We start from the raw sequence: 121,896 nt of genomic DNA, 5'->3' as shown, positions 1-121,896 counted from the left end.
ATTGGGGCTTCATTGAAAAAAAAATCTGACATTTCGAGAATAAAGTCGTAAATTTTAAAGAAAAAAGTCGTAACACTACAAGAATAAAGTCATACATTTACGAGAAAAAAGTCATACATTTACGACCATAAAGTCATAAATTTGAGAGAATAATAAATAAAAGAAATTCATAATTTTACAAGAATGAAGTCGTAGATCTACGAGAGAAAAAGTCATAAATTTACAAAAAAAAAACAGCAGTAAATTTACAAGAGAAAAGGTCTTAAATTTGCTAGATAAAAGTTATACATTTAGGAAGAAAAAATAATACATGTACAAGAATAAAGTTGGAAATTTACAAGACAAAAAAGTTGTAATATTACAAGAATAAATAAAGTCATAACTTTATGAGAGAAACAGTTTTACATTTACGAGAAAAAAAGTCATACATTTACAGTAATAAAGTCATAAATGTAGGATAATACAGTCCTAATTTTACAAGAAAAAAAGTAATAATATTACAAGAATAAACCTGTAAATTAGCGAGAATAAAGTCATAAATTTACAAGGAAAAAGTAGTAAATGTACAAGAATAAAGTCGTAACTTTATGAGAAACAGTTTTACATTTACGAGAAAAAAGTCATACATTTACAGTAATAAAGTCATACATTTAAGATAATAGTCCTAAATTTAGAATAATTTTAAGAAAAAAACTCACAATAATACAAGAATAAAATCCTAAGACAAAAAGCCGTAAAAGTTATAGGTGACATACGTGTCAGAGGGAAAATAGAGCATAGTTATCGTTGCGCACAAACAGATTAGCATGGCTAGCTAGCCCTTCTCACGTCTGCCTTCCTTACCCCGCCCTCTCCAAATGCCCAAGGCAAAAGTTCCCCCTTTTCAAAATCTCAGATTATTTTAACACTCTGCCGTAACAGGCATTGCCCGAGACATCTATGAAAATGGGGGATTTATGTGACCTTTGGCCTTGGGCAAAGGTAATATTTCGACTTTTTGTTCTCGTAAATTTACGCCTTTTTTCTAGTAAATTTATGACATTATTCTTGTAAATTTACTACTTTTTTCGTGTAAATTTCTGACTTTATTCTCAAAATCGCAGATTATTTTAATACTCCGTAGTAACAGGCATTGCCTGAGACAGCTATGAAAAAGGGGGGACTTATGTGACCTTTGGCTTTGAGAAAGGCAAATGTACGACGTTTTTTCTCATAAATGTACGACTTTTTTTCTCGTAACTTTACAACTTTAATCAATCTTATAAATTTACGACTTTTTTCTCGTAAAATCACAACTTTTTTTCTCATAAATTTACGAATTTATTTTTCATAAATTTACGACTTTATTCTTGTAAATTTACTACTTTTTTCTAGTAAATGTGCTCTATTCAACTCTATTCTCGTAATATTACGAGTTTTTTCTTGTAAATTTATGACTTTATTCTCAAAATCCAAGATTATTTTAATACTCCATCGTAACAGGCATTGCCTGAGACAGCTATGGAAATGCGGGACTTATGTGACCTTTGGCCTTGGGCAAAGGTATTATTATGACTATTTTTCTCGTAAATTTACGACTTTATTCTTGTAATATTACGAGTTTTTTCTCATAATTTTATGACTTTATTCTCGAAAATTTCCAATTATTTTAGTACTCTGTCGTAACAGGCATTGCCTGAGACAGCTATTAAAAGGGGGGATTCATGCAACCTTTGGCCTTGAATAAAGGTAATATAATTATGACTTTTTTTCTCTTAAATTTTTACAAATTTATTCTTGTAAATTTTAAAGTTTTTCTCATAAATTTACGACTTCATTCTCAAAATCTTAGATTTTTTTTCTCCAATGTGGCCTCGTACTCTGTTGTAGTCATGATTTAATACATGATATTAACACATCATATTTAGAAGGAAATAATATGCATAAAATAATCATGAAAATATTATAGTTTGAGCTACGGTACACAGGCAACATTATTCTGCTGAGTGCAACACTGGCATTGAAACAGGAGTTCAGAACACACACACACACACACACACACGCACACACACGGTTTAGAAAAGCACAGCAAGTTTCCATTTAGCATGATAGTTTTTATTTTAACTTAAAAAGAGAGTGGAATCCAATAAATTAGAAATAAATATCATCGTTGTGGTCATCATTAATACATACATTATAATTGCTCCATTGCGAGGGTCTGACACAAACAGGCCCCCCAAAGTTGTTTTTTACTTTTTTGTAATTCTCTAGAAAAATTCTAAAATGAAAATATCGCAACCCACTCGAATCCCTTCTCCCCATAAACAAAATAATTAGATAAATTAGTAAATAAATAAAAAATAGCTCAAATATTAAAACCTCCCGAATAAAAGTGCAAGCCCTCCCCGCTTCCCTCCCTCCCTCCCTCCCTCCCTGTGTTTCACCTAAAATCTAAGTAGAAATTTAAAATAGGTTAGTGATTTCCCATTGTACAATTTGGAATGTGATAATCCTTTTATGAAGATGATGATGTTACAAGTGGTAATAATAATAATCATAATCATAATAATGATAATAATAGTAGCAATGATAATAATAATAATAATGCTGTGTCCTTTTTCAGTGTTTATCTAAAGTAGTTGTCTTTTTTGCATTTTTTTGTTTTGTTTTTAAATGCTGTCCTTGGTCAACTAAATTATTTACACTCCTCCTAGCCTACGCATTTAGTCGTGTGTGTGTGTGTGTGTGTGTTTTAAATGAAAACATGAATCCCTCTATATTTGTCAGCTAATAGAGATGCCTATTGAATGATATATCAGCAGTTTTACCTTCCACTTGCAGTAGGCTGGCACGGGACTAAACACCCTGTTGGCAGCTAGATGGCGCTCTCAGCTCTACGGGTACGATGTTTGCGCTTGTTATGTACATTTGTAAATCAGTCTTATGTGCGTGCGTGTGTGAGTGTGAGAGAGACAGAGTACATGAATGCACTCGGCGGATGCTCAAAAGGCAGCAGGCAGTCTGAAAAGCGCACATCCGGGAATTCCGCCTCAGCTGATGTGGGAAAGGTCACCTGTCGGAGGGAGGGGGGGAGGGAGTGAGGGATGATGGAGAGGGACGGAGAAGGACAGGAGACATGTCAGACATCCATATGTGTGACTATAAGAGAGCACCTTGCCTGATTGTATCATCTTTGCAGCTGTGAAAAAAGGGGTTTAAAGGCAACAAATAAATCACGGTGCTTCATCGCATACAAACACAATGCCTACATGGACCATGCAGATCATTAAAATGTATTATTCATGTCTTACGTATGCACGTGTGTTAAAGATGTACTAAATGTGTGTGCGTGTGCGTGTGTGTTGCATTATAGCAAGCAAACACTACTACTGACATGCATCACTCTCCAGCCTTTGTATTATAGAAATTCTGGGTGATTGGAGCATCGTGCACACAGAAATAGCAACACACTACTTGTTGTTGGGGTTTTTTAGACGCAACACAGCCTCCTATCATATTTTTTCAATTTCAAACAGATGACATTCTCTGTGTGTTGTTGTTGTTTTCTCCCAGAATTCCTATAGTTGAAAGCTCTTCTCCAAGTATGCAAGTATACTTTTTTTTAAGACAACTTTTTTATATATATATATATATATATATATATATATATATACAGTATATATATACACATATACATATACATATACATATACATATACATATACATATACATACACACACACAGTGTTTTCCCCTTCCCGATTTCTTATTTTTTTGCATGTTTTTCACACTTAAATGTTTCAGACCATCAAACAAATGTAAATATTAGTCAATGGCAACACACCTGAACACAAAATGCAGTTTTTAAATGAAACTTTTTATTATTCAGGCAGAAAAAAAATCCAATGAATCCTATTGAGATGCTGTGGCATGACCTTAAAAAGGAAAAGCCTCCAATGTGGCTGAATGACAACAATTGTGCAAAATTCCTCCCCAGTGCTGTAAGAGACTCATTGCAAGTTATTACAAACGCTTGATTGCAGTTGTTGCTGCTAAGGGGGCCCAACCACTTATTAGCTTTAGGGGGAAATCACTTTTTCACACAGGGACATGTAGCTTTGGATGTTTTTTTCTCCCTTAATAATAAAAAGTTTCATTTCAAAACTACATCTGAAACATTGAAGTGTGACAAACATGCAAAAAAAGCAATCAGGAAGGAGGCAAACACTTTTTCACAGTTGTGAGGGAGAGGAGTAAGGAAAATGTTTTGGAGCAGGGAGAAAAGCGTAAAAAAACAAGCAGCATTAAATCAATAAACTTTGAAGGAACAAGTGCCACATGACGGAGTGTAACAAATATATTGTTTAAAAAGTTGCTTGCTCCACCAAAAGAGTGTGTTTTCATCATTTTACACAAATAAAAAAATGTAATCAATTTTTGGAGGGGGGTATACCACCTGAAGGGACCATGTTTCAGATTTCAGTGGGATCATTTACGTAACTTACTGATAAGAATAACATTGTAGTCAAATTTTCATTATTGATTTATTTGTATTTTTAAAATTTCATTATAAATACAGTAGTACCTCGCATAACATAAACCTCCTTTTACATAAATTCCACTGAATGTAAAAATTTATGTAAAGTTTTTGCTTCGTATTACAGAAGAAAGTCCATATAACATAAAGCGTCAAGTCAGTGCAAGTCTTTTTTTTTTCCAATCAACTTTATTAATGCCTCAAGTCGGTGCAAGTTCAGACTAACACTTGGTGACGCCTTCTGGCGCATCACGCTCTCATTGGCTGGATTTCGGGGTACCGCCTGCGCTCTCATCTCATTGGCTGATTATCATGGCACCGCCTACGCTATCATCTCATTGGCTGAGTTATACAGCACGTACGTGAGTTTGTGTGAGAGACAGGCTTGTCCCTTCAAACTCCTTCCTCTTCGTAGTCCCCCTGAAACTAACTTAAACAATTAAGTTAAGTTACAAATTATAAAGTTTTGCACACAGCATTATCGTGTAGTGCGTGTGCGCTTGTCTGTGACTCTTAGACTCTTTGAGTCGCGTTTCGACTCAGGCTAGTCCTCCTCCTCCTTCCTGCCTCCACTTGCGCTCCTGATCAAGACATCTCGTGAACGGTAGGATTGTTTTTGTTTTTCAGTTTTATTCATTTACAGTAATCTTATTTATTACCTTATTTTATATTGGAATGTTACTCTACTATGTTTATGCTAACGTTTTCTTATATTTTCCCACCATATTTGGTGGACTTTGAATATTTTGAAGTGCCAAAGGGGTGAGTTTGGGAAGATCGTGGAACGAATTAGGCTATTTACATGTATTTTACGCTTCGTATAACATAAAAACCCTATAACATAAAGGTTCTCGAAACGGATTATTGACGTTGTAGGGGCATCTACTGTACCTGATATAAAAACTAAAATGTATTTTTAAACAATTAAATTGATCACACAATACAGTCATGTTATACTATTATAAATCGTCTTCCTTATTGATATGGAAATGAATGGGATTGAATGAGTTAATTATACTTTACATACATTTTTACATAATTAAAGTTCTGTTATTAATGGTCCTTAAGGGTTAAAACACATCATAACTTATCTTACTATTCATAAATAACATGCATTACGCTCTATTTTTAACACAGTATATTATATATATCATCACAGTATACATTCTGCTTTATCATTTTTAAATGATATTCCATCAATGTTACTATTTAAATGCACGTATTTTATTATTATATTATATATATATATATATATATACACCTATTTTTTATTATTATATTCATACCGGCACTTTTAATAATGATTTTTTTCATTTTAATTTTAATCATATTATTATTATTATTGTTCCTGAGTGGGTTTTAATGGTCAGGAAGTTCAACTGACTACAAATAAATAAATAAATATATGTATAAAAAATGATTCCACTATAAATTGTCTGTAATAATATATATTTTACTGTATATTAAAACATAAATGATTATTATTACTATCACATGTACATTCTTAAATTAGAAAATACTAAAATTAAAAAAAAAATGCTGCCTGCTTTTTGTAATAATGAAATAATGAAAGTAAAAAGTGCAACTACAAGTATATCCCACGGGTCCACTACGGTCACATGTTGAAAAGTCCTTTGTAGACACCCCATGGATGAGGAATAAAATCTGTGACAGTGAAGCACAGACATGTATGTAAACACAGATGCCCACGCTCACTCCTGCGCCCCGACCATCTGTTCAAACAACAGCGACACAAAACGGCAGCGGCCTACAGAAAGTGATCAAAAACAAAGTGCCGAGAGAATAACGAGCGCAAAATGGATCAATGAGAGTTGCAGCTGTGCTTGTCCGAATACATTTATTCCCAGTGCAGTCCGACGGCTCTTGAGGGTTATTGATCAGCATGTGCACAGGTCTTAGGAAATACATCCACAATGCACCAAACAGCGTTGCTGTGGTCACTCCAGCAACAGGACATGCGGGTCAGCACGCGGCTGCTTGCTTGCTTGAGGTGACAACGCAGAAAAACTGCCAGGGGCAACCAACACAGGCAATCAATGGCCACAGCAACCCAAACACAGGCCAGCCAATCAACTTACAACCATGTTAGAGGAAGGGTGGGGAGGGGAGTCGGGGCTTTATCGCTCACTAGCAACCGTTGCCATAGCGACGGGCTCCTGGTGGATAATGATTAAGGGGTGAGGTAAGTTGCCATTCATGTACAAAGTCATCATTTCTGAATATTTGAAACACAGTGAACAGCAATTCAATGCAGCACAGTGGATCCCGTCCAAGTCGACGCCCCTCGGACCTGCTGACTCAGGTCGACGTTAGCGGTTGTCAACATAAACAAAACCTGAAACCGAAAAAAGCCGTTGCAAGCACATGTGCTTGTGAATTTGGCCGGGTACATAAGGAGAATGGACAATAACAAGGGATTTTTTGATTTGTTGACATGACTCATCTGTTTTCATTATGGAACACAGCTGCTCTGGTATTTTTGTTGGATGTCTTGACTACAGTGACAAGAAAGCTTTCATACATGTGTACATGGAATATTTTCATAGTTCGGAGCATAGAAAACCTGTTTGCAACCTTGTAAATACAATTTTTTATTATTATTAGAGCCCTCTAGACATGAATAACACCCCTATAGGCACCTTTACACTTCTATCACTCAATATAGTAAACATAATAAAAGAAACTAAGACATATAAGACATACAGTACAGGCAAAACGTTTGGACAGACACAATACAACCCCATGGTCCCAACCCCATTAATTAGGCAAGAAGTAACCCTGACATTTCAGGTGACTTCCTCATGAAGCTCATTGAGAGAACACCAAGGGTTTGCAGGGCTATCAAAACATAAAATATATGTCTAAAAGATAAGACATATTAGAGTTATTTCACACTTTTTTGTTAAAGACATAATGTATACAATAGTCATGAAAATAAAGAAAATGCATTGAATGAGAAGATGTGTCCAAACTTTTGGCCTGTAGTGTAAATAAGATCCACTACGTATTTATTAACTATTACCCCAGTTGAGTGAACAAATATATTACAAAGAAGTGATAATAACCTTTGTTTTTAGTTGTTGTGAATTATTAGTTGTCTAACAGTTCACTTTCTGTTTCCTCCAAGTCTGCTCTGTCTTGAAACCTGACACCACAGTTCTGCATCTTGGTTCATTTGCATACTAACAGTGATTGGATGTTTAATGGGGGGGCGGGATATGAGTTTGTGAATACACACAAGGAGATGAGAGATGAGGGGAGCTGTTGTGTGCTTTTTCTGGCGGAGTTTTCACCTCTAAAATTTGACTGGAGGGGGCAAGGCCGGGCGTTGCCCCCAGCCCCCGCCCCGGTGTAGAGCCAGCCCCGGTCCCAACTTAATTTTCCAAAAGTTAGAACTTTATTTAGTTTGTTTGTTTCTCATACTTTTATGAACATTTTATAAAAAATGTTTTCTTGAATATTCCAACTCTATGCTACTAAAATTACAATATTTGTCCTCATAATATTATGAGTTGATTTACTTTCTTGTTAGATTATGACTTTTTTTCTCTCAATATTTTGACTTTAGTCTCATAAAATTACTGCTGCTTTTTTCATTTCTGCTGGGGTGTTTTTCTTTTCCAACTACACTGTGTTCCAAATGATTATGCAAATGATATTTTTCTCTGATTTTGCTAGTCAATATAAGTTACAGTCATCATAACTTTCAAGTCATCAGCCTTTAGAGTACAATTTGAATGTTATTGAGCAAACCTACCAACGATAAGAGTATTTTTTGTTTAAAAAATAACAACTTAAAATGCACTGTTCCACATTATTATGCACAACAGACTTTCAAAGCATTTCACTGGTTGTTAAGAACCGAAAATGGTCATTTGTTGAATTTGCAGCATAAGGAGGTCATATTTACTGAAAGCAAAATCTATTTCCATCACTAACATTTTAACAGACCAAGTTAGATGTTAACATAAGATCCCTTCTTTGATATAACCGTCACAATTCTTACATTGAACTTTTTGGAGCGTTTCTGCTTGGATTTCTTTGCAAGATGTCAGAATAGCCTCCCACAGCTGGCCAACTTTGCACTGAACAGGAAGTCACTGTGTGCATGTTTTAATGATGGCAGTAGTTATGTTGCTGTTCCACTACATGCTGTTGATACTACAACACACGTCGACAAAATGGACCCATTTTTTCATACAAACGACCCATTTGGATCTCACATTTTATGTCGACACAAGCGGTCGACGGTGTGTTGCACTTTTTAGCAAAAATAAGCACCGGGGCTTGATGAGTCGGCGGACATAGAGTGGTTGTCGACGTAAACGGGTTCCACTGCATTTGTAATACAATGCATACAGTAGCAACTTAAAGGAAAAGTGTACTTTTTTGCAAATTTTGCCCATCATCCACAATCCTTATGTGAGACATGAACACACACATCTTTCTGTCTCCTGTGCGTTCTAAAGATAAACAAACATATAAAAAGAGGCAGGTAATTAATGCATGTAATGGGACACACCCATTCTGCCTAGAAATCCCGCTACACAAACAAACAAAAACTTCCAACAAGGTTTTATGGTTTTAGCGGAACTTCGCATTGGGCGCATTGATGTTACAAAGCAACATAGAAAGGGTCACTACACCTAGCGTTAATGTTTCCCAACTCAACAATAAAAACACAGCAGCAGCTCCAATATGTAGCTTTACCTTACCTCGCTAGTGGCCTGAGGCATTGTGAGCAAGTAGCTGGCCGGTGTGGTGTGGTGAGGTGTCACTACGCCAGGAAAGTAGTTCTTGGGCGTAACAATGTTAATAACAATAATAACGTGGCTGTAGCTTGGTTAATATGCAGGTCACATTATGGAAACGTAGCGTTGTTGGCGCTTTATAGGCGGAATAGGGGCATCCCCTTACATGCATTCTGAGCTGTCGCTTTTTATTTGTTTTTATATCTTTAGAAAGGATTGTGGATGATTGCAAAAGGATTGCAAAATTCTCATAAAAAGTGCACTTTTCTTTTAATGTTGGATAATCTCTTAGCATTATTTCTCCCATTCCCCGTGTGCCCTCGATTCCTTTGTGCTGCATCACTTATCAGCTTTTTGTGATGGCCTCACCTTTATTCCTGTGTTCTCCCTCCTGTCTGCTGTCACTCAGTACGGGCGGTTGGCGTCCTTTGGCCTTTTCAGCTGCACCTTCAGCCTCTTCATGCCGATCTGGAAGCCGTTCATGGCCTGGATGGCAGCCTGGGCGCTGGCTGGGTTGTCAAAACTGACAAATCCTGATAAAAAAAAGAAAGAAGTAAATGTAGGTTGTTGATAATTCACTTTGTTTTGCCTAAACTTGGAGACAGCACATGGCACTGTAGATCAAAATAATTAATGGACGCCGTATTTCATCCTCCCTCTCTTGTCCTCTCCTGTGTCCTCTCCCTCCCTTTCCCTTTGTCTCCCCGCCGTCTGTGTGTCTCACCGAAACATTTGCTCTGGTTGGTGGCCCGGTCAACAAACACCTTAGCCGAGATGACATTGCCAAAGGGCAGGAACATCTGCAGCATCTCTGAATCACTGAATTCCTGAGGCAGGTGGTAGATGAAGATGTTGCATCCCTCTGGACCTACACACACACACACACACACACACACACACAGAAGAAAACAACAACTTTATAGTGGCTAATGGGAGAAGAGGGGTGTGGTCGCAAACACACAGACAAGAAGAGAAAGTCACATCACCTTCTCTTTGCTGCTGTTGCTGGGGCTGCTGGTGTTGCTGGGCAACCAGTGTTGGCTGCTGGGGGAACGGCTGGCCGACCAATCCGTAGGCGGCAGGGTACGCTGCTATTGGGAGAGATAAACAGCGACATGATCTGATTGGGTGAAACCAACAGGTGGCAACACGGAAACATCCAATGGGGTCACTTTGTTTTCAATAGAAATGTGTCCCGCTGAAGGTGAAAACTATAAAACGTCTGTAAAACAATGACCGAGACCCCCGCATCCCCTTCCTCTGCTCTGTTGCTGTAAATCCTCGACACGGCGCATTTCCACTTATGATGCATTACCCACCCATGATGTGTCCAATATTTCAAACAAGAAGCTGGAAGTTAGCCTGCAACAGTGCAAGCCGACGCACGTCAACATAAGCGGCTACCGACAGAAACGAGCTGCACATGGCTTGCACATTTACTTGGGACTTTGTCCAGATCCATCAGGAGAATCAGCGACAATAAAGGCTTTTTCAACTCTTTCCCCAATTGGTGCATAAAGTCATCCCTCGCCGCTTCGCGCTTCACATTTTGCCGCTTCGCTCCATTGCGCTTTGTAAAAAATATATGAACTCATTCAATACCAAAGATGTCTTGCGCGAGAGGCAAACAGAGGTGATGACGCACCTGCACACTAATAGATGTCACTTTTACAGCAGTTTTAAGCCATGAGAACCGCCACAAGGTGGCAGAAGAGAAAGAGAAGAGTTCGGCATGGATCATTCGCCTGTAAAAACACACTCGACAGCAAGTAGGAAGTGGAAGAGCATGGAGGAGTGTAGCGTGTAGAAGGTTTAACGCATTGTAGGGAAATTTTAACACATGCACACACATGCACACACATAGTTCAGTTCCAAATGTGAAAATTGTGAATAGTTGATGGTGTTGTATTTGTAAATACATTATTTTGATGGAAAACAACCCTTTTTTGTGTTGTTTATGTTGGTATAGTTGTTTAGATATTTGAGCTGTCACAAAAGCAAAAATATTTGTGTCAAAGTGAAAGTTATGCTTGAAATGTATCTTTTCACAAAAAGCTGGTTTTCTCGCTTTTTTTTAGTTGGGAACTGATATTTTCCTGAAACTTACCTACGTTCTACTGCTGATTACTAAAGAGCGGAAAAAGGTAGAAACAAAAGTATTTTTTTCCTGATGAAAGACAGGAGTGTAATGTTTCTTTTGGTAGGTTCTATGTTTATATAACCATACAACACAATATTCTGTGTGCCTTGAAAGATCGGTAAAAACGGGCCAGTACTGAAGGGGTTGTCCCTTGAAAAATGGCTGGGATTGAATGTGTTAATGAATAAATCATGCTGTTTTGCGTAGTGATTGTTAGTCCAAAAATATGCATATTTAAGCAATTTTTTTGCCTAAATGAAGCATTTTCAAGCTTAAAAATGACTAAATTATCAGGCTGTCACAAGAGCTCATGGGATTAAAACGTCTCATGGGCACTAGGCCTGGGATGATAAGAAATAAATGACTTCATCACACACCATCAGTGAAAATGAGCGCGATCATTTTGCTGGTCTCAATATATTGCCACGCACATGCGGGTGTCAGAAGATCTCGCGAGATTAAAATGTGTTTCTTGTTCCAAAAAAAATGCCTCGTTGGCACTAGGCCTGGGGCAATAATGAATGAATTAATTAATTACACAATAAATGAACATGAAAGTGATCATTTTGGCGACCTCAATATATTGTGCTTGCGTCTGTTTTCCTCGTCTCTTGCCTCCAAACAGGCTGTAAGAGGATTCATTCTGTGCATTGGTTTCAGCACCTTGGTGCGTTTGTTCCATAGAACAACGGCATGAACCCTTTTGTCGTTCGTACAGTCTCTTTGTCTGGGTGGGTGGAGGCAGGGCCGCTAGCATCCACACAGAGTGCAGAAGAGTGTAACCTCGTGAAGAGCAAGGTAACGCAGTAAAAATGGAATTAGTAGATTGGAATATATTGTCACATATGTTTTTGTGATACTTTTTTAAAAAGGAATGTTAAAATCTCATCTCGTAGACCCAATCTCGTGTCTGGTCTCGTCTCGTGACACCCCTACTAAATTAAGTAAAATACAAATAAAAGACATTCAAAGGTGTTGTGATGATATGTAGTATTCTACACTGGTCACTAGGTGTCAGTAATGTTATTGTAATGTTCGGTGAGACACACAAGCACCAGACTTGATCGCCAGAACGCTTATTGCAGGTTTGAAAGATTTCACAACAGGCACAATAACCCCTAACATGGGCTCCTGTTGTGGCCGTAACTCACACTAAGATAATACTCAGAGCCCCCGAACGTCACTTCCTGCCCGCCCCTTACAGCAACACACACAAGCGCGAGTCTTTTGTCTTAAATGGTTTATTTTGTCTTATTATGTCTACTACTGTATATTGAGCAATAGGAGTATAAAGGTGACTATAGGGGTGTTATTTCATGTCTACAGGGCTCTAATAGTATAAAAAACAAATTGTAAAGGTTGTAAACGGGTTTACTTTGCGGAAATTCACTCATCACAGTCGGGTCTGGAAACGAGGGTTTATCCATCCATCTTCTATGCTGCTTATCCTCGCTAGGGTCGCAGACGACTTTGGGCGAGAGGCCGGGTACACCCTGGACTGGTCGCCAGCCAATTGCAGAAGGAGGGATTACTGTATGTGAAACTTGGAACTGTATTTGACATGTAATTAATGGTACTGAGTAATTAATGGTACTGAACCTCAGTGCCTCGGTGCCTCAGTGATACACTACTGCGGTGGCATCATTAAAAAAAGTAAAAAAACCAAAACAAAAAAAGTTAGAGTTACGGTAATCTTCTAGATGCTAACTAAGATGAAGCCTCGTGAGATTCACTGATATCTCATGTGAACTCCAAATGGCTGAACTTTTAGGACGGTATTAGTGTAATGTATATACAGTAGTTTGGCCTTTTCACTAACAGTATTTTGGCCAAAGAGGAAATTGCGCAGCACTGCAAATGTGAGCATAGACCAACCTGTGTAATGCTGCATGCCGGCGTAGGCCTGCTGTAGCGGGTCCAAGGCTGCTGCTGGAGTCTGAGCTGTGAAATGACAAAAAGAGTGGAAGGAAACATGAGTGATGACTCAAAGTGATTTATATTTCAGTTCCTGTTTGAATTAAACTGTCTGACTGTCCTGGGGTGGTACAGCTTGAGACAATTAGATTTTTTTAAAACCTGCTACGCTAACTTCTACTGCATTATTGGATTGTCAGAACTGAACTGTCACATGTTACAAATCTTTAAAGCAAGATTAAATATCTGTAATGAGGGTCAGAGTTCTGTTGATTCACAATATTTTCTTTCTGGGCTCATATGCTACAATATCGAGTACAACTAGAAAAGCACTCGGAGAGTACAGATCTCCAAGCACCATAGTTCCTCCCATATTGTGATTTACACCATAAATATTAGTACTACATTTATTTTATCTACATATTTAGATCCCTTGACCATGAAAACATACCATGGAAGGGTTTGAATGACTTAAAGAATGCTAACAATGCTAACATGCTAATACCCAGCATAATAGCGCTGTTTGTATAACTGCTTACCTCTGAAAATGTTAGTATAATTATGTTAGTATCCTAACATGCTAACATTAGCATGCTAACACCTGGCATGATAGAGGTGCCTGCTTAAGCAATGCTAACATGCTAATGTTTGCATGCTAACACCTAGCATAATGTCTACCTATGAAAATGGCTAAAAAGGCTACCGTGCTAATGTTAGCATGCTAGCAATGCTAATGTGCTGATGTTAGCATACTAACAACTAGCATGATAGTGCTAAGTGTTCATTAAGTGTCTACCCATGAAAACAGCTAAAATGCTACTATAATAATATTAGCAGGCTAGCAATGCTAACATGCTAACTTTAACATGCTAACAACTAGCGTGATAATGGTAAGTGTTTATATATGTGTCTACCCATGTACCTCGGTTAATGTCTGTCCCCGTTAGTGCGTTTTTCGGTTAACATCCCAAATTTTTGCTAAAATTTTGCCTTAGTTTGCGTTCGCCCTCTTGTTTAACGTCCAAAATACCGTCCGCTGTGTTTACGCGGCCATCTTGGATCACGCAAAATCTTGCGTTACTTGCACTTGATGGTGCAATTCATCGTGGGCCGCGGGCGCCGTGTTTACGGCAACAGTGTTTGTTCATATTAGAGTTTTGTACAGCCAGAGAGAGAGATACACGACATAACAAACACATGGACCGCACAAAAGAGAAAGGCCTTCGAAAGACCTCCGAAATTTAATGGCTTAAAGAAAAGGCTGTAGTCAGTTCAGAGGTATGTAAATGAGTACGAAGTGACGATGCTCCCGCATGACTTATTTCCGCCTTGTCAAGTGATGTTTACATCTAGTGCACGACCGTAGTACGCACGACGCATGGGTATGCATTGTCACCACCACTTCCCGCATCCGTGAAGCAGTCGTGGTGTTATTCAAAACCGCGTGACGCCACACAACAACAGGCATTACTCTTAGCTTCATTAATGCCATTATTCACAAGGGACCTACCTGAGAATTCCCCCCCAACTTGGTGGTGGTGGAACAGTGCAGCCATTCATGTGAATGAGACATGCAGAGGCGCGCTTTGTTTGCGCATAGGTTTCGGTCCGTTTGCGGTGCTTTTATGGATTGTCTAATTTGACAGCAGCACTATGTGTTTTGGTGTTTATGGTTGTTTTTTTGTTTTTTTTTCCAAGAGTGTCCACTACAGGTAAAATGATGTTGAATGCCCACTGCTCCATTTCATATGTCATGTTTGTGACGTTGTTTTTTTTAATGTAAAACTGTGCATGCTAAAAAAGCCTTTAACAAACCTCTGGCATGAGTTCAGAAAGAGTTAAAAAAAGGGATTTCCCTCCAAGGATAATCTCATCTTCTACCCTTCCCTCTTTGCAAAACCAGATAAAGTGACGTTAAATATTCAGTTGTCCATTCATTTGTCATTTGTAATTATGTGTGCCTTATTTTCTGCATGTAAAACTATTGTCTCTATGATGTGTTTCGTGTTAACATTTTCGGGTGTCTGGAACAGATTCATTGTATTTACAGTGTTCCCTCGCTCCATTGCGGTTCACCTTTCACTGACTCGCTGTTTCAGTGACTTTTTTTAGCGCAATTTTAGTGTTTCTTTTGTTTGTTTGACTTTCCAGCTTATGAACGCTGTTACAGGCTGAGCCTGGCCCTTTAAGAAGAATTGCATTGTGGGAAGTTGAGTGTTGTAGTTCTGTGCTTTAGCACGAGGTGGCGGTGTCTCTCTCTTATCTCCCTTCTGTCTGCTGCGTCCTGATTGGCTATAGTCCATTGTCAATCAATTGCCTTCGTGCTGTCTACTATTGTGGCCATTGCTAGCAAACTAGCTAACTGTGTGAGCTGCTTGCTAACCGCCAATAAACAATAGAAGAAACAGAAGAAGCTAACCGCATGTGACTCTGAACACTGTATTGTTTCCCCCCCCCCCAAAACCCACAATGTTGACAAAATGTTCTGCACCCAAAAGGCAAAAAAAAGGCAGCCATCGCACAAAGACTTGGACTTCTGGACGTGGTGAAGGAAGGTAGAAGTGGTGGCTGTAGGGCGCCATTACGGAATAAATGTCATTATTCATTGACATTATATCCATCTACAGTCAAACCTGTCTTAGAGGCCACCTGTATAGAACGGCCACCTGCCTATAGCAGCCACTGAAAAATCCCCCCCAGCAAATTTACATGTAATAGACCCTGTGTATAGCAGTCACCTGTCCAACGCAGCCAGCGGCCACCCATTTTGTCTCCCTTGGTCAATATCTGCCTGCATATAGCGGCCAAATTACCAACTCAAGTAGAAGCTTCATGCACAAAAAAGTTTTGTTTTTCAATCAATGAAGGCGTCGTGTGTAGACTTTAATTACTGAGTCCTAGCTCAGTCACAATCATTCACAAGATCCACACAAACTGTCAGTTGTTCCACATAAAAAGCCGTCTTCTTTTGAGCTTGCTATTTCCTGGTCAAATATGTAACTTTAAGAGCATTTGCACCAAAACATTACCGCAAAGTAGGCTGGGAACAGGACGTGCTCCCAGCGACGCTACAATATGCGGCATGCATGCGGCAGCGGGAGCAAAACTGAGTTCGGTTGTACTTAATTGAAGTATTTTAGAATGTACTCACGTTATTTTTTATCAATCCTCATCCACAACTCCATCAAAGTCTTCATCTTCTGTATTCGACACAAAAAAAGCCGTCTTCTTTTCCGTTCGCTACTAGCCTGTTAACTTGTCAGTGTTATTCAGCTCCGAAGCAAAGAAGGAAACTTCTCCTGTTGCTTCTGCCAACTTTATTTATTGAACGCGGCCACCAGACAGCAGCTCAGAACACACACACATCTCTCAGCATCGTCTCTCCTTCCTGCTTGCCCACAAGGCAAAGGTTAAACAAGCCCCACTACATAGCTGTCCAGCCAATGCCTGTAAGAAATGACACCGTTTATTTCCTGGTGTGCACTGGTCAATACTGTAATGCCACTTGTTGTGGGGAAGGAGAGACTCACGTCGCCGATGCACTTTAATGGCTTTATTAACAGCGGAGAACACTGCAGGACTTTACATCCACGCCAACATAAACACACTTCCCAACTCTCTCCAAACTCACAGCTAGCACTGAGCCTAGCTCTCCTGCTCGGGACGCCCACCGTCACTTCCCGTCACTTCCTGATGAACTAAAGCTGTAATGACACTCTGCCGTATAAAAAGTAAAATATAAAAAACAAGCGTAAGACATTACTAGCACAGCTTTGTTCTGTGGGTCGTGGATATATTCTACCAGTTATTATTAAGCCTCTACCTTCCTTTTAGTCAGTAAAAACCTTGGCTATGATTGCACTACATTGTCATGTAGACCTACAAAGTACACTTGGAAGAACAAGAGGTGAATAAATGTATTGCAACTGATGTGAAACTGATGAGGGGTAGGATTAAATAAGCTTTGCTTCTTCCTACTCCTTTTTGGACATGCAAAATTGTGAATTGTACTATGTGATGTGCTACTGTTTGACTCATGCATGTTCAGGATTAAAACCATGAGCCATGATAATAACAAGCCTAGTAGTGCTGTACAACTTTTATCCGCAGTCCACAGTGCCCTCTACTGGTCAACATTATTATTATTATTATTTTTCCCCTTTTTTTTCTTTTTTTTCCTCTACTGGTCAACATTCAAACTGGACGCCAACCTGTCTATAGAGGCCACCTGTCTATAGCGGCCACTTCTGCAGACTCCCTCTAGTGGCCGCTATAGACAAGTTTGACTGTATCTGAATGACAACTCCGGCCGGTAGATGGCATCGTAACGCTGCCGAGTCAGAAGCACCTCAGCTTTCATGAGGAAGGTGCCCTTCAACTGCCAACAATTAGCTTGATGACACAAACGCACAGTGTGAACCAAACACGTAATTGGTAAGTTAACACACAACAACAATGAACTACTATTCTATGCCAGGAACGACTTAGTGCGAACAACAAACACGTAACTTTAACTGTTATTCACAAAGTGCCCGCAAGGCATGCTGGGTACTCCAGCGGCAACTCCCCTGGACGCTACAGTATGGTGACAACTTAGACGTACAATGGCGTGTACATTATCTTTATCAGCACACACTCCCATGAAGGCCAGGAATGTTCTGTTGTTTAAAAACATTAAAACATCACTTCATCCACATACCTTGATATGGGTGAACGCCATTGGTGTATAGTGCCTCGGTTCCTTGTTGTCCATTGGTCGGCGCGGGCACACTGCTGTAACCGTTGACTCCTATTGGTGGAGGGAGAGCTGGCACAGGCGTGGCCGCGATAGTTGGTGGCGTGTTTGTCCCTAAAGATCACACAGTCATCTTTTGCATACTGTACTTACAGTATGTCAACCAAAAAGCAAGGGAGTGTGTGCCCGCCTACCTGAGGACGGCGTAATGGGCGTTATGGGCGTGGCGATGATTCCATTGGCATTGAGCGCTGCCATCTGCTGCATCTGCACGGCGGCAACTGTTGCCACGGGGGACAAATACGCTGACTGGGCGACCAGGGCCTGCTGCTGGACAAGCTGTAGGGAGGGGAAGGAAATGGGGTGAGGAAGAAAACAAAGACCAAAGACAGTTAAAAAAGAAAAAGCAGAAATAAGAGTAAGGGACAAGCAGAGCGAATGATAAAGGGCCAGATGAATAGAGATCTAATTACCAGACCATTATGGCCAGAGTCAGTGGGTTAATGGCTCTGTGTTGCAGGAAAGCTAAATGCCAGATGACGTATGTCCTGTTGTCTGGGTAATAACGTTAGCCCCCAATTAGAGCACTGATAGCCTCTTGAAACGTATAACATCCTCTTGGAGAGTACAGCACTTGCCTGAGCGTTGACCGCCTGCGTGTAGGCATTGTAGGCGGGGAAGTTGAGCGTCATGGGGCTGAAGATGCCCAGCTGGGAGGCCACTTGCTGCATCCTCCTCAGCCCCCGCTCCTTCTCCGTGTCGGCGAACTTCACCACCAGGCTGGACGACGCGCCCTGTGCAGAGACGTGACACTCTTCCATGGCATGTTTCCTGCATGTGCTGCACATTTGGTAATACAGTAGATCTCCACTGCTCATGGGCTTGCCTTCTCAGACCACCACCATATAGAGAATAAAGTGATTGAGACGCCCATAAAACACAAACCAACAGGAGGTCAACAAACCAAACACCTCCCTCACTCACGGTGCAACCAAAAATAACACACAAAATAAACATTACACACTAAAATACACGCAAAACAGGAGTATTATTATTATTTTTTTTACTAATTTATAAACTGCAAGGCATGCTTGGAAGCCCACACCCACAATTCCCCAACAGGAAGTTACTCAGCATGCCTTGCAGGTTATAAATTAGTATGAAATGGTACTGTAGTTAAAGATGGGTACCTTTCCCATCAGAAACAATACGGTACCGGTGCCAGGTACCTGGGAATTGGTACTGGTACTTAACGGTACCGATGTCCTGTACTTTTTTATCCGTGTTTTTGTGGTAATAAATATTAATTTGTTGAACTCACTCAATTCCAAAGACGTATGTATATGTCTTTTTATATGTCTTGTACATTTATTTTGCGCCAGAGGCAAAAAGTAGTGATGACGCAAGTGCACACTAAAAGATGTCACTGTTAGAGAGGTTTTAAGCCATAAAAACGGCCACAAGGTGGCAGAAGTGCATTTGATAAGAGCTTGGCATGGATCTTTTGCATGTAAAAAAAAAATTGACAGCAAGGAGGAAGTGGAAAAGCACGGAGGAGTGTAGTGTGCAGAAGGTTACGCATTGTCGGAAAATTTTAACGCATGCACATGCACACACGCGCGCACGCACACACACCGTTTAGTTCCAAATGTAAAAACTGTAAATAGTTGATGGTGTTACATTTGTAAATAAATTGTTATTTTGATGTAAAACAACCTTTTTTGTGTTGTTTATGTTGGTATAGTTGTTTACATATTGGAGCTGTCACAAAAGCAAAAGATTCATATAAAACTGAAAGTTGTGCTTGAAATGTATCTTTTCACAAAAAGCTGTTTTTCTCCCTTTTTTAGTTGGGAACTGATATTTTCCTGAAACTTACCTATGTTCTACTGCCGATTACTAAAGAACAGAAAAAGGTAGAGTCTGTGTAGGCTCTCAGTCGTACAGGAGTTGTCCATCGAGGAAAAGGCTTCTTGAGACGTCATCTGTACTTCTGTGAAGAAGGTGTCGGACGTTTCGCTCCTCATCCGAAGAGCTTCGTCAGCGAACTAAAAAGTGCTGGTATCTTAGGCCTTAAATACAGTAAGAGTGGGCGGAATTGGTGTGCCAACACCCTCCTCCTATTGGTTCGTTACACTAAGCCTGGGCGGAGTAGTGGTATAATCCTATCCTGTTATTAACACCTCCGACAAAAGGGAAGTGTCGCTCCCTGAATTGGGTATGAACGACTCTGATACTGGCTTGTTAGCATCTATTGTTCTGGCTCGGCCCTGGCTTCACCTCATTTGCAAGACTAAGAGCTGTGGGTTTTGGTCTCAGTAACCTGCTGAACACAGGGTCCAAATTAAACCTCAAACCACCATTCCGATTCAATGATGGGTTCTGTTGTTTGACAAAAATAGCTTCCTTTACTCCTCTTTCAAACCATCTGTTTTCAGATGGTTGTCAAACAACAGAACCCATCATTGAATCGGAATGGTGGTTTGAGGTTTAATTTGGACCCTGTGTTCAGCAGGTTACTGAGACCAAAACCCACAGCTCTTAGTCTTGCAAATGAGGTGAAGCCAGGGCCGAGCCAGAACAATAGATGCTAACAAGCCAGTATCAGAGTCGTTCATACCCAATTCAGGGAGCGACACTTCCCTTTTGTCGGAGGTGTTAATAACAGGATAGGATTATACCACTACTCCGCCCAGGCTTAGTGTAACGAACCAATAGGAGGAGGGTGTTGGCACACCAATTCCGCCCACTCTTACTGTATTTAAGGCCTAAGCTACCAGCACTTTTTAGTTCGCTGACGAAGCTCTTCGGATGAGGAGCGAAACGTCCGACACCTTCTTCACAGAAGTACAGATGACGTCTCAAGAAGCCTTTTCCTCGAGAGAAAAAGGTAGAAACAAACTCTTTTTTCTGATAAAAGACAAGAGTCTCATCTTTCTTTTGGTAGGTTCCATGTTTATATAACCATAGAACACAATATTCTGTGTGCCTTGAAAGATCAGTCCAAATCGTCTAAAATGGCCACCACTGAAGGGGTTGTCTTTTGAAAAATGGTTGGAAATGAATGAGTTAATATCTTAGATGCAGGCAGAGTAGGTTAATCCCCAAATGCATGAGGCAAGCGTCCCTTGAGCAAGGACACTTGGCAAGGAAAATGCAACAAAACTACATCAGAAAAATACAGAATTTGAGAATTAGGAGACTTAACATAGAGATAAAAAATAAACAGTCTGAAGTAGAAACCTTCTATCAGAGATTGCAAACCAAGCTTACGCACGAAACCTATCAGGAGGTTTGTGAATTTACCAAATCAGGTTATATGAAGCACCATAGCAAAACCAAAGAAAGGCATAAAGGAAAATTCCAGAAACTTCTATTGGAAAATCGACCACAGCTTGTCGTAAACACTAAGGATGGGGGGAATCAGACCAATACTAAAGAAAATTGGATCAAAAATCTGTCAGACAGAAGCCTCTCGGAGACAGAGAAGGCAGTATTAACCAAGGGTCTCAACTTCTCAGTGACTCCTAAAACGATACCCACAGTAGACTATATCACAGCAGCTGAATCGGCCATCAGGAACAATAACCTTTCTAGAACAGAGGCAGGGGACCTTCGTCTGAGAATATCGGCCCTTCTCAGTAGTGCCAAACCACCACCGTCCAATATCACGTTAGGTGAGAGGAAAGCATTAGCGGCTCTGCAGAAAGATGAGAGCATCACCATCTTACCAGCTGATAAGGGCAGATGCACAGTGGTTCTCAACACATTGGACTACGAAGAAAAAATAACAAGTCTAATTAGTGATGCCAACACATATGAGCAACTTAAAAGGGACCCATCCAGCAGGTATAAGAAAGAAATCATACACTGTCTCCAAAAGTTAGAGAAGGAAGAACTAATTGACAGACAGATGTATCATAGGTTATACCCTGGGGAGGCTACACCATGTATCTATGGCCTTCCAAAAATCCACAAGGAAGGGTTTCCCCTCAGACCCATTGTCTGTAGCATTGACTCTACCACGTACAATGTAGCGAAATATGTAAAAACAGTCTTATCCCCATTGGTAGGCAACACTGATCATCATATAGAGAACACAAAAGGGTTTGTGGCGAGCATCAAAGACCTCAGATTGGAGCCAGAGGAAACTTTGGTGTCTTATGATGTGACTTCACTTTTCACATCTGTCCCCACCTCAGCAGCAGTCTCGGTGGTGAGGAAGAGACTGCTCGAGGACTCAACTCTGCATCGGAGAACAAAACTTAGTGCTGACCACATCTGCCAATTACTGGAAATTTGCCTTAACACTACATATTTTCAGTTTAGAGGGAAATTCTACAGACAAATTCATGGTTGTGCTATGGGCTCACCAGTCTCACCCATAGTGGCGAATCTGTACATGGAAGAGATGGAGAAACAGGCTCTCACATCCTTCTCAGGGACAAAACCAAGGCACTGGTTTAGATACGTGGATGACACCTTTGTCATAATCAAAAAACAAGAAATTCAGTCTTTCACAGATCACATCAATGCGGTGGACACCAATATCAAATTTACTCGCGAGGACACTAAAGAAAACCAACTAGCCTTCTTAGACTGCAAGGTAATTATAGGAAAGGACAGACAGCTACTTACAGAGGTCTTTAGAAAGGCCACACACACTGACCAATACCTGCTTTTTGAATCAAACCATCCACTACAACATAAACTAGGGGTTATTAGGACCCTCCAACATAGAGCGGAACAAATACCAACTAGTGCTGAGGGAAAGAAAAAGGAGACACAACATGTCCAGAGAGCGCTCTCAACCTGTGGGTACCCACGGTGGGCTTTTAACAAATGTCAAAAGAAGAGAGTAGGGAAAGAAACCCAAAAGCCCACAGAAGCTAAAAGGAGAGGAGTGGTAGTCCCTTATGTAGCGGGGGTCTCCGAAAAACTCCAGAGGATCTTATGGCAACACAAAATTCCTACCTATTTCAAACCAGTAAATACCCTGAGACAAAAATTAGTGCATCCTAAAGACAAGGCTCCAAACCAGAAACAGAGCAATGTGGTCTATTCCATCCACTGTAAAGATGAGGAATGCAAAGAGCACTACATTGGGGAAACTAAGCAAATGCTCCAAAAAAGGCTTTATCAACATCGCAGGGACAATGCTAGTGGTCCTCAATCAGCAGTACATCTACACCTGAAAGCTACCAATCACTCTTTTCAGGACAGCGAGGTAAAGATTTTGGCCAAAGAAAACAGATGGTTTGAAAGAGGAGTAAAGGAAGCTATTTTTGTCAAACAACAGAACCCATCATTGAATCGGAATGGTGGTTTGAGGTTCAATTTGGACCCTGTGTTCAGCAGGTTACTGAGACCAAAACCCACAGCTCTTAGTCTTGCAAATGAGGTGAAGGCAGGGCCGAGCCAGAACAATAGATGCTAACAAGCCAGTATCAGAGTCGTTCATACCCAATTCAGGGAGCGACACTTCCCTTTTATCGTAGGTGTGAATAACAGGATAGGATTATACCACTGTAAAGATGAGGAATGCAGGCTTAGTGTAACGAACCAATAGGAGGAGGGTGTTGGCACACCAATTCCGCCCACTCTTACTGTATTTAAGGCCTAAGCTACCAGCACTTATTAGTTTGCTGACGAAGCTCTTCGGATGAGGAGCGAAACGTCCGACACCTTCTACACAGAAGTACAGATGACGTCTCAAGAAGCCTTTTCCTTAATAATACAATGTCATTTTTTTTCAATTTAACATTTATTTCTCAGTATATAAACTTGAATAAATACAGTCAAACCTGTCTTAGCGGCCACCTGTATATAACGGCCACCTGCCTATAGCGGCCACTGAAAAATCCCCCGCAGAAAATTTACGCGTTATAGACCCTGTGTATAGCAGTCACTTGTCTAATGCGGCCAGCGGCCACCCATTTTGTCTCCCTTGGTCAATATCTGACCACATATAGCGGCCAAAATACCGACTCAAGCAGAAGCTTTATGCACGAAAAAGTTTCGTTTTTTAATCAATGAAGCCGTCGTGTGCAGACTTTAGCTCAGTCACAATCATTCACAAGATCCACACAAAAAAAAGCCGTCTCCTTTGGAGCTTGTTGCAGACAGTGACACCATTTATTTCCTGGTGTGAGACAATGTGCACTGGTCAATACTGTAATGCCGCTTGTTGTGGGGAAGGAGAGACTCACGTCGCCGATGCACTTTAATGGCTTTATTAACAGCAGAGAACACTGCAGGACTTTACATCCACACACTTCCCAACTCTCTCCAAACTCACAGCTAGCACTCAGCCTAGCTCTCCTGCTCGAGACGCCCACTGTCATGTCCCGTCACTTCCTGATGAACTAAAGCTGTAATGACACTCTGCCGTATATATAGTAGCACAGCTTTGTTCTGTGGGTGGTGTAGAATAACAAGCCTAGTTGTTCTTTACAACTTTTATACGCAGTCCCACAGTGCCCTCTGCTGGTCAACATGTAATAGTATAATTATATGTATCTGCAAACACAACAAGCTTCTAATCACAGACACGTTAATATGTGCGTGCACAAATTCTAAATGGCCGCCAACCTGTCTATAACGGCCACCTGCCTATAGTGGCCACTTTTGCCGTTTCCCATTAGTGGCCGCTATAGACCAGGTTTGACTGTATGTCAAAACAACGTCCAATTGTTCTTCATTGTAACATTGCAGTTGTTTCACAAATTTATTCAACACAAAAACCCTTAACTGTGCAGCGTTTTTCTTAATAATAAAATAAAATAAAATACAATGTAAAATTAAAATTAAAATTAAATTAATATTAGTATACTTTTAGTTTTTTTTCATCCCTGCAAACTTGAGCGTGTTCAGACTCAGCTCCACTCGACCTTTGCAATAACGTTTTCCCAAATGAATGATTTTCACATGCGAGAATGCATTTTTGCTCCGACTTCCCTTGACACCTTGCTATAAATACGCCCGTCACCCAAGTGCACGCGCTGGTGCCGACTGCAGCCAGACGTGATGGATGTCACGTGCAATCCAGCAAGTGCCTACTCTTCCACTCACTCACACTCACAAGGATGCGTTAGGGTACCAAAACATAGGACCGTTTACCTGAATCGGTACTTGGTAGTACCGAGGCATTTCGGTCGGTTAGGAATGCATACCGACTTTGGTATCATTCCTAACTGTAGTGTATGTATACTAGTGAATAAGTGTCTATTTCGACACTTGCTTTGTCTGTGTGGTCCAGTTATATTGTGTGATTCTTTTTTGGTTGCACCGTGAGCATTTGGTTAGATAAGCTTCTGTTGTTTTGCAAAATCTAGCTTATTCACTAAACACCTCTTAAGCAAGTTGAAGCTCACCTCTGACTACTTTATGTGCAACTCAAGCTAGAGCAAATGGGATAGATTTTCCAAGAAATGTCCTCATTACGGAATATAAGCATAAAATGGTGTTTTTTCCGACAAATGAAAAAAACGTTCAGAAAAAAGGGAATCTGCGGGGGATGCACTGTATTAGCAGTACAGTCGCAAGCCTGTCTAATGTGTATTCAACTTACAGGCATTGTGCGACTCCCGTGCAGGCTGTTGATTGCAGCCTGGGCTTCAGCGTGTCCCTGGAATTTTACAAATGCACACCCTGGAGGGACAACATAAAGAGAGAGTAAGAAAACAAATAAAAGTCCTGTACCGCGTACTGAAGGGGTGTCCAAACTTTTTCCACTGAGGGCTGCACACTGCAAAATCAAAGGATGCTCTGGCCATTTTGATATTTTTCATTTTGGGAAAAATATGTATTATGTATTTAAAGAGAAATACCGGTGTATAAGCCTCTACTTTCTTAAACTTTTAACCCTGTGGCTTATACAGCGGTGTGGCTAATTTATGGCTAAATTCTAATCTCGTGACATCTCCTTTACTTCAGAAGGACTACTAATCGTTGAAATACTGTGCCACTCGTGACTTAGTGAGGAAACGATGGCTCTGTCTTTGGCAGAAGCCAATCACGAGCTAGCAGTGCACTCACAACGCTTGTCAACCTACTGGAAATTACAGGTCATTACAATATACTCACAGTGTCATCTTATAAAAAGCACTAAACTCATCACACAGCAACTTAATGCTCAAAAGGTGTACCAAGAAATATACAAACATGAAAAAAAAACTCTTTTAAAGTTTTCCCATTACGCGTTGCGTCTGAGCAAAGCATTTATTGGTGCCTGCCGAGGCGCTGCAATGACGTCGACCTTCCTCTGGGCTCTGGGCCCTCTGGTGGATAGAGGCAGCATTGCAGCACTGTCCATCCAGCCATCCATTTTCTATGCTGCTTGTACTCCAATGAAATGTTTTTCTCAGACGCAATGGATTATGGGAAAACTTTAAAATAGTTTTCCCAAAATTTTTGCTACATGCTAGTATATTTCTGAAGTACACCTTTTGAGTGTTAAGTTGTTATGTGATGAGTTTAGTGTTATTTGTAAGATGACACCATCAGTCAGACTATTATATTGAGTAATGACCTCCTGCAATTTCCAATGGGTTGAAAAGCTCGTCTTCAGTTTTTTCATAGCTCATGATTAGCTCCTGTCAAATAAAGAGCTGCCTGGTCCTCACGGACTCGTGCGTGCTGCAATATGTCATTTTATGACGTGAACGTATGCGGCTTATAGTCCGGTGCTGCTTATATACAGTATGTACAAATCTGTTTTTTCCTCTAAATTTAGAGGGTGTGGCATATACACCAGAATTTGCGGTATTTGCATCATAGGTGACAAAGCGTAGTATTATCACTATCAACTGACTTTCTACATTTCATTTTTGCTATATATGCCTAAATTTCAAAATTTAATTTGGTTTTTAAAATGTGTCAATTGAAAATGAGCTGCAGGACACAAAATTGGTAAAAAAAAAAAAAAAAAAGCTAAACCAATCCAAGGTAGATATGCAAAGAAGTTATGTATGTAGTAGATTTAAAAAATGTATGTATTATTATTATTATTATTATTACTGTTATTACAATTTTTCACAGCAAATTCTTTTATTTGTGACATTTTATTTCTACAATATGCAATGGGACACTTTGAATACTCCTGGTGTGCTGCCACTATGTGCATGTTACCTTTGCTGGTGCCATCAGGTCCTCTTAGCACCGTGCACTCGTCTATGCTGCCAAAGGGCTCAAACAGCCTTCTCACGTCATCGTCGCTCTGTTGCTTTCCCAGCATCCCCACAAATAACTTCCTGTCCTCTGAGAAATAAAGGGAAATATTACGAGTAAGAAAAATTCACCCACACGCTGCTCATTTGTTTTATGTACAAGGCTGTTGTTGACAATCATATTCTCGCTAGTGCTCAATAGGCAGATGGAGGACCAGATATGGACGCAGATGCATTTCTACACGGACTACAAACTTTAATTCTTACATTATCCGAAGAACCTGTTGTATTTGTAACCTGCACAGCATTTTTTGCAAATGTTGTTCACCAAGACAGAATGCAGTAAGTAAAACATATATTTCATTTTTATTTACTAAGGTATTTTTTTAATACTTATATTTTTCCATTTTCAGGCACCTTAAGATGCTCTGTTTAAAAGCATTTTTATTTTAGAATGTTGTATAGTTTTAGAAATACTGTACAAGTAAATGTATTTGATCACATGAAAATAAATGAAGAAATACTTTCTTCGTCATTACTATTGAGTGTGAAGATGAATCATAAATATTGCTGGAAGGCTTTAGAATTGTATTGGTTCATTTTTATTCTATTTGACTTTATTCGACAATAGCTGACGTCGACACCGCTCAGTTTTTGATTGATGGTAAATTGCGTACAGTGGTCCTTCGCCATTTCGTGCCTCGAAATTCGCAGCGTCACTCTATAATGGTTTTTCAAAAGAAATAAACGATTGCTGTTCCATGGTTGACTATGGCCTACTACTGGTCAAAAAATAGGCACATTTTATCAAATTGTATGTATCCTTGACCTAAATGAAGCATTTTCAAGCATAAAAATGGCTAAATTAACAAAAACACAAATAGACGTGATATGTCGTGTGATATCTGTGACTTGTTGTGTACACCTTTAAGGGGTGGGACCTGGGAAGTGATGTGTAAGACGTCAGCTAGCTAGAGTTGACTGTGTTTAGCTGAGTGTTAGCAGTGTGAGTGACTGGCGTGAGTTGTGGCTGACAGCAACTCCTGTGTGAATGTTCACTTCATATGTGCTCTCGGCTTGTTAATAAAGCCATTAAAGTGCATCGTGAGTTTCTCCTTGACCACAAATTACAGTAGTATTCTACACTGGTCATTCGGTGACAGTAATGTTACATTGATGAAACAATAGCCACCGCAGGAATGTCAATGTCAATGCTAATGTGTAAATTTATGTTACGTCTTATTTATATCTAAGATGTCTTATTTTCTATTATTTTGTAAATTAAATTAAATTAAATTAAATTAAATTAAATTAAATTAAATTAAATTAAATGTATGAATGAATGGCTAGTCGTCTGAAATAATACCAATAATTACAAACGAAATTCATTCTATACATTTGTATGTTCCAGACCTTGGCCTGAGTGCATTTTCTTGCTTTGACATTTTTAAATGTTTTAATTGACTAGTGCATTTGGGATTTTTTTTAATGAAAGCTACCTCTGTTGTCCACAAGGGGGCAGTATTCACTACAGTGGGGCGGCAACAAGGCGAGTCTGTGTAAACGCTTGCCAAGCACCCTGATGACTACTCTCCATCTCTGTCTGATCCATTTGGACTCGAAGTCTTCTCTATGTCACTCTGTGAATAATACGTGTGTTTGTGTGTGTGTGTGTGTGTCTCACCTCCTCTGCCTTCGCTGTCGGCTGGTTTCACCTGGATTGGCCGATTCATCTGAGGGGCGGGGAAACAAACAAGAAGGGACGTCAACACAGGTGGTCTTTCTTGTCCACTCTATTCCACACATACAGTCAGGGTTAAAATGCATTATTCATGGGAAAAAGCAGAAACATACCAATACCATGTCTGCTTATTGCTACTTTTTGTCCTTGATTACAATGTGAATTGAATTGAAAGCGTATTATTACTCATTTCTGGTGTGCATGGATGTTTCTGTGCTTTTTCCTCTTTGCCAAATCACATGATTACTCATGAATTTGGACCCAGGCTGTTTCCTTTCTCTGTTCAAACATAGACACACACACACACACACAATCAGAGCGGAGTACCGCGGGGGATTGAGAAGTGACGAGATTAAGAATGAAGGCCAGCTGATCTGGATTACAGGGCAACTACGGATTAGATGAGGGACAAGAGTAGGTGGAGATAGAGAGAAGACAAGGGAAGCTGGGGGGTTGTAGTGGGATGAAATGACAAGTGTGAGAAGCTCAGGGCTACGGTCATCCTAAAAAAAAAAAATTAAAAAAAGAAAGCTAGACAAGAAGGGACAGGCCTGGAGGACCCCGGCTGACTTTGGAGCGACATAAAGGGCAGATGGAAGGCCAAGAGGAACACAGGGTGCTGAATGGGAACGCTGGAGAGGAGGGTGGAAAAAAAAGAAGACGCAGGCACGGCATAGAGTGAGACGGAGTGATGGAGTGTGGGAGGATGAAAGCAAAGCTGGCGCTTGAGAGGAGAATTCAAAAAGAGGAGAGAGAAAGAGCGCGAGAGCGGGAGGAGGCAAGCGTGATTCAGTCGTGACTCGCTCTGTCTAAAAAATGTCACGACTACTGAGATCCATCGCCCTGGATTTATTATGCATGCATGCACACACATGTTCTGCATAGCCCTTCAGTACACACACACACGCACGCACGCACGCACACACAGTCAGAGCAAAAAAGTGCAACACACACACACACACACGCGCGTGCACACACACTGCTTAGTCATAGCACTGAGGCAATGAGACATAGTGTTAACGCCACAGGGATAGGATGCAGGGAGGACAAGGGCTGCAGAATGATGGCGATGAAAGAGTCAAACAATGCAAGAAAAAGGCGAAGAAGAAAAAGGCGAAGGCGAAAGGCGAAGAAAAAGAGAAGGAGTGAGTACCAGAAAGAGAAGAGATGTAAAAAAAAGAGGACAGTATTGATTCCAAGGAGAGTTCAAAACAACAACAACAGCGTGCAGGGGACACTCCCATTTTCTAATTACAGCTCCTTTGGGAGGTCAGAGAAACAAAGAAAAACACGGCTGGATTGAGGTATCCTTACTTGGGCTGGGACAAAACATCAATATGGTGAAATGTTATACTCTAACCTTTCATGGGACAGTCAGTAGTGGTCGCAAACCAGAGGCACATGGGCCACTTTTGGCACGCAGTATAAGCCTAAACAATGGCACATGAGCTACTAATGCTCCAAACTGGATTTAGTAGAATACTGAAAAGACCTCCAGTTGTTGCTGACTCCTTACCCTACCTGATCCACGCTTGATTTCTGATTGGGCACATCTCACTGACTTGCATGAGAGAAAACGCCAATCTCTGGATCAACGTTAGCATCCATGGTTTATTATAGTTAATGGTGACGAACCAGCTCGTGAAAGGCTTGCAATGGTAATGACTTCAAGGTCACGTAAATATTTGCTTAACTCATTCAATACCAAAGACGTAGTTATACGTTTTTATAAACTCGAACACCTGATCCCAACAACGTACTTATACGTCTTTTACTTTTTTTGCGCGAGAGGCAAAAAGTGGTGATGATGCAAGTGCACACTAGTAGATGTCACTTTTACACCAGTTTTAAGCCATAAAAACAGCCACAAGATCATTTGCCTGTAACACTTGACAGCAAGGAGGAAGTGGAAGAGCATGGAGGGTGTAGCGTGCAGAAGGTCCAAACGTGAAAATTGTAAAGTTCATGGTGTTATATTTGTAAATAAATTGCTATTTTGATGTAAGACAACCATTTTTTGTGTTGTTTATGTTGGTATAGTTGTTTAGATATTTGAGCTGTCACAAAAGCAAAAAAATATTTTTGTCATAGTGAAAGTTATGCTTGAAATGTATCTTATCTGATTACTAAAGAACGGAAAAAGGTAGAAGCAACCTTTTTTTTTCTGATGAAAGATGGGAGTCTAATCTTTCTTTTGGCGTTTATATAGCCATAGAACACAATATTCTGTGTGCCTTGAAAGATCATTCAAAATTGTCTACAATGGCCAGTACTGAAGGGGTTTGTCGTTGGAAAAATACCTGGGACCAAATGAGTTAAAAGTGGCAACATTTGGGTTGTCTGAAATAATAATCATCATCATCATTATGTTGTCCATCATTTCAAATGATTTGGATGTTACAAAAAACTTGCTTGGAGATTTCAATTTGAATAGTGTTTCATTATTGAAGAGTAAACATTAACTTTAGGAAGAGTAAAGACTTACCTTTGTTTTATTAAAAATGGTTTAATACTATATTTATTGACACGACCCAGAATACAAGACTATGCTGGATATATGATGACAATATTTTTCGACCAACAAAGATTAAATGAATATTGTCTCATATTGTCACTGAAATCATTTGTCGTTCATTTTATGAATCACTTTTCTTCGCTTCTCGACAGCTGTTTGATGCTTTATCACCTTAAAATTAGCATCAGCTAGCTCTTGTTTGCTGACTTGAGACACTTTTGTTTGCACTTCACCTAGTGTGTGTGTGTGTGAGTGACAGAAAGAAAAGCTCTGACTTGCTTGTCTAAATGCCTACATACAGAGACTTGTTAGACCACCTGTCATTTTGAGACTTGTTACCATTGCAGTAGGGATAGAGGATTTTTTTTTCTCAAGAGAATACCGATACCAACAACTTTTTTATATCTATTTTTTTTTATTTAGGTTTTAACTGTAGTTTGTACACACGTGGAAGTAAGGGCGGTTCAAACTAAGTTAGATTTGACAAACTACCTTTTTCCTAATATCATGACACCACGACTACTACCAAAACAAATAATAATAATAATAATAAAAAAGTAACATGGTTCCAAGGGGTTTACCAGCCAACAAAAGCTCATATCTTCAAGGATGGAAAAGGGCTGGTCGCCCAGCGCCATCATTCCCATGATGAAATCATAGATGGTTTTAACCCCTTGGGTCGTCTCTGGCAAACTTTTGCACTTTTCAAATACTGCAGCTATAGGAACGGGTGCGTAGCGATGCTGGAATTTTGTGTGGCTGATAAGGTTTGAAGTGTTGAACTCTTTTTTTTGTTTACAAGTGAGCTCAGGGAAAGTTAACGTCACAGGCAGGAGAAAAAAGGAACACTTCATTTGCTCGCCAGCACAGTACGGGTAATCTCGCCTCATTGGAGCTATTTTTTAAAGTCAGCTGGCATAGGCTCCAGCGTACCCGCACGACCCTAATGAGGATAAGCAGCATGGAGGATGGATGGATGGATAGATGGGATTTATCGGTATGGTGTCATAATTCCTCACATTTTGGAGTGGCCTTTATTGTGGCCAACATAAGGCAGACCTGTGCATCAATCATGCTGTCTAATCAGGAGCTTGATTTGCCACACCTGTGAGGTGGATGACTTGAGAATGCTCACTAACTGATTTGTCAACAACATTTGAGAGAAATAGGCCTTTTGTGTACATAGAAAAAGTTTCACGTCAGGGGTGCCCATCACGTCGGTCGCGAAGGTAGTGTGGGTCGATCGCATAAACGTCACTTTGTAGATGTCATATGACATCAGTCAGCTGACATTAAGCTCCCCTCCTGATTCGCTGTTACTCCCCTGTGGCAAAGCGATGAAAAGTGGTGAACAGATGTCTCAAACTGCCCACAGAGATGCAACTTTCATCTTTATTATTCTAATTACAGATAAAGTAACTCAGCATCTGTATCTATAGCCAAAGGTATTCAACCATTTGTAGCGACTAGTTATGTAGAAAAAAAAAGTCAATTGTTTGATGGTTTCGCTTCGTGTCCTGAACTGCACTATAGAAATTTGTGTTTTTTTACACTGACACTGTTAAACTATTATTTCACCATGAACTGGAAAATGTGCCCGATGCTGAAACCTTTTCAGTATGTTCCCTTGACTTGGGCTGCATTGTCTTTCGCATCATCATTTTCATTTCATGTATATCTGTAATGTTTGATGGCAAATGCTAACCGGACATACAGTAGTACATGACCTGTGTGCCGAATGAACGCTGCGTAGCTCTTTTGATTGACATACTACTCAGGTTATGTACACAACTATTGAGGAATTATGTGTAGTTATCTTTATTGCCTAATTGAATTGAACTGTGAATTACTGAATCATATCAACTACTTTGATTACCTGTCAACTTTGAAACTGTGAATGTGAAATACTAATCATTAGTATGTTATTACAGTAGTTTCAAAGTTGACTTGCAACTTGCATGCTGAAAAAGTGTGTGCACTCCTGATATACATGTATAACGTACATAAATACTCATATTTATAAATACATTCTACATTTATGTATTTATAAATATATTTTCTATGTTTCTAGTAGGAGGTAGATCTTTGGGACTTGGTCATTTTAAAAGTAGCTCGCAGCCTGAAAAAGTGTGGACGTCCCTGTTTTGCATCTTCGAATTCAGCTTGTGAAAATTGGAAGCAAAAGCAAAGTGTAACGTTTTGTTGAGTGTAGAAAAGGCGTCGCTACTAGGAGGATTTCTCTAACAGCGTTTCGTATGATTTGCAATGACAACTCTAATCTAATCTGAGTGCCAATGCTACTGAATGAATGACTGCATTTGAAGTGTGCAAGTTACAAAATAAAAACAAAAGGAAGGACATGCAACAAAGGACAGGATTGGAGGATGGCCATGGGACGGGAGGTTGAAGAAAGCGGCAACGGGGAGGGGTTGAGGGAGAAGAGAAAAGGTCCCAGTGGGGTGTTAAGGCAATGTAATGAAGCTGGTAATTGAGCAGAGGGCAGAGCCGGGAGAGAGCGATCCATACATTTGATTAATCAGATCTTAGCTGTCACCACAAGCTATTGATCTAAGGCAAGGCCATCACAGGTGCAAACACGTTGTTCACGTACACACGCACATAATATGTCTTCAGGGGGAGAGGGGATGATGCACATTTTTAACCTCACACCTTTATTGACTGGAGCTGTCAGCTTTAACATAAACCTACAGAAAATACACACAGCGTCCCCATTCAGCTCTCCGACCTTGGATTCACACTTCTCTGCCCATCCATCCAGCCATTCATCCATCCATCCATCATTTCCCAGTGCTGACCTTATTGCTGTCCATCCGTCTTGTGCTATCAAGTCATCGATCAGTCACGTCTTGTTCATTGATCTGGGGCTGTGTTGGAGAGCAGGCTGATTGTAGCTAGATTTGTGTCCACTAACCTTTCTTCTATCCTTCAATCTATCCATCACCGCTTCCATCCCTCCTTCATTAAGCCCATTCAAAGCAGTCTTTGTGAGCGGGTAACAGTATCAGTCAATTCCTATTTTGAGTATTTTTGCTGTAATTGACATGTTGACGCGTCAATCCATGACTATAATAATAAGCCCGAGCGAGGGGATGAGAGGAGACAGCAGGTGAGAGGCGCATGCTGCTTCTGCAAAACAATGGCGTCGGAAAATTGTCAGGGCAACCGGCTGGTCGCCATGGCGACTGTGTGACGGCACACGGGGTAGGTAAACAAGGATGCTGGTTGCCAAGGGTGACTGCTGAGATCTTCTGGTAAACAAAGAAATTGTGCCGCCTTGAGACTGTCCTCCCGTGTAAAATATTGGCCTCAGAAGAAATCAGCGGCTTCTTTCACACAGAGAGATCTCGCAAAGATGGCACATGAGAGCTGCCAGAGTATTTGCCTTTTGGAAAAGCAGGATAATTGCTTTGACAGTTGCTTTCTCGGGTGGTAAACATCACACGCCTATTCCGGCTTGCTGATATTTTTTTTTCACAAGTCGATTCCACACTGTAAAAGCTGGCATTTTCCCGGCTTTTTCCTGTTTCTGTATAAAAATGTCCGCTTTCAAAGGCTGTGTCAATAAGGAAGGAAGAAGCATGAAGAAGAGACTCACTTCTTCCACCATGCTGTGTTGAAATCAATTGTCATTGCCCGACAAATAATCTAATTATCTGATTGAGAAAGCCTACACAGTCAGGACAAAATATAAACTGGACGCCGACCAATAGGCAAATACATGCAGGATCAACTGTTAAGCCAATTTTGCAGGACCTCTGTATGAAAGAAGCAACACAGTGCTGTCCCACAACTATTATTATCTCCAAAGCGGGAAAATTGCTGGGTGGTCCCTGCATTCTATCTGTGCTGCTAATGTAGCTTCTTGTAAGTGACTCTTGGGGGCTAAATGTCACACTCCTGTCCTGACTTAAAAATGTTTCTTTTCATGAGCGCATTTCACACTTCCTGTAAATCCTGGCATTTTCCCTGACTTTTTCCTGTGTGACACATGGCGCTGAGACGGAATGGAAGGGACGAAATCCACGTGGCAATTTTGCACTTTCAGAGGAAGAATAAGCAGCGTAGCAGTGTAACGGGCCTGTGTCAAAGGGAATAGACTCACTTCTCCCGCCTTGTTGTGCCGGAAGCAAATGTCACCGACGGACAAGTAATCTAATTATGTGATTGTGGGAAGCCATGCTGTGTGAAAGCACACGTAACATGTGAAATGTATAAAAAGCACAGACAAATAAATGCGGGATCTATTGTTACAGCAATGTTGCACTAATTTTGTGTAATCTCTGTGTGAAAATGGCTACACCAGAGCTGTCTCGCTTCGGATACATCATCCAAAGCTGCAATAATTCCGGGCTGTCCCTCCATTCTGTGTCTGTGCTGTTCATACGGCACATAAATATATTTATAAACTCAGTGGTGCCTTAGTTAACGTCATTAATCCGTTCGAGAAGGTCCGACTCAAACCAAAACGGTCTCTAACCAAAGCAAATTTTCCCATAGAAAATAATGTAAATCCAATTAATCAGTTCCAGACACCCAAAAATGTTGACATAAAACCTGTTTGAGAGACAATAATTATAAATTTAGATGCAGAAAATAATGCAAACATAATTACAAATGAGAAATGAATGGACAACTGAACATTTAACATCACTTTCACCTAGTTTTCCAAAGAGGGAGGGGGGAGAGGAGATTATGCTGAGAGGGAAATCCCTTTTTTCTCCCGCTGTTTCTGCACACAAAAAATCTTACATTTTCTTTACATTAAAAAAGAATGCCACAAACATGACATATGAAATGGAGAAGTGAACATTTAAAACATCATTTTCCCTGTAGTGGACACCCTTTAACCATATACCAGTAATTTGTTGACCAAAAAAACCCATAGTACTGCTGTCAAATTTGAATAATGTAAAATCCATAAAAACCCCGTAAACGCACCGCAACCTATGTGCAAACAAAGTGCGTATCAAAGCGCGCTTCTGCTTTTATATTGAAGGACTGACTTTACTGGCTATAGGAGATGTAAGAAAATACTATATAAAGTATGGTATGGTATGGAAGGACAGTAATAATGGTAGCAGGGGCAGGACATGCCTGTGTGAAAGGGAAGGGCGGAAAGCCGGGACACGGATGTGAAGACAGGCCCGACTTCTCCTGTCCTGTTGTGATGAAAGCAGTTGTCGCCAACAACTGGCACTGACACATCTCACGCATCTAATAATCTGATCTGATCTAATCTATCTGTTGCTGTTTGAAAGCGCGCACAGAAAGGACAATATCTACTGTTATGGATGTGGCCATTTTTTGGGATAGCTGTGTTACCTCTAGGGATGTCCCGATCCAATCTTCAGGATCGAGATCGGCTGCCGATCCGCTGTATTTGTGAAGATCGGATAAAATCGGCTTCCGCCATGAGATCGGGCCAATCTGGGGGCCGTATAACGTTCGTAACTCTGTGCCACACTCCAACACGGTAGGTGCGGTAATGTGCCTCAAAGTCAAAGCTGGTTGCCACTCGACTCCCGCCACCCGCAAGAAAAAGAAAAGGCAACACCACCATGCAGACATGTCTGCGGTGTACCGTGGTGAAGTTAGTTTCACGCTGGACTGCGGTAGTTACATGCTGTGTCATGATGCGGGGAGCTCGCATGGGAAGTGCCGCGGTGACCGCTGGTTGTTTATACTAGAAACCGTTTGTTAAACCGAGTTTGTTAAAAAAAGTCATATATTCTAAATCACACTACAAATTGATCTATAACCATGTCAAATGATTAGTCCTACCCTAAAAGTATTTTGCACGCCCATTTTTTTCCAATATTATCTATTATTGGACGGACTTTTATTGGATCTTTTATTGGATTAGGGACCTGACTCAAAGGTTTGTTACAAAAGCCAAACAATATTGTTGGTCATGCTGTGTAATCAAAGTCAATTCAGCAAGACTAAGCCAAAAAATTTGGATCGGGACATCCCAACCGCCCCCAAAGCCGGAAAACTGCCAGGTTGACTTCACCCTGCCTTTCCCCCGCTCATACAGAACAGCACGGGGGAAAAAAGCCAAGAAAATGCCGTCTTTTACAAGCAGCGTGAAAGGGGCTAATGAGGGTCGGTAAAAATGTATGACTAGAAGGTTAGGGGGAAAAAAAGAGTATGCATGTGGAGAGTGTCGAGTGCACAATTTATAGTGTAGTAGAGTCATTACAATTCCCTTGAGGCCGAGAGGAAAATGCAAATAAAGTATAGTGCCCGCTTGTCAGACACACCGTGAACTCCCTCTGTCTTTTCTTTCTATTACGCCGCAAACGTGAACGGCCCCGCGCTCCTTTCAAGTCAGATTATCCTCTCATTACTCACGTTCCAATTAAGACTTAATTAACAGTAACCATATGCATACTGTAGTGTGCTTTGATGCTAAGAGAGAGCTGCATCTGTGAGGGAAGGGAAGGCGCTTGCCATGAGAGCAGTGGCGTGCGGATGCATGAGATATGTGATATATGACGGCCACTCAAGTGCTGGCACGTCCTCACACGTGGCCAAGGCACGCATGCAAACGCGACTTACCATTTGCATGCTGTGCCACCGTTTTTCATGTACACACAGTTGCAGGGCACTTTTCCTCAGCTGGAGAACACATCCCCCCCCTTTTCTTTTTTTTTTTTTTTTTGCACACACAGAAACACATACTCTACACATACAGTTAATCTTACTCCCTGCAGTAATGCAGAGAGGATTGTGCCAGGATTAGGGGATATTAAATCCTTGGATTATCCAATCAAATCGTATTCTACCCCCTCCCCCACCTACACAAAATCAGTGGAACAAACCAAGAGAGGAGGGGGTGAGTGTGTGTTTGTACAGTGTGAGCTATTTGGAACAGGGATTAAATTACAGTGTAACATCGGTGCCATCATTTACATATTTGCATTCATTGTGTTTTGCTATGAAAACACCGGAGGGCAATATTCCCCTGAAAAAAAAAAATGACGGATGAAACTGATTACAGTGCACAGCATGATAACACACACAATTATTTTTGTGCACTCCGACCCCCCTTTTCAATATCCTCTCTCTCTCTCTCTCACACACACACACACACACACACACACACACACACACACACACACACACACACATACACACACACGTACACACTTTCGAATGTCCATTTTCCAGAGTGCACAAGAAAGTATTTTTATCCTACATTATTTGTCCCTCATAATCCCTGCCTCGTGGTGACACGGCTGCTATCCCTGCATTTTCCCTCTCTTTTCCAGCCATTCTCTTCCCTCTATTTCTGCATGGCAATTACCTCCTTTTCTTCTCCTCTCTCATTTCCTCGCCGTGATTGCGAGCGTGCCTAGAAGCCATACAAATTCATTATGTGGAGACATGTGAATTGGACAAAACTCCCGCTATTGTTTCGTCTGCATGTTTGCATCACAAGGATCGGACGCTGTGCTGTGCATTTTTGTTCATTCACTTAAGTTTTCCATCATCTGCATCACTTTATCCCTTGTATAGCTCTTTAATGGGAAAAGAACCGTATGTTAACTTAAATTGCAAAAAGATAGTACAGTACTGTACTGTGACTTTTCCCAACCAATTACAAAGATAACGGCAATCACGATTATTTTTTTAACACATTTTAAAAATAAACACAATGATTATTATACGTTGTATTATACGTACAAACGTTTTAGAACATTTCAATTTCTGTGGAGGAAAAAGCTACATTTCTAAGTGTTAAGATGGTCTGTCTTTCTTCTTTTGTTAATTTCCATTTTTCTTTTTTCCTTTTTTCTTGCCATTTTTGGAGCAACAAATTGCTTTCTCCGGTACAATGCCGTTCAACTCATGTTCACAGGGGTGTAGTGCCACAGTGTGTTCCGAACACTGTTTTTATGCAGCCAGAGGAGGCAGTAAGTCCTCCAGAAGTTGGAACACCTGTAGGATTTAGTTGCACCAACTGCCAAGGCTTCAACCTTCATTTAAATTGTTGACCCATTTTTTGGTACCTGAAACAGGCCTTTTTGTATCATTCTGAAAATTCAGTTTTGGGTAACCTTACCTGTTTTTTTTTTTTTACCTCTGGCACTTCACCACTTACCTTTGTATCATTTCAAGCTATTCATTGGACTTGAACCACTTGGATTAAAATAAATAACTGGAAAAATTGGGGTGTATATGCTTTGGGGGGGAGGGAATTAATAAAAAAAATGCTATTTTTCCAAGATTTCCAAGTATTCCACGTGAGAGATATTGCACAAAACCTTAAAACAAAAGAGTGTAATGAAAACACAAGAATAAAAAAAAAACATACATATGCCCCTCGATCCCTCGCTCTAATTTTTTCAAAAATTAATCAACTAACTCATTCAATCCCAGCCATTTTTCAAAAGACAACCCCTTCAGTGGCGGCCATTTTAGACCATTTTGATTGATTTTCAAGACACAGAATATTGTCTGGTATGGTTATATAAACATAGAACCTACCAAAAGAAAGATTAGACTCCTGTCTTTCATCAGGAAAAAAAGTTTGTTTCTACCATTTTCCGTTCTTTAGTAATCAGCAATAGAACATAGGTAAGTTTCAGGAAAATATCAGTTCCTGACTAAAAAAAAGGAGAAAACCAGCTTTTTGAGAAAAGATACATTTCAAGAATAACTTTCACTGTGACACAAATATTTTTTGCTTTTGTGACAGCTCAAATATCTAAACAACTAAACCAACATAAACAACACAAAAAGGGGTTGTTTTACATCAAAATAACAATTTATTTACAAATACAACACCATCAACTATTTACAATTTTCACATTTGGAACTGCACTATGTGTGTGCATGTGTGTGCACGCGTGTGCATGTGTTAAAATGTCCCTATAATGCATAACCTTCTGCACGCTACAACCCTCCACGCTCTCTCACTTCCTCCTTACTGTCACTACATGAGCCCTGCCGAGCTCTTATCAAATGCACTTCTGCCACCTTGTGGCCGTTGTTATGGCTTAAAATTACTGTGAAGTGAAATGCATTAGTAGAGAGTTGCATCACCACCTTTTTTGGTCTACTATATTAGGTAATACGAGTATGAATGTGACTATAGGGGTGTTATTGAATGTTAAAAACAGTTTTTAGAAGGTCATGAACAGGTTTTCCATGCTCTAAATACAAAAATATACATTTATTAAAATTGAATCCTACTTCGTGGAAATCCACTTATCGTGGTCGGGCCTGGAACAAATTTGCCGTGATGACGGTAACGAACGACTGTATTGGGTGAACATTTTCTAATAAGTAATGAATCAGTAAACTGACAAGAGCTGCAATAGCTGGATAATAGGGGTGTCACAAGATACTCAGTTCATGAGACGAAATGATACATGAGCTCGGGTCTACGGGAACGAGACATTACTTTTAAGAAAAGTACAATGAGAAAAACATAAAAAATATATGACAATATTTTGCAATCTACTAACTGAATTTCTACTACATTCTTCTGCACTCTGTGTGTATGCTAGCGGCCCCGCCTCCACCCACCGAGGCAAAAAGACTGTATGACTGGCTAAAGGACTCTGTTCATGCTGTTGTTCTATGGAACAAATGAGCCAAGGTGCTGAAACCAATGCACAGAGTGGATCCTCTTTCTGCCTGAGGTGAGAGATGAGGAAAACAGACGCAAGCACACGGCAATATATTGAGGTCGCCAAAATGATCACTTTCATGTTCATTTATTGTGTAATTAATTAATTCATTCATTATTGTCCCAGGCCAGGTGCCAACGAGGCATTTTTTTTTGGAACGAGAAACACATTTTAATCTCGTGGGATCTTCTGAGACCCCTACTAGATAAATATTATTTATTTCGATTGGTGTTTTTATCAATGGTACCAACACTCCTGTAAATCTTGGTTTGATTGTTCAAAAGCACAAAAACAAAAAGATACATTGTGAAGCGGGCTCCCAATCACGTGTGGTTGACTATGTGATTAAAGATGCAGCGATGCAAAGAAGTAGCGTGCGGCACAGCCAACTCTCTGATGAAATCTTCTGTGTGCGCTGTTACTGTTTACATGGCTCATTCACAGCTGGAGGAGAGAGCCAATGTAGCGCGGCTCAGCTCTGCCCCCTCCTCTTCCTATATCCTCATCACAGTCGGCTTTGCATCCCCCAGGTTACCTAGCAACCTGGCATCTCGCTCAGCCCCGTTGCCTGGCAACCAGGACCTGCTACGTTAATATAACCCTCCCCCCATACTCTCATGCACTCTGTCTTTTCCATTCCATTCTTCACACCTGAGAAGTACGCAACTGCACTCCATTCTTTATCTGGCAGTTAACCCTTAATCAGTCTCTCTACTGGAGCATGCCCACGTACCCTTCACTCCCTCCCTCCCCGCCCTCCATCTCCTTTTCTTCACGTCAGCCTCCGTAATAATGGAGTGAAGCCATGCATAAAGCAGAACTAACTACCTTGTTGATTTGTATAATATGACGCTGTTTTTTGTCAGAGCCCACTGACAGCATTCTGCATGCAGCAAGCGGAGCACTCAGTGAAATTTGATCCTTTGGATTTAGCCTCGCATAATCCAACAGGACTATAGCGGATAAATGTTAGACCTATGCACTTGGACCTTCTTTCTATTTTAGGGAGTGTAAGTCCTTTGGGAAATGAGCTGGAGAATTAAAAAGGCAGCTCAAATCCATACAAATTCATGATTACAAAAAAAAATCTCTACTGAACGAGATTACATTCAGGGCAGAGCCAGTGACACATTTGGGCCGTTTAAACCAAATGTAGTATCATATTTCTAATTTTGTATTGGGTTGTTCAATTACTATCATTCAAATACTTGTGACGAAATATCGATATGTCGGACTATCGCAACCTTACGATGACTTATCAATACACTCGCACCGTTTGGCATGATAAATCAACTAGAAAAGCACAGGAAGTGCAGACCTCTGCCAAGCGCCATAGTTCCCCCCATATTGTGATTTATACACTAAATGTTAGTCCTACATTTATTTTAACTCCATATTTACATTCCTTGATCATGAAAACATGCCATGGAAGGGTTTGAATTGCTTAAAGAATGCTAACAATGCTAACATGTTAACATTAGCATGTTAACACCTAACATAATAGCGTTACATGTTTGTAAAAGTGCCAACCACTGAAAATGCTAAAAATGTTAGTATAATTATGCTAACACCTAGCATGATAGCGCTAAGTGTCTGTTTAAGTTCATATTCATTAAAATTGCAAAAAATTCTAGTATGGTCATGTTAGCATGCTAGCAATGCCAACATTCTAACTTTAGCATGCTAAAACCTAGCATAATAATGTCTACCTATGGAAATGGCTAAAAATGCTACTATGATAATGTTAGCATGCTAGGAATGCTAACGTTAGCATGCTAACATAGCATGATAGTGGTAAGTATGTATACAGTATATGTGTCTAACTGTATAACTGAGTGACAGAAACATTGCATTTTACTCCGCCACCACAGATATGTGGTCCAGCTCAAGTATGACCCTATACATTCCATTCAATTTTCCTCGGGTCCAGGTCGCGGGGTCAGCAGTCTTATTAGGGAAGTCCAGACTTCCCGGTCCCCGACCACTTCCTCCAGCTCCACTGGGAGGACACCAAGGCATTCCCAGGCCAGCTGTGAGACATAATCCCTCCAGCGTGTCCTAGGTCTTCCCCGGGGCCTTCTCCCGGCTGGGCATGCCCGAAACACCTCACCAGGGAGGCGTCCGGGAGGCATCCAGACTACATACCCGAGCCACCTCAGCTGGCTCCTCTCGATGTGAAGGAGCAGCGGCTCTACTCTGAGCTCCTCCCGGATGACCGAGCTCCTGGCCCTATCTCTTAGGGTGAGTCCCGCTACCCGACAAAGAAAACTAATTTCAGCCGCTTGTATCCGCGATTTCGTTCTTTTGGTCACGACCCAAAGCTCATGACCATAGGTGAGGGTGAGAACAGAGATCAAACGGTAAATTGAGAGCTTTGCTTTCCGGCTCAGCTCTCTCTTCACCACGACGGTCCGGTACAGCGACCGCATTAGTGCGGCTGCGCTGATCCGCCTATCGACCTCACGCTCCAACCTTCCCTCACTCGTGAACAAACCCCGAGATACTTGAACTCCTCCACCTGGGGCAGGACCTCATTTCCAACCTGGAGGGAGCAAACCACCCTTTTCCGACTGAGAACCATGGCCTCAGATTTGGAGGTGCTGAGTCTCATACCAGAGGCTTCACACTCAGATGCAAACCGCCCCAGTAAACACTGCAGGTCACAGCCCGATGAGGCCATCAGGACCACATCGTCTGCAAATAGCAGAGATGAGATCGTAAGGCCCCGAACTGGACTCCCTCGACACCTTGGCTGCGCCTAGAAATTGTGTCTATGAAAATTATGAACAGAATCGGACAAAGGGCAGCCTTGGCAAAGGCCAACGCTCACTGGAAACAGGCTTGACTTACTGCTGGAAATGCCAACCAGGCTCCTGCTCCGCTTGTACTGAATGACACGTAGTAGAGCGCCACCAATCCCATACTCCCGGAGCACCCCCCATAGGGCGCCGCGAGGGACACGGTCAAATGCCTTTTCCAAGTCCACAAAGCACATGTAGACCGGTTGGGCAAACTTCCAAGTACCCTCCAGTACCCGCGACCAGAACTAAAACCACATTGCACCTCCTGTAGCCGAGGTTCGATTAACGGTCGTACCCTTCTCTCCAGCATCCTGGAATAGACTTTCCCAGGGAGGCTGAGGAGTGTGACCCCCCCTATAGTTGGAACACACCCTCCGGTCACCCTTCTTGAAAAGGGGGACCACCACCCCAGTCTGCCAATCCAAGAGGTACTGTTCCCGACTTCCACGCAATGTTGAAGAGACGTGTCAGCCAAGACAGTCCCTCAACATCCAGAGCCTTGAGGAATTCAGGGCGGAACTCGTCCACCCCAGGAGCTTTGCCATTGGGGAGCGTTTTGACTACCCCAGATACCTCAGCCACGGTGATGGAACTGTCCGCGTTCGTGTCCTCAGCCTCTGCTTCCTCTATGGAAGGTATGTCAGTGGGCCTCAAAGTATTCCTTCCACCGCCCGACTATATCCTCAGTCGAGGTCAGCAGGCCCCCATCCCCACTGTAAACAGTGTGGACCGGGCACTGCTTCCCCTTTCTGAGACGGTTTGCCAGAACCTCTTCAAGGACGACCGAAAGTCGTGTTCCATGGCCTCACCGAACTCCTCCCACACCCGAGTTTTTGCCTCGACCACTGCCGAAGCCGTGTGCCGCTTGGCCTGCCGGTACCTCTCAGCTGCTTCAGGAGTCCCACAAGCCATCCATGCTCGATAGGACTCCTTCTTCAGCTTGACGGCAGCGGGTTCGGGGCTTGCCGCCACGACTGGCACCGACCACCTTGCGGCCACAGCTCCGATCGGCTGCCTCAGAAATGGAGGCACGGAATAGAGCCCATTCGGACTCAATATCCTCGTCCACCCCCAGGATGCAGGCGAAGCTCTGCCGGAGGTGACAGCTGAAGACTCGACGAACAGGAGACTCTGCCAAACGTTCCCAGCACACCCTCACTACATGTTTGGGTCTCCCGGGTCTGTCCGGCATCCTCCGACGCCTACTAATCCAACTCATCACCAGGTGGTGATCAGTTGACAGCTCAGCCCCTCTTTTTACCCGCGTGTCCAGAACATGCAGACGCAGGTCTGATGATACGACTACAAAGTCGATCATAGACCTGCGGCCTAGGGTGTCCTGGTGCCATGTGCACTTAAGGACATCCTTATGTTCGAACATGGTGTTTGTGATGGACAAACTGTGGTTCGCACAAGTCCAACAACATCACACCGCACGGGTTCAGATCGGGGAGGCCGTTCCTCTCAATCACGCCCCTCCAGGTCACACTGTCATTGCCCACATGGGCGTTGAAGTCTCCCAGCAAAACGACGGAGTCACCAGTTGGGGTGCTCTCCAGCACCCCTCTGATGGACTCCAAGAAGGCTGGGTACTCTGAACTGCCGTTCGGCGCGTACACACAAACGACAGTCAGGACCTTTTCCCCAACCCGAAGGTGTAGGGAAATGACCCTCTTGTTCACCGGGGACGACTCCAACACAGAGGCACCGAGCCGGGGGGCTATTAATAAGCCCACACCAGCTCGCCGCCTCTCCCCTCCAGCAACTCCAAAGTAGAACAAGGTCCAGCCCCTCTCGAAGAGTTTGGATCCACAACCCAAATTGTTGGTCGAGGTGAGTCGGACTATATCTAGTGGGAATGTCTCAACCTCTCTCACAAGTTTGGGCTCCTTCCCCGCCAGAGAAGTGACATTCCATGTCCCAAGAACCAGATTTGGCCACCGAAGACCAGGTCACCTAGGCGCCGCCCTCGACCGCCACCCAAAGCACAATGGACATGGACCCTTATGCTTGCCCCTGCAGGTGGCGGGTCTATGGGGGGACCCCCTACATTAGGTTAACAATACACTACATGATTCTGTGTGTGTGTGTGTGTGTGTGTGTGTGTGTGTGTGCAACTTTTGCTAAAAGACTGACAGTCCATTTTATTTTCATTGAGTTTGTTTTGTTTTTTTTTCTTTGATTAATTTATTATGTTTTTTGTTTGTTAATTTATTTAAAAGCTCTTGAAATTCCAATTACAATGTTAAATACTGAAAGTTTATTGCTTTTGATACGATGTACTCTCTGGCATTGTTATGCCATATAATTCATGAAAAAAATTGTCTCAAAAAATGTTGTCGACAATAATTTCTAGGCTAAATATCGTCCAGCAAAATTTATTATCGTGACAGGCCTATCAATTACGTAACATTTTTTAGCGTCAGTAACGCATGCGCATCATGTCAAGCCACATCTATCTGCAATGATGGCAGATAGAGCCACAATAGCGTCCCCACAGAGTCTGCCTCTCTTTACTTTACCTAACTTTATTCTGGCCTGAATACACCAGCAGTAGTGCAATTCCAACGCCATATACAGTATGTATCTCCAACTCACACACGCACCTCAAGTTAGCTATTCCTGGGAACGACACTTCCTCACGACAGCGAGAAGCATTCACTGACACTCCGAAAAACGTCTTTATTATGCGTGTATGTGTAGTCTAAATAAACAGAAAGACTACATATACTGTATATAAATATATTATTATGATATATTTTCTTAAAAATAATGTTAAAATGTCGTCCCGTCTTGTTCCCGTAGACCCAATCTCATGCATTGCCTCGTGACACCCCTACAAGTCAGTGAGTGGTCATTGTGGTCTTTGGATTAACAATATTGACAAAAGTATACATAATGATCTGTATTAAACGTGTTTACGCTCTGCTTTGTCTCCCAATCACTTCCCATCCTGCTTCTGTGCAGGCACAGGACTGGAAAAGCCTTGTGAGCGCTGACAGCGTTGTGTGCGAAGAATAAAGCTGTAGTGCAAGTGAAAAGGCAATTATCCCGGCAGCAGGCTGAAGTGTGCTCGGAGAGACGACGACCTCGGTGCACCGGTGGCACCCCAGGTGCAACTAAAGTCCTGTCATCCCCTCGCTTGTCTAATCACACACATACACACAGACGTACACACCCACTACCGCCTCTGACAGATGTCTCTGTCCAAAACTGACAGAAGTGCTCCCAGGCCCCCCTGGCCCCCCACCACTCCACCACCCAGATACCCTATTCTTACACGCACCACCCGCCTGGCCCTTCCTCCACGCTCATTATGGCAAACTTTTGTCTTGCTTCCTCCTTCTCTCTAACCAGACCTCCCCTGCTCCTCCCCGTCTCACCCTGGCACCCCCACCCTCTCCGTCTATGCGCCACTATTCATGCCAAATCTCTTCATGTGCCCCCCCTGCCCGCCACTGCTCTTAACCCCCGGTCTTTTCATTCAGATGAATTCACACGTTCCTCTCCATTCACTGTTCCTCATATGGTGCTATACGTCTGTCTCTGCTTTGTGTCCAACGCCATGACTTTGACTGATTAGAACACAATAAATGATAACAACATCATGCTTGCATCAATCTAACCTATGATGGCATCTACATGTTTTGTTTTTTTTTTACTCTGGGATGTCGCCAACATGAGTGGTTCGACATATAAACAAAAGCATGAATGTAGTAGAATCCAAGTCAAAGGGGATGGGTGCTGGCAATGTGATCCTGTATTTGGAGCTCAGCGGAGACTAAGCCTGCTCAAGTGCAAATACTGGGATCCAGACATCTGTCAACGTTCTTGGGGCTTTTTTTTCTCCCTCCACGTAATGTACTCTAGCGTTTTATTTTAATGATGCCTATGTATGTTGCTTCGTCATTATAGTTAAGCAGTTTGACAGCAACAGCAACAGTCCAGTTACACAGCATTAAAACGAGCACACAGTGACTTCCTGGTCAGTGCAAAGGGAGTGTCAAAATAAACGCATGGCAGTATAAACCTGGATTCTACCACATCAACTAACAAAATACACTCATTTAGGTCTTTTTACAATTTTTTTTTAGATTGTCAGCTACTGGAAGAATGATTTGATCATTCTGACTTATATGCATGTTACGACTTTATATCTGCAAGTACAGTCGTCCCTTGTTTATAGCGGTTAATTGGTTTCAGACTCAACCGTGATAAGTGAATTTCGACAGCAATCGGAGAGCGCAGACCTCCGCCAAGCCCCATAGCCCCAAACTCTGATGTAGCGAGGGACGACTGTATGACTTCTTTCTCCTAACATTACAAATTTATTTTCGCCACATTCTTTCATTCATACTTTTTTCTTAAATGTCGAACCCTGCAGCTTATAGAGCACTGCGGCTAATTTATGTGTAAATTCTAACATCTCCTTTACTTCAGAACTATGACTAATTGTTTAAATACTGTGCCACTCGCGACTCAGTGAGGAAACGTTACCTCTTTCTTTGGCAGGAGCCAATCAGGAACTATCAGTGCACTCACAACAAGCTTGTCAACCCATTGCAAATGGCAGGAGGTCATTATATATAACAGTATAATAACATAACAGTCTGCCTCACGGTGTCATCTTGCTCAGAACACTTTAATAACAATAATAAATTCAACAAACAGGAACTTAACAGTCAAAAGGTGTACCTGATAAATACACAATCATGTACCTATATGAGTTTGAAATGGGGAAAAAAGTTGGGGTGCTGCAATGATGTCAGCCTTCCTCTGGTGGACAAAGGCAGCATTGCAGCGCCATCCACCATTTTCTATGCTGCTTGTCCACCAATGAAATGCTCTTCTGGCAGTAATGCATTATGGGTAGATGTTAAAATAGCTGCTGTTTGTCATTTTAAACTTGTATTGGTACCTTTAATACATATTTTCCTAGTGCCTTTTGAGTGTTAAGTTGCTGTGTGATGAGTATAATGTTGTTTGTAAGATGACACCGTGAGTCGGACTGTTATATTGAGTCATGACCTCCTGCAATTTCCGATGGGTTGATAAGCTCATCATGAGTTTTTTCATAGCTCATGATTGGCTCCTGTCAAATAGAGAGATTTTATGACGTGGCCACGTGCGGCTTATATATGAACAAATCAGTTTTTTCCTCTAAATTTAGTGGGTGCAGATTATACACTGGAATTAACGGTACAACTTTGTATTTGCAACATAATGTTTTTCTCAACATATGACTTTACTAATGTACTTTTACGGGGGGAGTTTGCGGGGGGGGGGGGGGGGGGGGTGTTCTCATGAACATTGCCTCATTCTTCTCCTTGTATCCTTGTATTCCAACTCAACTTTTCCTCATAGTTTTTCAATTTTTTGGTTTTTATATTTGTAGGGTCTGAAATCCCCCAAAAACAACAACGGAGACTATGCCCATCCCGGCTTTAAATGAACACACAAAGCTTATTTAAGCATGTCGTATTACAGGCGAGGTTTGAAGTGGAGGTTTGATCGCATAGGGTACATAAACCATGCAACAATGACAGTTGATTGCACTGTAACTCGGCTGAATATATGAGTCTTTAAAATCGGTGCTGTGAATGTGTGCTGCATTGTATTTACCCAACAGATGGTGTGTGATTTCACCTTAGAGCTACTAACCGACATACAATTGGCAGTGGGCAATCAAATCCTGGTAATCATGTGCCTATACATCCAAATGTTCCTCTTTGTGTGAGTGTGCGTGTGTGTGCGTGTGTGTGTGTGGGTGTGTGTGTCCTAAAGAGGCAGGTGCTCTCTGGGGTCAGACTTTTACGAGGCTATGATTAGATTCTGCCTCATTTTTGTGGTGAAATATGAGGCAGGCCCTGTTTCTCTCTCCATGTTGCATGCACAAATGCACACACAGACACACAGACACAGACACAGACACAGACACAGACACACACACACACACACACACACACACACACACACACACACACACACACACACACACATGCCAAAGACTTTTGTTGAAAACAAACAGGCTAAATCCCTATTGGTCTTAGCTGTACACAAACCACAAACACCCCCATCGCTCTGCATACCCCCCCCCCCCCCCCCCCCGCCTCTTTATCACAATCTCTGGCTCCACCTCTCTCTCTTTCTACTCACAACACATACACACACTTCATTCTACATTTGTACCCCCCTCCCCCCCACTACCTTCCCATCCCACACACAGTGGAGATAAAAATAGAGAATCAGAACGAGGGAGGGCGGGGGGAGCGATACACATCACAAACCCCATCAGGCGGGTAGAGATAGAGGCAGAGGAGGAGGAAGAGAGAGAAAATGAAAGAGAGAGGAAGGACTGGCTCTGTTCTGAATTGAAAGTGCGGCAGTAAGCAGTGAAGGGGAATAGTAAACAGTGCTGCTGACCACATAAATATGCTAAATTAGCCCACAAAGTCGCCCTAGTGGATAATTGCTCATCATAGCTTTGCCCCGTTGGGAGGTTGCCTGCCAGGCATCTTAGATTCCACATGGAAACACACACTGAACATACACACTTTACACAGCCCCGACAAATCAGAGAAACATCAAGTACACCCGACCACGGGCCATGTTAACAGTAAACTTTAGCCCCACATATCAATATTTCCTTAACCCCTGAGGTCAAGGGCCAAAAAAGGAAACATTTTTGCCAGGTCACCAAAATGATATTGATGATCAATCAGGCACACAGCTTCTTGGCAAACTCTCTCTTACTGTAGAGTGAATCCGTGTACAGTCGACATAAGCGCTTGTAAGCTATTGCTTGCACGTTCCCTTGTGACTTTGGCCAGAGATATAAAGAGAATGGGTGACAATAAAGGGTTTTTCAACCTACGGCAGTTTGCTGTATTAGAGTATTAGGGCCTCATTGGGGAAAAAAAAATCAGAGATTTCGAGAATAAAGTCTAAAATTTATGAGAATGAAGTCATAAATTTACGAGATAAAGTCGTAAATTTACAAGAAAAAAGTCGTACATTTATGAGAAAAAAGTGGTAATATTAGGAGAATAAAGTGTTAAATGTATGAGAATAAAGTGTTAATATGAGGAGTGATGGTGTCATACGTGTCAGAGGGAAAATAGAGCATAGTTCTTCAGGAAGGAAGGAAACTTTCCCCCTGCTTCAGGCAAGCTTTTTTTAGAACGTAACAGCAAAACACAGCAGCTGAGCACAAATAGATTAGCATGGCTAGCTAGCCCTTCTTACTTCCGCCTTCCTTACCCGCCCCTCCACATGCCCAAGGCCAACGGTCACATAGTCCCCCCTTTTCATAGTTGTTCCAGGCAATGCCTGTAACATTAAGTTACCATTTTTTCTTGTAAATTTATGACTTTATTCTCATAATATCACAAGTTTTTCTCGTACATTTACAATTTTATTCTCGTAATTTGCAGATGATTTTCATACTCTGTCATAACAGGCTTTGCATGAGACGAAAAGGGGGGGATTTATGTGACCTTTGGCCTTGGGCTTTTTTCTCGTAAATATACAACTCAGATTTTTTTTCAATGTGGCCCCAATACTCCGGCGTAGTTTTCCACCATTTGTGCAAAATTGAATTAGCTGCATTTTTTTTAGTTAGAAAGGGGGCGATTAAAAGAACAGCTGAGAAGTCTGCAAAAAAAGGAAAGATCTTACAGTCCTATGCAGAAGCTATGCAGGTAAAGGTAATTACTTTCCTCTTGTTCCTCCCACCCTTATTCTTTTGTTTTTACTGATTTTGACAAAACCACAAATCTGCTTTTGCAAAAGCACGCAAGTGATAAAGATGACGTTAACAATACTACATCACATGTTGACATACCAATTTTTCATATATAACCCCTTTGGCTCTTAAATTTTATGTTTGTCGACCATTGATGTTGATGTTGACTTCAGAAGGTATGTTTTAGTAAGACAATCGGCAAGGACTCGATGGGACTTGTCGACACGGACAGGTTGTCAACATAACCACGGGCGAGTAAAACGGGTTCCGCTGAACTTTATTAGTTTATGTACGAAGTATGTTGATGTTATGGCAGTATGTGGTGTGTTTCACAGCCAGGCTCCGGCCGAGTGCTGGTCCATGTTTGGGGTAGAACGGCAAAAAGCTTTCAGACGCAATGATAAAAAAATAGCTTTGTAAATAACTACATCCAATTTTATGTAAATGCATATTAATTTTGGAAAAAAGGGTGATCGTTGTGTTGGAAAAATAACACAGTAATCCCTCATTTATCGTGGCTATTTAGTTCCAGACACGACCATGAAAAGTGAATTACCACAAGGTAGGAATCCTTATTTATACTGTAAATGGAATATTGTCATAGTTGGAGCATGGAAAACCTGTTTACAACCTTCTTTTTAACATTATTAGAGCCGTCTAGACATGAAATGACACCCCTGTAGTCACCTTTACACTCCTATTACCCAATATAGTACATAAAATAAGAGCAAGTAAGCCATATATGACATAAATAAAATGTGTTGCTGTAAATGTGTTCCCAAGGTCAGGTCCCTAGGTTTTTGTTAATAAAACAAAAACCTAAAAAAAATAAAAACATTTGTAACGACATACAATTTTATGTAAATGCATTTCAATGTTACTTTCCCCAAAAAAGTTATTGAATTAGCAAAGGAATTACTCATTCATAAATGTAATGATTTGCCATGAAAAGTAATTATTGCGTTTGCTTTGCCGTGGAACATAGTGTACACTTCACGTGTATGTTCTTGCTTTTTACATCAACAACGTTGCAGTCGTATTTCGCCATCGTTACATGGATTTGTCTAGTGTGGTTTAGAGATGTGACGTTCCCAAATGAGTCGAGTCTTTTGAAAAGTTATCTTAGGTGAACAAAGAAAACAGATTCCCAGTTGTATATATGAACAGCTTGTTCTTATACACTCACTGATCAAAATTTTAAGAGAAATTGGAAAATGCAAATCAGTTCTCATCGTTCACTTAAAAGAGCCGACAACTTGATTCATTCGCAAAGGTCACATCTCTCGGATAAGAGCTGTTAGATACCAGTGCCTAACAACACACCACATTTCACGCCAGCAACGGTGACGACATTCGATTACCGCAACTGGAAAACATTCCCAGTGTTAGCAGTGGTGTTACTCCCAACACTGATCAGTAATGGCTGAGACATGCAGAAGAGGCGGGATTAAGTAAGATCTGCTTCTTCCGACTCCTTTTTGAGGCTTTTGATAAGCCAAAATGCACATGATAGTCAGGGCATGTGTTTTTATGTGGACAGATAATTTAATTTTTCTTTCACATTGGAGTGTTTTTGGAAAATATGGTGTGGGCATGGCCTTAGTAAGTTTGAGAAACGCTGCCTTGAGGAATTATTTAGCTCGCCATGCTGTCATTACCTATGAATTTAATCAATATCACCTCTACAAAGTCCATATTTTCACAAGTGCATTGATACGTTGCTGTAGTAATGATGCGTTTGAATAATTTAGCAGGCGTCCACGGGAAGCCCAGTGTGCGCGTATAGGCTAGGGTTTGGCTCTAATTAAAGAACGGCGCTCCCTGGACAGCAGTGAAGCATGACAGCACACACCTGCTAAGCTGCTTATCGCACTTTAATTTCACCTACACACCAAGATTTGGAAGAAGTCGGCGTGACCAAGCCGATACGTGTTTGTGTGTGTGATTGTGCGCGTATATGAGTCTGAAGTGGAACAAAGATGAGGGGCAGTGATAAAGGGCGAGAGAGCGATAGAGAGAGAGGAGAGTGCAGATTAAATGGGAGAGTGAGAGAGAGATATCAACAGCAAAGAACAAAAGAAAGAGATAAGGGAAAGATTACAGAGGAAATACAGCAGCTGTAGGCCTGGGAAAGATTTAGATGGGGAGAGCGGATAGAGCCAGATATGAGGTTAAAATCTAAAGAAGTGAAGCTGATGAAAAGCAGGCAGAGAGGGAGAGATGGGGAGAAATGGATTGGGGGGAGGATGAGCAGAGTTTGGATATGAATGTTCCAGCCATGCTTGATTGCGTGTGTGCTTGTGCATTCATTTGCATGTTTTTATTCACGTCTATGCCAAGTTAACGCCACTTGTCACCGACTGTCCCTACTGTATTACAGTGAACCCGCTTATGTCGACAATCTGTCTATGTCGACCAATAGGGGTGTCACGAGACTAAATTTTAGTATTACTTACTAAAAATATTTAAAATATATGACAATATATTGCAATCTACTAATTTCATTTCCATTACGTTACATTCTCAGCACTTGTAGCGGCCCCGCCTCCACCCACCAAGACAAAAAGACGGTATGACTGACAAGAAGGCTCACTCCGTTCATGCCCTTGTTCTATGGAACAAATGCGTCCAGGTGCTGAAACCAATGCACAGAGTGAATCCTGTTCCTGCTTGTTTGGAGGCGAGAGACGAGGCCGGCGAAATTCTGGAGTTAATTTTTTTTATTGTGCAATTACCATATTTTACGGACTATAAGCCGCTCCGGAGTATAAGTTGCACCAGCCAAACATGTACAATGAAGCAGAACGAAGCATATACAAGTCCCATTTTGGGGGGAAAATTAATTTTATAAACCAAGAAACACCAAGAAAAGCAAGTTATAGTAAATGTAGAACAACAGGCTAAATAGGCGTCTGTTAACGTAACGTGAATAGGTGGTATGTTAACGTAGCATATTAACAGTTATGCAGATAAATATAGCCTAAACAACATAACATAACTAATTTACCTGCAGCTTGTAATCAGCAGAGTAGTTTTTTTTGGGGGGGGACATTTTGTTCTGTCTTTCTTGGTTCTCTTTATCAGTTGATGTTTACATTGTCAATTCTCAGTGGTACAGGAGTGATAGGAGTAGCAGATACTGGCACACAAACCCAGAGTGCCCTCTCAGTGTGAAAAAAAAAACACACATATAAGTCGCTCCAGAGTATAAGTCGCAGGACTGGCCAAACCATGTAAAAAAGTGTGACTTATAATCCGGAAAATACAGTAGTTAATTCTTTCATTAGTGGTCACGAGACATTTTTTTTTTCTGAACAGGATATCTTGTCATTCTTGTTTAGTTTTTTCCAATGGCACCACCACTCTCGTAAATTTAGTTTTGTTTGTTCAAAAGCACAAAAACAAAAAGATATATTGTGAAACGGACTCGCCAGCATCGTGTGTGTGGTTAACCATGTGATTGAAGATGCAGCGATGCAGAGACGTAGCGTGCAACACAGCCAGCTCTCTGATGAAATCTTCTGTGTGCGCTGTTACTGTTTACATGGCTCATTCACAGCTGGGGGAGAGCGCCAATGGAGAGCGGCTTAGCTCTGCCTCCGCCTCTTGCTATATCCTCATCACATTTGGCTGAGAGTCTTCAAGAGAATGTATGACTCACAACAGGGCTCACTCCGTTCATGCTGCTGTTCTATGGCACCAACGTGCAAAGGTGCTGAAACCAGTGCTCATTGAATGAATGTTTGAATGAATGTTTGAAGGCGAGAGACAAGGAAACACGCATGCACATGGCAATATATTGAGGCCTGCAAAATTATCGACTTCATTTTCATTTATTGTGTGATTAATTATTCATTATTGTCCCAGGCCTGGTGCCCACGAGACATTCTGCACAAGATCTTGTGACACCCCTATCGACCAGCTCATCAAGTCCTAGTCCGCTGTGGTCTTCTTATCACTAAAATGTGCCCGCTTAAGTTGAAGAACCTGAGAGCAAGAGGGGTCATTTCTATGAGAAATGGGTCCGTTTATGTCGACCTGTGCTATAGTATTGGTAACGTCATCATTATCACTAAGCGCCGTGAAGCCACAACAGCAGCATAACTACTGTCTGGTTACCCAGTATTAAAACCTTCACATAGTGACTTCCTGTTCTGTGCAAAGTAAGCTTCAAAACAAACGGCCGCTACTGAAGGGGTTGCTTTTTGAAAAATGGCTGGGATTGAATGAGTTAATATTATAATTTAATAAATGAATCAGAATTTTACTAGGCAAATGCTAACGTAGTTCTCTCGGAGTACTCAGTCTTCCTCCCACATTCCAAAAATAGGCGTGTTATGTTACCTGGAGACTCTAAATTTATCGTCCACGGGTGCGAATGTGTCAATGGTTATTCTATCTGGCAACCAGTACTGGGTGTACCCCACCTCTCGCCTGAAGACAGCTAGGATAGACTCCAGCATATGGATGGATGGAAATGGTAACCTTTTTAACGTGGTTGAAACAAAAACAGTGTCGTTTTACTTTATTTAAATAATAGTAATAACAATAATTTACTTAACCAGGCCAATTCTAACATAAATAGCGATATGGTGCGCCATCAAACCTTTTTAACGCAGTGGAAAGGAGCATTTGTTTTCAAACGGTGAGCAGTTTTACTTTCTTTTAGTTGTATTTAGTTTGGTAACACAGTGGTTAACTTAATGTAATACATATATGACAGTTAAGAATGCTGAAATGTTGCCTGCACTGTTATTAATGGTGTTATGATGGCGACAGTTTGAGAGTGGAACTGATTACTGACTGATTATTCACTTTACGTGATTTCCTGGGGGAAATTTTGTTTTCAAATTAGAATAACTGATCACGGAACAGATTGTGCTTGACATTGGAGATTGCGCTCTACTGGAATTACTAATAAGGCTCCATAAATGCTGTTGTCATACAAACAAACACCGTTTTCACTTAAAACATCCCCCCAAATCAAAGCAAATCTACAGTAAAAGCAGCATTCCCCTTTATCGCTCCCTGCTGTCAGCACACACAGTCCCAAAAACTCAAAGGGAATGAATGTCATGTCCTTCTAATGCTTGTCCTAGAAGGAACTTTTTACAGCTCATAGACCCCCCTCGAATTTGTTGACGAGAGGCTTAGCTCTGACTTCTGACCTTGAAAACAGACTGCCAGGCCTCTTGCCTCTTGTCTCTCTAACAAGACACACACAGGACACAAAAACCAATGACCACTCCTCCTCTGGTACAAGACACAAGCGATATAACATATTACAATGGTTCATGTCATCAGGTCACATTTTATATTTTATATCGTTTTATATTTTATATCCATGCTGTGAGCATATAGTAACGGGCACATTCATGATAACACGTTATACTTACAGTATTTTGCCATATTTTGGTCATTTTAAGCATTAGCGGAACTTCCTTCCTGGGCGCATTGGTTTCACATAGCAACCTAGAAAGGAACGCTACACATAGCGTCAAAAACATAAATACAGCAGCAGCAGAGGCAGCTCCAATATGTTGCGTTACCTTTCGCTAGTGACCTGAGGCATTGCGAGTGAGTGTGTGGTGAAGCTAGTCGCTAGCCGGCTAGCAGCTAGCCAGTGTGGTGTAGCGAGGTGTCACTGCTCCAGAAAAGTAGTAGCCTACAATAACAATGTCGCTGTAGCTTGGTTAATATGCAGGTCACGTTATGTAAATGCAGCGTTGTTGGCAGTTTTTGGAGGTTTTTTCAGAAGGCTTTCTAGGCGGAATAGTTGTGTGCATTAATTACCTCCCTCTTTTTAGCTGATTTTATAGCTTTAGAACGCACAAGTTATTGTTCATGTCTCACATAAGGATTGTGGATGAGGGGCAAAATTCCCAAAAAAAGAGCAGTTTTTCTTTAAGTCAACGGTGACAGATATGGTCGACGGGTTTTGTCGACGTAAAATTTCAGACCCGAAGGGGTCATTTTTTTAAAAATGTCGACATGTGTTGTAGTATTGTTAACATCATCATTTTCACTATGCAGCATGACACAACAGCATTAAAACATACACAGTAACCTCCTGTTCAGTACCAAGTAAGCTTGAAAATCATTTTATCGTTTTGTTAGATTGTGAGCCATAAGATTTTCAATGCACAAAACCTTATTTTTATGGTAATTAAGACATAAAACATTAGTGCTGCAGCTCTATTTCACAAGAGTATAAAATATCGTGTGAAAACAGGAGAATGTAAATAAAAATATGCAAAAATGGAGGAAAACCATGTCAACAAACTGCCAGAAGTAAAAAAAAAATTTAAAAAATCCTTCATCACCCATTCTCCTCATGTCTCTGGCCAAAGTCGCCTTTGATTTTGGTTATGTCGACTGCCGCTTACTGTATGTTGACGTCCGTCAGCCGGTCTGAGGGACACAGGGTTTCCGCTACATGTAATTGATCATGGCAGTGCACCACTACAAAATAAAAGCTACCACACATTAAAACACCTTTTTTTAACTTGAAAACAATGTTAAGTAGTATATTGTATGAATGTATATATTGTATATGCTATATAGATACATATATAGATTATTATTTACGCACATATTGACCACAATTACAGTAGATTGAAAAAAATTTAAAATATCCAAAAAATTTTTCACTGCGCTTTATTTTGATAAACATGCACCGGAATCGCCTGTCTGCCGTGTCGACACATGCTCATGTGTGACCAGAAAAAAGTACGCCGCTTGTGTTGACGTTCACCTCGCTCCTTATTATCGTGCAAATGAAAAATAGTTGGTAAAATGTGTAGTCAGTAGACGACAGCTTGTCACATGCGAAGCTTATCTATGTCGGCGTGTGTGATCGCTCACGTTTCAATCTGGCGTCTTTTACCCATTTTGCCAGCTCGTTTTGTCCCACAGGCGAGCTAGAAGTGGCTATCATGTTCATGCTAACTCACTTTTTAAAGTGTCACTTAGCAATCTTACTCTCTTGTTATCATTATAATACTCGTGATTTGTCTTCAAAACACTAGATGTGTGATGTGTTTGTTCAACAAACACGTAGTGTGTCCAGCTTTAGACAGTGATGCTATCACAGGGCTCTCCGACAGGTACTGTAGCTCATATGCTAGCGGTAGCTCACCAGCTGATGTTGAGTAGTTCACCAAAGAATATTTGCTTCACCTCTTACATTACACCTATATTTAACGACAAATGAGCACACTGAGTGGAGATGTGCTTTGTAAATAAAGTACAATTAAATGTTGGCAGTCACATAAAGTAGCTCACCTTCTGCTGGTTGTTAAAAAACATTAAATAAATAAGTTCATAAATACATAAGTTATAAAAATTGTTATTTGTCATAATAAAAAAAACAATTGCAGATGCAGCAGAGGCACCTCACAGCAGCGGCAGTCCCATGCAACCCACAACCACAGCTTCAGAAAATCCTCTGAGAAACCGTGGGGCGTCGACATAAACGGGTACCACTGTATATGTGCAATTTTGCCCAGTTAATTAAATTGACCAAACAGTAAATGTAATTCTCAGATCTGAGGGAGGGAATCTCTACATTGTATCAAATATGCCACAACAGGAGTGGAGCATTCGCACTTTCATTTTGGCCACTGTGGCCGATAAAATCTCCCTGTTAGCTTTTATTTCCTCAGAAGTAAACAAAAGGCGCAGCTTGCTCTGTTGGCCATCTGTCCATCTCGTCCCTCTTTCTTATTTCCTCATTTGCCAGCCTGCAGGTTCTCGAGATGGCACTCGCGTGGTGCACTTAAGCACTAGTTCCTCCCCGGGCTGGTTGCAAGTGTTTAAATCGCCGTTAAATCCCATCACTGAGTCTATCTGCATCTGTTTTCATTCACGGGGAATGCTTGACGCTCCACTGGCAATTGAGAGACATCCCAAGACACCCTTTTTGACCACACACACACACACACACACACACACACACACACACACACACACACACACACGTGCACACACTTCAGCTTTTTCCACGATGAGCCTGCAGGATGTGACTATGAAAATGAGTTTGTGAGAAACTAATCAAGCAGCTTAACAAGTGGAGCTGGGGAGGAAGAGGAGCGGAGGAGTGAAGAAGGGGGTGTGAAACGGTCAAAAGGGTCAACTAATCAAGAGTAGGGGAAATGAAACGAAGGGTATGAGGGAGGGAGGGAGGAGGACTTAGGAGAAGGGTCACCATAAATGACTGTGAAATGAGAATCCGAGGAGGAAGTGTGAGTGTGCAGCCAGGGGAGGGGGAAAAAAGGGAGTAAAAAGACATTAGTAGAAGAAGGCGCATGAAGGGATACCACAGAGATATTTTAAAGAAGAAAGAAGCGAGAGCTGAAAAGGGTTGTGGGGGGTGGGGAGTCGGTTGTGAGGAGAATATTCAGCAATATTCCAGTGGCGGCGAGGAGAAACTGTGGAACATAAAGAGAGGAGGAGATGAACAGAGGACGGAGGGGATTTGAATGAGATAAAAAAGATAAAAGCAGGGAAAAGGGGAAGGCATAGAGGGGAAAATATATAGGGATGAATATGGAGGAGATGAAAAGGACATGACAGAGGGATGATATGTGAAGAGCAGGATAAATTGTCTAAATCCGGTCAGAGGGGGTAATATGAAAAAGGGTGACAGGCAGGGACATGCGATGGCAGGACTAAATCTTAAAAGGAAACGTCAGAGCTTGTGAAAAAGTTTTACCCAAGACGGCAATTTATCCTTGTTATAAAAAAATGCATAGATATATAATCCTACTTGAGCTCATTTTGGCCTGAATGAAACATTTTAACGTCAAAACAACCCAAATCTCAGACGGGCGCATGCAAAAACAAGCTAGGACATTTATAGCCGAAGGAAGAAAGTAAAAAAAACTCAAAATTGGTACAATCTGGGGCAAAATATTCCCCGAAAGACAAACAGAACTTTAGAAACCTCATCCTTTAAGCGACAAATAATAAGTATCTAAACCAGTGGTGTCCAAAGTCCGGCCCGGGATCCATTTGCAGGTGGCGAATAGTTTTTTAATGGCCTGCAGCAAAAAGATTTCGAACAATAACCAACATTGGATTTGCTTTCGACCAGTCCACAATGTTAGCGTGATTACATCGCTCCAGAATGTCCGATTTGAACCAAAACGGACGCTAACCGAATCAATTCCTCCCATAAGTAATAATGTAAATCTAATGAATCCGTTCCAGAAAGCCAAAAATGTTAACACAAAACAGGTTTTTATAGTTTTTACATGCAGAAAACAACTGATGAATGAAAGGGATAAATGAACATTTAAGGTTACTTTTACCTTCACGGAAGACATGATTCCTGAAAACAGGAAAGTGGTAGTGGTTGAGCTTGCTGGAACAGTCACATCTTCAGTGAAGGTAAAAGTAACCTTAAATCAGGGGTCAGGGGTGGCCAAACTTTTTGACTCCCGGGCCACACTGGGTTAAAAAAATTTGGCAGAGGGGCCATCTGTAGGTGGCTTCAAACAGAATGACATAGTTGCTCACAGTGCAACGAAACGAAGCCACAACACATCCACAGCACATAAATCAACTACGTGTGTGACAAACAACAACTAAGTGCTAAACATAACAAACGTAACTTAAAACTGTTATTTCCAAATGCCCGCAAGGCATGCTGGGTAGTCCAGCGGCAACAACAATATGAGCTATGAACAATAAAACATTGGATATCAAGAGTATGTTAACATCCCTCCCTGTTTACGTCTCCGATGACCTCCTCAATATATTTTGCAATCAACCAAAAATGCAACAAACTCAGAAAAATGTTACAAAACACACAGCAAAATGGAAAAAGTGGACTGCAAGCTACCCAGCACGTTTTGCGGCGGGAATATATGGGTGTTTTATTGGCATGGATATTGTGCGTAGATATTTATTTGTATGTCCACACGGTGCAGTAGGTAGGTTACTTTGCGCGTCATATGCGCTGACGTGTGGTGCTGTGCTTTTGTACAAGCTACAGCTTGCATCTGACTATTTTAGCGCTGCAAGTCATGTTGGTGGCTGCAGTTTCCATGTTAAAGGTTTGATCATTCATCATTGATATGTATTTAGAATTGTTTTATGCATGTAAAACTATAATTTTAAAACTATAAAAACTTGTTTTGTGTCTTAAATATGCACAAACGCTGTCAAGAAACTGTAGTAGGTTAAAAAAATACTTTATTATCATCGCTTGCTCTTGTTGGTTATGTCAACAACCGCTTATGTCGACATCAGCCAGCCAATCCGACGGCGTCGACATATTTTTCCGAACAATGAAGTAGGAAGTGCGCCAGCGTCCTGGACCGGAGGTTAAATTGGGAGGTTCCACTGCATGTGTGAGTGGACTGTAAATGTTTGTCTATGTCCAAGGCAGCGTGAAGTAAAATATAAATAATAATCTCTCTGGGGCTGCAGCACACCAGTTGTGCATGTCATGAAAGAGAAAGGTCAGAGGATGAGTCAAAGGACACATAGGGCAGCGTGGGGGGGGGAGACACAGCAGACAGTTAGGAAATGATTTTTACATAAAGGTCAACGCCCTCAGAGGGCCCTAATTGGATTAATGCCACAGTTAACCTGCTGTGCTAGCACACAGGGATGATGGCATGTCGTAGTGCATATACTGCATATATAAAATGCAGGGATTACATTCTGCGCTTGTGTGTGTGTGTGTGTATGTGTGTGTGTGTATATCCCCCCTCCTCCTCCTCAGAGTGTTTTATTCAGGCTCCAACCATTTTCACAGAGAGATCTTATCAGCACCCTTGCCTGCGGAGAGAAGTTGCGGGAACTGAAACTCTGATCAGCGGCGAGGCGACACGGCCAGAATGAGATTGAGAGCGGGCTCGCGGGGGTGGTGGGGAGTGCGGGGGGATTTGTAAACGCACATTGGTCGTTCTCTTCTAACGACCGCAAATAGGTTAAGATAAGGAAGGAAAATGCCATTGCTACGTCAGCAACCTCTTTCCCCCCACATCACTCACACATAGGCTACCGGCAAAAAAATGGGGTTAAAATAATGCAAAAGTATTTCAAAGAGTTAGCGTAAAATCCATTTTTGACTGCGCTGGAAATCAGGTCAGAGGGAAGCGAGCGAGCGAGCGAGGCAGAGAAAAAACAGAGAGGGAGTGACAGGGAAGTACAGCGTATGAGACAGACACAGAGCCCATCCATAATGAAGAGTGTCCTAGCCCTGCACACAATCCCTCACCAGAGACTGAGGGAGACCGGGATGAGACAAAGGGGAATGGCCACATTAATTACACACACTCTCCAGGCGGCAGCTATCACCGGAGGCTAACAGAGGGGGCCCACGGAGATGGACAGACTGAGAGGGATGGCGAAATGGAGATGATGATGCTCACGTAGTACCCTTTGTGTCCCCTGGGAAGAGCGAGTGTTTGTCCTTAGCAGCAAGACGCCTGCTGGCTGTTCAGCTATGTCACGCTGTTATTAATGGCAGCGTGATTTCCAATAAGACACACACGCACGCACACGCACGTTGTTTATGTGCATGTAGGTATACATTTTACCGTATGCAGTACATCCCCGGCTATTTGTGGGGTTGCGTTCTCAGAGCACCAACACGTCTATTTTGACGTGCTTAACACAAACCGACCGGAGGTCATCACACCAAACAACCACCCTCACAAAAAGTAACACATGTGGAACACACAATGTAACTGCACCACATGGACTATGCGGGTATGGAAATGAACGCTTACACCAGGGGTGGGCAAACTTTTCGACTCGCGGGCCCACATTGGGTTTAAAAAATTTGGCAGAGAGATCGACATACTTACTCACGGTGCAAAGAAACCACAGCAAAGCATGCTGGGTAGTCCAGCGGCAACAACAATATGAGCTATGAACAATAAAACATTGGATATCAAGAATATGTTAACATCCCGCCTTCTTTATTTCCCTGACGACCTCCTCAACATATTTTGCAATCAAGCAGAGATGCAACAAACATGACAAACTGTTGGGAGAGAGAGGACCACAAGTTACCTAGCATGCCTTGCGGCAGGCCTATATGGGTGTAGTTTTGGCATGGATATTTTGCGTAGGTATTTATTTATTTATTTTGTTTAGTTTACGTTGTGCGTCACGTGTTTGTTGATGTGTTGTTTTGTGTTGGATTGCCTTTTTGTACAAGCTACAGATTGCATCTGACTATTTCCTGTACGACTCAAGCATGCCACAATAACACTGGTCAAAGGTTTAAAAAAAGGAATTAGGAACTGCTTGCTGGGTCTGATGTGGCCCGTGTGCCGCAGTTTGCCCACCCCTGGCTTACACACTAGTATACATGCAAAACAGGACTATTTTATACAAATGTATAACTCGCAAGGCATGCTGGGTAACTTACTGTTGTTGTTGTTGTTGTTGTATGAATGTCGTGGCGGGTAGGCTCGAGGTGCTCAATGAAGCGTGTACACCCGACATTACTCACCTCCGGGGCTTTTCTGTTATAGCTAATGACTTTTTTGGGATTCTCACGCTTTGCAAACATTTCGGACAGCGTTGGATGTTTGAGGAAGCCGTGGTCTTGCAAAAATCCTCAAGCCGTGTTTTTGTGATGCTGCTTCAAAAGTGCAATGAAGGTCAGTCGCATTAAACATCCCCCGTTCTGTGCCGCAACGGGAAACTTGTGCATGACAGGTTTTGCACTTTTTCAGACGTTAACAAAACAACTACTGCCCACATAGCTGACATCCCAGCACACGCTGCTGCTGAGATCATGGGGCCGTGTGCTGGGGCGGAGTCTGGAATGTACTGCTTGTATCGGAGTGCCGATATTAGAGATTTTAGGTGCACTGATATAATCCGATATAGTCGTCCCTCGCAACATCGTGGTTCAAACATCGCTCCGTCACTCTACAGCGATTTTTAAAAAATGAATTAATCAATAAATGTTTGCAGTTTTGTGGATGACTGTGGCCTATTATAAGTCAAAAAATATTGAAAGACAATTGTGGTCACTTGGTGTCAGTAATGTTACATTGATAAGACATTGCCTTACATTACATTACTTTAACATGACATAGTGAAAAACAGTTCTCCTTTCATTCCATGTGGAAGTGGTAGGGTTTTTTTTTTTTGCTTCTTACTTTGTCCTTCTTCCCCACCCAGTTTTAAACCTATTCTTAAGCTTAGAATAAATAATAAATTGGAGGCTAACTAGTTAGCTCGGTAGATTGCTATGTTTCAAGTGGCAGATTCATCTCAAGACTGTGACTAACGTCCTAGTGATGATGATCGGCGGACGGAACTTCCCAACGCTAACGTGTGAGTTATTATGTCGTATTATCACTTATCGTGTCTACTATATTTGGTAATGCAAATATAAAGGTGACTATAGGGGTGTTATTTGATAATGTTAAAAAAAAACATGGTCATAAACAGGTTTTCTATGCTGTAACTATGAAATTATTCCATTCATTAGTATTGAATCCTACTTTGCGAAAATTCACTTATTCATTGGATTGATTTGGAAACAAATCCGCGATAAACAATGGGCAACAGTAGCCTTTTTTTTTTTTGCTTCTATCGTATCCAATATCGATATTGGATGGGGACAACCCTACTTAAAACATTGCCAACAAGATTGGCACCAGTTTGAGTTTGATTATTACCTTATCTTCCGGACTATAAGTCGCTCTTTTTTCCATGGTTTGGCTGGTCCTGTGACTTATACTCCGGAGCGCCTTATATATGTTTTATCAAGTTATTATTGAACGCGGAATCTCTGATAAATTGACATAATATGAATGAAATGCTGCCATCGTGAGGACAAGGAACCTTCGTGTGGGGAAGTATTTCCTCAGCGGAATCTCATTACAAACGCTAAACCGCCTCCTCCCAAACTAAACATGTTGAAATGGCAATAAACACCGGCGAAAGTCGGCGGAACCGCCTTTTACGGTGCGCGAATGGAAGCTGGTGGGATTAGCTTAGTTTAGCATGCTAGTGCACTTGTGTTTGCGCGACTCGGGCTGGATGAGTATATTTTCACTGCTTTGTGTTTTACCGCTTTAACGTCAGGAGCATTTTACAATGCCCGACGACGACGTGCAGGTTCTCAGTGAAAAAAAGACGAGAAGCACGTTTATTCTTGCACCCGGCTCGTCTTGCAGACATTCTCAACACACAGAGAACACATTTCCGGCCTTCAAAATAAGAGCGCCGTTTGCCCAATTTCGTCTAACTGTGTAAACAAAATAAGAGTGTCATAAAAAATATGGAGTTGGAATTGCATCCGTGACTCCATCTTCCTTAATCACAAGCACGGGCATTACAGTTTGTCGAAGATTTAGTAGCAACGTGTGCAGAGGCTGACATCCCATTAGAAAAGTTAGCCAAGCTACATCCATTTCTCAATTACTGGGCAAAATTGTCCGTTGATGTATTGCATCAGTAAATATAAGGATATTTGCATTTAATGAACGGGCATTTTATTCACTAACCCGCAAAGCACACACGCTATGCTGGTAAAATAACTGTAAAATGTAAAAAACGGAATTTGGGAAAAAATCAAACGCATTTCGTAGGGTCCTACTTTTATTTCCTATGGGGAAAACTGAACAAGTCAGCTGCTGACCAACCTCTCTGACCCTGAGAAGTTGTGCTGTGTGTATGTATAGTGTATATATATATGCAAGTTTGCTGTATATAGTCATGAAGGGTGCGCTGTCTGGAGCGTGTGATCTGCACTTACCCCCGGTAGTGTTTTCTGCTCGTGTAGGGCGCTCTGGGCTTTGAGTGCAGACTCTCTCGCACAGTACGTCAGAAACGCACATCCTGTCACACAGAGAAAGAGCGTGGGGAAGAGAAGGGAGCGGAGTTAAGGTATAGTGGGCCAGGGAGAGGCTCAAATATTCATCACTCTCTACTTGAGTCTCTGCACCCAACCACCTACTGTACAACTACACACACACAGTATATAGTACCACAGCATTTAAATCATTGAATGCAGGATTTGCCCTCCCTGATTACTTGTCAGCTGCCATGAATTATTGCAGGGCTCATAGCGCGAGGGGTTACAAATATAGATATTCATGCAACTGCACCTAGAGCCTAACAACACCATGATGATGCACTTTAGAGCAGAGGACACTCCACGGCACACGTCACATCTCAGAAACGGCACGGCACGAGTCAGCACACATGACAGCACCACAGACGTGTGCGCAGGGCTAACAAGGCCTCACGGGCTCGGCACAGTCCATGCCGGCCCTTTAAAAAATATATATATATATATATATATAAATATAAATATATAGAGTAGCAACCACTAGGCATGCCTCACGATCACTCCAAATACACTCCCCCCACTGCTTTCCTATGGGCTGTACCTGTGTCTGTGTGTGTGAGGGAGGGCCGGAGCCGTTTACTACACCTGTCACCAGCACTAAGACAACAAGATTAGCAGCAGGTTAGCATCCCGTTGACAGACAGGCTGATGAAGTTAAGAAGACAAGAGGCGACGATTAGGACGTTCACAAAGAGCAGGGAAGGGATGGGGAATAGATGACAAATATGTTAATAAGAACAAGACACACACACACACACACACAAGCATCTTATGGTTCATCTCATTGCCTTTAAGAGGAGCTTAATGTGGCCGAGAGGATTCTCAAAACAGCAGATTCTTTCTCTTGTATCACACTGGCTTACAGGCCCATTAAACTGATTGGAGCATGCAGCCTAATCTGCTTCATAACACACACACACACACACACACACATACACGCACACTCTGACTGTGTGTGCTTTCTCTACATGTCCAATGTGTTGTAAAATTACACATCTTGTGTATCTGCAGACGCTCATGCTGCAGGAGATGGAGACCAGAGGAGGTGTGACTGTTGCCATGGCGATATGTGACAATCAAGGCTGTGAAAATTCACCCCTTCCTCTCTCTCTCTCTCTCTCTCTCTCTCTCTCTCTCTCTCTGTACTAGTAGTAGTAGTAGGGCCGAGACCCACCTTTGTGCATGCCGGTGTATTTGTCCTTAATCACAGTGAGCTCGTAGATTTTGCCAAACTGCTCAAAGATGGGCTTGAGGTCCTTCTCCTCCAGATTCCGGGGAATCTGCCCCACAAAAAGCTTGATAGCGTCGGCCTCCTTCATCGGGACGGAGCAGAGGGGTGGTGGTGGTGGCAGCGGTGGTGGTGGGGGACCAAAAACAATTCAGAGGCAGGTACCCCCCTGAAGAGGAGCAGGCGGGTCTAAAGTATTAAAAAAAAGACCATTATCTTTGTTTTCTTGTTATCGTGATCTTTATTTAGGATTCTGTTTCGTCTTCCGTGACTGATTAAGTGATCCACAAACTACGTTAAACACATTCTTAATAGAAAACGGTCACATGTGAACATGTGGAACACAGGAAGTGAAGAGACGGACACACGGAGAAGGGGTAGGATTAAATAAGCTCTGCTTCTTCCTACTCCTTTTCGGACAGGTTGACTTGGTTGACTAAACGTGACGCACTACAATGCAACCTCAGCAGGCATGTGCAAAATAAACTAAACCATTAGTTATTAAAGCTTGTGACCACAAAAATTTTGAGGGCAGTCTGCTTTCTGAGAAAAATTCTTAACAATGTTGTTTTTTTTTGTTCTCGTCTGGTATTTTTGCAATAGTATTCTTTCCTACGCTCTCGTAAGATGCAAGCTGGCTTGTTTTCATTGGTACTTCTTTCCTGCTTCTTTGGTTCTTTGTTTCATCCATGAGCGTCCTTTATCCCTTGTGCCAGGGGTGTCCAAAGTGCACGACACATTTTAAAAATACAATAAAACCAGAAAAACACAAGAAAAACTGAAAAAATTACGAGAAAATATCTTTATGAGCATAACGTGGTGGTACTACGAGAAAATGTTTTTTACTTTTTACAATAACTTCTGCAATCACTTTCGCAATATTAACTGAACTGACACACCCGACACACATACCAAGGACTGAATGGACATGTGTATATATCAGGGGCGGGCAAACTGCGGCACGTGGGCCACATCGGGCCCGCGTGCCACATCGCGCCCAGCCGGTGTTCCAAACAACACAACACGTCAACACACACGACGCAAAAAGTAACCTACCTACTGCACCATGTGGGCACACAAATTGGTATCTACGCTGCAGCATCCATGACACAAAAAAACGCCCATATATTCCCATCGCAAGGCATGCTGGGTGGCTCGTGGTACTCTTTCTCCCAACATTTTGCCATGTTTGTCGCATTTTTGCTTGATTGCAAAATATGTTGAGGGGGTAAACAAGGAGGACTTAACATACTCTTGACATCCTGTCTTTTATTGTTCATAGTTCATATTGTGGCTGCAGCTGGACTACCCAGCATGCCTTGCGGGCATTTGGAAGTACGTTTGTTATGTTTAGCGCTTAGTTGTTGCTGTCTACCAAGTTGGTTTATGTGATGCGTTAACTTGCTGTGGATGTGTTGTGTTTTGCTTTCGTTGCGCCGTGAGAAAGTACGTCGTTTTGTTTGATGCCACCTCTGTATAGGCGGCCCCTTTGCCACATTTTTTTTAACCCAATGTGGCCCGCGAGTCAAAACGTTTGCCCTCCAACGGTGTATATTGATACAATGCAACACTTATACCCTGTGATATTTACTTATTTATTGCATTCCACTCTTCACTGTGTTTTTATACATTTCTTGACGTATGTATTTTATGTGCAATACCTCAACGCTGCTCGAGTCTGCTGCACCCTATCACCATACTGTATATTTTGTCTATATTTTACATTCTATATTTTCTGTCTATATTTTACACCTGTTAAATGTGGAACATTTACGTTTTAGCATGTCTTAATGTTGCTAGAAATGCAAGTGGAGCCACCAAGCTAAGTTTCATGACCATAAACATCCATCTGTCTATATAGAATAAAGTCAAAAATATTACGCAATGGAAAAAATCATGACAAGAAGACAGTTGAAATATTTGTAAAATTGAAAAACAACAGCAAAAATATAAATATAATACAACTTGTTAGTATATCTACACGGGTTGCCATTTTCATTTTAATTTTAAAATGTTTTAAAAATGAATATTGTCATTAATTTCGTCTTTATTAATTTACAGAAAAAAGTAGTGAAAAAGTTGTCATCTGTAACTAGAATAAGGGCGTATTCCTCACCGTACGCTGGGAAAAGTTTGGACACCCCTGCCTTGTGTCAAATGCCTGTACGCCATATCTCCAAAATGAAAACATCTTGAACAAAATAGCCTGCTTTGAGCTTTGCTGGCAGATTCTGGTCGGGATGGCGTGTTTACAGCCCATGCCTGCTGCTGATGACAAAGAGCTTCTGCTCAAACAATGATGCAAACTGTAAGTAGCCAATCAGAAAACAATCATCCTGATCAAATTCCTATTCATGGCAAATAAAGGTGAAATTACCTGTGAAGGTAAGGAGGAAGTAGCAGCAGCAGCGGCAGCGGCGGCAGCAGCCCCGTGGATCCCTACAGAGGCACAGAGGACACACACAACATGATGGGGGGGCTGAATCATGGCATCGGAGAGGGTTCTTTGTTTAGGCAGCTGTAGGTTACAACACGGATGTCATGTGGGGGGGCGGGGGGGCTCCCTTTGCTCTTTGTCCCAGACCCCCTCTTCCTTCCCTCTACACACACACACACACACACACACACACACACACACACACACACACACACACGTCCACATTTTTCAAGTCTTACCTCTTGTTGCAGGTGAATGGTGAAGATTGTCCCAAATGCAAATAAGGATGCTAGTATGTGTCCTCCTCTTCTTCCTCTGTGGATGCTCTGCTCTCTTTGTGCCTCCCTCTACTCCTCCTCCGCCTCCTTCTTTTTCTCCACCTCCTTCTAAGATACTACAGGTTGTCTTTACAAAGCAAAGAGGGGATAACTCGGCTTAGGAGTTGAGAAAGGTTTCTTTCTGCTACAAAACCAACAACCACAACTGAAGTGTCTCGCGCTGCGCTAGCTTGTTTTGACGGCTAATTGATGACAAACTAATGACGACGGGCGGAATTCGTTTTTTTAAGTGCGTCGCTCTCAAGCGGTCTCGTCCTTGTTGTTCCGACTTTTTTTAAGGTGGTTAATTTCTTCTTTCTTTTCTTGTTTCGTCTCAGCCGTCCTACGTTGAGTGTGTGTGTGTTCCCTTTCACGTCGCCAGCCCGCCGGTATTCTACTCTCTCTCTCCCTCTCTCCCTCTCCGCCCCTCCCCCTACGCAAACCTGACAGCGCGAGTGACGTACTCCAGGGACCGTCAACAAATATGCCCCACTTACACGCAAACTATACTTGTTATGTATTTATTTTTAATTATGTACCGTAAAAATGACGAGAAAAGAAACAACTTCCCAAATACTGCTGTGTATATAGTTATATATTAAAAAATGTTTCCACTTTAAAGCTACTTCTGCCTAAAATCTACACATCAAAGAGAGAAGCACAATATCTTTTCTTTCAAACCCATCAATCCATTTTCTATGTCGGAGTCGCAAGGGTATGCTGGAGCCTATCCCAGCTGACTTTGGGCGAGAGGCGAGGTACACCCTGGACGGGTCGCCAGCCAATGGCAGGGCACATATAGACAAACAACCATTCACACTCACATTCATACCTATGGACAATTTAGAGTCTCCAGTTAAACTAACATGCATGTTTTTGTAAAGTGGGAGGAAAACGGAGTATTCGGAGTAAATGAGAGAGCGTACAAACTCCACACAGAGATGCTCAAGTGGAGATTCGAACCCCGGTCTTCCCGATCACCTGACTGTGTGGTCAACATGCTAACCGTTCAGCCACCGTGTGCCCTTGCGTGTAAGTCCCATCAACTGGCTGTAGCATCTTCCATAAGGCAGTTTCGCTATAAAACCACGATCTGTACCGACCGCAGTTGTTTATCTTCCTCAGTTTCAGAGACGGCTAACGAACTACTGGTACGCAGCCTGCTAGCCGAATTAGCTCCGGATTGTCAACCATTTGGTCCAACTAGCAGGCGAAAGCGAATGTTTGTTTACAAGTGAGCTCAGGGGAAGTTACGACAGGCCGCTAACGTCACGGGGAGGAGAAAAAAGGAGCGCTTGATTGGCTCATCAGCACAGTAGGATCGTTTTTTTTTTTTTTTTAAAAAGATCGGTTATTGGAGCTATTTTCAATGTTATCGGATTTATTGGTATGACGTCATAATTCCCTCATATCGGCCCGATAATTATCGTGCACCCCTAATATCAAATATTCATTGTATTACTGAAAGGCGCCTGCATGTTTGCAGAACTCCACTGCTTTTATTGAATACAATACAAAGCTAAACACACTTTTTTTTTAGACAGACATCCTTTTCTAACTTTAAAAAAGACGCACATATAGAATTTCTCAACCAAGGTTAAAAAAAAAGGAAAAGGTGTGTAAGTTTCCTGCATGCTTTGAAAGGGAAAAGTAGCGCCATCTGGTGGACAAAAATAAATACTCTTAATAAAAGGCCAGCTTGACTGGTTTATGATGAAGTACAGTAAATGTGAGATCAAAAATAACATTTTCAGTGGGATTTTTTTTTTTTTTTTTGCCACGAGGAGTAAATGTGTCGGTTTTTGTGTAGTGTTGCCATTTTAATGAAAAGTAATTCTAAAATGTTTTTAAAATGAATATTGTCTATCAAATTCGTTTCCAGAAAAAAAAAATTTGTTCAGAAATAAGTAGTGCATTTTTTAGAATAAAATCTGTATCTAGAAACCTGTAACTCGAATAAAGGTGTATTTTTTTTCACACAAAAAAAATCATGATAGTCGAGAAAAAAAAGAAAAAGTGTGTAAGCGGTGTCATCAAAGCCAGTGTAGTTGTGGTATTTTCAAGCAAGCATGAGCATGTTTTTTGTTTGTTTCCGATGAAAAAACTATATTTTTAAAAAAGAAAAAAGTACGATTTTTTGTTTGTTCGAAACGCTTTATAATTTGGATTTTAAAAAATGATCCGTGTACTTGTTGCAGAGCAACAGAGCGCAAAGTCATCAAAGATACGCAGGAGTGAGACGCCGCATATGATCATAGATTTTCAATTTAACAGGAGGGTCTTAGTGGTCTTTGTGGTATAGGTGCTAAAGCCCATTAGTGTCATATCTGATAATATAGCTCATTCATACTGAATTTAATTAGCAGAACATATACCAAGGGGCAACATAAAACTGGCCCCCAGTTCACACTTTGAACACCCCTGGATTAAGCAATAAATAAGGTTAGTCAAAGATCTCCTATCTATGACAATGCTCTCACTCTCAAGGTACTTATTTGAAAGGGTATATGTGCACTCATAGATTGACATGTAGATAACAGATACTGTATTGCAAGTAAATGACTATGATTATAATTTTTATTCATATTACGTATAATTTTAGCACTCGAGCTGACTATGATAATGAAATGTTATTTTGCGGGTGAAAATTGGCAGACGCTGCCTTAGGCGTGGAGGTTTGTCTATTGTTCCAGCCTGGAGCCCTGGCCTTGGTGCTGAAACTATACGCTTCCTGACTTCAAGCCCGGGCGCGCCCCCGATGACGACGACGTGCGTGCACGCGCTCACGACGACTCCAGCTGCTCACGCCAGAGAGAGGAAATCACGCTCACTCCCGCTCTGAGTAATACATGACGAAAAGGAGGAGGGCGGATGCTGGCCTACTTTTGCACTCAGTTGTAGTGTTTGACTCAATGGGGGGGGGGGGGGGGGACGTACACGTGTGCACGTATGCATGCGTGAGTCTTAGTGTGAAAAGAAAAAATTAAGAATTAAGAGTCACGGGGTTCATGGTAATTTCCCCCCAAAAGGTCACCATCTGCCTGCTTTGCCTCCTGCCCTCAGCCAGCGAGCAGCGAGCATCCCCCGCCACATACATCCACTACGCTGCCTTGCATGTACATCACTACACCAGAGGCGTCCCTCAGCACCCGGCAGAGGCACGCCAAGTTCTGCACGCCAAGCCCCGAGGAGGTGGACTGCGCGCAGGCAGAGAGGGCGGCACGCCACCAGAGAAGTGAAGCCAACAAGCAACACTTACGAGTTTGCGTGCACGTGCGCGAAAAACAAGTATGCTCCACTGAGAGCGCATTTGCTCTCCAGGAAGACTACACTCAAAATGTGAACACAAAACACGTTTTTGTACTTTTACAATTATAGTTTGACACGCAGCAAACAATTGGAAATGCATTTAAATGAGGAATGAACGGGATAAATGAACATTCGAGGTTACTTTTACCCTCACTGAAGACGTGATCCCAGTGGCAGGCGGTGCATTTGGGGACCCGACCTGCCAGAATGTTTCTTGACAGACACGGGAAGGCCATTATTGTTAAAAAAAATAATGCTAATAATATACATTGTCATACATTGCCATTTAGATTCAAACCACAATTCCTGTGCCGAGTGCCAGCCACTAAAAAAAACTTACATTATACGTCAGCGTCAGATATGTAAGTTCCAGCTTGTAGTTGAACAATGCCAGCTCACTGGTTTTGCCTTAGCAACTTTGCCTATTTTTGTCACGGCTGTCCAGGGGAGCCCCTTTGATATTTGTGATTTTTTTGAAAGGCTAAAAAAAAGTCATCCACGAAAGACAAACATTTATGTTTTTATTAGTGATGAGTATCAACATTTTAGCCTTTTCCAGTTACGTCATGCTTTTTTGCTCCATTTGTCCACTTTTTCTGGGTTTTTGTTTATTTTCTTCGAGCCGTCGTCCACAGATGGCCCCTGTGCCACACTTTGGACACCGCTGGTTTGTATCTCCAGGAAGGCAGGGGGTCGCCAGGGCTTCTGGTCTCAGCAGCTGGTTTGGGGTTGAGTTGCATTGTGGAGATTTTACAGCTTTCAGACCTGCATGGCACGGCGGTACGGAGGCACGGCGGTACAGAGGCACGGCGGTACGGAGGTGAAGATCCGCCCCCGCCTGCTCACGCGGCAGATACTTTATTGATCACTCGTATTTCACGACCGGATAAATGCATGACACAAGAAACAGGTCCCGTCTTTTACTTTGAACGTGCGTCACGACTTGCTAAATTACGACAGGTTATTGAGAAAAAAAACAACTAATAAAGTTAATTTAAAGTAATAAAGTAAATTAAAAAATATATATTATTAAAGTTTTAAAGATTAAAAAAATACATTAAAATCTAAAAAAATATTAGTATATTAAAGTTGTACATTTTCCCAGAATAAATGTACAACTTTTTTTCTCACAAATGCACAGCTTTTTTCTCATAAATTTACAAGAATAAGGTAGTAATAAAATCGTACATGTACGAGAATAAATTCATAAATGTACAAAAAAGTCATGAATTGAGAAGAATAAACTTGTAATAAAGTCGTACATGTACAAGAATAAAGTTATAAAGTTATTAGAATAAAGTCGTACGTTGTAAATTTATGAGAAAAAAAGTCATATATTGACTTTATTCTTGTAATTTATGAAAAAAAGTCGTAATATAACCTTTGCCCAAGGCCAAAGGTCACATAAGTCACCCCCTTTTCATAGCTGCCTCAAGTAACGCCTGTTACGAGTATTAAAATCATCTGCGATTTCAAGAATGAAGTGGTAAATTTTCAAGAACAAAGTCGTAAATAAAAAAAAAATCTCGTAAATTTTCAAGAATAAAGTCGTAATAAAGTTGTAAAATTACGAGAATAAAGTCGTACATTCATGAGAATAAAGTCGTAAATGTACAAAAAATGTACAAAAAAGTCATAAACTTACAAGAATAAAGTTATACATGAATGAGAATAAAGTCGTAAATGTATGACTTTTTTCTCAACATTTACGACTTTATTCTTGTCAATTTACTAAAAAAGTGATACATTTATTCTCCTAAATGTGTCATGAGTTCACCGGTTACTTGGCTTCCCATGTTTCTGTAGCTTCCGGTCAAACTCCCAAGTTGGAAGTACCCGTGCTTTGTTCCTGCCACACGGATTATTTCTTAGTATTTTTCTCTGCTTAGCCTTTGTTGCTGCTGCCTTAATTTCTGTGTTTTTGTACTGATTTGGACATTCTTATGTTTGGGTTTTTTCCTGCTAGTGCAGTCATTTTTTTGTTACACCTTTTTCCCGTGGATGTACCCGGCGCTTTTTGTTATTGGACTGTCGCATATATTATATTGTATTAATAAATATCTTTTTGTATACGGAAGTTGTTGTCCACTCTGCATTTTGGAATCCTGTTATCGGCCACGTGCCAGCCCGTGACAAAATGTACGACTTTATTCTGGTAAATTTACAACTTTATTCTCGTAATATTCTGACTTTTTTCTTGTAAATTTGTCAAAGTATTTTATTTTTTTTCCAATGTGGCCCTAATACTCGGTCGTATAAAACTCTGAGGAACAAAAGCAGTTTTTTTTCCTCTCTTTACTTCTTTTTTTGCTGCAAAAAATATATTTTTGACAAATGTCCTATTTTTTCCAAGAAACTAAGTGGATATTTGGAGGCAAAAGGTTTTTATATTTTTTGGAGAAAAAAAATCAGTTCTATATTTTTAAGGAAAAAAGTACACATTCAATAAAATGTTGTATAATTGAGAAAGTTTGTTTTTTTTAAACGAGTTTAAAGTAAAAAATCTCAGGAAGATTAAAAATGGTGCATTTTTTTTCAAGAAAAAAAATCTAACTTTCACAATAAAGAGTACTTTTAGGATTTGAAAAGTATTTTTTCACAAAAGTCCTAATTTATTTTTTAAGACATTTTTGCAAAAAATATTTTTCAGAAAAACTTTTTTTTTTAAGAAACTAATTTTAAGACTGAAGTTGTATAATAAAATGAAAAGAAGGTAGTATATCAAGAAAAAGCTCAAAAGGTAATTCACGAAAGTAGCGGTTTACTACCTGCTTGAACAGCAATACTGTCTAAAGTTATTCAAGCAATAGAATGTCTGGTTGATAATAATGGCTTTTTTCTTTTAGGTGTGGCCCTGATGGCATTTGTCTGCAGTATGTGCGCCAAACATGACATTTTGGAAGGAAACATCCTTCCGAGAAGACGTTTGGTACAAAAAAAAAAGTGTACATTCATCACCGGGATCACTTCCCAAAGCACATTCAATGACTCAATGGCGCCGCCTAATGGAGAGAATGGCAATGACACCCTTGCTTTGTGGACACAATGAACTCATTCATGTGTCGTTTCACTTTTATTGAGTTTATTTCACACGGTTTTGTATTTCTGCTGCCACTAAGATGTGGGGAAAAAGGTGTGCATTTCTAACAATGATAATCTCATAAACGCCGGTGGTGAGACAGGACAAAAATAAATTATAGGTTCTTTCCATACTGAAAAATTACTTGGTTTTTTTCATATATAAAATGTTACTACGACTGACTGAGTTATAAAACTCAGTACAATACGGGATTCTCTTTAAAGTGATATAGGCGGGAATAACTTCAGTCTTCTAAAAAATAGAAGCACCTGCTATGTTCACAACATCTTATTATACACATTCAGAGAATATTTGACAAATATACACATCCCTCCCCGAGTGTGTGTGTGTGTGTGTGTGTGTGTGTGTGTGTGGGGGCTGATTTTTGTGTTGTGTGAAATGTACAAAAAGACAAAGATGAGCTCGTGCTCACACACACACACACACACACACACACACACACACACACACACACACGTACAGTATATACACACAGGTTTGTTCATGCTGAATATTTGATCCACTTGGACTGACGGGTAAATTGGTTGCCAGATTGTGGCTTCATTAATGCCAAAGTACACATTCATCGTCTCCTCTCAGGCCGGGGATGATTGTTTTCTTAAAACATATACTGGTGTGAAAAAGTGTTTGCCCCTTCCTGATTGGTTCTTTTTTTGCATGTTTGTCACACTTGAATGTTTCAGATCATCAAACAAATGTAAATATTAGTCAATGACAACACAACTCAACACAAAATGCACTTTTTAAATGAAACTTTTTATTATTAAGGCAGAATAAATCCAAAGCTACATGTCCCTGTGTGAAAAAGTGATTTCCCCCCAAAGCTAATAAGTGGTTGGGCCCCCCTTAGCAGCAACAACTGCAATCAAGTGTTTGTGATAACTTGCAATGAGTCTCTTCCAGCGCTGGGGAGGAATTTTGCTGAATTGTTGTCATTCAGCCACATTGGAGGCTTTTCCTTTTTAAGGTCATGCCACAGCATCTCAATAGGATTCAGGTCAGGACTTGGACTAGACCACTCCAAAGTCTTCAGCCATTCAGAGGTGGACTTGCTGGTGTGTTTTGGATCATTGTCCTGCTGCAGAACCCAAGTTGCTTTCAGCTTGAGGTCACCAACAGATGGCCGGACATTCTCCTTCAGCACAATTCATGCTTCCATTTATCACAGCAAGTCTTCCAGGTCCTGAAGGCCATCACACTACCACCACCATATTTTACTGTTGCTATGATGTTCTTTTTCTGAAATGTGGTGTTACTTTTACGCCAGATGTAATGGGACACACACCTTCCAAAAAGGTCAACTTTTGTCTCGTCAGACCACAGAGTATTTTCCCAAATTTTCTGGCAAAATTGAGATGAGCCTTAATGTTGTTTTTGTTCAGCAGTGGTTTTGGTCTTGGAACTCTGCCATGCAGGCCGTTTTTGCCCAGTGTCTTTCTTATGGTGGAGACATGAACACTGACCTTAACTGAGGCAAGTGAGGCCTGCAGTTCTTTGGATGTTGTTGTGGGGTCTTTTGTGACCTCTCGGAGGAGTCGTGGCTGCGCTCTTGGGGTCATTTTGGTTGGCCGGACGGATCACCACTGTTACATGCTTTGGTCATTTGTGGATAATGGCTCTCATTGTAGTTGGCTGGAGTCCCAAAGCTTTACAAATGGCTTTATAACCTTTTCCACACTGATAGATCTCAATTCATCTCAGTTAAATTATGTTTTAGGGTGGGGGGGTGGGGGGGTTGAGTTGTGTTGTCATTGACTAATATTTACATTTGTTTGATGATCTGAAACATTCAAGTGTGACAAACATGCAAAAAAAATAAGGAATCAGGAAGGGAACAAACACTTTTCCACAGCACTGTACGTCTAGCAGTGTTGTCGGGTCAATTAAGAGCTGCAATTAAGTAGCAAATGCTACTTTTTATCATACTGTCCCAAAAAGAACTGTCAGAAAACAGGCTTCCCCCCCTTTGTGATAATGAACATGTTGTTAACTTGGAGAGTAAGACAGTAATTAGACTTGCTGGAATAATGTTCTCCTAAATGAAAGTTGTCAGATGTGATTTAAAGCGTCCCTGAAATGATTCATCAACTTAGCTTAAATATGTTATACTGTGTATTGTTTGGAATGATGTTCTACATTGTTCTATTTTTGAAAGCAAACAGACAATTCACAAAAACGACATTCATAGTTGATGGCGACAGCCATGACGAGCTAGCTCTCGCAGTTCAGCCTCATTTCCGGAAGCGACGTCATTGGAGTACTATCGCTCAGGTAAACAAACATGGCGGTGTACGTGACAGAGGATGTTTGCAGTGATTAGAGCGAAGATTTGAGTGATGTGTCAATAGTTTGAGGAAAAAAGAAGGGGAAAATTTTGAAGCAGAACTTGCACAACATGGACTTAAGACATGGAGATGAAGATTGGTAGCCTTCTTAATGGGCGTAAAGGGTTTTTATAGCCTGTTTTAACGTACATGTGGTCGCATGTAGAGGATGAATGTTGGCCATCGCCGCCGTTGTCCCCCACATTAGACATATTGCTGTGAAATGATGTTTATATGACATGTGCAATGCTTTGCAGCCTTGTCGCTATCATGACATTGTGTTTAGAAGACATTATGTAAGCAAGACATAACTTCCTCTCCTGTGCCAAATTTGTCGCAGTGGTCTTGTTTTTTTCCCCCGTGTACTGGCATGCTTTTTCAAAATGCGTTTATACCGTACTTTCAAGCTAAATGCTTCTTGTAAAGGTGTTCCTTCGAAGCAGTCGTGAGTGAAATGATCACTGCAAAGCACAGAGCTCGAGGTGGGCGTCCATCTGTCTCTCGTTCTCTGCTGCATTTGCTTCGTCCATTGTAGTCTTAAGCCTTCCTCTTTTGGGGAAAAAAAACAAACTTACAGTATCACTGGGATACTGTGAACATCCAGCAGCAACACGACATTTTTGGCATGACTATTTTGGTGAAAAATATTCTGAACCAAGTCCACACGCTACCTCGAAGCATTTGTTTACTCTGCTTTAGTGAGAGGTGTCGCCCCGGCGACAGCACTTCTGGAAATGAGGCCGAGCTGCGGGCTAGTTTGTCATGGCTGGCGCCATGAACTATAAATGTCGTTTTTGCTCATTTATCATTCGCTTTCAAAAATCGAACATTGTAGAACATAATTACAAACAACATATAACATATTTAAGCAAACTTGATGAATCATGACAGGACTTGAAGCTAATTCAATGGGAATGAGTGAGCTTTGATTTTGGAATATTCATATGATGTAATGGCACCTCATCCCATTAGCTGTGTTTAGCAGCTACTTCCTTATGCCCATATTTGGTCACTTCCTTCCACGCTCACCCCATTCTTTTGGTTTATCTTTTTTTAAAACTGCAATGGTACATCAAGGGAGTATTTTTTGGCAAGCAAACAAGACATGAACAGTGAATCCTTCGAGTCTGGTCGACCGTATAGCCAATATGGCTGAATGGGAGGTATAGAAACACATACGCTACTGGAGATCCTGTCCTACATTATGCTTCTTTTCTGAGCGAGTGGTAGGCAACACATGGCTCTCTGTTGAAGATCCTGGAAGTTAAGGAGGAATCTTTCAAAAGCGGCGAGCACCATCTTTTAAACGAAGCCTGCGAGCAACGTTGGGTCCTGCCTGACACGCTATAGTAAGGAAAGCGGAGTGGAGCATGTGGCTCTAAAATGTGACTGCTTTCACAGTGTTGTTAATTGAAAAAGAAGGACTAACTGCTAGATAGGTGCTCTACTCTGTCCACGTCTAGAGAGCAGTAACTCCAGGCTACGTTCTTCATGGCAAACCACCAGGGGCTGCCTGCGACTGGCCCGTCAGTGTCTCTTCGCACGCTGGGCGCTGTGTGTGCACGAGGCGCAGCACGCTGTCTTATAGTAGGAGTAGACGCACAGTCGGGCCTGGACCACCATCACGCAGTTGTGCCGTCTGTCCTTGCAGTTTTCATCTGGCAGAAGAACAAGACAAGCAGGGGGAGGGGTTGGTGGCGAGCACACACATAAAAACGTGAATGTACTCCAGCTATAGCATGTACCTCGACATGAGTGGACACACTAAATTGTGCAAAAGGACAAATAGATGCTTACATTTTGTGTGTATGAATGGAAATGGCCAGTCATTTATTTGCTGGACCTACTATGTTAACTGTATGCGTACATAGAATGACACACAGGATACATTTTGTGTGTGTGTGAATGGACAGACAGCTGTTTGCAGATTGGTAAATGACAACTCTCTTATCCCTTTGGTAGAAAATGTTGCTCCAGCTGTGTGGTAGCATGCTGAGTGCTAACTCACCCATTTGGCAGCATGCTGAGTGCTAACCAACTCGTGTGGTAGCATGCTGAGTGCTAACCCACCTGTGTGGTAGCATGCTGACTGCTAACCAACCCGTGTGGTAGCATGCTGAGTGCTAACCAACCCGTGTGGTAGCATGCTGAGTGCTAACCAACCTGTGTGGTAACATTCTGAGTACTAACTAACCTTTGTGGTAGCATGCTGAGTGCTAACCAACTTGTGTGGTAACATTCTGAGTACTAACTAACCTTTGTGGTAGCATGCTGAGTGCTAACCAACCTGTGTGGTAGCATGCTGAGTGCTAACTAACCTGTGTGGTAGCATTCTGAGTATTAACTAACCTGTGTGGTAGCATGCTGAGTACTAACTAACCTTTGTGGTAGCATGCTGAGTATTAACTAACCTGTGTGGTAGCATTCTGAGTATTAACTAACCTGTGTGGTAGCATTCTGAGTGCTAACTAACCTGTGTGGCAGCATGCTGAGTGCTAACCAACCTGTAACCTGTGGACTGCAGGGTATGGTGTTGCACATTTGTTCTTGTTCAGGTTTGATGCTGGCGTCACAGTTCTGGCTGTGCTTCTTGTCTGGTGTCAGACAGCGGACCTCCCTCATCTGTAGACCCTTTCCACACGAGCGCGAGCACTAAGACCAAGAAAAGCATTTGTCAATTAGGGCTGCACAAAGAAATGGAAAGAACAAACTGCAGAAGACGATTTTACTTATCAAGCTGCTACCATTTTACTTAAGGACACGTCAAAGCAAGGAAATCAGGATGAACATTTCTTCCCAGAATGATTCTGTTGTGAATATTGTTAGCATCCATACAGCCTTACCGCGCTCCACTCCGTAGTGAACCACTGGGCCTGACACTCTCCCATCTCACACTCCTGCACGGCCGAGGGTTTATCCATTTGCACACATTCGGCAGACGGTACCACTGTAAAGTCGTTCCCGTTCTTTTGGACGCAAATGACGTCTCGTCGCTGAGTTCCGTTTCCACAATCAACGTTGCACTGGAACAACAACACCTGGTCATTACATGCCATCCATCACCGTGGAATACACGTCCTTTTTCTTCTGAAGTGGCTCCTCCATGCCGCCTCACACTGGCTGGCGGCCGTCGACATAAACGGTTGGCGACATAACCACAAGACGCAATTGCTTACACGGTTACTTTCCCAAATCTTTCCTCCGGTGGTTAACAATCTAAAAGAGATAAATGTTGTGGTAGAATCCAGGTTAATAATGCCATTCTTTTATTTTGAAGCTTACTTTGCACTGAACAGGAAGTTACAGTAATATTATAATTAACAATAGCACACAAGACATATGATACATTATGATTACCTGTAAATAAAAAATAATGATGTAGATTTATAATAAACATACTGAAGTAAAATCAAGTTAACATTTATTTGTCTAATGACATTTTTTATATTTTATTTCAATTTTTTTCAATTGTTTTATGAATTAAATCAAATACTAAAAGTTACAATTACTAACTACAGTATATCAGCAAATAAAGAATAAACATAACAGGATAAATAATAATGAAGTATAATAGTAAACTCATTATATGTCATAGTAAAAGATGATATGCAATTATAGTGTAAAGCAACAAGAATGAAAAGGTGTACAATTCAATTATTTTTATGTAAAAAATATGATACTATAACATTCTAATTCCTAATTGCCGATAACAATAAGACAATAATACAAAGTAAAAAATATAAATATATATAAAAAACGGTTTACAACACATGATTTTGCCAAATAAAAGACTGTGTGCACCTTTTAATGCTGTGTAAGCAGACCAGAGGTGTCCAAAGTGGGCCATTAAGAGCCCACAGATGGTTTTTTTGGTGGCCATCGGCACGATGTTAAAAACAATTAAACAAGGAAACAAAAAACAACAGCAAAAATTGAAAAAAGGAGTACTTTTACAAGACTAAAGGCGAAATATTCGGTGAAGAAAGTCATAATATTATCTCATTCAATACCAAAGGCGTATTTATATGTTTTTATAGACCCAAACGCATTCATACGTCTTTTGTACGAGAGGCAAAAAGAGTCAAGATTCAAGAGCTTTGTCATATGCACAGTAAAACAGTCAGTTCTGCTATGCAATGAAATTATTGTTCTGTTCATTCTCCCAAAAAAGAAAGAAAGAAAACACAAGAAAGAATAAGAACATAAGAAACATAAATACCAATAAATTAAGCAACAACAACAGAAGAGACATTAATACAGATAGATAATACAAATAAATAAATAAATAAATAAATAAAGTGCTATGAGTGTGTGTGTGTTGCGTGCGGCGTGTGTGAGTGCTTCGTTGAGAAGCCTGATGGCCTGTGGGTAAAAGCTGTTTGCCAGCCTTGTGGTCCTGGACTTCAAACTCCTGTAGCGTCTGCCTGACGGTAGGAGTGTGAATAATGAGTGTTGTGGATGTGTGCTGTCCTTGATGAGGTTGTGTGTTCTAAAATGTCTTGCAGTGAGGGGAGGGCTGCCCCAACAATGTTCTGTGAGGTCTTGATCACCCGCTGGAGTGCCTTCCTATCACGTGTTGTACAGTTACCGTACCAAACAGTGATGGAGGCGGTAAGGACACTTTCCATAGTGCATCTGTAGAAGCAACTCAGGATTGTGGTGGACATGCCAAATTTCCTCAGTCTTCTCAGGAAGTACAGTCTCCTTTGGGACTTCTTCAGAATTTGTTGGGTGTTGTGAGACCAGGTGAGGTCCTCGCTGATGTGTGTGCCAAGGAACTTGAAGGTTTTCACCCTCTCCACCTCAGTCTCATCAATAAACAGGGGTCAACTGTTGACTGCATCATCCGTGGACCGGTTCTGGCGATATGCAAACTGTAGAGGGTCCACAGTTGCCGGGATGCTCTTTTTGATGTGGGTCATGACTATTCTTTCAAAGCACTTCATAACAATAGGAGTGAGTGCTATAGGGCGATAGTCATTCAAGCAGGTCACGTTGCTCTTCTTGGGTACGGGCACTATGGTGGTGGACTTAAAGCAGGTCGGTACAGATGCTTGTGCAAGCGACAGGTTAAATATGTCAGCAAGCACATCAGCTAGCTCTGATGAGAAAACCCGAAGTGCACGTCCTGAGATGTTGTCTGGGCCTGCTGCTTTTCGTGGGTTTGTTTTGTTTAGAACCCGGCGCACATCAGCTGATGTCACCATGAGAGGTGAGTCCTGTGTGCTCCCCAAGTCCAGCCACCCTCTCTGCTCATCAGGAGTTTGGGTGTCAAAGCGGGCATAGAACTCATTCAGCTCGTCTGGAAGTGTGGTTTGGCTGGACGTGGCTACGCTACTCCGCTATCGATAGTCTGTGATGTGCTGGAGTCCCGCCCACATGGGCCGAGGGTCTGAGGTGGAATAGTAGCCCTCCAGCTTCTGTCTGTACTGTCTTTTGGCCTCTCTTATGGAAAAGAGGTGATGACGCAACTCTCCACTCATGGATTTCACTTCAGAGCAATTTTAAGCCATAAAAGTGCATTTGGTAAGAGCTCGGCAGGGATCATGTGAATGGAAAAAAAAATCACACGACAGGAAGCAGGAAGTGAGAGATCGTGGAGGAGTGTAGTGTGCAGACGGTTACGCATTGTAGGGAAATTTTAAAGCATGCACACACACACACACACACACACACACACACACACACACAGTTCAGCTCCAAACGCGAAAATTGTAAATAGTTGATGGTGTTATACAGTATTGGTAAATTTTATTTTTAAATATTATTTGGATGTAAAACACCCCTTCTTTATGTTGTTTATGTTGGTTTAGTTGTTTAGATATTTGAGCTGTCAGAAAACCAACAAATATTTGTGTCAAAGTGAAAGTTATGCTTGAAATGTATCTTTTCACAAAAAGCTGTTTTTTCTGTTTTAGTCAGGAACTGATATTTTCCTGAAACTTACCTATGTTCTACTGCTGATTACTAAACAACGGAAAAACGTAGAAACAAACTTTTTCCTGATGAGAGACGGGAGTGTAATGTTTCTGTTGGTAGGTTCCATGTTTATATATCCATACAACACAATATTCTGTGGGCCTTGAAAGATCAGTCAAAATGGTCTAAAATGGCCGCTACTGAATGGGTTGTCTTTTGAAACATGGCTGGGATTGAATGAGTTAAAGATTAAAATATGTATTTTTTTTAAGTCATAATATTACGAGAAACAAACAAAACAAAAAATAAAGTTGCAATTTTAAGAAAGATAAGTTGAGTGAAAGCTCTAATATTGTGACAAGTCCAAATACTATGAGAATAAAGACGTGATATTAAAATAAAAAAAAGGTACAGGAAGAAAGTTGAAATAGTTAAAAAAAGTAACGTAGTGTAACGTGTAAAGTGTAACATAAGGTGAAAAATGTCAAGCTAATAGTACGCTTTGTCACCGCTAACCACTGTTTTTTCTTTAAATATAAAAAAATGTCTTTGCATATTTACATGAGCTGGTTTAGAGATTGTAAAAGTTTGGACACCCCTGAAGTAGACAGTAGTTATGTTGCTGTTGTGGTTTCTTTTTCACGCTGCTTAGCAACGGCAACAACATTACAACACATGTCAACATAAACGGAACCATTTTTCTTCGAGATGACCCCTTTTTGGCTCTCACATTTCACATGGACAACAGCGGTCCACCGTGAATGTTGACTTAAGCAGGCACTTTGTAGTAATAAGAAGAACACGGTGGGGTTGCTCAGCTTAGACGAGTTGTCGCCATGAAAGCAGAATGTGATTGTGAGCTCCTACCTGTGTCCATGGACTGCTGTACCACATGATGATGGACTCACAGGGACCCCCGTTGCAAGCCTTCATCTCAGCCGGTTTGTCCCCGATGCAGTCCCCACCTACCTCCCCCTCTCGGAGGCCTCCACGTGTCAGACACACCACCTCCCGCTTCTGCACGCCTGGGCCGCATTGTGCTGAGCACTGTGGCAGAGCAGAGGAGCGCGTCGAAGGCGACCGTGAGGCGCACTTTTACGTGACTTTCCATGGGCGCTACTCACCGTGCCGGACCAGGCAGACGAGTACCAGTTGGTCACACAGGGACCCATGTTGCACTCCTCGCTCCCCATCGGCCGCATTCTGGAGTTGCATTCTTTATCGTTCACCACGTTGCCTTGATCGCTGACGCAACGCACACTCCTTGTCCTCTTGCCCACCCCGCAGTCCACTGAACACTGTCCACACGCAGAGATGATGAATACAATCATTTTACTACATAAGGTCATATTAATATTCATGCAAACATCATTTGTTGGCCATTATACTACTGTAGCTGCTGCCTTTGTATGACGGAACTGAATGCAAAATGCAGTTTTTAAATGAAGCTTTTTATTATTAAGGGAGAAAAAAAGTCCAAACCTACATGACCCTGTGTGAAAAAGTGATTGCCCCCCTTTAAAACATAACATAACTTAATTGAGATCTATCAGCGTGGAAAAGGTTATCAAGCCATTTCTAAAGCTTTGGGACTCCAGCCAACCACAGTGAGAGCCATTATCCACAAATGGCCAAAACATGGAACAGTGGTGAAGCTTCCCAGGAGTGGCGGGCCAACCAAAATGACCCCAAGAACGCAGCAAGACTCATCTGAGAGGTCACAAAAGGCCCCACAACAACATCCAAAGAACTGCAGGCCTGACTTGCCTAAGTTAAGGTCAGTGTTCATGACTCCACCATAAGAAAGACACTGGGCAAAAACGGCCTGCAAGGCAGTGTTCCAAGACTAAAACCACTGCTGAACAAAAAGAACATGAAGGTTCGTCTCGATTTTGTCAGAAAACATCTTGATGATCCCCAAGACCTTTGGGAAAATATTCAGAAAAAAGTTGAACTTTTTGGAAGGTGTGTGTCCCATTACATCTGGCGTAAAAGTAGCACCGCATTTCAGAAGAAGAACATCATAGCAACAGTAAAATATGGTGGTGGTAGTGTGATGGTCTTCAGGACCTGGAAGACTTGCTGTGATGAATGGAAGCATGAATTCTGCTGAAGGAGAATGTCCGGCCATCTGTTGGTGACCTCAAGCTGAAAGCAACTTGGGTTCTGCAGCAGGACAATGATCCAAAACACACCAGCAAGTCCACCTCTGAATGGCTGAAGACTTTGGAGTGGTCTAGTCCAAGTCCTGACCTGAATCCTATTGAGATGCTGTGGCATGACCTTAAAAAGGAAAAGCCTCCAATGTGGCTGAATGACAACAATTGTGCAAAATTCCTCCCCAGCGCTGTAAGAGACTCATTGCAAGTTATCACAAACGCTTGATTGCAGTTGTTGCTGCTAAGGGGGCCCAACCACTTATTAGGTTTAGGGGGAAATCACTTTTTCGGCCACATTTTACAATAAGGTACACAAAAATACAGTAGTTACTAAGGAACTGATGAAGAACTAATGAAGAACTAATGAAGAACTAATGAGTAGTGGTTAGGGTTATGTAGGTTAAGTAGGTTAACTAGTGTAATTTCGTGTACCTTATTGTAAAGTGTTACCACTTTTTCACACAGGGCCATGTCGCTTTGGATTTTTTTTCTCCCTTGATCATAAAAAGTTTCATTTAAAAACTGCATTTGGTGTTGAGTTGTGTTGTCATTGACTAATATTTAAATTTGTTTGATGAAATGAAACATTCAAGTGTGACAAACTAACTAAGAAAAACTAAGAAATCAGGAAGGGGGCCAACACTTTTTCACACCACTGAGCTGTTCTTGTTACTTGCTTCTTGCCTTTTTGCTATTCTACAACTCCTAATGCCTCATCTTATCTCCACAAAGTGTGGAAGGTCCAATCTGAACAGCCTCTTAACTTCGCAAATATACTTTGGTGTTTTTGTGTGACCGTGTTCAAGTCCTGAAACAGTAGAACGGTTGGGAAAAGTGTCTTCTAGAAAGCGTAATGGAGAGAACACAAACATTATTTTAAACCCGAGCAGCACAGAGCGGCGATGTTGACTCACCGTGCTCCAGTCAGAGCTGACCTCCCAGTGGGAGCACAGCTGGAGCTGGCAGGCTTGTGTGGACTCTGGCGGGGTCAGGTTGGCACACCGCTGGGGGTGAACCATGGTGGAGCGGTTCCCAAAACTCTGTCTGCATTGGAGCTGACGCTGCTGCATGCCGGGGCCGCAGGACACGCTGCACTCTGACCAGGAGCTGGCCTCCCAGCTAAACGCAAACACACAACAAAGACACATTGGCTTTGACACACACACACACACACACACACACACATGTTCTAGCCTGCCTAAGTATGCCTAAGTGTCTGGGAAAAAAGGCTTATAAATGTTTGAAAACATAAAAAAAAAATACTTTAAAACTAGATAAAATAATATAATTTAACACATATAAACATAATTTATGCTTATTACCATGTATGTATGCATTTTATTGTTTATTGGCATTAAAAATAAAAAAGGCGTATAGCTTGAATATTATTTATTAATGTTTTTGTCTTCTGATAAATATTGTGTAGTAAATGTGTAACATGTAATACTATTAATTGATATAAGATAGGAAGAAAACTACTGATTCATTTCTAATCAACAGTGCAATTCAATATATTTATATGGGATATTAAAATGTGACTATGATAGCTAGTTTTCCTTTTTTTTCTGATTCATTTGTTTAACTGTTTCTGCTTATTTTTGAGGTTATTACCTTTGCCAAGCGCAGCGCAGAGGTTATGTTTTTGCCGGCGTTTATCTGTCTGTCTGTCTGTGTTCAAAATAACTTGAAAAGTTCAGAATGGATTGGATGAAATTTTCAGGAACTGGTGGAAATGGACTAGGGAAGAACTGATTCAATTTTGGGGGTGATCCAAAATTCAAAAGTTTCAAAATTTCAAAAGTTTCCCTGCCTGCTACTACTGCCACATTTCTCAGCCGATTCAGACCGTTCCAAAGTTAAAACTCTTAACTCAGGTCTGCGCTCTCCAAGTGCTTTTCTAGTTACTTACGGTATCTATTTTATGTATTTGAAGAAAACTGGTAGTTAAGCACAGTAGAACCACGCTTTTTACGGGGGTTCCCTCTCGGGACCACCCGCGAGTGGCGAAAAACAAGTAACTGAGACATAAAAACGAGTCATAAACTGAGTCATAAAAACGTCAATTTTGACACTCTGATGACACAAACCAACAGGGGGTCATCCAACCGAACGCCTCCCTCACTCACGGTGCAACCAAAAATAACAGTGGAACGCACAATGTAACAGCAGCTATCGCAATAAGTGCTTACACGCTAACATACATGTACTGTAAAACAATACAATTCTATGCTCATTCATAACCCGCAAGGCATGCAGGGGAACTTCCAGTTGGGGAAGTGTGTGCGTTGGCTTCCCAGCACGCATGGGAGATCACTGTATTGTGAATTAGTTCATTGGTTTCAGACCTGAAGCAGGATTCCTTATTTAGAAATGTATTTGTAGTTAGAGCGTAGAACACCTGTTTACAACCTTCTTAATAAACTTTTTAACATTATTAGAGCTCACTAGACATGAACTAACACCCCTATAGTCACGTTTACACTCCTATTACCCAATACAGTAGACATAATAAGACAGAATAAGACATAAATAAGACTCGTGTGTGTTGCTGTAAATGTTTTCTGGTGCTGGGAAAGCTGAGTGGGGTGGCGGAGGGGAAGTGACGTCGGGGGTTCAGAGCTGAGTTTCAGCAGTAGCCCGTGTTTTTATTAGTTATTATTGTGCCTGTTGCGAGATCATTCAAACCTGCAATAAAAGCCTGTTGTTTTTGGCGATCAAGTCTGGTGCTTGTGTGTCTGACCCAACATTACAGTAACATTACTGGCACCGAGTGACCAGTGTGGAATACTACACTGTGCACACGCACACACACATGCACACGTGTGCGCACACGTAGTTCAGTTCCAAATGTGAAAATTGTAAATAGTTGATGGTGTTATATTTGTAAATAAATTCTTATTTGGATGTAAAACAACCTCTTTTTTGCATTGTTTATGTTGGTATAGTTGTTTACATATTTCAGCTGTCACAAAAGCAAAAAATAACCTTTCTAATAACCCAAAAAATGATTGAATTGATCGCTGTGCAGTCATATTTTGTTCTCTTCAAAAAGTAAGTCCAGTATGTTTCTGTCTAAATGAAGGTGACTTTATGCTTCCTTTACTGCCGGTAGCGGGGGTGCAGCCAGGAATTCTGGGTCCCATGAAAAAAAATCATGTTGCGACTCCCCTCTTATTAATGAATGACTAATTTGACTATTTTTGGAGTCCCCTGCCAGTCAAAGGAGCTTGTCCTGACTTTTCCCCTTTATACGGCACCCTGGGCCAATAGCACTCATTAGAAATACATTGAAAAATGTATAATTAATCCATGTGATCGGTATCAGCAGCATACAACTCTGATGGGAGCATCCCTACTTGAAATGTATCTTTTCACAAAAGGCTGGTTTTCCCCCTTTTCTAGTTGGGAACTGATATTTTCCTGAAACCTACCTATGTTGTACTGCTGATTACTAAAGAACAGAAACAAAACTAGTTTTCCTGATGAAAGACGGGAGTGTAATGTTTCTTTTGCTAGGTTCCATGTTTCTATATCCATACAACACAATATTCTGTGGGCCTTGAAAGATCAGTCAAAATAGTCTAAAATGGCCGCTACTGAAAGGGTTGAATTTTGAAACATGTCTGGGATTGAATGAGTCAAATACGCGTATGTTTAGGCTAACGACAAAGCAGCATGATTTAAGAATTTATATCGTTTGAAAACCAGTGATGAAGGTGAAGCTGTGAAATTCCAACGGCTAAGTGGCGAGGGACGGCTGTACTAAAAAGGCACGGATGCAAACCACCACAGTGTAGCCCCCATTTTTAAACATGAACAGAGTATATTATGATCCAAACAAAACAGCGACTGTGTGAGTCTCCCATTCCATTGTCATCATCCTGCAGACAGTGAAGGTAATGACGTATTTGCTCACAATGGCGGACAGGCGTGTGTGTTGCAAGGCTCCTCCTCTGGGACGGGCTTAGCTGCGGAGTCACATTTCCTGTCTGGGACTTCCTCGTCTGTATGGCGGTTGATGCATAAAATCTCCCGATATTGATACCCTGTGAGGGAGGAAGAGATATGCAACATCACATTCATGAGCGCTGTTGTACTTGCACAATGCAGCCACATGAGGGAGACATCCAATCATCAGTGCGACAGTCTCGGGCCTACTTATGTTTTGGAAGGACACTCTGAAGGCCTCTGCCAAGGCTGAAAGGTGCCATATTTGTGTTACTGTTAGTTAGCAGGCTACTTCCTGGTTCATGGCGGATGACGTATAAACCAAGAAAGACATTCTTTTGTGGTAAATCATCATTTTTTTGAGCGACCCAAAAGGTGTAAATCAGTTGTCATAAAGATGTCACGGTGTCCAGAGACTTTTGCACAGTCGTGTATGCAACTGAAATGGATGACCTGACCTTTGCCACAGGAAACCGAACACTCGGAGAGAGCGCCTCTCCTCCACACGAACGGCGGCTGCGTGTCCAGCGGCAGGTCCGTGCGAGGCGGGATCCGAGCGTTCCTGTTGGGCGCAGAGGCCCGGGGTCGTGACCTCTCAGGAGTCCATTGTTCAGCCAAGGGGGGTGCAAATACTGAGGAGGATGGGAAAGAAGGGATGGAAACCGGAGGAGGAGCAGGAGGAGGATCTTCTATTGACACCGTGAGGGGACCTGGGGGGGGATAGTAGGGACATGAAGCATCTGCAATGATGGGAATAGCAGGAAGTACGTGTGGCGGCCAATGACTCTGACTTCATCTCCATGAAGTCAGAGTCTCATGACAACCGCCCTTCCATGTAGGTCACACGTGCATGATAACCCCGCCCACGTGACCTAAAACCACACCCATCAGCATGACCCAGAGATGCGGACGTGAGGAATGTTGTGAGTCATTTTAATTCAATGTGCCTTCTGCTTTGAATAAAATTCATTAACATTACAACTTCAACAATGATTTGGAGTGCACGCTGGAGCCTATCCCAGCTGTCTCCAGGTGAGAGGCGGGGTACACCCTGGACTGGCCGTCAGCCAATCGCAGGGCGCACATCGACAAACGGCCATTCGCACTCACGTTCACACCTCTGGACAATTTAGAGTCGCTCTTTGACCACACGGTCAGTTATTATCAAGTACAGGTGCGTGTCAATAGATGAAAACATCGTGCAAAAGTTGTTGTTTTTTTCAATTTCAGAAATTGAATGAAAGGTACTGTCCCTCTTCGGCTCCAAACTAAAGCTACACAGGCAGCATACATCCATTACAACACTTTCAAGCGCATGCAGAGGTAGATGAAGCTGCTGGACGCTGACCACTCACTTCAAATGCAGATACCCTCATCTGAGGGCACTAACACAAACTACATCAGGAGGTTGCCTACAGCCACAGCTGTTCATGCCAATGTTTTTTGACCCGGCGCTAATTAGCGAACCCGGCGGTTATTGACTTTTACACACTTCGGCTTGGTGAGCACCTAAAAGGAATCAGAAGTGTTTTGCTTTTTTTGTGATGCCACCACTAGGGGGTACCAGTGAGTGATGTCGGGAAAAAATGAACAATTATTACTAATTTAGGACGAATGAAATGTGTTTTCTGCCCAAAAAATTGCCTGTTTTGCAGAAAGGAAAAAACTAAGTGAAAAATCTATGAATTTGCAGGAGCGGGAATGTGCAGGGAAAGCATGTACTGTACTTACTGCGAAGGGGTGCCCTCGCTGGCGCCCGCTCCCACTGAGTCTCCCTGGGAGCCTCCCTGGGTGTCTCCCGGTCCGGCGGCCTCTCTGGCTCCTTCTTCTCCACAGGGATGTAGAACTCATAGTCTATGCCGGGGTTCTGCTGGTGGAAAATGATCTGCAGGACAAAACAGGACATACAGGGTGGAGGAAGTGAACGATGATGGAAAGATCCAGTGGAAACTCCATCATCATGTGGGAGATACGCCCACAGCTGGGCTTTGTGGAGGCTTCAATCAAAGTTTTATTTGGACGTTTTAGCTTTACGACCGTCAACGTTAGTTTTAGATGACTCTTATGGCTCTCTTTGGTGTCGTTTTTTAACATAGAGCTGCCGAGAGAGCGTTTAACTAGTGAGCACTTACAGATAGAATAGCCACTGCATTGTAAACAGGACAAAGCTCCATGTAGTGTAGTGCGGCACATTCTGGAAACATAATTTAGCAAAAAAGTAGCGGCTTATACACCGTAAATTACGGTATGAGCAATTTAAAGCCAAGTAGTAACATTGTTCTAAAAAAAAAATAAAACATTTTTCTCAATATTACGATTTCATTCTTGTAAAAATGACATTTTCTCGTAATATTAAGAATTTATTGCTTCTTTTTGCTTTTAAATGAAAACCTTTGGTGTAAAAAAGTCACCAAAGAGAAGATGAATGTGAGGAGAGAAAAAGAAAAAGCATTCTGTTGTTTTTACATCCTGTATGACTATAACTTAGTTTTAACACTTGTATTATTGCATTATATTGATTGAAAAGCCAAGAAAAATTGGAGGTTGACCATTGTGGACTTAAATGTAGGTTCTACCACTAATAACAGTGTAAAGGAGTCATGAGAAACGCTAAAACTGTCAAAATTAAGATTCACTGGGATTACCAGTCTCTTTTGCAAGGTGGTGCACAGATGCAGCACGTGTCCTTCACTGGTCCTACACACCATTAGCTTAGCGACTCACAACATTTCCACCGGCCAAGGTCTTCTAAACATAACCAAGCAGCAGTCCAGTTTCAATGTGCTATTTTTGCCCAAGCAGGCCGTGACATTTGCGTGTGCAAAGATAAGAGAAGCCATGACAGTACAGGCGGGCAGAATCCCAAGAAGCAGGCACGGGGTTTCAATTTGGGTGGTGTTGAGCAGGGGTGCCCATTACATTGATCACAAGCCACTGGTAGATTGTGAAGGTAGTTTGGGTCGATTTGTAGATGTCATGTCATCAGCTGACATCAGTCAGCTGACATTAACTTGCTCCCCCGCGGCAATGGCGAACTTGCACGCTGAAAAAGTGAGTGTGCAATGCTCATAAATACTACTACTTATAAAGACAGTAAATATATATTTTCTGTATTTATAGTAGGAGGTAGATCTTTGGGACTTGGTCATTTTCAACCCCTGTGAGCCCCCCTGGTGTAGAGGTGTAGCAACACCCACAAGCCCAACCTGGCCAGGACTTGCTCATATCACAGTTTAGTTTCTTTTTCATGCATCTGGGAAGTTTTTCTGTCTTTCATTTGCAGCATCGTATCACGCCGCAAACCGATGGAGTCTTATTGCAAAAAAGCCTACAGGAGAATACAAGTAAATACTATACAGGAGTTGCAAATGGTGATTAATCATGATGAATTCATTTGAAAACTGTGATTACTCTGATTAAAATTTTTACTCATTTGAGAGCCCTAATCTATATACAGTCAAACTTGTCTATAGCGGCCACTAGAGGGAGACTGCAAAAGTGGCCGCTATAGACAGGTGGTCTCTATAGACAGGTTGGCGTCCAGTTTGAATGTTGACCAGTACAGGAAAAAAAAAAAAAGAAAAAAAGGGGGGAAAAATAATAATATTGACCTTTAGAGGGCACTGTGGGACTGTGGATAAAAGTTGTACAGCACTACTAGGCTTGTTATTATCCACCACCCACAGAACAAAGCTGTGCTAGTAATGTCTTACGCTTGTTTTTAATATTTTACTTTTTATACGGCAGAGCGTCATTACAGCTGTAGTTCATCAGGAAGTGACGGGAAGTGACGGTGGCCGTCCCAAGCAGGAGAGCTAGGCTCAGTGCTAGCTGTGAGTTTGGAGAGAGTTGGGAAGTGTGTTTATGTTGGCGTGGATGTAAAGTCCTGCAGTGTTCTCCGCTGTTAATAAAGCCATTAAAGTGCATCGGCGACGTGAGTCTCTCCTTCCCCACAACAAGCGGCATTACAGTATTGACCAGTGCACACCAGGAAATAAACGGTGTCACTTGTTACAGGCATTGGCTGGACAGCTATGTAGTGGGGCTTGTTTAACCTTTGCCTTGTGGGCAAGCAGGAAGGAGAGACGATGCTGAGAGATGTGTGTGTGTTCTGAGCTGCTGTCTGGTGGCCGCGTTCAATAAATAAAGTTGGCAGAAGCAACAGGAGAAGTTTCCTTCTTTGCTTCGGAGCTGAATAACACTGACAAGTTAACAGACTAGTAGCGAACGGAAAAGAAGACGGCTTTTTTTGTGTCGAATACAGAAGATGAGGACTTTGATGGATTTGTGGATGAGGATTGATGAAAAATAACGTGAGTACATTCTAAAATACTTCAATTAAGTACAACCCAACTCAGTTTTGCTCCCGCTGCCGCATGCATGCTAGCGTATGTTTTTTTTTTATTGTAGCGTCGCTGGGAGCACGTCCTGTTCCCAGCCTACTTTGCGGTAATGTTTTGGTGCAAATGCTCTTAAAGTTACATGTTTGACCAGGAAATAGCAAGCTCAAAAGAAGATGGCTTTTTTATGTGGAACAACTGACAGTTTGTGTGGATCTTGTGAATGATTGTGACTGAGCTAGGACTCAGTAATTAAAGTCTACACACGACGGCTTCATTGATTGAAAAACAAAACTTTTTCGTGCATGAAGCTTCTACTTGAGTCGGTAATTTGGCCCCCCATATGCAGTCAGATATTGACCAAGGGAGATAAAATGGGTGGCCGCTGGCCGCGTTGAACAGGTGACTGCTATACACAGGGTCTATAACATGTAAATTTGCTGCGGGGGATTTTTCAGTGGCTGCTATAGGCAGGTGGCCGTTCTATAAAGGTGGCCGCTAAGACAGGTTTGACTGTATTACATTATTTGAGTAAGATTACAACTTTTTTGAAAAAATATATTTCCTTCCTTGGTATATTGTGGCTTTTTTCTGGTAAAATCATGACTTCATTCTTGCACAAGTACGGTACAACTTATTTTTCTTAGTATTACAACTTTTTCCTGGTAACCAGACTTTTGGTTTTTGTTTTACTGTTGTATAATTTGGATGTCAGCATGACATGTCTTCAGCATGGCACGGAAGTTGGGAACAGTACCTCTGGATTGGCAGACCGGGGTGGTGGTCCCCCTTAGGAAAAGGGTGTGTTCCAACTACAGGAGGATCACATTCCTCAGCCTCCCTGGGAAAGTCTATTCCAGGGTTCCTGGAGAGAAGGGTGCAATGTGGTTTTTGTCCCGGTAGCGGAACACTGGAACAGTTCGACACCCGTGCAAGAGTACTGGAGGGAGGGTACATGGGAGTTTCTACATGTGCTTTGTGGACTTGGAAAAGGCATTCCACTGTGTTCCCCATGGTGTCCTGTCGGGGGTGCTCTGGGATTATGGGATTGGTGGCACGCTAGGCGTCGAGGGGGTCCAGTTTGGGGGTCTTAGGATCTTGTCTCCGCGATTCGCAGACGATGTGGTCTCAGGACTGTGACCTGCAGTGTTTACTGGGGAAGTTTGCAGCTGAGTGTGAAGCTTCTGGGATGAAACTCAGCACCTCCATATCTGAGGCCATGGTTGTCAGTCGGAAAAGGGTGGATTGCACCCTCCGGGTTGGGAATGAGGTCCTGCCCCAGGTGGAGGAGTTCAAGTATCTCTGGGTCTTGTTCACGAGCGAGGGAAGGTGGGAGCGCGAGGTGGCAGCGTCTGCAGTAATGCGGTCGCTGTATACCAGACTGTCGTGGTGAAGAGAGAGCTGAGCTGGAGAGCAAAGCTCTCAATTTACCCCCCCATCTACGTTCCCATCCTCACCTATGGTCATGAGCTTTGGGTCGTGACCAAACAAACGAGGTCGAAATGAGTTTCCTCCGTAGGGTGCCTGGACTCCCCCTAAGAGATAGGTTGAGGAGCTCGCTCATCCGGGAGGGGCTCAGAGTAGAGCCGCTGCTCCTTCACATGGAGAGGAGCCAGTTGAGCTGGCCCAGCATCTAGTCCGGATGCCTCCTGGACCCCTCCCTGGTGAGGTATTCTGGGCATGCCCAGCCAGGAGAAGGCCCCCACGGCAGACCTAGGACACGCTGGAGGGATTATGTCTCACAGCTGGCCTGGGAACACCTTGGTGTCCTCCCGGTGGACCTGGAAGAGCTGACCAGAGCAGACTGGCAAGTATGGGCTTCCCTACTGAGACTGCTGCCCCCGCAACCCAGATAAGCAGAAGAAAATGGAACGCAATTATATAATTTGGACATATTTCCATTAAGACTACTTTTTAAAAATATTAATATTACAAATGTATTCTCTTACAAAAAGCAGGCTTTATTGTAGTAATATAATGTTTTTTAAAATGTCGTTCTCTTGTAGGAGTACTCCTCTTTTTGACTCCTTTCAGTGTTGCCCTAATAGTCCATGTCATTGGCATGAAGCTCTCCAAAAGCAGGTGAGTTAAGTGGAGATCCACGTCCTCAGGAATTTGTGTGTGTTTTTTTTGTTTTTTTTAACTATTTTCATGGCCTCCTGCCCTGAAGTAACTGGATGGAAATCCGCTGATGACTCCTGTTTCTTTAATAAATTCTTGGCCTGAGGTTAGAGTTGTTATTAGCGGGTCTGTATCAGTAAGCTGAAATAATCCCAGTAAAAGCTAACACAATGTTGTCTATCGCAGAGATCTTGACACACAGAAGGGAAGCTCAGCCTCGGGCCGTGCATCTTTTTATGACGCCAAACAGTTTGTGGCTTTTCATTAAGTTCCTTTTTGGTTGCAGGGTGTACTCACATAGAGCTGGAGCTGAGTGCTGGTGGGTCCGGGGGCCCTGAGGGACTCTCCTTTCTCTTCCTCCCCCTCTGTCTGCGCTCTAGGTCGGGCGTATGTGAAGGTGGTCCCCCCGGCTTGGTATTCCCCTGGAGGGTCTACAGCCCAACGCCCGTTGACCACAGAAGCCCCAGTTCCACTCCTCATGGCTGGAGGGATAAGGGCGGAGAAATGTGTGTCAGATGCAGTCAAGCAGAGGCCCGTTTTGTTAGCAAACACAAGACGCTGTCAAGACAAACACGTGCGCTCACACACTCGCACCACCACAGAGTTTGCAAACTCATGTTGACTTCTGAAACAAATCTGAGAGCAGCTCACCCAGGTAGTTGGGGCTGGCTCGTCTCTCTGTGATGTTAATGAAGGTGGCCCCGGCCGGGATGTCCAAGATCTTGTGGTAACCAAGGGGAACCGTGACATTTTGGAAGCTGCCCGTCACCTTCTGACAGGAGGAGTCCCGCCCACCGCAAACTCCACATTTGTCAATCACTGAGCCGGAGCCCAGAGTACCGTCGCAGCCCTCCGTCTGGCAAAGAGGAGGATGGAGAATAGATGGGGTCGGGGGGGTTGGATTGTAAAAGAACAAAACATCCATTGTCAGTGTTTAGGTCACTGCTCTGCACGTAAATCTCAAAGTTACGAGCAAGCTCCCTGCCAGAAACTCAAAGGTTGAACGAGGGCACTTTTTCACTGTTCAGACTGTCACTGGTCGGTCCAAATGTCAATCACGATAATGTAGCAACACCAGTGATTGGTCGTGCTACTCAGTGTTTGCTAAGCTGAGGCTTTTCAGTCACTGTTCATGCTGTCATAGGGTGGTCTACATGTCTGTCATACTGTAGCAGAACCAGTGATGATTGGTTGTGATGTCACTCAGTGTCCTCCACGCTGAGGCTCTTCAGTCACTGTTCAGACAGTCATTGGTCGGTCTGCATGTCCACCATACTGTAGCAGCACCAGTGATTGGTTGTCATGTCACTCAGTGTTTCAGTCACTGTTCAGACAGTCCTTAGTCGGTCCAAATGTCAATCATTACAGTGTAGCAGCACCAGTGATTGGTCGTGCTACTGCTACTCAGTGTTTGCTAAGCTGAGGCTTTTCAGTCACTGTTCAGTCATTGGTCGGTCTACATGTCCATCATATTGTAGCAGCACCAATGATGATTGGTTGTGATGTCACGCAGTGTTTTCCAAGCTGAGGCTTTTAAGTCACTGTTCAGACAGTCATTGGTCGGTCCAAATGTCAATTATAATGTAACAGCACCAGTGATCGGTGATGATGTCACTCTGCGTTTTCCAAGCTGAGGCTTTTATCATTGGTCGGTCTATATAGCGATCATTAATGCAGTACCACTTGATGGTGTCACTAGGTCTGAGGCTTTTCAGTCACTATTCAGACAGTCATTGGTCGGTCCTAATATCAATTATACTGTAGCGGCACCAGTGATTGGTTGTGATGTCACTCAGTGTTTCACAAGCTAAGGCTTTTCATTCACTGGGCAGAGAGTCATTGGTCAATCTACAAGTCAATTATGCTGTAGCGGCACCAAATTCTGCTAAGCTCACTGTTCAGACAGTCATCGTCTGCTCTACATGTCAATCATTATACGGTAGCAGCGCCGGTGTTTGGTTGTGATGTCAATCAGTTTGTAGCTGAAGCTGTTCAAGTCACTGTACAGAGAATCATTGGTCGGTCTAAATGTCAATCATTACAGTAGCAGTTGGGTGGTCTACATGTCAATCATTAGACTGCAGCGGCACCAGTGATTGGTTGTGATGTCACTCAGTGTTTGTATCTCGTACTTTTCAGTCACTGTTCAGACAGTCATTGGTAGATCTACATGTCAGTCATCTGGCTGCAGCGGCATGCTCACCAGACATCGCCCTTCCACGCACACGTCATTGGAGGTGACGTTGAAGCAAGGGGTCCCGTCTCGCGCTCGCTCGGCCTGACGCACGTAGAAGCGATAGCCTGCTGGTCTGCAGGTCAGCTCGCACTGCTTGTCTGGACCCACTGAAACACATCAAGCAACATACAGTGAATACGTAATCATAAACTATTGTTTAACAGCTACACCCTAGCAAGTAACAATTTACCACTTTAGCTTACAAAAGACATGCAAACTGAGATATCGGGCGTACTTCAAGTCAAAGGTGAACTCTGTCGGGACACTATATGGACAAAAGTATTGGGACATCAGGCCATTGCGCCTGATAGTGTGTCTGTGACTATTTTTTCCCATTTGTGTCATGCGGGGGCAATTTGGGTTCAACATGTTCAATTCAAGTTATGCTAAGAAGTTACATTTAGTGGACTGATAACACTTGAACTTTTTTTCATGACATGTTTATTTTCGTGTTTAACTGTATTTTTTAAATGTGCTGAGGACAAATGGAAAAAAACCCAGCTGCGATCCGCAAATGGCCCCCCGGCCGCACTTTGACTACTTTACCAGGGGTGTCCAGAGGTAACTGATGTTGAACCTGGTTTGCATCTTTGTTCTAGTTTATTTCTAAGGGTTCTTCCACACCAAATTCATCCAAACATGCTTTTTCTGGACCTTGCTTTGTGCAGAAAAGGGCCTTCCATAAAATGTCCAAACTGTGGCCCGGGGGCCATTGTCTACGCACGTCTCGTTTTTTTTAATGGCCCTCTGCATATTGTAAAAATTAAAAAAAATCATTATTAATGAGATATATGATACGACATTTGCTTGGTCACCTTCAAAAGTGGTTTTGAACATCTTCAGTTAAGGGGAATAGAGGAGTCATGTACTATTAATATCTTTATTTGCATATACTGTATATACAGTGGTGTGAAAAGGGTGTTTGCCCACTTCCTGATTTCTTATTCTTTTTGTTTGTCACACTTAAATGTTTCAGATCATGAAGCAAAGTGATTGGCCCCCTGTTAAAACATTATTTAACTGAGATCAATTGACATCAAGCTTTGGGACTCCAGCCAAACACAGTGAGAGCCATTATCCACAAATGGTGAAAACAAGAAACAGTGGTGAAGCTTCCCAGGAGTGGCCGGCCAACCAAAATGACCCCAAGAGCGCAGCAGCGACTCATCCAAGAGGTCACAAAAGACCCCACAACAACATCCAAAGAACTGCAGGCCTCACTTGCCTCCGTTAAGGTCAGTGTTCATGACTCCACCATAACAAAGACACTGGGCAAAAATGGCCTGCATGGCAGAGTTCTAAGCCCAAAACCACTGCTGAACAAAAAGACTGTTTTACTGCTTCAGGACCTGGAAGACTTGCTGTGATGAATGGAAGCATGAATTGTGCTGAAGGAGAATGTCCGGCCATCTGTTGGTGACCTCAAGCTGAAAGCAACTTGGGTTCTGCAGCAGGACAATGATCCAAAACACACCAGCAAGTCCACCTCTGAATGGCTGAAGACTTTGGAGTGGTCTAGTCCAAGTCCTGACCTGAATCCTATTGAGATGCTGTGGCATGACCTTAAAAAGGAAAAGCCTCCAATGTGGCTGAATGACAACAATTGTGCAAAATTCCTCCCCAGCGCTGTAAGAGACTCATTGCAAGTTATCACAAACGCTTGATTGCAGTTGTTGCTGCTAAGGGGGGCCCAACCACTTATTATCTTTAGGGGGAAATCACTTTTTCACACAGGGACATGTAGCTTTGATGTGTGACAAACGTGCAAAAAAGAAATCAGGAATGAGGTAAACACTTTTTAAAAACCTCTAAGACGTGGATGTTTTGTTGAGATAGTTTAGCATATATTGACCTACATTAGATTTTAGCATTCCCCCCCTTCCTTCAATTTTTGTGAATGTGACCCTTGGCGGAAAATGTTTGGACACGCTGTGCTAAGAGGTCCATCTCAACCCTTGATTGGTGGGGTTCTTTTCTGAAGTGGGGCTGTCCCAATACTTTTGTCCATATAGCATTCAATGTCACCTCTATTAGATTTATTTTTCCTGGTGCTGAGAACAAGGATCCAGTTTTGAATGACGCTTGATCATAAGATCATATCTGCGCATGGTTCTAGTCGGCACTCGAGCAGCTGCTCTCAACAGTGTCATGTGCATCCTTGTGTCTTAAGTGTCTTCCTGGTGGTAGAGAGATGAAGACATTTTCATGTGGCCAGGAAATGAAGCCCCTGACAGCACCAAAGCCATCATACAATCCCCCGCCATCCCCACTCCCTCCAAAAAAACACATGCTCGCCAGAGAGAGAGGGGCAATTGCAGGCGAGAGGAACAGTGAAATTTATGACGAGGAGTCCGACGAGCTCATGCTTCATGGTGAAATATCCGTGCAATGACAGCACAGAAGAGGAGGGAAGAACCAGAGCAGTTTGGAAGGCTTCAAAGTGAAATAAAAGTCTGTCTTTCAGCAAGCAAACACAGCAGAGAACACTGATATCTCACAGGGGAGTACTCGCGGTCCAGGTTGAAAAATGTCCAACATGATCCTCTATTTAAGAAATCACATACTCAACGTCGTAGGGGTATATCACATTTAAATACTTCAGGAAAAAAAAGACTGAAAAAGTTTTAGAGCAGGGTTGTCTAAACTTGCTCCAGTGACGGCTGCAGGCAGAAAAAGGACCATTTTGTTCATGAAAGATCCTAAGAGCAATCACGTGTATGCACTCCTGATCCAAATTGTAAGGCCAGTTAAAAAACTGTAAGAATTTACATTTTGCACTGTTGGATCTTAACACATTCAATACCAGCCATTTTTCAAAAGACAACCCATTGACTGATCTTTCAAGGCCCACAGAATATTGTGTTGTATGGTTATATAAACATGGAACCTACCAGAAACATTACACTCCCGTCTTTCATCAGGAAAAAAAGTTACTTCCTACCTTTTTCCGTTCTTCAGTAATCAGCAGTAGAACATAGGTAAGTTTCAGGAAAATATCAGTTCCCAACTAAAAAGTCCGAAAACCAGCTTTTTGTGAAAAGATACATTTCAAGCATAACTTTCACTTTGACACAAATTGTTTTTTGCTTTTGTGACAGCTCAAATATCTAAACAACTATACCAACATAAACAACACAAAAATGGGTTGTTTTACATTAAAATAATTTATTTACAAATATAAAACCATGAACTATTTACGATTTTCACATTTTAACTGTGTGTGTGCACGCATGTGCGTGCATTAAAACTTCTGCACAATACATTCCTCCACGTTCTTCCACTTCCTCCGTGCTGTCACATATGTTGTTTCCATTCAAATTCACATGCCGACCTCTTATCAAATGCACTTCTGCCGCCTTGTAGCCGTTTTTATGGCGTAAAACTGCTGTAAAAGTGACATCCATTCGTGTGCAGTTGCATCATCACCTCTTTTTGCCCAAACATAAAAGACGTACAAATACGTTTTTGGAATCGAGGGTTCGGGATTATAAAAACCTATAAATATGTCTTTGGTATTGAAATACTTAAGTAGGCATCCCTGGGATTGGCTGACTCACGTCAACATTAGCGGTTGTTGACAGAACCGGAAATAGCAATAGCATGCACAGTTACGTATTTACTTGTGACATAAAGAGAATAAGTGATAATTACTGACACCTAGTGGCTAGTGTAGAATACTACATTCACAATTAGAATGCTTCTTCTGCCTTGTATTTGTAGTTTAGTTTTTATGCTTGAAAATGCTTAATTTATGCCAAGATGAAGTATAGGAAGAAGTATAGGAACTGTACTGTAACACCAGGGCAATTTTAAGCCATAGAAACGGCCACAAGGTGGCAGAAGTGCTCTGCAGAGATCATGTGGACAGAAAAATCCCACATAACAGGAAGGAGGAAGTGTGAGAGCGTGGAGGACACTGATCTGTATAATATATCTGGATAGCTCATACATCGCACGCTGGAGTGCAAGCCGCTGAAGCCAAAGAGACGCCATCTTACCACTCACATCTCGACTGTACAAAGTGTACAAAGCAGATGAAGAGGCTAGCAGAACATCTATATTTTACATTAAAAAGCGGGGAGATTCTCCCATTCCTTCAAGTAACAACCTTCGTCCCTTAAAGAAATACATATATCATGATATAACAAAAAAGTACGTACATTTCCTCTTAGCTATTATAGAGCTATATAAACCTATCAATTCTGGACATACATTTAATCAGAGGAATTTTACACGATCGAAAATATCTGAGAGATGGACAGTGCAAAACCCTTAAATGATCAATCATAAATCTACATTTCAATCATACTTACAGGTGAAATGTTCGTCCACAGCCTTTGTACTGGCGATTTGTGCAGTTAATAGCTGCACATGCAGGCATCTTAAGTTGAAATTTGTGTCCAATCCGAATTAATACAAGAAGTTCACCACGAATGCAAAAGCTTGCCCGAGAAGTGTTTCTTGTGAGTAGCAATATGGCGGCCGTGTGGCTTCACAAGTCATCGCCAATGAGCTATCCAGATATATAATACAGATCAGCGGTGGAGGAGTGTAGCATGCAGAAGGTTACACATTGTAAGGAAATTTTAACGCATGCACATGCACACAAGTGCACAAACATAGTTCAGTTCCAAATGTGAAAATTGTAAATAGTTCATGGTGTTATATTTGTAAATAAATTGTTATTTTGATGTAAAACAACCCTTTTTGGTGTTGTTTATATTGGTATAGTTGTTTAGATATTTGAGCTGTCACAAAAGTGTTTGTTTTTTTCCCCTCCCTTGACTGAGAAGGACGTGTATGGCAGGAGCTCTGTTGAAGATACTGGAAATTTTAACTATTTTGGTGCTTTCCTGACTACACTTCATGAACACAAGATCAGTGCTGCTTGCTGAATCCCCCAACTTTAACTTGGATAGTCGAGAGGTACAGATTCCTTGAAATAAACTAGTTACAAGTGTCAATACCTGCTAGCAAATCAAGCTAACTAGTGAACTGCTGAAGTTCAAAGAGGTTGCCTAGCAATAATGTCAAACACAAAGCAAAACGATACTGGCTCTGAATTTCCTGATAAAAAAACAACTCCAGGATCTGTAGACGTCTTGGATAAAAAAACAACTGTAGCACTCAAAGATATCCAAGATAATATCAATATGCTATCAGATTCCTTGGGTAGATGCTTGGAAAGAAGTGATTACTCTACCACATATAATGGGAGCAATTGGGAATCTGCATTCAACAGCAAAGAAACATTTGACTTCATATACAACTATAAGGAAGGATATATCGATTCTGGAAACAGAAATTAAATGTGATTACAGTAGCCTCTATGAAGTCATCATGGATGTCAGTAGTGGTGTCACAAACATTATGGAAGAAAATAGAACACAGAGCAAGTCCATCACAAACATTATGGAAGAAAATAGAGCACAGAGCAAGTCTACCACAAACATTATGGAAGAAAATAGAGCACAGAGCAAGGCTATCACAAACATTATGGAAGAAAATAGAGCACAGAGCAAGGCTATCACAAACATTATGGAAGAAAATAGAGCACAGAGCAAGGCTATCACAAACATTATGGAAGAAAATAGAGCACAGAGCAAGGCTATCACAAACATTATGGAAGAAAATAGAGCACAGAGCAAGGCTATCACAAACATTATGGAAGAAAATAGAGCACAGAGTAAGTCCACCACAAACATTATGGAAGAAAATAGAACACAGAGCAAGGCTATCACAAACATTATGGAAGTAAATAGAGCACAGAGCAAAGCTATCAAAGCACTAAGAAAAGAAGTCAAGGAGTTGCAAGATGAAAATGCAGACTTGAGTGCTGCTCTTAAGGAGGTTAAATACCCTATGGAAGATATCAAGGCTCTGCAGGACGATATTAAGGAACTGTTGAATGACAATGCCGCCTTCCACTGTGCTCTTAAGGAAGCTAAAAACCCTAAAGAAAATACAGCATTACGCAAGGATGTTAGGGTTCAACAGGATGATATCAGGGCTTTATTTTAAGACAACGCTGCCTTGCGCACTGCTTCTCAAGGAGGCTATAAACCATATGGAAGCCGCCTCGTGTGCTGATTTTAAGGACGCTAAAGACCCCACGGAAGAAAATAGAGCATTATGCAATGATATCAACATTCTACAGGATGATATCAAGGCACTATTGAAGTCTAATGCTGCCTTTCGCACCACCCTTGAGGAAGAGAAAGAAGCAAAGGAGAATATCAAGGAGCAAATTAAAAACTTCATTGATTCATTGATTCATGGATCAGATGGCACGAATGAATGATGTGGTCCTCACAGGGCTCCAAATCACACCCAAGTCAAGAGATGTTCATTCAATAAAGCACCAGATTGCTAACTTCCTACAATCGAAGGAGGTGGATGTAGATATCAACAGTATTGACACCTGCGTCCCACTCCACGGCAGAAACACCACCACACCTGTCATCATTAAGTTCACCAACAGGGAATTCAAAGCTGCACTGCTGAAACAGGGAAAGAAGCTAAGAGGCACCAACGTCTACATGAATGAGCATCTCACAAAACGCAATTCCGACATCGCCAAGAAAGCACGAGACCTGAGGAAGCAAGGAAAGATTCTAAACACTTGGAGCACCAACGGTAAAATCCTCATGAAATCAAATGGAGGTCCAGGAGTTGCAAGAGTGCTTGTTGTCCAAGATATCAGCGATCTGGATGCATATTAAAGATCATATCACTATGACAATAAGGATGATGGAGGACACACCCTACAAGACAGACCAATGCAACCAGAAGGACTACATTCCATAGCAATAACCTCGATATAATTGTTGCATGGGCCAGCTCGATAAAGAGGAACTCTTTTATCCAAACTCAGAGTCACTCACAGTGCAACACCGAAGACTGAGGACGTGAATATCGACAGGGGGAAAAGGATAGGATAAATAGAAAGAAAAGGAAAAGGGAAAAGAAAAGGAAAAGGAAAGAAAAAGGAAAAAGAAAATACTTTTTTTTTTAACATGTGTACCTGTATACTGTATATGTGTGTATTATATATGTATATACAGTAGGTGCGTATTTATGTATGTGTATATATATGTATGTATGTGTGTTTGTATGTATACACATGTATTATATATGTGTATTATTAGTCATATGTATTAGCAATTGATGTGGTACGGAGAGGGGGTAGGATTAAATAAGCTCTGCTTCTTCCGACTTTTGTCGGGCATGTGAAACAGACTTGTAACATGAAGCATTCAATGTATGCTGCATGCATGTTCGAAATAAATTAAACCAAAACCAAAAAAATAAAAATATTTGTATGAAAGTGAAAGTTATGCTTGAAATGTATCTTTTCACAAAAAGCTGTTTTTCTCTCTTTTCTAGTTGGGAACTGATATTTTCCTGAAACTTACTTATGTTCTACTGCTGATTACTAAAGAACGGAAAAAGGTGGAAACAAACTTGTTTTTCTGATGAAAGACGGGAGTGTAATGTTTCTTTTGGTAGGTTCCATGTTTATATAACCATACAACACAATATTCTGAGTGTCTTGAAAGGCCGGTCCAAATCGTCTAAAATGGCCGGTTCTGAAGGGGTTGTCTTTTGAAAAATGTCTGGGATTGAATGAGTTAATAAGGAATCCTACTTTGCAAAATGTACTTATCATGGTCGGGTGTGGAAGCAATCAGCCATGCTAAACGAGGGATGACTGTTGTCCAATCTCAATGTTAGCATAAAGGATGGCATTAGTTTGTTAATGTGGGCTCTAAAATTGCATTTTCAATGGGACATTTTTGCTCTAGAGGAACAAAGATGTTGTTTTTTGTGCAGCTTTACGATTTCAGGCTAATTTAAGAAATCCACGCCAATTCAAATGTTTTAAAAAGAATTATCCTCTATATGAAAATTTCACCTGTAGTCATTTGACACAGCCAAATAAAAGATGACACAAAATATCTTTTAAGGGTCAAGACAAACGTATCAGTGAATCGGGTCCAATGTTATGACTTTCAGAGGTTAACTTATTCTTGGAACGAAAGCATCTCCAAGTATTCCTTTAAAAGAGAAAAGAGTGATGCAGGAAGAAAAGAGCAGCTGTTGCCTTCAGGGAGATTGAAATTCTCTTGGAGGTAATAGACTGGAAGGCTTATGGGGGTTAAAGTCCTCCAGAAAAGTGTGTGTGTGTGTGTGTGTGTGTGTGTGTGATAACGCTATAGACATGAGCTCATGGTGGCAGAAAGGGGTTCCATATTGAGTTGCAGATGGGAGGGGTGAAAAGGACAAAAAGTTCGCTCCTGAAATTGACATTTTCAACGGTGTATCATATTCCTCAGTTAAATGAATGCAAGTCTACCCCCAATTCCATGCACATAGCCAGTATATTTACACTCTCTATGTAATAACGCACGATTCCATCTTGAGAAAATAAAAAAGGGGGGTTCCTTTAAAAAAATACTTGATTGGTATCATTTTTGGCAGCATTATAATGTAAGACTTGGTCTCCACATGGATGGAAAAAGGTCCCCCCCACAATCGAGAGCGATATTGTGAGCATGGAGCCCTCGAGCCACCATACTATCTCCAGGGTCAAGAGGTTCGTTCATGGCTGAGAAGAAAGGGCAAAGTTCAAATACCAAAGTGGATAGTAAAGACGCACACACCTGCTCAGGTACTGTGTGTGTGTGTGTGTGTGTGTGTGTGTGTGTGTGTGTGTGTGTGTGTGCGTGTGTGTGTGTGAGTGAGTGAGGTGAAATCTGTCAAGTGTTCCAGAATACACACACTGAATTCCACTCAGGCATCTGGTTGACGGCCATCCCAAATACATGAGGACCATGAAGCCGTGTGTGCGTGTTTGCTCAGGAAGTCGTATTTGGCGAGTGACTGGATGATGACGGTGTTTATGGTTTGTCAGGATATTAACCTGTGCCACATTGCTTGGAAAAACGCAGTAAATGTAAATATCTCCTCTCTGAAACATGCATCATTTGTCAGGTGTCAAGGGAGCAGCAGCTTGCTAGAATATGTACAGTACATATACCGTCATTTACTCACTACATTTAGAGAAAAAAACGTATTTGTTCATATATAAGCTGCACGTGTCCACGTCAAAAAGACAAATTGTGGCGCGCACAACAGGAGCCAATCACGAGCAATGAGAAAACTCACAACGAGCTTATCATTGGAAATCGCAGGAGGGCCTTATTCAATTTAACAGTCTGACTCACAGTGTCATCTCAGATGGAAGGCTAAAATCATCACACAGGAACTTAACACTCAAATGGTAGCTAAGAAACATACAAGACATGTACCAATACGAGTACAAAAAAAACGAATGGAGTGAGTGAACCCTCCTGTCAGTCATTAAGTCTCTGTGTCTCAATGAGGAGAGACAAGTACCAATACGAGCTTAAGACAAGTACCAATACAAGTTTCAAATAAAAAGCAACGGATATTTTAACTTCTTCCCATAATGCATTATTCCCAGCAGAGCTGGGGAGAACTTAAAATAGCTGTTGTTTTTTATTTGAAAGTCGTATTGGTACTTGTCTCTCCTCACTGAGAAAAAGAGACTTAATGACTGACAGGAGAGTTCACTCACTCTGTTCATTCCGCTATGGAACCAACGTGCCCAGGTGTTGACACAGAGTGTACCCTCTTCTCATCCAGCCCGTTTGGTAGAGAGAGGAGGAAAACAAATGTGCATGCAATTTCAATTCAATATATCGAGGCTGGCAAAATTTTCAAGTTTGTTTTGATTTATCGTGCGGTTAATCGATTTATTGATCGTCATGACAGGCCAAGTTGACAAGGTTTTCCTTTCATATTCTTATCTCACAGAGCTGCTGCTCTAATTTAGCAGCAGCTAAACAACTACAAATAAAGCTTTCATACAAGCGCAAATATTTCTTCTGGTGGCTAAAGATCAAAACAAGCAGTTCAAATTTCTCTATCACGTTTTTTAAAAATACATTAGTAAATCATGCTGTTTCGTGGTACGGTCTATTATTTTTTTTTTAAATCACATTTACTACGCAAATTGTATGTAGTTTTGCCTAAATGAAGCATTTTCGAGCATAAAAATGTCCAAATGAACTAAATTACAAATACAAGGCATTAAAAAGACACATTCAAATTGTGAATGTAGTATTCTACACTGGTCACTCGGTGTCACTAAGGTTACTGTAATGTTGGGTGAGACACAAGCACCAGACCTGATAACCGGAACAACAGGCTTTTATTGCAGGTTTGAATTATCTCACGACAGGCACAATAATAATAACAACATGATAATTCTAATGTCCTTCTTCCCCACTCCGTTTGAAATGCTTTCTTTTTTTTGAGAGGCTAAATAGTTAGCTTGGTAGCTTGCTAACGGCGGCCCTCTGTTACGCCCCTACAGTGATCCTATAGCCTGCGCATAAGAGTTGTGCAATGTGGTGTAAACAAAGAATGATAGGAGTGTAAAGTTGACTATAGGGGTGTTATTTCATGTCTACAGGGCTCTAATTATGGTAAAAAGCGCAGTCATAAACAGGTTTTCTATGCTCTAACTACAAAAAGATTCCATTTATCATTATTGAATCCTACTTGGCGGTTGGGTCTGGAGCCAATTAACCATGATAAACCAGGGAAGACGGCTTAAAGCATTCACAAAACAAAGTCAAATTGTGAATGTGGTATTCCACATTGGTCACTGTAATTGTTCAGTGAGACAAGCACCAGACTTGATCGCCGCAAAAACAAGCTTTTAATGCAGGTTTAAATGATCTGCCAACAGGCACAGGCACTTATTTTCTCTGCTTCTATCTACTGTATTGGGTAATCGGAGTGGAAAGATGACTATAGGGGTGTTATTCCATGTCTAGAGGGCTCTAATAATGTTAAAAAGTGTATTTAGAAGGTTTCCATTGTGGAAATTCACTTATCACGGTCGCGTCTGGAACCAATTAGCCACGATAAAGCAGGGATTATGAATGTGCGTTTTTTCGCCATTTGGAACGCATCCCCAGAAAGAGCGGGGATCTACAGTACATATTGTATGAGGACAGACAGAGGGAGGAAGAGGATGAGTTCCCACCCTGCCTGTCTTTGCGCTGGCTGTCATAGTTATCTTTGAGAGATTAGACTGCAGACAGTGACAGGAAAAGAGAGGGGGATCTAAAAGTGGGCGCCATGGAGCCACTCACATCATCGCTACTTGATGGAGCCCTGAATACTCTTCATCCTCACATTCCTCTTGAGAGGTGACTATCACGCCACTCCTCTCTCGTCTCCCTCAGTCTGTCTTTGCCAGCGTCTGTGTGTCCATCACTCCCTAAGCTCAGTGTTCAGACAGTGGAATACGTGTTGTCTAAATATACTTCCCCCCCACTATCTCTCCATCTAAACAAACTGCAACAGAGAAAGCCAAAGCGAGAGGCAGAGGGACAGGAAGTGAGGAGGGGAGGGGATGAGGCCCGGGGGAAAGAAAATAATAATAAGATTGACGTAAAACAACACCTGCACGTGTAGTGCGTAGAGGGGACGTTTTAGCTTAGCATTTTATCACATCGCTTACATCAGGGGTGTCCAAAGGTTTTTCCAGCCGGGGACACAGTGTTGATATTTTGTAAAGATATGCCAAGAAGTTATGTACAGTATATTTCAAGAAAAGAATGCATCTCAGCTTTGTCATATAGGTGAAAAAGCATCATATTTGTATCAACTGTTGTTTTTTTTTATTTCCAAATATTTCAACTGCTCAAGTCATCGTAAATTTTCTTTGTGTAACATTATGACTTTATTCCCAAAATATTGTGGCTTTATTCCCATATTTGGACTTTATTCCCATAATACTTTATTTCCATAAAATTATGACTTTATTTCCATAAATATATTTTGATTTTGTTCCCATAATATTGTGACTTTATTCTCTAAATAATAAAGCCAAAATATAAGGCTTTATTCCCATATTATAACTTTTTCTCCAAGCTAATTTTCCAAAAAATAACACACTTTATTTTGTTTTGTCTTTTTTTCCATATTACGACTTTTTTTTTTTATAAAATTTTTTCCTTAATATTTCAACTCCATGCTACTGAAATTCCCTTATTTTTCCTCATAATATTATGAGTATATTCTTGTCAAATTGCAACTTTTTTGTCTTAACATTCTTGTAAAATTATAACAGGTTTTTTTTTTATTATTTCTGCTGGGTTTTTTTTTGTTTTTTGTTTTATTTTCCAACTACCGTATAGTACAGACTATAAGTCACTTTTTTTCATGGTTTGGCTGGTCCTGCCACTTATACTCCGGAGCGACTCATATGTTTTTTTTTTCCCAGCCATGAGAGGGCGCTCTAGGCTTGTGTGCCAGTATCTGCTAGTCCCATCACTCCTCTACCATTGAAAATTGACAATGTAAACATCAGCTTATAAAGACGAAACAGACGAGCTATCCACACAAAAACCTTTTCAGGTCAAAACAGAAAAATTTTATCGTTTCAGCCTCTCATCCACACAGGAACGGCATTCTGGCTGACTTGAAACAGTTTTTTATTTTTTTATTTTAATGATCCACTTACGAGATTGGACACAAGAAATTAAGAGACTCACTCCTCTGATCGTGGGTTGTCCTGGCGCCGTTAGGCTCTAGCGTTTTTGTATCCTTGTTTAAACATATTCTTCCTCCTCGTCCTCCATGAACCGAAGATTCATTTACAGTATTCCAGCCACGTGACTTCTGCCTTCATTCAGCATGTATGATCACACACCAGGAAACAGGCAACTAGCCTTAGCCAAAGAGGACTGTTGTGGCTCGATACATACTGAGATGAAGTGGACACGTCTGGACAGGTCTTCAACTCTCACATAAGTATACAACAACCTCTACTGGTAGCAGTAGTACAGTAAATACAACAACAGACCCATGCAACAGAGCACCAATAGATCATTCTGATACACCACAAGGACGCAGAACACGATGAGCATTCACACGCTGTTAAAAAAAAAAATGCAGAAAAGGTGAACCGCAATGTAGCAAGGGCACACTATTTCCACAAACACGACTCACCTCAGTCGACATTCTCCTGGTATTTTGTTGTCTTATACTCCATAATGACTCGCAGACATAATTCCACTTCTCGTAAGCGGAAGATGACGGACTTATGTGCATCCGTTCTTTCTTCTTCTATGATTTGGAGTATCACGTGGTTCCGTCTGTTTGCCTGCTCACTTATAAAGACGACTGAGAAACACGGAACACAAACGCCCCCAAAAAAGAAAACCATATACTGCAGATTACAAGCTGCAAGTAGTGAAATATGCTGCCAAAAACAGTAATTGAGCAGCAGATAGAAAGTTTGGAGTGAACGAGAAAGTTGTGAGGGACTGGCAAAAAGCGAAGGATACTCTAACTGCAATGAAGAAAAAAAGCTAATTACGGGCTAAAAGCTAGATTGCCACAAGCTCACAAATGGGTGCTTGAACAACGTGCTGCCAGGAGAGGCTTGTCAACAGTGCGGTTACGTCTCCACGCCCAGGTAGGTGCCAAGGAGATGAACATAGATGACTTTGCGGGTTGTTTAGGCTATAGTTATCTGAATAACTGTTAATAAGTTACGTTAACATACCACATATTCACGTTACGTTAACAGACGCCTATTTAGCCTGCTGTTCTCCTTTTTATTGTTGTTACTATGACTTGCCTTTCAAGATGAAATGTCTGTTCTTGGTCTCTGATTGTATCAAATAAATATCACCCCAATAAATGAGACTTAATGTGACTTATACATGTTTTTGTTCCTTTGCATTGGTGCATTTTTGGCTGGAGCGACTTATAGTCCGGAAAATACGGCTTTATTCTCGTAACATAACTTTTTCCATACCTACTTTCCCAAAAATTACAACTTTACTCGTTGTTTTGTTTGTTTTTCAGAATTTTACGACTTTCAAAAGTTTAATATACTAATAAAATGACATTATTTTTACAAGTTTATTCTTATAAGATTGAAACTTTTTTCTCGTTGGAATATGACTTTTTTCTCTTAATATTTTGACTGTACTTTTGTAAAATTACATATTTTTTTCCCCATTTTTGCTGTGTTTTTGGTACTTTTTTCTTCTTCTTTCTTCTATGACTTTATTCCTATAATATTCTGACATTATTCTCGTCAAATTATACATTTTTCCACTGCCCAATTTCCCAAAAATTACAACTTTGTTGTTTTGTTTGTTTTTCATAATATTACTAATCTTTCTTTAACATGTGTGTGCTATTTTTCCTCATAATATTGCTATGTTATACTGTATTATGTATTATTATTATTATTATTATTATTATTATAAGACTTCTACAGTGCAATTAACAGTGAAGACGAAATTGCAAATAAAGGCCAACATTATATTACCTGTATATATTGTAGATAACATATTTATGTAATCATTATTATGATTATTACTATTCCTTTTTTCCCTGTTTTACGTTATTCTTGTAAAATTACAACATTTTTCTCGTAATATTTTGACTTTATTCTTGTAAAACTCCAGCAGATTTTTTTTTTTTTACATTTTTGCTGTTGTTGTTACTTAATGGCCCCCAGGCCGCACTTTGGACACCCCCGGCTTATATCATGGACCACCTCAATGTATTTAAAAACAGACTCATATGTACAAACCTAAAAAGGTCTAAGGTCTGCTATTTTAAAAAAGGTCCCATATTATACTGGAAAAAAAAAACAAAACGATCAAATTTACAGCTCCCACGTCTGTTGCTGGCAGAATTTCATTTTAAGACATGTAGCAAAGCCTGCTTTTTGTTGTTTTTACAAAGTGCTGGGCGTATACACAGGGCAGGCTCATCTGCAAGACGTCACATCTGAGGATTTCTCACATTTGGTGCTCATAAACAGGCTCTGGTAACACATATTACTGTTAGAACATGAATAAAAAGGGCACTTTAAACAGTTAATATTTGGTTTACTAGTTCCATTGCAATGTGAGGGTAAATAAGATGATGTGAAAGCTGTGGCCAGACTAGACTGTGAATAAACACACTGTCTTCTAGCAGCGCTAATGTCATACATATGATCCATACACCTTCCCATGAGATCTCTGTTTCCACCTTCGTCATCCCCCTCCCCGCCCCACTAAATCTGAAGGGACATTGTGAAATAAACCATAGTGGCTCCGTGTTTGAGCACTCACTGCAGAGAAGATTTAAGAGGGAAGCAGTAAGGCAAAGTAAAGCCACTGTTTGGGTTTGTAGGATGGATACTGTATGTCATCTGGATCGGACTTGCACCAGAGTCATTACAGAGTGGTTGGGAGTCCTTCACCTCCTTCCCCTGACAGGTCAAGATGTCAGAGGTATGAGTCTATTTCTGACTCGGGAGAAGGCCCCGGGGCAGACCGAGGACACACTGGAGGGATTATGTCTCACAGCTGGTCTGGGAACGCCTCGGTGTCCTCCCGGTGGACCCGGATAAGTGGAGGAAAATGACAGGCTTCGCGACACATCTTAAAACTAGGGCCGTCAAAGTCACAAGTTTATAACGAGTTTACAGAAATTCCCTTTTAACGCCACAATTTATTTATTTATTTTTTTGATGAACGGTTAACGTGCACACGTCTTGTTTGACCCTCGGCTCACACCGTAGTTTGAGAAGACGCAGCGGTGTTGCGGTTAACTCACTCAATACCTAAGATGTATTTATACGTTTTTGTAATCCCGAATGCCCGATCCCAACAACGCATTTATACGTTTTTTTGCGCCACAGGCAAAAAGAGGTGCTGACACAACTCTCCACTAATGCTTTTCACTTCAGAGCACTTTTAAGCCATGAAAACGGCCACAAGGTGGCAGAAGTGAATTTGATAAGAGCTCAGCAGAGATCAGTGAATGGAAGAATCACACATGACAGGAAGGAGGAAGTGAGAGATCGTGGAGGAGTGTAGCATACAGAATGTGTGTGCGCACGCGTGCACACACAGTTCAGTTCCAAATGTGACAATTGTAAATAGTTGATCGTGTTATATTTGTAAATAAATTGTTATTTTGATGTAAAACAACCCCTTTTTTGTGTATAGTGTATAGTTGTTTAGATATTTGAGCTGTCACAAAAGCAAAAGTGTCAAAGTGAAAGTTATGCTTGCTGGTCAGGAACTGATATTTTCCTGAAACTTACCAATGTTCTACTGCTGATTACTCAAGAACAGAAAAAGGCAGAAACAAACCTTTTTTCCTGATGAAAGACGGGAGTCTAATGTTTCTTTTGGTAGGTTCCATGTTTATATAACCATACAACACAATATTCTGTGTGCCTTGGAAGATCATTCTTTCGAAAAATGGCTGAGAGTGAACGAGTTACTGTTGAGCAACAAGCGGTAACAAATATTGAGCAGAAATGGACAAACAAAGAGGTATTTTGAATGGTAAGTTTACCTTCAAAGCCCCGGCACACGGCTCAGTCGACAAGACCTGCTATTTTTATCTAGTTGAATTTTCACCAAAGTATGTCAAGTGTCAAAAGCCACTTGCTGGACTCAAATGGAGAAACTGAAGAATCTAGAGAATGTGCTGGAGCACTGCAGGTATTTATGAGCCTCGGGCCTCTGACTCCTCTGGCTCCCTCTGATGGACAGAGGCCGCTTAATGAATCAGCTGTGAAATGCTTTGAATAATGTTTTGCAAAGTGCATTTTAGGATGAAGTTAAAACTGTTGTTTTTTTTATTTTAAACTCATATTGGTACTTGTATATTTCTTAGGTGCCCTTTGAGTGTTAAGTTGCTCTGTGATAAGTTTAGCTTTCTTTGTAAGAAGACACCATGACGTTATACCTTGGAAATATACAAACATGTACCAATACGTGTTTAAAATGAAAAACAATTTTTTTTTTAAGTTTTCCCATAAGGCTTTGCATCTGAGCAATGCATTCATCAGGGCGCTGCAATGATGTCAGCCTCCCTCTGGGCTTTGGGCTCAGAGTCCTCTGGCACCCTCTGGTGAACAGATGCAGCATTGCAGTGCCATCCACCATTTTCTATGCTTTTTATGCTCCTCCAATGAAATGGTTTTCTCAAACAAAATGCATTATGGGAAAACTTTAAAATGTTGGTTTTCTTCATTTAAACTTGTACTGGTACATGTTTGAGGTATAACATTTGAGTGTTATGTTGCTGTGTGATGAGTTTAACGTTGTTAGTAAGATGACACCGTGAGTCAGACTGTTATATCGAGCAATGACATCCTGCCATTTCCAATGCGTTGTCAAGCTTGTCGTGAGTTTTTTTAAAGCTCCTGATTGGGTCCTGTCAAATAAAGAACTGACTGGTTCTCACGGACTCGTGCGCACCACAATATTCCATTTTATGACGTGGACATGTGCGGCTTCCAGTCCGGTGCGGCTTATATATAATATTTGGATTTACATGATTTCTTATGGGAAAATCTGATTTGGTTAACGTCCGTTTTGGTTCGAGTCGGACCTTCTGGAACAAATTAATGACGCTAACCAAAGTATAGCTGGTCACCACTGTATAGACTTGTATATATTTGCAGACATGGAAGACTGAGTGCAGGATTAGTATTTCTTTTTAGGGAGTTCTTGACTGTTTTCTCATGTTAACGTTGCTTCTTGATCCATTAAGCCTGTCGTTTATGGTCTGTGCACACTCGCCAGTAAAGCCCAAACACAAAGCAGCTTGTTGATTCAGTGAAAGAGTGTGTTGATGACGGCCTTGATATCACGTGTTCCCCTCCCTACTTGGAAGTTTCTTATATTTCCTTCCATGTTTCTCCTTGATTCCTAACATGACTTCAGCTCTGCATGCTAAGAAACCTCCCCGGACGTGTCGCCATCATGCGACATCACCTCCCCGTCTCTCTCTTCTTGATCTCACTCTGCAGGAATCTGCAGGCTGAGTCCAATCAGGGAGGAGAAACTTGGCAGCAGAGGAAGGCAGAAAGGGCGACGTTGGACAAATGGGGAGGGGGGGAAGAAAAGGAGGAGTTTTTGTGCAAAGAATGGGAAAGCGTCTGAGCCCCGTGGCTCTCTTGTCATTCCACCTCTGGACGCTTACCACCCGCGACGCTTCAAGTAGCTCCTGGAAACCTCACGCATACCAATAAAGATCAACATTTTGCTCGCTTCAACACTCTTTACACATCCCTTTCAAACCCGTTAATGAATTCTCCTCACATTTTGAATTGCAACTCACCCTCAATGAAAGGTTCCCAGTTGTAGAGGCGATCCATGAACTCCTTGGTGTTGAAGGCGGCGCACTGCTCCGCTCTGGAGTCCGTCGTAGCTCCGGTGCACACCTGAAGGACAAGAAATCACTCAGCCATCTCGTTAAATGTTCCTCCCTTTTCCATCCCCAGAGAGGCAATTTTGCAAAATAATAGGCAGGGAAAGGCAGCTAATAACAAAGAGGGGAATTACCTAGAGAGCACAAAACACACACTCATAGGATCCTGGCTGCATTTGGCAGTCAAGGAATGCCCCGCCATATGGAAGAAATAGCTCTTTTGGAAGCTGCGCTGCACATAAATCCATCTTGGCTTTCAGTGCACCACCACATAATAGGACTGACTGCAAGAACACGTGTGTGTGTGTGTGCGTGTGTGTGTGTGTGTGCGCGCCACATGGCCGGTTTGCTTTCATTCAAGCATTTCAACCTGCATTTCAACAGCAGACAACACTTCAGCTTTTTACTTGACTGGAAATATCTCATTCAGCCCAAACTGCAGCACATAAATACCAAGTACATTTTTATATTTCACATACATTTTAGTTTTATACTCCGTCAGAAGATGCAAACTTTTTCCCAGCAGTAAGCGTTGGTTGTCGGGACGAAGGCTCTGCCGCACCTCCAGCGGTATTTTTTTTTCCCAGTTGGGAAAACTGAAAAGAATGGTTGTGTTTCAGGTGTGCTTACAAGTTGGCCGTGTTCCTCTGCTTCCTCGTCACTACTTCTGGACAAATGCGACATATCGCTTCGTCGGTGTTCATGCGCTCACTTTGTTCATTCTGTTTAAAACCGAAATATTCCCACACTGGGGCTGCTGGATGTGGCATTCGCCTCAGAAACCATCGCTTCTGTGCTTTCATTCATGTTAGCGTATGCTGGCTCACCAGGCTAACTGCTAGCTTTCTGTATCCACTCACTAGGAGCCCCACCTCCAGAAAGACGCTAAATGAGATGAGGACTCACTCTCTCTGTTCTTTCCACTATAGAACCAATGCGCGCAGACAGATGCCGAGTGAACCCTCCTGTCATCCAGCCTGTGTGGTTTAGAGAAACACGCATGAAACACGCAAGAACCATCCCCTTCTCTCTTCAATTGCCATTGTTCACTCACGACACATTCCAGGTATAAGTCCTAAATATGGAAGGAATTAATGACGCTAACCAAGTTTCCACTGTATAAGCAAGCTAATAGGATGCTAACAATGAAGGGTGTTTTGTGATAAAAATACATAAAGAACACAGTTGGACTGAAGTGTATCAACAGCACGATATTGTAGGATAACCGGAAAACGTATGCAAACCGAGGCTAAATTTTAAAGGTCCGACTCTTACCAAAATGGACGCTAAACCGAGTCATTTTTTTCCATAAGAAATAATGTAAATCCAATTAATCCGTTCCAGAAAGCCAAAAATGTTAACACAAAACACATTTTTATAGTTTTACTGTTACAGTTTGACATGCAGAAAACAATTGGAAATGCATGTAAATGATGAATGACACTTCAGGTTAGTTTTACCTTCATCGAAGATTTGACTCTCCCCAAAGACACCATGTGGGAGTGAGATCAAGCACCACCACCTTCCTGTTTTGATATGAGTTGTTTCTTGAATTCAGAAGTGTTTCTCACCTCAATACTGTAACCCAAAATGGAGCCAAAGAAAGTTGCAAGTTCATAAAGAGGGTGAGAAACACTATTAAATTCAAGAAATAAGTCATGACAAAACAGGAATATGGTGTCCAATATGGCGTCCGTCTGGTGTCTCGCTGCTACATCCTGTCTTTGGAAACAGTCAACATCTTCAATAATGGTAAACGTAACCTCAAATGTTCATTTATCCCTTTCATTCTTCATTTATATGCATTTAGAAATGTTTTATGCATGTAAAACTCTCATTATAAAATTATAAAAATGTGTTTTGGGAGTCAACCGCTGATGACATCATAGACGGGATACGTAACTTCCGGTTCCGGTTGCCATTTTGTTGACTTTGCTAATATGATGCGAACAAGGAAGGATGTTTTCTAATTAAAAAAAAAAAAAAGGTTAAGAACATAGTTGGACGCACGCAGCGCTAACTGAGGTTCCACTGTAAATGGAAACAGGAATGAAAGGTCAGCTCCGTCGCCCATCTATGATGTCATTAGCGGTTGACTCTGTAGTTCCACATGTCTCAAAAACAAAACACTACTGAATTCAAGAAATAACTCATGTCAAAACACAAAGGTGGTGGTGGTTGATCTCGCTGCCACATCGTGTCTTTGGCAACAATCACGTCTTCAATGAAGGTAAAAGTAACCTTAAATGTTCACTTATCCCTTTCATTCATCATTTATACGTATTTATATGCATATTGAAGTATTTTCTGCATGTCAGACTAGAATTGTAAAACTATGAAAACATGCTTTGTGTTCACACTTGTAGCTTTCTGGAACGGATTAATTGGATTTACATGATTTCTTATGGGAAAAATGTATGTGGTTAGAGTCGGCCCTTCTGGAGCGGATTAACTCATTCCATACCAAAAATGTGTTTATACGTTTTTATAAAGCGGAACGCTCAATCCCAAAGACGTATTTACACATCTTTTAACCTTTTTTGTTGCGCAAGGGGCAAAAAGAGGTGATGATGCAACTGCATACTAATAGATGTCACTTTTAGAGCAGTTTTAAGCCATAAAAATGGCCACAAGGTGGCAGAATTACATTTGATAAGAGCTTGGCATGGATCATTTGCATGTAAAAAAAACACACTCGACAGCAAGGAGGAAGTGGAAGAGCATGGAGGAGTGTAGCGTGCAGAAGGCTACGCACTGTAGGGACATTTTAACACATGCACACGCGCGCACACACATGCACACACACGGTTTAGCTCCAAACGTGAAAATTGTTACGAGTTCATGGTGTTATATTTGTAAATAAATTGTTATTTTGATGTAAAACAACCCTTTTTTGTGTTGTTTATGTTGGTATAGTTGTTTAGATATTTGAGCTGTCACAAAAGAAAAAAAATATGTATCAAAGTGAAAGTTATGATTGAAATGACGGAAGAACAGAAAAAGGTAGAAACAAACTTTTGTTTTTCTGATGAAAGACGGGAGTGTAATGTTTCTGTTGGTAGGTTCCATGTTTATATAACCATACAACACAATATTCTGTGTGCCTTGAAAGAGCAGTTAAAATGGTCTAAAATGGCCGCTACTGAAGGGTTGTCTTTTGAAACATGGCTGGGATTGAATGAGTTAATGACGATCAAGGTTCCACTGTGTACATCACAGGTCACAGGTATAATTGTGCTACCGAGGGAAACCCGCATTTTACTGCAACTCATGTGTAACACATGCACGCACGTGCGCGCACACACACGCACACACACGCACGAGTAAAGCTCTCAGATTTCCTGTAATTACACATCTCCACTCTATGAGCTCCACAATCTTCTTGTCCTTCACCCTCACTCTTTGTTTATAATTCTCTCAAGTCACAAACAGCTGGAACTTTCTTTGTCACTCAACACAGAAGGAACGCTCAAGTTTACACACACACACACACACAAACACACACACATACGCACACACCCATGCACAGCAGCAAGCGAGTGTATCCAGCTCCCATGTGAAGCAGCCTCAACTGATCAGCGCAACAGAGCCTCATTGACGGAGCATCAAAGAGTCAACTTCTGCACA

The 121,896-nt window shown here is 41.6% G+C and overlaps 2 protein-coding genes across 8 annotated transcripts in view; both read right to left on the bottom strand.

Moving 5' to 3' along the window:
- Positions 1-581: 581 nt before the first annotated feature.
- Positions 582-70,935, bottom strand: LOC129184666 (CUGBP Elav-like family member 3). 5 transcript variants are annotated; one of them, XM_054780794.1, is made up of 15 exons: positions 70,448-70,935; positions 70,149-70,210; positions 67,718-67,960; positions 66,448-66,530; positions 28,929-28,977; positions 27,207-27,335; positions 25,648-25,727; positions 18,716-18,871; positions 18,272-18,416; positions 18,042-18,191; positions 13,304-13,369; positions 10,275-10,376; positions 10,013-10,156; positions 9,658-9,821; positions 583-3,052 (listed from the first exon to the last, which is right to left on the bottom strand). In XM_054780794.1, exons 3-14 carry the CDS (start codon positions 67,860-67,862, stop codon positions 9,694-9,696), a joined length of 1,377 nt encoding a protein of 458 aa, XP_054636769.1. In that variant the 5' UTR covers positions 67,863-67,960; positions 70,149-70,210; positions 70,448-70,935; the 3' UTR covers positions 583-3,052; positions 9,658-9,693. The 5 variants fall into 5 exon arrangements, with proteins under 5 accessions (XP_054636770.1, XP_054636769.1, XP_054636771.1 ...); XM_054780793.1 differs by having other exon boundaries at positions 586-3,052; positions 10,275-10,379; XM_054780796.1 differs by lacking the exons at positions 70,149-70,210; positions 70,448-70,935 and adding an exon at positions 67,085-67,140 and having other exon boundaries at positions 10,275-10,379; positions 67,718-67,816.
- Positions 70,936-76,668: 5,733 nt separating this feature from the next.
- adamtsl4 (ADAMTS-like 4) overlaps positions 76,669-121,896 on the bottom strand; it is a 90,232-nt gene continuing 45,004 nt past the window's right edge. For 2 of the 3 annotated variants that reach the window (XM_054781221.1, XM_054781224.1), the window contains 13 exons: positions 118,180-118,282; positions 99,949-100,088; positions 98,397-98,601; positions 98,043-98,227; positions 93,016-93,169; positions 91,743-91,994; positions 91,253-91,382; positions 88,251-88,455; positions 86,302-86,475; positions 86,045-86,224; positions 82,102-82,281; positions 81,763-81,910; positions 76,669-80,916 (listed from right to left, as the gene is read on the bottom strand). In XM_054781221.1, the coding sequence (XP_054637196.1) occupies positions 80,786-80,916; positions 81,763-81,910; positions 82,102-82,281; positions 86,045-86,224; positions 86,302-86,475; positions 88,251-88,455; positions 91,253-91,382; positions 91,743-91,994; positions 93,016-93,169; positions 98,043-98,227; positions 98,397-98,601; positions 99,949-100,088; positions 118,180-118,282 (2,187 nt within the window). In that variant the 3' untranslated portion in view covers positions 76,669-80,785. The remainder of the gene's footprint in view (positions 80,917-81,762; positions 81,911-82,101; positions 82,282-86,044; positions 86,225-86,301; positions 86,476-88,250; positions 88,456-91,252; positions 91,383-91,742; positions 91,995-93,015; positions 93,170-98,042; positions 98,228-98,396; positions 98,602-99,948; positions 100,089-118,179; positions 118,283-121,896) is intronic. The other variant, XM_054781222.1, reaches the window with a different exon arrangement.

The sequence above is a fragment of the Dunckerocampus dactyliophorus genome, chromosome 7, assembly GCF_027744805.1.
Source record: "Dunckerocampus dactyliophorus isolate RoL2022-P2 chromosome 7, RoL_Ddac_1.1, whole genome shotgun sequence".
In the NCBI taxonomy this organism is placed as follows: domain Eukaryota; kingdom Metazoa; phylum Chordata; class Actinopteri; order Syngnathiformes; family Syngnathidae; genus Dunckerocampus; species Dunckerocampus dactyliophorus.
This window is presented reverse-complemented; position numbering and strand designations above follow the sequence as displayed.

Coding starts and splice junctions, on each gene's coding strand:
- LOC129184666 (XM_054780793.1), bottom strand. CDS start 67,862: ATGAAGGAGGCCGACGCTATCAAGCTTTTTGTGGGGCAGATTCCCCGG. Junction 66,531..67,717: donor ATACACCGGCATGCACAAAG/GTGGGTCTCGGC, acceptor TCTGTGTGACAG/GATGTGCGTTTCTGACGTAC. Junction 18,417..18,715: donor CGCAGGCGGTCAACGCTCAG/GCAAGTGCTGTA, acceptor CCCTCCCTACAG/CTTGTCCAGCAGCAGGCCCT.